Source organism: Salmo salar, chromosome ssa06, assembly GCF_905237065.1.
Source record: "Salmo salar chromosome ssa06, Ssal_v3.1, whole genome shotgun sequence".
Lineage (NCBI taxonomy): Eukaryota > Metazoa > Chordata > Actinopteri > Salmoniformes > Salmonidae > Salmo > Salmo salar.
In genome coordinates, this window is record NC_059447.1 from 52,750,741 (window position 1) to 52,894,919 (window position 144,179).

The 144,179-nt window shown below is 43.0% G+C and overlaps 2 protein-coding genes across 2 annotated transcripts; both read right to left on the minus strand.

Annotated features, from left to right (window-relative positions):
• Nucleotides 1-6,982: 6,982 nt before the first annotated feature.
• Nucleotides 6,983-89,067, minus strand: LOC106607552 (protein eva-1 homolog A). The gene is made up of 4 exons (XM_014204590.2): nt 88,574-89,067; nt 44,363-44,506; nt 11,681-11,860; nt 6,983-9,733 (listed from the first exon to the last, which is right to left on the minus strand). The coding sequence occupies exons 3-4, from the start codon at nt 11,763-11,765 to the stop codon at nt 9,345-9,347; spliced, it is 474 nt and encodes a 157-aa protein (XP_014060065.1). The 5' UTR covers nt 11,766-11,860; nt 44,363-44,506; nt 88,574-89,067; the 3' UTR covers nt 6,983-9,344.
• On the minus strand, nt 75,698-77,988 carry LOC106607546 (trafficking protein particle complex subunit 8-like). The gene has a single exon (XM_045720708.1). It carries the CDS (start codon nt 77,920-77,922, stop codon nt 75,889-75,891), a length of 2,034 nt encoding a protein of 677 aa, XP_045576664.1. The 5' UTR covers nt 77,923-77,988; the 3' UTR covers nt 75,698-75,888.
• Nucleotides 89,068-144,179: the final 55,112 nt, after the last annotated feature.

Consider the following 144,179-nt stretch of genomic DNA (forward strand, 5'->3'; position numbering starts at 1 on the left):
GTAGAAACATCTCAAGGATGATCAATGGAAACAGGATGCAGCTGAGCTCAATTTCACGTCTCTTAGCTAAGGGTCTGAATACTTATGTAAATAAGGTATTTCTGTTTTTCATTTTTAATATATTTACCAAAATTTCAAAAAAATGTTTTCGCTTTGTCTTTATGAGGCATTGTGTGTAGATTGATGAGGAAATTATTATTTTTTTAATCCATTTTAGAATAAGGCTGTAACGTAACAAAATGTGGAAAAAGGGAAGGGGTCTGAATAATTCCTCTGTGCACTGTATGTGAAGAGTGTGTGTGTGTGTCTATCTGTGAGTGTGTGTGTGTGTGTGTGTGTGTGTGTGTGTGTGTGTGTGTGTGTGTGTGCGTGTGTGTGTGTCAGTGTAGTATGCATGAGTGTGTGGGTAGAGTCTAGTGAGTGTGCATAGAACCAGTGCAAGAGAGTCAGTCCAAAAAATTCAGATAAATAAAAAAAATAACAAAACAACACCTTCCCAGACCTATTCATTGAGTAAATTTACTGAGATGTCACTGTGACTGACTCCCCCAGTAGTTCAAAGGAGGCATTACAGATGTATGCAAACCACAGGAACATGTACATAATGCAGTTCAATTGTGGAGAAAATAATTCAAGCTGTAGGAAGTCAGGGAAGCAAAGTTATCCAAACAATAGCATTACTTGTTGAGTCACACAATCGGCATGTCCATGCGAAGTTGTGACAATCACAGCCTAATTTAATTCATAACTTTAGTCTTAGAAATTATGGGGTGGTCACATCAGAGTCAAAGCAAAATAGCAGTTACTGGAATTATTACACTTGAGGATAAAGTTCTTAACATAAATAAAACATGGAAATATACAAGACATTAAATAATAAATGTTTTTTAATTCACACCAGCTCACATAACGGTAATTCTTGCGATAACCATTTCAACAAAGTTGATTGGAAGCTAATACAAATAAACAAACAAAAACATTAGACAGTAAAAACAATATCATAAAATAAATATCAAAACATCCATAAAAGCATTCATATTTGATTAACACATTCGAGGGCCTTCAGCCATGACTCAGTGAAACATAAGATATTACAGTTTTAATGTCCCATTGGTAGGATAGTTTTGATCATAGATAATCCAGTTCACTTTCCAGTGATTGCACATTGGCCAACTGTGGAGTGTGGGGTGCGATTGAGATTGCGTCATTAGTGGATTGCGTCATTAGTGGATCTGTTGGGGCGGTATGCGAATTGGAGTGGGTCTAGGGATTCCGGGATTATGGTGTTGATGTGAGCCATGACAAGCCTTTCAAAGCACTTCATGGCTACCGACGTGAGTGCTATGGTGCGGTAGCCATTTAGGAAGGTTACCTTCGCTTTCTTGGTCACAGGGACTATGGTGGTCTGCTTGAAACGTAGGTATTACAGACTCGGTCAGGGAGAGGTTGAAAATGTCAATGAAGACATTTGGTCTGCGCATGCTCTGAGTACACACCCTGGTAATCTGTCCGGCCCCGCGGCCTTGTGAATGTTGACCTGTTTAAAGGTCTTGCGCACATCGGCTACAGAGAGCGTGATCACACAGTCATCGGGACCAGCTGGTGCTCTCATGCATGCTTCAGTGTTGCTTGCATCGAAGTGAGTATAAAAGGCATTTAGCTTGTCTGGTAGGCTCGTGTCACTGGGCAGCTCGCGGCTGGGTTTACCTTTGTAGTCTGTAGCTCATTGAGTGCGGTCCTAGTGCCAGCATTGGTTTGTGGTGGTAAATAGACTGCTACAATGAATATAGATGAGAACTCTCTCGATAGATAGTGGGGTCTACTGTTTATCATGAGTACTCTACCTCAGGCGAGCAATACCTCGAGACGTCCTTAATATTAGACATCGCGCACTAGCTGTTATTGACAAATAGACACCCTGCCCCTAGTCTTACCAGACGTTGCTGCTCTGTCCTGCCGATGCACAGAAAACCAAGCCACCTCTATATTATCCATGTTGTCCTTCAGCCACGACTCAGTGAAACATAAGATATTACAGTTTTAATGTCCCATTGGTATGATAGTCTTGATCGTAGATAATCCAGTTCATTTTCCAGTGATTGCACATTGGCCAACAGGACGGATGGTAGTGGCAGTTTGCCCACTCTCCGTCGAATTCTCACAAGGCACCCCGACATCCGCACCGGGTATATCCATCTTTTCTTCATGCAAATGATGGGGATTTGGGCCTGGTCTTGGGAAAGCAGTATATCCTTCGTGTCAGACTCATTAAAGAAAAAATCTTCATCCAGTTCGAGGTGAATAATGTCTGTTCTGATGTCCAGAAGCTCTTTTCGGTCATAATAGATGGTAGCAGCAACATTATGTACAAAATAAGTTACAAACAATGCGAAGAAACAAACAACATAGTACAGTTGGTTAGGACCCTGTAAAACGGCAGCCAACCCCTCCGGTTCACACAGGGAGATAGATATAATAGGAGCAGTGGTGACTTATATGTCCCGGGTTTCTGTGGTGTAGACGGGTTACTGTAAAAGCACTTTGTGACAATTGCTGAGATAAAAAAATGCTTGATTGATTGTATATTAAGTAAAAGTGATGACCTACTACCCATCATGTAGGAAGTAGCTGTGCCAACACTGGCAAGTGGCTGGGATGTCCTCCACAGAGTCCACCATCCTCTCCACCCCAAACATCTCCACCCCTTCCACTCCCGCTGTTTGCAGTCTGCACCCCAGCTCCCTCTGACCACAGACAGACCATACCTTAACCACACAACATGGTCAATACACTGTCAAATCGAACACAACTGAGAACACACAAGCTTTATAGAAGTCTCTCAAAAAAGTTTATGAGTAGACTAAAACAACTGACACACATACACACAAAAAGGAGAGGAAGGTCATGTTTTCCGGGACGTTCTTCCTCAGAGGGAGCAGAGGTAGAGTAGCAGGTTAGAGCCCTCACACACTTACCCTTTCAGAAAGGACAGAGGGTATGACACGGTCTGCCTCCCCACCTCTTACACACACACACACACACACACACACACACACACACACACACACACACACACACACACACACACACACACACACACACACACACGCGTCTCCTTCCTTCTTTCTCCCCTATCTTACCAGTAATGGCTGTACCACAGGGAGTGTTGTCGATAGCACCATGGCTGTGTTCATGCAGTATAACAGACTGCTATTCTCTGTGACACGGAGGCTCTCCGCACTGCCAAAGCTGACTCTCTCTCTGTTCACATTGTCCTAGATCTATCCACTGCCTTCGACACCGTGAACCATCAGATCCTGCTCTCCACCCTCTCAGGGCTGGGCGTCTCAGACTCTACACTCTCTTGGATTGCATCCTGCCTGGCAGGCCGCTCCTACCAGGTGACGTGGAAAGGATCTGTGTCTGCACCACATATTATCACTACTGGTGTCCCCCAGGGCTCGGTTCTAGGTCCTCTCCTCTTCACTCTATACACCAAGTCACTCGGCTGCACCATAGCCTCACATGGTTTCTCCTATCATTGCTATGCGGATGACACTCAACTTATTTTCTCCTTCCCCCTTCTGACACCCAGGTGGCAACACAAATTCTACATGCCTGGCAGATATCTCAACTTGGATGTCGGCCCACCACCTCAAGCTCAACCTTGACAAGACGGAGCTGCTCTTCCTCCCGGTAAAGGCCTGCCCGCTCAAAGACCTCTCCATCTTGGTTGACAACACCACATTGTTGCCCTGTCAGAGTGCAAAGAACCTTGGTGTGACCCTGTTGTTCTCTGCAAACATCAAAGCAGTGACTCGCTCTTGCAGGTTCATGCTCTACAACATCCACAGAGTAGTTGGACTACTGCAACTCTCTGTTGGCTGGGCTCCCCGCTTGTGCCATCAAACCCCTGCAACTTATCCAGAATGCTGCAGCCCGCCTGGTTTTCAACCTTTCCAGGTTCTCTGATGTCACCCCACACTCCACTGGCTTCCAGTCGAAGCTCGTATTCACTACAAGTCCATGGTGCTTACCTACGGAACAGCAAAAGGAACTGCCCCTTCCAACCTTCAGGCTATGCTCAAACCCTATACCCCAACCCGAGCACTCCGTTATGTCACCTCAGGTGTCCTGGCCCTCCCACCCCTATGGAAGGGCAGCTCCCGCTCACCCTGGTCCAAGCACTTCTCTGTCCTGGCACCCCAATGTGGTTGAACCAGCTTCTTCCTTAAGGTAGGAAATCAGAGTCCCTGCCCATCTTCCAAAAACATCTGAAACCCTACCTCTTCAAACAGTATCTTAAATAATCCTCCTACTCACCTCGAACCCCCCCACCCCAAAAATATACTGCTCAAAAAAATAAAGGGAACACTTAAACAACACAATGTAACTCCAAGTCAATCACACTTCTGTGAAATCAAACTGTCCAGTTAGGAAGCAACACTGATTGACAATACATTTCACATGCTGTTGTGCAAATGGAATAGACAACAGGTGGAAATTATAGGCAATTAGCAAGACACCCCCAAAAAAGGAGTGGTTCTGCAGGTGGTGACCATAGACCACTTCTCAGTTCCTATGCTTCCTGGCTGATGTTTTGGTCAATTTTGAATGCTGGCGGTGCTTTCACTCTAGTGGTAGCATGAGACGGAGTCTACAACCCACACAAGTGGCTCAGGTAGTGCAACTCATCCAGGATGGCACATCAATGCGAGTTGTGGCAAGAAGGTTAGCTGTGTCTGTCAGCGTAGTGTCCAGAGCATGGAGGCGCTACCAGGAGACAGGCCAGTACATCAGGAGATGTGGAGGAGGCCGTAGGAGGGCAACAACCCAGCAGCAGGACCGCTACCTCCGCCTTTGTGCAAGGAGGAGCACTGCCAGAGCCCTGCAAAATGACCTCCAGCAGGCCACAAATGTGCATGTGTCTGCTCAAATGGTCAGAAACAGACTCCATGAGGGTGGTATGAGGGCCCGACGTCCACAGGTGGGGGTTGTGCTTACAGCCCAGTTTGGCATTTGCCAGAGTACACCAAGATTGGCAAATTCAACACTGGCGCCCTGTGCTCTTCACAGATGAAAGCAGGTTCACACTGAGCACATGTGACAGACGTGACAGAATCTGGAGACGCCGTGGAGAACGTTCTGCTGCCTGCAACATCCTCCAGCATGACCGGTTTGGCGGTGGGTCAGTCATGGTGTGGGGTGGCATTTCTTTGGGGGGCCGCACAGCCCTCCATGTGCTCGCCAGAGGTAGCCTGACTGCTATTAGGTACCGAGATGAGATCCTCAGACCCCTTGTGAGACCATATGCTGGTGCGGTTGGCCCTGGGTTCCTCCTAATGCAAGACAATGCTAGACCTCATGTGGCTGGAGTGTGTCAGCAGTTCCTGCAAGAGGAAGGCATTGATGCTATGGACTGGCCCGCCCGTTCCCCAGACCTGAATCCAATTGAGCACATCTGGGACATCATGTCTCGCTCCATCCACCAATGCCACGTTGCACCACAGACTGTCCAGGAGTTGGCGGATGCTTTAGTCCAGGTCTGGGAGGAGATCCCTCAGGAGACCATCCGCCACCTCATCAGGAGCATGCCCAGGCATTGTAGGGAGGTCATACAGGCACGTGGAGGCCACACACACTACTGAGCCTCATTTTGACTTGTTTTAAGGACATTACATCAAAGTTGGATCAGCCTGTAGTGTGGTTTTCCACTTTAATTTTGACTGTGACTCCAAATCCAGACCTTCATGGGTTGATAAATTGGATTTCCATTGATTATTTTTGTGTGATTTTGTTGTCAGCACATTCAACTATGTAAACAAAAAAGTATTTAATAAGATTATTTCATTCATTCAGATCTAGGATGTGTTATTTTAGTGTTCCCTTTATTTTTTGGAGCAGTGTATATAAAATAAAAATTAACGAGCACTTGTACTTGAAAGGTTCCATTTCTTAGCTCTGGTCCATGGAATAGTGCGCATTCCTCCTCTAATAGTGGAGGAATATAGTGGAGGAACGTGCCACATGCCCTGGACCAGAGCTAGTCGGTTTCTATGAATTGAGGATAAGCAGGAATTCACAGGAAAATCAGCAGGGAAATCAAATCCCTGGGGTAGTTTAAAGTTAATGTTTTTGACTTTGACCTCAATGGAATGGCTAGTTTATGAGGTGACTTGGAAGAGTCAAATATGTTTGGCATGTTGACCTTAACAGCAGAGGTATACAGCTTAATGGTTTTACACCATCATTTGTAGCCATTTCTAGTGTATCAAGTTGCAGTAAGTAATGTTAATCATTCAAACAGGGGAGGCTTATACAAAACTTCAATCAAATATAACAAGATGAGAAAATAGCTTATTGTGCTATCTATCTATTTGTCATTTCACACTGGGTTTAATTTGCAATACAAAGAATGCCACTGCACAATCCACATTCCAAGGGCATCAGAGCTCGATGTAGTCTTTTTGTTGCAATCGAACAAGTGTAAGCCACAGCGTGATAGATAACGACGCGTTACATTTTTGTTGCAGGTTTATTTTCCATGATCGGCTCAACTACTTGGCCTGTAACATCCCGAAAGGTGTTTCCTGGCAAAATGGCAAGCCAGTGGCAATGTCCAGAGTTTACCAACATTGCTTGTAATATTGTAATAGTGCTTATTGTCCATTGGAAACCATGGACAATTACTGAACAGAAACTATAAGCTTTGGCCAGCAGGATATTCACCTTTTATTCAATCGAACTCCCATGGAAATCTGGTTTAAATATGGTGATGTGACTAAGGAAACAGGAATAGTTTCAGTTGCCATGGGAAATATAAACAAAACTTACATCACTCAAAAAAAATGAGCGAAAGCTGCATGTTTCGCCACCAGATGGCGCACAATCTTCATGATACACTGAACAGTGGTGATGTGGATCAAATAAATACTTGTGTGAATTCAGATAACTTGGTAAAAATAAAACATGAGTCAAAACCTTATTTTCAACACAGTTTATTCCAAGCACAGGAGTTATATTTTGGTCTCACTTACCAGCTATTGTATTGGCATATTTTCTGTCCCATACAAATTGAAAGACAAGCCTTTTCAATAAAAAGACATAAAGGATTGCAGTTGGAGTGAAGATTCTTCACTGACTTCTCATTTCACCTCTCAGTCAAGAAAATCCCAAACTTCTTATGATAAACCATGATTCCTACGGTTCACCCAGTGCAACTGAACTGTATTGATAATATCTTATATCATTAACAACATGATCATTACAATAATACCTGACAGATTGCCCAACAGTGTCATGTGAGGGTTAACCCTAGTATTGATGACCACAGTAATATTTAGGAAGCTCTTTCACTGGTAGGCAAATTAACAGGATTTTGTTCTGTAGCCATTTCCTTGCCTGTGGTCCTAGATCTTTTTGTGCTGTCTTGACAAGTCCTATGGCCACTAGCCTGTTTGACAAAGTGAGAAAAAGATTATTGCAATTGATTGATCGATTCTAATATAACAGCTTGACTGGGTTACCTTTTCCACCAATAGACATCCTTGTTGCCAGGTAGGGCACTGCACTGTGCATATTAAAACATAAGAAATAAGCTTATTAAATCGCTTGACCTCTTCGAGGTGTTTTACATGGTGTTTTTTTATTTTATAAATGGGAAAGGGGGATACCTAGTCAGTTGTACAACTACATTTAACTTTCAAATTTTAAAATTACACATTTAAAGCATTTAACTGAAGTGTCTTCCACATTTAACTCAACCCCTCTGAATCAGAGAGGTGTGGGGGGCTGCCATAATCAACATCCACGTCTTCGGTGCCCGGGGAACAGTGGGCTAACTTCCTTGCTCAGGGGCTGAACGACAGATTTGTACCTTATCTGCTTGGGGATTCGATACAGCAACCTTTCGGTTACTGGCCCAATGCTCAAATGCTGACACATCTGGAGTATTGTATAGGGACTGTATTCATGAAGTGACTCAGAGTAAGAGTGTTGATCTAGGATCAGTTTTGCCTTTTATATCATAATGAATCAGATTACATGGACATGGGGGACCTGATCCTAGATCAGCAATCCTACAATGAGAAGCTTAATGAATTCGGGCCCCAATCCTCTTCTTAAGAAGCAAATAGAAACTACCATTCACAGAAACACTAGGGGCTACATCCAAAACTGCACCCTATTCCCTATGTTGTGCACTAATTTTAGCCAGAGATTTGCCAGACCCTTATAAGGTTCTAGCCAAAAGTAGAGCACTATAAAGGAAATAGGGTGCCATTTTGGACTCCCCTAGGATTGCATCCCTGAGGTGCCAGACAAGCTTTGATAACCGCAGTATAAAAATATCTCATAATAATAACCGTAAAGAAAAAAATACACAACAATACAACTATTAAATATTATATAAAATAGATTTCATAAAATGTTTGAGTAGAATTTCAAAAAACACATTTTGGGTTCAAAGTTCAAAAGACAGCGTTGGTTGACCATGGTCATTTTCCTATTAAAGATTGTAACGTTGTTGGTCCACTGTCCCACTGTCCAATTTTACTGTAAGTGTTACGCTGTAAGTTTCACTTTGTGTAACGCTGTCCGTTTCACTTTGAGTGTTACGATGTCCTTTTAACTATAAGTGTTACGCCTCTCCTAAAGCCATTCGACCATTTGAATACTGGAGGGTGAGTGAGCATAAAGCAAGCTGCACGCTTTCAGATTTGCCCAATTCTCAATATCCACTAGGCAACACAGGAGTAACATTGGCAACTGTCCTTAAGTCACCTTTGACCTTTCAGACTTCACAGCCTCAGCATCCCAAGATCCTCCACTTCAGGAGGGTGCGATGAGGTAAAATGTGAGGCAGTGCAGTTAGCTGACCTTTCACCTTCAGCCTCCACCAATGAGAGGCAGGCTCTGGGTTAAGCTTACCATGCTGAGAAGTAGGAGCTTATTCTCACTGCATTAACATAGTTTTTTTTGCTTTACAGTACCCACACGGACACAGACTGACAGACAGAAAGAGGGGGATATTTATCCTTCCTGGTCTGCAAGCGTCACTGTTCCATAGTGCGGTTCCAAACCCCCACAGTCCAAAGTCGTCCTATTGTGGTCATGCACACCTCCGAAAACCAGGTCCGGTGGTGGGGTCCCTTCCCCCTATCCCCAAACCCTAGTGGTGCATTTGTGGTCCTACACATCCCATCTCAAGTACTGCACTCCAACCTTCACAGCCCCCTTTCTAGATCTAGTAGAAGTTAATTTACGGTCCTGCCTCAATAATAGCGGTTGAGGCTGCGCGTCCCGGGTTCATCTAGATCTAGTAGTGGTTCATTTACGGTCTTGCCTCAATAATATCGGTTGAGGCTACGCGTCCCGGGTATGTCGGGTTGACCGTTCATCCAGATCTCTCGTATGATCCTCTCCCTCTCCTCCAGCCGCTGTGCCCGTTCCAGCTCTTCCGCAGACGTGAACACGTTCATGTTGAGCGTGCGCTCGAAGCGGCGGTGGCGGCGCGCGGATAGATCCGACGTGGTTTCCCAGTCTGAGTCTGAGTCGCTGGAGTCCGATGAAGAGTCGGTGGGCCGCAGGCGGTTCTTGGTGGTGGTGCCGGGGCAGCGGCGGCGAGGCTGGCAGTCGGTGCGGCACGAGATCTGGACCACCAGAGCAAACAGGATGAGGAAAAGGCCCAGGCACACGCCGCACACAAAGTAGAGCGCTGCTCGCTCTGGGTGGTCTGTAGGGAGAGAGAGCAGGAGAGAGAGGGGGGGGGGAGAGACAGAGAGAGAGAGAGAGAGAGAGGAGGGGGGAGAGAGATAAAAAATCAAATACTGTCATATATAGAGCCAAATGTAGTTCATACATTTCAACATCTTGCCTTTGAAAGCAAAAACTAATTTAACTCTGACTTGCTTTGCCTGCTTTGGTGGATTTACTCATTCTGGCCTTACACAACTGCTCAGTAAATCATTTTGAACACAGAGAGGCACAGTTTGAAATGAAATAATCTGTACTTCTGCTCCCATGACCACAGAGATTGGGACAAAAAATAGCGATTTAATCACCAGGGGAGATCACACAGGCTGATAGAGAGAAAGACAGAGGAAGATGGAGGGAGGGAGAGCGAGAGAGCGCTAGAGTGTGTGTGTGTGTGTGTGTCTGTGTGTGTAAGAGAGGGAGAGAAAGAGCATACAGAACATTTTACCTCACTGAAGTATCTACCTCTCTTTTATATCTATTTTACATCTCTAAAGCTACAGCACTGTGTCCCCTCCTGTATATGTTTGTGTGTATTTGTGCTAATCCCAGGGTTAAAGCAGGCTGCAATTCCTAGCCTTCAGGGCTATGTACAGTACTGTGGTGTGTGTACTGTATGTTTATTTGACTGTGTGTCCTGTATGTGTGTCTACCTCACCATGCAGTAACTGTGTTTATTTGTCCATATGAGTGGGAGGTAAAGGAACAGGAAATACTGTGTTCTCTCTCTCTCTCTCTCTCTGTTTTAGCAGCTGGCTGGAGCAGGTGACGGACGGGAACAGGCGTAATGTGTGTGTGTGTGGGCACGTGCGTGCGCGTGTGAGAGCGAGAGAGAGAATGTGTGTGTGCCTGTGTGCATATACTGTATGTGTGTGTGACAGTGTTCATGTGTGTGTGTGAGTGAGTATGAGGGGGATTTTACAGGGGAAGCTATCTCTACTTTACATCTGCATTCCTCCAGTCCATATTTAGTAGCTCCTCTCAGTCACAGTGGAGAGGGAACCTCAATCGAGATTAGTGTCTGTACCACCCACATACAACCTAACGGAAACTATACACTGAAATGTCAATGTAAACCCACTACAGGGCCCTAGCATCAACAAGTGTTGATAGTAGCCCTTTCCTGTAGTCAAATGACTAGTGCCCTCATGGGTGGAATGTTATTCATATTTTTCATAATTTCATAATTAATCAACTTTATTTCAAAATACATGCTGAAAATCTGGTATTTATATGTCAAATGGTTTTGATATGTTTCAGTCCTCTGTGATGTATATAAAGTGTAATATTGGAATGCAAACTCAAAATGGAATACATTTCAACTCTATATCTGACCTGCTACCGGTGCCTTCTTTTAATAACCATGTGTGTGAGCTGTATACTTTGGTTTCAAAGTAAATTTGTTTAAGACTACCATGAAACACTTTGTGTGACCTGATTTAGCCCACTGCAGTAAAAGGTTCCTCAGAGCCCAACCTTAACCCCTTCTCTACCTCACTGTCATCTAAGAGATTGTGTGAATGTTTCTGTACATGCAAAGTTGTTATAATGTTGTGTGAATGATGATGTACATGCAAAGTTGCTTTAATGTAGTGTAAACTTAGCTTTACATGCAAAGTTGCTGTAATGTTGTGTGAACCTGTACCTGCTCTGACGCTGTAGGATGCGTGAATGTTTAACCTGCTATAAAGGTGTACGTTGTGTGAATGTTGTTCTTGCTTTGTTGGTGTAACATTGTGTGAACGTTGCTGCATTTGCTATGTTGGTGTAATGTTGTGTGAATGTTTTTGTACCTGCTTTATAGTTGTAGGTTTTATGAGCATTGTACAATTTTTGTTGCTGTAATGTTGTTTGAATGTTGAACCTGCTATGAAGGTATAAGTTGTGTGAACGCTGTAATTGCTATGTTGCTGTAACTTTGCTGTACCTGCTATACAGTTGTAGGCTGCCAGTGAGCTACTGATAAGGGACATGTCGGTGCTGCCCGTTGTAGCATTGATCACAGGGTTCATGTCCGGCGGCCGGGGGGCTTTGTCCTCCACTCCTCCCTCATTTGTCTTCACCTCCCCAGAATAGGAACCAAACTCCCTCCCTCGCTTCTTCTTTCCTGGGGGGATAGCAAACGGGACATTGGCATTGATGATGTATATAAACCATGGATTGCTGATGCTATGTATTGGCCAATGAGAGGCTTTAAAGCCACCAGTCGGCCATATTAAGATGTTTTTATTGTCACATTCACCGGATAGGTGCAGTGAAATGTGTTGTTTTACAGGGTCAGCCATAGTAGTATAGTAGGTGCAGTGAATGTGTTGTTTTACAGGGTCAGCCATAGTAGTATGATATGTGCAGTGTAATGTGTTGTTTTACAGGGTCAGCCATAGTAGGACGATAGGTGCAGTGAAATGTGTTGTTTTACAGGGTCAGCCATAGTAGTATGACAGGTGCAGTGAAATGTGTTGTTTTACAGGGTCAGCCATAGTAGTATGATTGGTGCAGTGTAATGTGTTGTTTTACAGGGTCAGCCATAGTAGTATGATTGGTGCAGTGTAATGTGTTGTTTTACAGGGTCAGCCATAGTAGGACGATAGGTGCAGTGAAATGTGTTGTTTTACAGGGTCAGCCATAGTAGGACGATAGGTGCAGTGAAATGTGTTGTTTTACAGGGTCAGCCATAGTAGGACGATAGGTGTAGTGAAATGTGTTGTTTTACAGGGTCAGCCATAGTAGGACGATAGGTGCAGTGAAATGTGTTGTTTTACAGGGTCAGCCATAGTAGGAGGGCACATCTGGCACACCCCAGAAGAGGCAGTCCTCCATAGGAATGAATGGAGTTCTATAGTATGTCATTTAAATATTTAAAGGACATCATGTTTTGTTGTAGTGGTGACAGTACTATAACTTTCAACAAATTATACTCTAAAGAAAATGTAGACATTAATAAATGCATTTCTACAGCTTCTAAAATATATTTTACAATGGTGGGTTAGTCCCAACTTGGAGTTGTGGTGGCTTCAGTCATCCATATATAAATCATTGGCAGGCAGGTATGTACGTAAACACACACACATACATTTTCACAAACAGTGCTATGAAGATACAGTGCCAGAGGATCAACATTCATTCACTGAAAATCTCACTGAGTCAAACTGCACATTTGTATTGCACATCAACTGCTCGGCCTCCAACCACAAGGCACTACAGAGGGTAATGTGTACGGCCCAGTACATCACTGGGGCTAAGCTGCCTGCAATCCAGGACCTCTACACCAGGCGGTGTCAGAGGAAGGCCCTAAAAATTGTCAAAGACCCCAGCCACCCCAGTCATAGACTGTCCTCGCTACTACCGCATGGCAAGCGATACCGGTGCGCCAAGTCTAGGACAAAAAGGCTTCTCAACAGTTTTAACCCCCAAGCCATAAGACTCCTGAACAGGTAATCAAATGGCTACCTGGACTATTTGCATTGTGTGCCCCTCCCAACCCATCATTTACGCTGCTGCTACTCTCTGTTAATCATATATGCATAGTCACTTTAACTATACATTCATGTACATACTACCTCAATTAGCCCGACCAACCAGTGCCCCCGCACATTGGCTAACCGGGCTATCTGCATTGTGTCCCGCCACCCACCACCCGCCAACCCCTCTTTTACGTTACTGCTACTCTCTGTTTATCATATATGCATAGTCACTTTAGCCATATCTACATGTACATACTACCTCAATCAGCCCGACTAACCGGTGCCTGTATATAGCCTCTCTACTGTATACAGCCTCGCTACTGTTCTTTTTTTAAACTTTGATTTGATTTGTAATTACTCCAGATAATCAACACTTGAAGACAACCTAATATGGCTGCCAACGCTTTGTATGATTCAAAGTGAAACGTTATATTAACAGCAAGTACTTAGCACTCAAGAATGTGTGTTGTCATATCTATAGCTGTGTTTCATTCAGTGATTAGTAAGAGTCAAGTGTTTCCAGAGTACTGTGGTTGGACAACTGAGTCACACACATACACACTTCCTCTGTGGCTGTGGTCTCCCTCTCGACATATGGTCCGTTTACTACTCTGCCTACACTGTGTAACTGTATATGACACTACTACTACTAGTGACTCAGAACTCAGCATTCCACTTGGTTCTGTCCAGCTCAAATCAAATGTTATTTATCACACGCGCCGAATACAACTGGTGTAGACTTCAGTTAAATGCTTGCTTACAAACCTTTCCCAACAACGTAGAGTTTAGAAATAATCCAAAATAAAATAGTAACTAACACAAGAGGAATAAAATACACAAGAATGGAGCTACAGTATATACAGGGAGTACCAGATCAATGTGCAGAGGCACTTGAGGTAGATACAGTATGTACATGAAGGCAGGGTAAAGAGACTAGGTATCTGCACGTGTCAAACTCATTCCACGGAAGGCCGAATGTCTGCGGGTTTTCGCTCCTTCCTTATACTTGATGAATAAAAGTTACTAATTAGTAAAGAACTCCCCTCACCTGGTCGTGTAGGTATTAATTGAAAGGAAAACACTAAAACCCGCGGACACTAGGTTCTCCATGGACTGAGGTTGACACCCCTGGGCTAATGCCATCATACTGCAGGCCAGTGGTTCCCAACTTCGGTCCTCGAGTACCCCCAACAGTACACAGTTTTATTGTAGCCCCGGATAAACACACCCGATTCAACTTGTTAACAAATCATCAGGCCCTCAATGAGTTGAATCAGGCGTATGCCATTATCAGCTGCATAATGGGTTCACATGGCTGATATCATGAAAAAAAGAGTGACAATCAAATAAAACTAACTGGAGAGATTAAGACTGAACAAAAAGGTTATGTTCATTTGAGAATAGAACAGAGAAACAGACATTAGAGACAGATTTAAAGTAGACGCTGGGAGTCGAGAAGCAGGTGGTGAGTTTAATAATAAATAATACATTCGTAAAAATCCAAATAACTTCATAGATCTTCATTGTAAAGGGTTTAAACACTGGTTCCCATGCTTGTTCAATGAACCATAAACAATTAATGAACATGCACCTGTGGAATGGTCGTTAAGACACTAACAGTTTACAGATGGTAGGCAATTAAGCTCACAGTTATGAAAACTAAGGACACTAAAGAGGCCTTTCTACTGACTCTGAAAAACACCAAAAGAAAGATGCCCAGGGTCCCTGCTCATCTGTGTGAACGTGCCTTAGGCATGCTGCAAGGAAGCATGAGGACTGCAGATGTGGCCAGGTCAATAAACTGCGATGCCCATACTGTGAGATGCCTAAGACAGTTCTACAGAGAGACAGGAAGGACAGCTGATCATCCTCATAGTGGCAGACCACGTGTAACAACACCAGGGCAACAACAACTGCCCGAGTTACACCAGGAACACACAATCCCTCCATCAGTGCTCAGACTGTCCGCAATAGGCTGAGAGAGGCTGGACTGAGGACTTGTAGGCTAGTTGTAAGGCAGGTCTTCACCAGACATCACCGGCAACAACGTCGCCTATGGACACAAACCCAGCATCGGTGGACCAGACAGGACTGGCAAAAAGTGCTATTCACTGACGAGTCGCGGTTTTGGCTCACCAGGGGTGATGGTCGGATTCGCGTTTATCGTCGAAGGAATGAGCGTTACACCGAGGCCTGTACTCTGGAGCGGGATTGATTTGGAGGTGGAGGCTCCATCATGGTCTGGGGCGGTGTGTCACAGCATCATCGGACTGAGCTTGTCATTGCAGGAAGTGCGTTACAGGGAAGACATCCTCCTCCCTCATGTGGTACCCTTCCTGCAGGCTCATTCTGACATGACCCTCCAGCATGACAATGCCACCAGCCATACTGCTCATTCTGTGCATGATTTCCTGCAAGACAGGAATGTCAGTGTTCTGCCATGGCCAGCGAAGAGCCTGGATCTCAATCCCATTGAGCATGTCTGGGACCTGTTGGATCGGAGGGTGAGAGCTAGGGCCATTCCCCCCAGAAATGTCTGGGAACTTGCAGGTGCCTTGGTGGAAGAGTGGGGTAACATCTCACAGCAAGAACTGGTAAATCTGGTGCAGTCCATGAGGAGGAGATGCACTGCAGTACTTAATGCAACTGGTGGCCACACCAGATACTGACTGTTATTTTTGATTTTGACCCCCCCTTTGTTCAGGGACACATTATTCAATTTCTGTTAGTCACATGTCTGTGGAACTTGTTCAGTTTATGTCTGTTGTTGAATCTTATGTTCATACAAATATTTACACATGTTAAGTTTGATGAAAATAAACGTAGTTGACAGTGAGAAGACATTTCTTTTTTTGCTGAGTTTATAATGAGCATGGAACGATACAAGAGTAACGTCTAGATGTGAAACAGTCAATACTGCCTGGTGAATGGAACTAAGGGAGTGACAGATATAGGGGAAGTAATCAGTGAAGTGATGGAGTCCAGGTGTGTCCAATGACGAAGTGCAGGTGCGCGTAACGAAGGTGCCAGGTGTGCGTAATGATGTTAGTCAGAGCCAGTGATTAGTAAACCGGCGAGAGGAGGAGCGGGAGTAGACGTGACAGTCTACAGTCAGCCATGTGGACGATTGGAGGGCTTCCCCACCAGACTGATTCTGGTCTTCCAACATGGTGCCTGGTGTGGTTGCTATGTGATTTGTGACGCAACTGCAAGCCATCTATAGTCCACGATCAGCTCCTTGGTCTGACTGACGTTGAGGGAATAGAGTCACATCACTACGGGAATAGATATTAGGGGAATTTCAGGAGACATTTCCGGAGTCTGCTGAATTGTGTTCCATACATTTACAGCTGGAAACATGTTCATATGATCATAGTGAGTTCTCTCACAGTTTAAACTACTTTCACAATACACAATATTTGCCACAAAGGTCATGTTCGACATCGACTCTCCAAATTTGATACTAGGACTATTGAGTATTGTGTACTGTGAAAGGATTGAGAAAATTGTGCAGTGTAGGTGGTTTTAGACTCTTAAGTTTAGGTTTTCTAAACTAAAGGTGAGCTGAGGTTGAGTTGTTTGAGTAGTAGTTGAGCACACGATTATCTGATTACTTAGCTCCATAATGAACACTGTGCAGAGGTCCCCCTGAATTCATTTATCCAACAAACTGTCTGCATAAGTCTGTATATCCCCTCTGTACTTAGTCATATATAAAGTAGAGGTGGGCTCACTCTATAATCCAACACTGACATGTGAAACAGATCTGGTCTACGTTTGTTCGATGTTTGTGTGCAACGCTTCAGTGAAAACACAACAACTCCACCAGACAGCGGGGATAAACACAGAGATGGAGGGTAGAGACTTAAATCAACCCAACTGAGTGGAGGGTATGTGTGTGTGTACACTCAAACCCCCTAATTGCAGGATCTGTAAGGTGTGTCGGGCACACAGCCTTTATCTGATATATGTAGTTTAGAGAGGAACTGCTGACTGAGTAGGTAAGTGTTTCCACCTGGACCGAATGCAGTGTAACACATTGGCTCACATTCAACCGGTACATCACAGACCAGTACCTATTAGGCATAAAGAGGGATATACTGCTCTTTTATAGAATAAAGTCTGGAAAATATATGGATCGAACAGAGATATTTGATCATTTCATAAGAATATACACTATGTACAAAACATTAGGAACACCTTCATAATATTGACTTGCACCCATTTTTGCCCTCAGAACAGCCTCAATTAGTTGGGGCATGGACTCTACAAGGTGTCGAAAGCGTTCCACAGGGATACTGGCCCATGTTGACTCCAATGCTTCCCACAGTTGTGTCAAGTTTGCTGGATGTTCTTTGGGTGGTGAACCATTCTTGATACACACGGGAAACTGTTGAGCGTGAAGAATCCAGCAGTGTTGCAGTTCTTGACACACTCAAACCAGTGCGCTTGGTACCTACTACCATACCCCACTAAAATGCACTTAAATATTTTGTCTTGCTCATTCACCCACTGAATGGCACACATACACAATCCATATCTCAATTGTCTCAAGGTTTAAAAATCCTTCTTTAACCTGTCTCCTCCCCTTCCTCTACATTGATTGAAGTGGATTTAACAAGTGACATCAATAAGGGATTATAGCTTTCACTTGGATTCACCTGGTCTGTCTATGTCATGGAAAGACCAGGTGTTCCTAATGTTTTGTACACTCAGTGTTTGGAGCATGTACTATTGTTATCCCTTGCTTCATGCAACAAAAAAACGAAACAAAGAGAAGTGATAGATGACATGGAAAGATTTGGTAAACTTACGATTAATGGAGAAAGTGTGGTTGTCTTACTGGATTTACGATCGAAACAGCTTCTTCCAGAAGGGTGGCGTGAGTGAGGCTAGTGTGTGTATGTTTCAAATTGTATTGTCATGTGCACAAGTACAGTGAAATGCCTTTCGTTCAAGCTCTTTCCCAACAATGCAGTACTCAATATCCATAGGACTATAAAATAAAGTAAAGTAAAACAAAAACACACAAGGAATAGAAATCAGAACATGAGAAAGTAGCTAAGCTATTACAGGGTCAGTGCCAATACCATATTAACAATATGCAGGGATGCTGGAGTGGTAGGGGTAGATATGTATAGGGGTGAGGTGACTAGGCATCAGAATATGATCAGCAGAGTAGCAGCGTACATGTGTGTAAAGTCAATATGGATGTGTGTGCATGCTATGTGAGTGTGTGCATTGGAGTATTAGTGTGAGTGTGCATAGAGTCAGTGCAAAAATATAAATAAAATAAAAGGGTTAATGCAGATAGACTGTGTAGCTATTTTGCTAGCTATTTAGCAGCCTTATGACTTGGGGACAGAATCTGTGTAGGAGCCTGTTGGTGTAAGACTTGTTGCTCTGGTACCGCTTGGAGTGCGGAAGCAGAAAGAATAGTCTATGGCTTGGGTGGCAGGGGTCTTTAAAGGGTAGGTAGCATAAACGTAACCACATCTAACATATGGATTTGCATTAGTATACACATCAAAAGTCCCAATGCAAAGTTACACCTCACTTATACATTTTTCAAGTTATTATATAAAACCGATGAGAATTACGTAACTGTTGGCATGCATTGAAACGCTTGGCCTTTTCGTGGCTTTCTTTTGCAAATGACTATGAACTAACATATTTATTTCCTAAAACTTGTCAAATACTAAACAACATATTAAGGTGTGGAACATTCATTGTGTGACAAGAAATAACTAGCAGGTATATTAGGCTTGAGCAGCAAGAATTGATCCGTCCACAATTCAACTGTGAGAACATGGCGGCTCTCAACCCCAGCCAACAAAAAGAGCTGGCCGCTACTATGAGAGATTGTTTGTGAGGAGATTACAATTAAACAATTAAAACTGTTAAATGAAGAATTGTCAGTACTCACTGCTAAAGGGGATATCTAGTCAACTAAAGATGAACGTTTTCAGAAGACAGCCAACGCGACAGAGGTGCGACTCCATGACCTGGAAACAGCACCAGCTAAGTTGGAAGGGATGATCAAACTCTTAAAAGATGAAGCGTAATCAATCGAAAATCATTCCCGTAAATGCAATGTGCGGGTCACAGGACTTGAAACTAGAGTGGAAGCAGGCAATCCAACTTCCTTCATGAGCAATCTTTTCTATGAACTGTTAGGGCAAGAGAAGCTGGGTCCCATGCTGCTGATTAACATTGCGCACCACACAGCTCAACTCTTGCTGTATGATTGTATGGATGCACAGCTTTGAAGTCAAGCGGCGAATTGTTAGCCTTGCAGCGATATTTGGGAGTCTGACCTATGCAGAGAAGAGGATCAGCATCTACCAAGACCTGAGTGCCGAACTGCTAAAACAGAGGGAGACCTACACCGAGGTGAGATCCCAGCTATGCAAGCTAAACCTGAGATGCGGCTTCATCCACCCAGCAAAACTCATCTTGACCTTCCAGAACACAACACACACGTTTTCCACAGCCAAGGAGGCTCTAGACTGCTTGGAGAAGCACATCAAACCCAACACACATGGGGACAAGCCGACAGATGAATACCCATGACTGGCTCATTACTCAGGTATGCTATCCATGCACAACCATGCACAGTTTCTTTTATACATTTGAATATTTGTAGCTCCTTTTTAAGTAAATACCTGCAGTCAACTTGTACATAACGTGAGAAAAACCAAAGGGGGATACCTAGTCAGTTGTACAAATGAATGTCTTCAACTGAAATGTGTGTTACAAACATACCCATAACATGATGCAGCCACCACTATGCGTGAAAATATAGAAAGTGGTACTCATTAATGTGTTGTATTGGATTTGCCCCAAACATAACACTTTGTATTCATGACAAAGAGTTAATTGTTTTCCACATGGTTTCTTTGTCAATTAGGCTAGTATTGTAGAGTAACTACAATGTTGTTGATCCATCCTCAGTTTTCTCCTATCACAGCCATTAAACTCTAACTGTTTTAAAGTCAACATTTGCCTCATGGTGAAATCCCTGAGTGGTTTCTTTCCTCTCAACTGTGTTTGGAAGGACGCCTGTATAATTGTAATGACTGGGTGTATTGATAATTAATAACTTCACCATGCTCAAAGGGATATTCAGTGTTTGCTTTTTTTACCCATCTACCAATCGATGCCCTTCTTTGAGAGGCTTTGGGAAACCTTCTTGGTCTTTGTGGTTGAATCTGTGTTTGAAATTCACTGCTCAACTGAGTAACCTTACAGAGAATTGTATGTTTGAGTCCATGCAGCTTATTTTGTGACTTGTTAGGCACATCTTTACTCATGAACTTCTTTAGGCCTGCCATAACAAAGGGGTTGAATACTTATTGACTCAAGACATTTCAGCTTTTCATTTTGAATTAGTTTGTAAACATTTCGAAAAAAATAATTCCACTTTAACATTATGGAGTATTGTGCGTAGTCCAGTGACAGAACATATCAATTTAATCCATTTAAAATGCAGGCTGTTACACCACAAAATGTGGAAAAAGTCAAGGGGTGTGAAGGAAATGTAAAACATAACCATAGACCAAAAGCAAAGAGTGAGCAGAGACTTACAGATTGATGGCTGGCGCCCATCCGTTGCAGGCTGAGTTAGCTACAAAAGAGAGGGGAGGCAAGCCCCTCACCGGGCCGAGGGAGAGTAAGTGAGGGAAATACAATAGCTATATAGCCGATATGGGACCAAGTCACTATTATTCAAGTCACAAGGAAGTGTCAAGTCAGATGGTCCAAGTCTTAAGTTGAGTCCCAAGTAGAACGGGTCGAGTGTCGCGTCAAGTCCAAGTCATGCATTCTAAGGGCAAGTCAAGTCAAGTCTCAAAAATCTACACTGGCAATGACTTGTCCAACTACAAATCTTTGCCTATTTATTGAGGCTACCAGACAGACCTTTTCATTATTTGTCTAAAACATTTTGATTATGTAAGAATACATTTTAGCAACAAATTCCAAACGCAAGCTTCATAAGTAAATTATGAATTTCAAGAAATGTTGACACACCAAAAGACCAGTAGGTCTATGCTAGTAATTGTTGCTTGAAGCCCCATTCTGGTGGGCTTGCAAAGTAAACGGTTCATATTCTTGATCACCAAACATATTAATTTATGGCAATCCTCTCTTCCTACAATTTGATATCCTACAATTTGACCCCCAAAAAGGAGTAGTTCAAAGCTTGCAACCCCTGCGCATGCACAGGCCGTGCGTGTGCATTTATGTTAGCAGTCAATATCAACTAGGGATATCATGTCACATTGTCACTTCTCTGGAGTCCAGAGCAAGCAGGATCATACGGCCAGTGGTAGAAAAAGCACCCAATTGTCATACTTGAGTAAAAGTAAAGATACCTTAATAGAAAATGACACAAGTAAAAGTGAAAGTCACCCAGTATCAAATCAAATCACATTTTATTGGTCACATACACATAATTAGCAGATGTTAATGTGAGTGTAGCGAAATGCTTGTGCTTCTAGTTCTGACAGTGCAGTAATATCTGACAAGTAATCTAACAATTCCACAACAACTACATTATACACACACACGTAAAGGGATGGAATAGGAATATGTACATATAAATATATGTATCATTGATGGCCGAGCGGCATAGGCAAGATGCAATAGATGATATAAAATACAGTACATACATATGAGATGAGTAATGTAAGATATGTAAACATTATTAAAGTGGCATGATTTAAAGTGACTAGTGATCCATTTATTAAAGTGGCCAATGACTTGAGTCTGTACGTAGGCAGCAGCCTCTCCGTGTTAGTGATGGCTGTTTAGCAGTCTGATGGCCTTGAGATAGAAGCTGTTTTTCAGTCTCTCGGTCCCAGCTTTGATGCACCTGTACTGACCTCTCCTTCTGGATGGTAGCGGGATGAACAGGCATAGGTTCGGGTGGTTGTTGTCCTTGATGATCTTTTTGGCCTTCGTGTGACATCGGGTGCTGTAGGTGTCCTGGAGGGCACGTAGTTTCCCCCCAGTGATGCGTTGTGCAGACCACACCACCCTCTGGAGAGCCTTGCGGTTGAGGGCAGGGCAGTTTCCGTACCAGACGGTGATACAGCCCGACAGGATGCTCTCAATTGTGTATCTGTAAAAGCTTGTGAGCGCTGTTGCGCCTTTTTCATCAGACTGTCTGTGTGGGTGGACTGTTTCAGTTTGTCCGTGTTGTGTACGCCGAGGAACTTAAAACTTTCCACCTTCTCCACTGTGGTCCCATCAATGTGGATATGGGGGTGCTCCCTCTGCTGTTTCCTTAAGTTCATGATCATCTCCTTTGTATTGTTGATGTTGAGTGAGAGGTTGTTTTCCTGACACCACACTCTGAGTGTCATCCCCTCCTCCCTGTAGGCTGTCTCATAGTTATTGGTATTCAAGCCCACTACTTTTGTGTCGTCTGCAAACTTGATGATTGAGTTGGAGGCGTGCATGGCCACGCAGTCATGGGTGAACAGGGAGTACAGGTGTGGGCTGAGCATGCACCCTTGTGGGGCCCCAGTGTTGAGGATCAGCGAAGTGGAGATGTTGTTTCCTACCTTCACCACCTGGGGGCGGGGTTAACCTGTTGGGGGTAGGGGGCAGAATTTACACGGCCGGATAAAAAACGTACCCGATTTAATCTGGTTATTACTACTGCCCAGAAACTAGAATATGCATATAATTATTGGCTTTGGATAGAAAACACCCTAAAGTTTCTAAAACTGTTTGAATGGTGTCTGTGAGTATAACAGAACTCATATGGCAGGCAAAAACCTGAGAAGATTCTGAACAGGAAGTGGCCTGTCTGACAAGTTCTTGTTCATCTTGGCTCTTTTTATTGAAGACTGAGGATCTTTGCTGTAACGTGACACTTCCTACGGCTCCCATAGGCTCTCAGAACCCGGGAAAAAGCTGAATGATATCGAGGCAGCCCCAGGCTGAAACACATTATCGCCTTTGGCAAGTGGCCGATCAGAGGACGTGTGCACGAGTCGACCCAATGCTTTATTTTCTTTTGTCTTTTTACCTTAAACGCAGATTCCCGGTCGGAATATTATCGCTTTTTTACGAGAAAAATGGCATAAAAATTGATTTTAAACAGCGGTTGACATGCTTCGAAGTACGGTAATGGAATATTTCGAATTTTTTTGTCACCAAATGCGTCGTGCTCGTCACCCTTCTTTACCCTTTCGGATAGTGTCTTGAACGCACGAACAAAACGCCGCTATTTGGATATAACTATGGATTATTTTGAACCAAACCAACATTTGTTATTGAAGTAAAAGTCCTGGGAGTGCATTCTGACGAAGAACACCAAAGGTAATAACATTTTTCTTATAGTAAATCGGACTTTGGTGAGTGCTAAACTTGCTGGGTGTCTAAATAGCTAACCCTGTGATGCCGGGCTATCTACTGAGAATATTGCAAAATGTGCTATCACCAAAAAGCTATTTTAAAATCGGACATATCGAGTGCATAGAGGAGTTCTGTATCTATAATTCTTAAAATAATTGTTATGCTTTTTGTGAACGTTTATCGTGAGTAATTTAGTAAAAGTTTAGTAAATTCACCGGAAGTTTGCGGGGGGTATGCTAGTTCTGAACGTCACATGCTAATGTAAAAAGCTGGTTTTTGATATAAATATGAACTTGATTGGACAAAACATGCATGTATTGTATAACATAATGTCCTAGGGTTGTCATCTGATGAAGATCATCAAAGGTTAGTGCTGCATTTAGCAGTGGTTTGGGTTTATGTGACATTATATGCTAGCTTGAAAAATGGGTGTGTGATTATTTCTGGCTGGGTACTCTGCTGACATAATCTAATGTTTTGCTTTCGTTGTAAAGCCTTTTTGAAATCGGACAGTGTGGTTAGATTAACGAGAGTCTTGTCTTTAAAATGGTGTAAAATAGTCATATGTTTGAAAAATTGAAGTAATAGCATTTCTAAGGTATTTGAATAACGCGCCACAGGATTCCACTGGCTGTTATGTAGGTGGGACGATTTCGTCCCGCCGACCCTAGAGAGGTTAAGGAAGTCCAGGACCCAGTCGCACAAGACGGGGTTAAGACCCAGGGCCTCCAGCTTAATGATGAGCTTGGAGGGTACTATGGTGCTGAATGCTGAGCTATAGTCAATAAACAACATTCTTACATAGGTATTCCTCTTGTCCAGATGGGATAATTTGTTTATTAATAACTTTTCATGTTCAACATTGTGCACTCTCCTCAAACAATAGCATGGTATTCTTTCACTGTAATAGCTACTATAAATTGGACAGTGCAGTTAGATGAACAAGCATTTAAGCTTTCTGCCAATATCAGATATATCTATGTCCTGGGAAATGTTCTTGTTACTTACAACCTCATGCTAATCACATTAGCCTACATTAGCTCTACCGTCCCGTGGAAGGGACACTGATCCCGAAGAAGTTTAAATGTCTTACCCACATTGGCCACAGAGAGGGGGGGCGCAGTCCTTAGTAGTGGGACGCGTCGGTGGCACTGTATTATCCTCAAAGTGGGCAAAGAATGTGTTTAGTTTGTCTGGAAGCATGACATCGGTGTTTGTGACGTGGCTGGTTTTCTTTTTGTAGTCCGTAATTGCCTATAGACCACCCCACATACGTCTCGTGTATGAGCTGTTGAATTGTGACTCCACTTTGTCCCTATACCGACATTTCACTTGTGGAGGGAATAATAACACTGTTTATATACAGCCATATTCCCAGACATCTTTCCATGGTTGAATGCAGTGGTTCGCGCTTTCAGTTTTGCGCGAATGCCGCCACCTATCCATGGTTTCTGGTTAGGGTAGGTTTTAATAGTCGCAGTGAGTACAAGATCTCCAATGCACTTCCTTATAAACTCACTCACAGAGTCAACGTATCAATCAATGTTATTCTCTGAGGCTTCCCGGAACATTTCCCAGTCCGCGTGATCAAAACAATCTTGAAGTGTGGATTCCGATTGGTCAGACCAGCGTTGAATGGTTCTAGTCACTGGTACATCCTGTTTGAGTTTCTGCCTATAGGACGGTAGGAGCAAATGGAGTCGTGGTCGGATTTGCCGAAGGGAGGTCGGGGGAGGGCCTTGTATGCATCGGTGGAAGTTAGAGTAGCAGTGGTCCAGTGTATTGCCCGCGTGAGTGCTACAGTCAATGTGCTGATAGAATTTAGGTAGCCTTGTTCTCAAATTAGCTTTGTTAAAATCCCCAGCTACAATTAACCTGTTAGGGCTAGGGGGCAGCATTTGCACGTCTGGATAAAAAAAATGTACCCGATTTAATCTGGTTACTAATCCTACCCAGTAACTAGAATATGCATATACTTATTATATATGGATAGAAAACACTCTAAAGTTTCTAAAACTGTTTGAATGGTGTCTGTGAGTATAACAGAACTCATTTGGCAGGCAAAACCCTGAGACATTTTCTGACAGGAAGTGGATACCTGATGTGTTGTATTGACTTTAAACCTATCCCATTGAAAAACACAGGGGCTGAGGAATATTTTGGCACTTCCTATTGCTTCCACTAGATGTCACCAGCCTTTACAAAGTGTTTTGAGTCTTCTGGAGGGAGATCTGACCGAACAAGAGCCATGGAACGATGATGTCCCATTAGACACCTGGCGCGCGAGTTCATGTTGGGTACCCTCGTTCCAATACGTTATAAAAGAGTATGCATTCGTCCACCTTGAATATTATTCATGTTCTGGTTAAAAAAGGCCCTAATGATTTATGCTATACAACGTTTGACATGTTTGAACGAACGGAAATATTTTTTTCCCCTCGTTCTTGACGAGAAGTCCGGCTGGCTTAGATCATGTGCTAACAAGACGGAGATTTTTGGACATAAATGATGAGCTTTTTTGAACAAAACTACATTCGTTATGGACCTGTGATACCTGGAAGTGACATCTGATGAAGAGAATCAAAGGTAATGGATTATTTACATAGTATTTTTCGGGGGGCAGTGCTCAGATTATTGCAAAGTGTGATTTCCCAGTAAGGTTATTTTTAAATCTGGCAAGTTGATTGCGTTCAAGAGATGTAAATCTATAATTCTTTAAATGACAATATAATATTTTACCAATGTTTTCTAATTTTAATTATTTAATTTGTGACGCTGACTTGACTGCCGGTTATTGGAGGGAAACGATTTCCTCAACATCAATGCCATAGTAAAACGCTGTTTTTGGATATAAATATGAACTTGATAGAACTAAAAATGCATGCATTGTCTAACATAATGTCCTAGGAGTGTCATCTGATGGAGATTGTAAAAGGTTAGTGCATCATTTTAGCTGGTTTTATGGTTTTGGTGACCCTGTCTTTGACTTGACAAAACATTACACACAACTCTTGTAAATGTACTGTCCTAACATACTCTAAATTTATGCTTTCGCCGTAAAACCTTTTTGAAATCGTAAAACGTGGTTAGATTAAGGAGATGTTTATCTTTCAAATGGTGTAAAATAGTTGTATTTTTGAAAAATTTGAATTTTGACATTTATTTGGATTCAAATTTGCCGCTCTTGAAATGCACCTGCTGTTGATGGAGTGCACCACGGGTGGCACGCTAGCGTCCCACCTAGCCCATAGAGGTTAATGCAGCCTCAGGATGGGGGGGTTATACATGGCCGTGACTTTAATCGAAGACAATTCTCTTGGGAGATAATGTGGTCGGCATTTGAATGTAAGAAATTCTAGGTCAGGTGAACAGAAGGACTTGAGTTCCTGTATGTTGTTATGGTTAAACCATGAGTCATTAATCATGAAGCATACACCCCCTTCTTCTTCTTACCAGATAGATGTTTGTTTCTATCGGTGTGACACATGAAGAAACCCGGTCGCTGTACAGACTATGACAACATAGCCATGTTTCTGTGAAACAGAGAATGTTACAATCTCTGATGTCTCTCTGGAAGGCAACCCTTGCCCTAATTTCGTCCACCTTGTTGTCTAGAGACTGGACATTGGCGAATAATATACTCGGAAGCGGTAGGTGGTGTGCAAGCCTTCGAAGTCTGACCAGGAGGCCACTCCGTCTACCTCTCCTGCGGCGACGTTGTTTTGGGTCGGCATCTGGGATAAGATCCAATGTCCTGGGTGGTGGTCCGAACAAAGGATCCGCTTCAGGAAAGTCGTATTCCTAGTCGTAATGTTGGTAAGTTGACGTCGCTCTTATATCCAATAGTTCTTTCCGGCTGTATGCAATAACACTTAAGATTTTCTGAGCTAACAATGTAAGAAATAATATATAAAAAAACAAAATACTGCATAGTTTCCTAAGAACTCGAAGCGACGCGACCATCTCTATCGGTGCCATCATCTTAATATAAAATACTACTTGAACAAAAGTCTAAAAGTATTTTGTTTTAAATATACTTAAGTATCAAAAGTAAATGCTGAAATATACTTAACCTCTCTAGGGTCGGCGGGACGAAATCGTCCCACCTACGTAACAGCCAGTGGAATCCTGTGGCGCGTTATTCAAATACCTTAGAAATGCTATTACTTCAATTTCTCAAACATATGACTATTTTACATCATTTTAAAGACAAGACTCTCGTTAATCTAACCACACTGTCCGATTTCAAAAAGGCTTTACAACGAAAGCAAAACATTAGATTATGTCAGCAGAGTACCCAGCCAGAAATAATCACACACCCATTTTTCAAGCTAGCATATAATGTCACAAAAACCCAGAAGACAGCTAAATGCAGCACTAACCTTTGATGATCTTCATCAGATGACACACCTAGGACATTATGTTATACAATACATGCATGTTTTGTTCAATCAAGTTCATATTTATATCAAAAAACAGCTTTTTACATTAGCATGTGACGTTCAGAACTAGCATACCCCCCGCAAACTTCCGGTGAATTTACTAAAAATGTACTAAATTACTCACGATAAACGTTCACAAAAAGCATAACAATTATTTTAAGAATTATAGATACAGAACTCCTCTATGCAGTCGATATGTCCGATTTTAAAATAGCTTTTCGGTGAAAGCACATTTTGCAATATTCTAAGTAGATAGCCCGGCATCACAGGGCTAGCTATTTAGACACCCAGCAAGTTTAGCACTCACCAAAGTCAGATTTACTATAACAAAAATGTTATTACCTTTGCTGTTCTTCGTCAGAATGCACTCCCAGGACTTCTACTTCAATAACAAATGTTGGTTTGGTCCCAAATAATCCATTGTTATATCCAAACAGCGGCGTTTTGTTCGTGCGTTCAAGACACTATCCGAAGTGTAAATAAGGGTCGACGCATTTCGTGACAAACGACGCATTTCGTGACAAAAAAAATCGAAATATTCCATTACCGTACTTCGAAGCATGTCAACCGCTGTTTAAAATCAATTTTTATGCCATTTTTCTCGTAAAAAAGCGATAATATTCCGACCGGGAATCTGCGTTTAGGTAAAAAGACGAAAGAAAATAAAGCATGGGGTCGACTCGTCCACACGCCTAAGCCCATTGTCCTCTGATCGGCCACTTGCCAAAAGCGATAATGTGTTTCAGCCTGGGGCTGCCTCGATATCATTCAGCTTTTTCCCGGGCTCTGAGAGCCTATGGGAGCCGTAGGAAGTGTCACGTTACAGCAAAGATCCTCAGTCTTCAATAAACAGAGACAAGAAGAACAAGATCTTGTCAGAGATGGCACTTCCTGTAAGGAATCTTCTCAGGTTTTTGCCTGCCATATGAGTTCTGTTATACTCACAGATACCATTCAAACAGTTTTAGAAACTTTAGGGTGTTTTCTATCCAAAGCCAATAATTATATGCATATTCTAGTTACTGGGCAGGAGTAGTAACCAGATTAAATCGGGTACGTTTTTTTATCCGGCCGTGTCAATACTGCACCCTACCCCCAACAGGTTAAGTATCAAAAGTAAAAGTAGGAATAATTTCAAATTTCTTATATTAAGCAAACAAGATGGCACCATTTATTAGAATTTTTTTTAACACTCAGACATCATTTACAAACTAAGCATGTGTGCTTAGTGATTCTGCCAGGTCAGAGGCAGTAGGGATGACCAGCGATGTTTTCTTGATAAGTGTGTGAATGGTACAATTTTCCTGTCCCGCTAAGCATTCAAAATGTAATGAGTACTTTTGGGTGTCAGGGAAAATGTATGGAGTAAAACGTATATTATTTTCTTTAGGAATGTTGTGAAGTAAAAGTTGTCAAAAATACAAATAGTACAGATACCCGAAAAAACTACTTAACCTCTTGGGGCTAGGTGGGACGCTAGCGTGCCACCCGTGGTGCACTCCATCAACAGCAGGTGCATTTCAAGAGCGGCAAATTTGAATCCAAATAAATGTCAAAATTCAAATTTTTCAAAAATACAACTATTTTACACCATTTGAAAGATAAACATCTCCTTAATCTAACCACGTTTTACGATTTCAAAAAGGTTTTACGGCGAAAGCATAAATTTAGAGTATGTTAGGACAGTACATTTACAAGAGTTGTGTGTAATGTTTTGTCAAGTCAAAGACAGGGTCACCAAAACCATAAAACCAGCTAAAATGATGCACTAACCTTTTACAATCTCCATCAGATGACACTCCTAGGACATTAAGTTAGACAATGCATGCATTTTTAGTTCTATCAAGTTCATATTTATATCCAAAAACAGCGTTTTACTATGGCATTGATGTTGAGGAAATCGTTTCCCTCCAATAACCGGCAGTCAAGTCAGCGTAACAAATTAAATAATTAAAATTAGAAAACATTGGTAAAATATTATATTGTCATTTAAAGAATTATAGATTTACATCTCTTGAACGCAATCAACTTGCCAGATTTAAAAATAACCTTACTGGGAAATCACACTTTGCAATAATCTGAGCACTGCGCCCAGAAAAATACGCGTTGCGATACAGACTAGACGTCATGTTGGGGAGATCTAAAATCGAAAATACTATGTAAATAATCCATTACCTTTGATTCTCTTCATCAGATGTCACTTCCAGGTATCACAGGTCCATAACGAATGTAGTTTTGTTCAAAAAAGCTCATCATTTATGTCCAAAAATCTCCGTCTCGTTAGCACATGATGTAAGCCAGCCGGACTTCTCGTCATGAACGAGGGGAAAAAAATATTTCCGTTCGTTCAAACATGTCAAACGTTGTATAGCATAAATCATTAGGGCCTTTTTTAACCAGAACATGAATAATATTCAAGGTGGACGAATGCATACTCTTTTATAACGTATTGGAACGAGGGTACCCAACATGAACTCGCGCGCCAGGTGTCTAATGGGACATCATCGTTCCATGGCTCTTGTTCGGTCAGATCTCCCTCCAGAAGACTCAAAACACTTTGTAAAGGCTGGTGACATCTAGTGGAAGCAATAGGAAGTGCCAAAATATTCCTAAACCCCTGTGTTTTTCAATGGGATAGGTTTAAAGTCAATACAACACATCAGGTATCCACTTCCTGTCAGAAAATGTCTCAGGGTTTTGCCTGCCAAATGAGTTCTGTTATACTCACAGACACCATTCAAACAGTTTTGGAAACTTTAGAGTGTTTTCTATCCATATATAATAAGTATATGCATATTCTAGTTACTGGGTAGGATTAGTAACCAGATTAAATCGGGTACATTTTTTAGTACTTAAAAGTAGTACTTTAAAGTATTTTTACTTAAGTACTTTACACAACTGCATACAGCCTACCTGTATGCAGCAGAGGTTGCAGGATCGGATGGAAAGAATGATCTGTCTGTAGGCTTTTTATTCCTCCCAAATATTGTAATTAATTTGCCAGAATGTTACATCTTCATCCCATAAGTATTGAAGGTAGTGTGATATTACAGTTATCTTTAGACATATAGCCAGTACCACCACAGAGGTATATAATTATAAGCCACCCAAACTAGGCCTATCTGAAATATGAAAATTATCAATGAAATCAGGTGGGCGCCCTCATGCACGGCTTTGTGTTGTTTTTGTCGAAGCACGCATAAAATTCATTCAGTTCGTCTGGTAGAGAGTCATCGTTGGGCAGATCACAACTGGGTCTTCCTTTGTAATCAGTAATGGACTGTAACCCGTGCCACATGTGGCGGGCGTCGGAGCCTGTCTAATAGGATTCCATCTTGGTCCTATATTGTCCTTTGTTTGTTTGATGGTCGTAGCACGACTTCATGTACTTGTTTGCGTCCTCAGCAATAGCCTGGGGGTTGGCTGTGATAGTCTCATGGAATGTAGGCATACATTGAACACCACACATTGTCTGCTACTGTAGGCTAAATGATAGAACAGCTATTTCCATGTTAAAATGTTATGGGATGCATTTTCTCTATAGTTTTTTATGGTAGGCCACTCTGGTAGGCCTAGATTATGATCAAATAGCCACAGTAGCCTACTTGGCCACTGTTAACCTGTTAGGGCTAGGGGGCAGTATTGACACGGCCGGATAAAAAACGTACCCGATTTAATCTGGTTACTACTCCTGCCCAGTAACTAGAATATGCATATAATTATTGGCTTTGGATAGAAAACACCCTAAAGTTTCTAAAACTGTTTGAATGGTGTCTGTGAGTATAACAGAACTCATATGGCAGGCCAAAACCTGAGAAGATTCCATGCAGGAAGTGGCCTGTCTGACAAGTGTTTGTTCATCTTGGCTCTTTTTATTGAAGACTGTCATGACGTTGGCCTCTTTGAGTACAGGGAGGACAGTTGACCCCCTCCCCCCTTGCACCATCCCTCAACCTACCTTCCCCCACCCAGGCCCTGTGTGAAAGGGTTGTAAAAACTCTAAGAGGAGAATCTCTTGCCACATGGCCCATAGAGAGACACAGGAAATTCTTCCAACTCACAGAATTGGGGAGCCAAGCGACATTTGTGTTCTGGAGAAGGTATGAAAGATTGGTGAAGAATCCAGCTACGAACTGGTCCACTAGGTACAATTTTGTGATACTCAGAAGAGACAATATAGCCATATTACCATAAAACGGTTTATATAATAGCCTCAGCGATGAGACTTGCATCCACATGGTTGTATAGAATGTATTAATAAGGATAAAGCTATTTGTAATACATTGAGATGCTATGTACTGATGTTAATGTGATAGAATTGTATTTCTGTACCAAGCTTAACTCAGTCATCGGCACGCCCCCAGGGACACAGACAGGACCAGGCGTCATTTGACAAGCCTGTTCTATGTTCACTATAAAACCCCCCCTGACTTACTAGTCTAACAGACCCGGCCTCCACTCCATTGCGAGTTGGCCAATAGGTTTGACCATCCAAGTACTCTACTGAAAGTGAACTATACCACGTGGTTAACTTTAGACTATTGATACCGACAGAATAAGAACAAGTCTTTGATATTAATTATTAGTCTGCAGCTAAGTAAATTATATCATTGAACGCGAAGACCAACGAAACATCCATTCTGTAACGACATTAATGAATGTCGCTTTGAAAGATCCATTCTAACCGAGAGAGAGAGAGAGAGAGAGAGAGAGAGAGAGAGAGAGAACGCGGACAAAACTCTCCAACAGAACGACGCTCTAACAAGGATCCCGACGACACACTGAGCGTAAATATATATTGATTGCAATTGTTCCCGAATGAGTGAGCGTTCAATTGTCAATTGTTAATATTAATGAACTCTGTGTACCTCCTCAGCTGAACATTTTATGACCCATTGTTCTACAAGACACCAGCCATGCCTGTTAGCCAGTAGGGCACATTACTCTACCAATTCTTTGTGATGATAATTACTGTTTGTATACTTTATGTGAATTACTTAGTTTAGTAAATAAATGATTTTAAGACAATTGATGTATGGATGACTCTTAGTAAAGACTGGGTTCGTGCAGATAAAACAATTTACGACGTTTGGAATGAGACTGGACGCGAGGTAAAATACACCATTTAAACCAGAAGATAATCGGCCTATACTATAATAGAATATAATATATAATGTTATAATATAGGAAAGTTATATTAGGAAAATTATAACTTTGTAATCTGAATATTTTCCTTGGTGCCCCGATCTCCTAGTTAATTACAATTAAACGATGAATCAGTTTGATCACGTGATAATAATTACAGGGAGTTAATTGATAAACATGTCTTCAGTTTAATGGTACCCCAAAGACACGACAAGACTGAGGATCTTTGCTATAACGTGACACTTCCTTCGGCTCCCATAGGCTCTCAGAGCCCGGGAAAAAGCGGAACGATATCGAGGCAGCCTCTGGCTGAAACACATTATCGCTTTTGGCAAGTGGCCGATCAGAGTACTATGGGCTTAGGCGTGTGCCCGAGTCGACCCCATGCTTTATTTTCTTTCGTCTGTTTACCTAAACGCAGATTCCCGGTAGGAATATTATCGCTTTTTTATGAGAAAAATGGCATAAAAATAGATTTTAAACAGCGGTTGACATGCTTCGAAGTACGGTAATGGAATATTTAGAATTTTTTTGTCACGAAATGCGCCATGCTCGCCACCCTTATTTACCCTTTCGGATAGTGTCTTGAACGCACGAACAAAACGCCGCTGTTTGGATATAACAATGGATTATTTGGGACCAAACCAACATTTGTTATTGAAGTAGAAGTCCTGGGAGTGCATTCGTCCCACCTAGCCCATAGAGGTTAAAACAGTAAATTGAAGCGGTTACAGCCTCAATGTTCACAGTAAACACGCACCAACATTTGGGCTCATCCAACCTGAAGTTTGCTCAGTGCCTAAAAATATTAGAAGGAACATTGGTCATGGGTACTCACTGTTTTAGCTTCTGCTTGTAGACAGGAAGCAGGAGTATAGAGTCATAATTGAAGAGGGGATGAAGAAGGGTCTTGTATGCTTGCTTGCTTGTGGGTAGAGTAACAGTGGTCTAGGACTACCGCCCCTAGTGGTGAAGGAGATGTGTTGATGAAAGTTGGGCATCGCGTCTCTTAACTTCTTTGGGATAGGGGGCAGTATTTTCACGGCCGGATAAAGAATTTACCCGATTTAATCTGGTTACTACTCCTGCCCAGAAACTAGAATATGCATATAATAGTAGATTTGGATAGAAAACACTCTAAAGTTTCTAAAACTTTTTGTATGGTGTCTGTGAGTATAACAGAACTCATATGGCAGGCCAAAACCTGAGAAGATTCCATACAGGTAGCGCCCTGTCTGACAATTTGTTGTCCTTCTATTGCATCTCTATCGACATTACAGCATCTGTGCTGTAATGTGACACTTTCTAAGGCTTCCATTGGCTCTCTAAAGCCGCCAGAAAGTGGAATGGGGTGTCTGCTGTCTCTGGGCAAAGTACAGCAGCAGAGTTTGTAAGTGGTCAGCCTGGGGACAGTGAGACTGAGATGCGCATTCACCGGACTTCACCATTTTTTTCTTTCAGCCTTTGAATGAATACAACGTTGCCCGGTTGGAATATTATCGCTATTTTACGAGAAAAATTGCATAAAAATTGATTTTAAACAGCGTTTGACATCATTCTAAGTACGGTAATGGAATATTTAGACATTTTTTTGTCACAAAATGCGCTCGCGCATCACCCTCCGGATAGTGACCTGAACGCACAAACAAAATGGAGGTATTTGGATATAACTATGGATTATTTGGAACCAAAACAACATTTGTTGTTGAAGTAGAAGTCCTGGGAGTGCATTCTGACGAAGAACAGCAAAGGTAATCCAATTATTCTAATAGTAATTCTGAGTTTAGGTGACCCCGAAGTTGGCGGATGTCAAAATAGCTAGCCGTGATGGCCGAGCTATGTACTCAGAATATTGCAAAATGTGCTTTCGCCGAAAAGCTATTTTAAAATCGGACATAGCGATTGCATAAAGGAGTTCTGTATCTATAATTCTTAAAATAATTGTTATGTATTTTGTCAACGATTATCATGAGTAATTTAGTAAATTCACCGGAGGTTTTCGGTGGGTGTTCTAGTTCTGAACATCACATGCTAATGTAAAAAGCTGGTTTTTGATATAAATATGAACTTGATTGAACAAAACATGCATTTATTGTATAACATAATGTCCTAGGAGTGTCATCTGATGAAGATCATCAAAGGTTAGTGCTGCATTTAGCTGTGGTTTGGGTTTATGTGACATATATGCTTGCTTGGAAAATGGCTGTGATTATTTGTGTCTATGTACTCTCCTAACATAATCTAATGTTTTGCTTTCCCTGTAAAGCCTTTTTGAAATCGGACAATGTGGTTAGATTAACGAGAGTCTTGTCTTTAAAATGGTGTAAAATAGTTGATTGTTTGAGAAAATTGAATTGTGGTATTTTAGTTAGCGGAACGTCTGTCCTCAACAGCTTAATGAACTGGAATTATAATCACCGGAACCGAGAAAACCAGCCTCCTGGTGTATGGTTTTCTGCTTGTTTATAGCCTCGTAAAGTTCGATAAGTGCCAGCTTATTGTTTTTCTTGTCCTGAGGTGGAATATATACAGCAGTCACGTTAACTCTTACATCTAGACGTTCCGCTCCAATATCCAATGATAGGCGTGGCGCGAATTACAAATTCCTCAAAAATACAAAAACTTCAATTTTTCAAACATATGACTATTTCACAGCATTTTAAAGACACGATTCTCCTTTATCTAACCACACTGTCCAATTTCAAAAAGGCTTTACAGCGAAAGCAAAACATTAGATTATGTCAGCAGAGTACCAAGCCAGAAATAATCAGACACCCATTTTTCAAGCTAGCATATAATGTCACAAAAACCCAGAAGACAGCTAAATGCAGCACTAACCTTTGATGATCTTCATCAGATGACACACCTAGGACATTATGTTATACAATACATGCATGTTTTGTTCAATCAAGTTCATATTTATATCAAAAAACAGCTTTTACATTAGCATGTGACGTTCAGAACTAGCATACCCCCGCAAACTTCCGGGGAATTTGCTAACAATTTACTAAATTACTCACGATAAACGTTCACAAAAAGCATAACAATTATTTTAAGAATTATAGATACAGAACTCCTCTATGCACTCGATATGTCCCATTTTAAAATAGCTTTTTGGTGAAAGCACATTTTGCAATATTCTAAGTACATAGCCCAGCCATCACGGGCTAGCTATTTAGACACCCGGCAAGTTTAGCACTCACCAATATCAGATTTACTATTATAAAGGTTTGATTACCTTTTGTTGTCTTCGTCAGAATGCACTCCCAGGACTGCTACTTCAATAACAAATGTTGGTTTGGTCCAAAATAATCCATCGTTATATCCGAATAGCGGCGTTTTGTTCGTGCATCCCAGACACTATCCGAAATGGTAAATCAGGGTCGTGCGCATGGCGCAATTCGTGACAAAAAAATTCTAAATATTCCATTACCGTACTTTGAAGCATGTCAACCGCTGTTTAAAATCAATTTTTATGCAATTTATCTCGTAAAAAAGCGATAATATTCCGACCGGGAATCTCCTTTTCGGCAAACAGAGGAAAAATCACAAAGACGGTGGCAGCCAGGGCACGTGCCTAAGCCCACATTCCCTTGATCGGCCACTTGAGAAAGGCGATAATGTGTTTCAGCCTGGGGCTGGGATGACGAAATTCTGTTTTTTCCCGGGCTCTGAGCGCCCATGGAAGACGTAGGAAGTGTCACGTTAGAGCAGAGATCCTTTGTAAAAGATAGAGATGGCAAAGAAGTTCAAGAAATGGTCAGACAGGCCACTTCCTGTAAAGGAATCTCTCAGGTTTTGACCTGCCATTTGAGTTCTGTTATACTCACAGACACCATTCAAACAGTTTTAGAAACTTTGGAGTGTTTTCTATCCAAAGCCAATAATTATATGCATATTCTAGTTACTGGGCAGGAGTAGTAACCAGATTATATCGGGTACGTTTTTTATCCAGCCGTGAAAATACTGCCCCCAAGCCATAACAGGTTAATCTCGCCAGGACTCCCCTCTCCTGCCTCTTTTTTGCTGACATATCCTCCTGGGTTGTCTGAAAATTGGCTCGGAATTACACAAAAAACTCTGGGCAGATGAGTCGAAGTCAAAATTGAAGTTAGTAATTGCTGATGAAAAGTTTTTAACAATCATAAGAAATGATAGCGGATACATTTCGTTTAAAAAAAGTTAAGATCAACGTCAAAATAATCACAAAATAGCAAAGTTGGTTCGCAGCTCTTTCTCCTCCTTCTATCCCTCTCTTATTCTATTCTCCTAATCAGTGTTCGACTGGTGGGTAGGCCTATGTAGGGACCGTAATTAGTGTTTTGGACTCTGCCCATCCTACCTTCAATAATTTTGCTTTGTTTGTGTATCCTCCTCTCTCTCTCTAGCTCTCTAGCTCTCCATCTCTATATCTGAATTTCCCTCTCTCTCTCAATTTCCCCCCTCTCTCTCTTAATTTCCCCTCTCTGTCTCTCAATTTCCCCTCTCTCTCTCAATTCCCTCCTTCTCTCTCTTTTAATTCCCCCTCTCTCTCCCAATTTCCCATCTCTCTCTCTCAATTTCACCCCTCTCTCTCATGCTGTCTCAATTTCCCCCCTATCTCGGTCTCTCTCTCTCAATTCCCTCCTTCTCTCTCTCAATTCCCCCCCTCTCTCTCTCAATTTCCACCCCCTCTCTCTATCAATTCCCCTCCTCCCCTCTCTCTCTCTCAATTTCCCCTCTCTCTCAATTCCCCCTCTCTCAAATCCCCCCCTCAATATTCCCTTCTCTCCCTCTCTCAATTTCCCTCTCTCTCTCCCGCTCTCTCCCTCTCAATTTCCCCTCTCTCTCTCGCTCTGTACCAATTTCAACCCTCTCTCTCTCTCAATTCCCCCCTCTCTCTGTCTCTCTCTCAATTTCCCCTCCCTCTATCTCAATTTCCCCCATCTCTCTGTCTCTCAATCCCCCTCTCCCTCAATTTCCCCCCTCTCTCTCAATTTCCCCCATCGCTCTGTCTCTCAAACCCCCCTCCCTCAATTTCCCCCCTCTCTCTCAATTTCCCCACTCTCTCTCTCAATTCCCCATTTCTCTCAATTCCCCCCCTCTCTCTCTCTCTCTCAATTTCCCCCCTCTCAATTTCCCCCCCTCTCTCTGTCTCTCAATCCCCCTCTCTCTCAATTCCCCCCTCTCTCTCTCAATTTCCCCCTCTCTCTCTCTCTCTCTCTCTCTCTCTCTCTCAATTTTCCCCCCTTTCTCTGTCTCTCTCTCTAAATCCCCCCTCTCTCAATTTCCCCCCTTTCTCTGTCTCTCTCTCTAAATCCCCCCTCTCTCAATTTCCCCCCTTTCTCAATCCCCCCCTCTCTCTCAATTTCCCCCCCTCTCTCTCAATTTCCCCCCTCTCACTCTCTCAATTTCCCCCCTCTCACTCTCTCAATTTCCCCCTATCTCTCTCTGTCTGTCTCAATTTCACCCCTCTCTCTCTCAATTTCTCCCCCTCTCTCTCTCTCTCTCTCTCTCTCTCTCTCTCTCTCTCTCTCTCTCTCTCTCTCTCTCAATTCCCCCCCCTCTCTCTCTCAATTTCCACCCCCTCTCTCTATCAATTCCTCTCCTCCCTCGCTCTCTCTCTCAATTTTCCCTCTCTCTCAATTCCCCCCTCTCTCAAATCCCCCCTCAATATTCCCTTCTCTCCCTCTCTCAATTTCCCTCTCTCTCTCGCTCTCTCCCTCTCAATTCCCCCTATCTCTCTGTCTCAATTTCAACCCTCTCTCTCTCAATTCCCCCCTCTCTCTGTCTCTCTCTCAATTCCCCCCCCTCTCAATTTCCCCATCTCTCTGTCTCTCAATCCCCCTCCAATTTCCCCCCCTCTCTCTCTCTCAATTTCCTCCATCTCTCTGTCTCTCAATCCCCCCTCCCTCAATTTTCACCCCCCTCTCTCAATTTCCCCCTCTCTCTCTCTCTCAATTTCCCCCCCTCTCTCTGTCTCTCAATCCCCCCCTCTCTCTCTCAATTTCCCCCTCTCTCTCTCTCTCTCTCTCTCTCAATTTCCCCCCTCTGTCTCTCTAAATCCCCCCTCTCTCAATTTACCCCTTTCTCAATCCCCCCTCTCTCAATTTCCCATTTTCTCCCTCTCTCTCAATTTCCCCCCTCTCACTCTCTCAATTTTCCCCCTCTCACTCTCTCAATTTCCCCCTCTCTCTCTGTCTGTCTCAATTTCACCCCTCTCTCTCTCAATTTCCCCCTCTCTCAATCTCCCTCTCTCTCTCAATTCCCCCTCTCTCTCTCTCTCTCTCAATTTCCCCCATCTCTCTCTCTCTCTCTCTCAATTTCCCCCATCTCTCTCTCTCTCTCTCTCAATTTCCCCCATCTCTCTCTCTCTCTCTCTCAATTTCCCCCCTCTCAATAGCTCTCTCTCTCTCTCTCTCAATTTCCCCCCCTCTCAATAGCTCTCTCTCTCTCTCTCTCAATTCCCCCCTCTCAATAGCTCTCTCTCTCAATTTCCCCCATCTCTCTCTCTCAATTTCCCCCATCTCTCTCTCTCTCTCTCTCTCTCTCTCAATTCCCCCCCTCTCAATAGCTCTCTCTCTCAATTCCCCCCCTCTCAATAGCTCTCTCTCTCAATTCCCCCCTCTCAATAGTCTCTCTCTCTCTCTCTCTCAATTTCCCCCATCTCTCTCTCTCAATTCCCCCTCTCAATAGCTCTCTCTCTCTCTCTCTCTCTCAATTCCCCCCTCTCAATAGCTCTCTCTCTCTCTCAATTCCCCCCTCTCAATAGCTCTCTCTCTCTCTCAATTTCCCCCATCTCTCTCTCTCTCTCTCTCTCTCTCTGAGTGCTGGTAACTTGATGAAATGACATCAGTAATTGATGATAATACAAAAAAGGAAAGGAGCCCAACATTCTGATGTACATATAACAACCCATTCATGCTAATGAAAATAATGTTCTCTCTCTGACTTGCTAGACAAATAACAGAACTAAAATTACTGCACATGCTGGGGCATATATTTAAACTCTGACTTCAAATAGGAGTATATTTGAACCATGAATGACCCATTCTCTCTATTCTCTTGTTGAGAATATATGTTTGGGGGTGCCGGAGTCTGGTTAAGTGTAATTGCTGCCGACTCCGGACCCCCCCCCCCCACGAGCCCCATCCTGGCTGCCCTGTGTAAGCCCTGCTAACATCTAGCTCCCTCTGTAATTTCCTTCTGTCCAATCAAAAAGTTAATGTCCAAATTATGAAATATGATTACCATTTTCTTTAAAGGAAAGAAACAAATATGTATGGGGGCTGTTTAGTGTAAAGTGGTCCCCTGAGAGAGATGTGTGTGTGTTTGCATATGCGTGAGTGTGCATGCATGTGTGCGTGTCTGTGCACATGCAGTATGTGTACGTGTGTATGCACATGCATTTGGGTATGTGTGACAGTGTCTCTGCATACACATATCTACATCTGTGTGTGTGATCTCTCACCTATGTGTGTGTGTGTATGCCTGCGTATGCCTGCATACTGCAATTAGCAGTACTATAGAAACTATATACATTACAACGGAACGATTTGACTAGTGTAATGTTAGCTAGCTACATAGTTGTCTTTGTATCAAGATAAAGGCGTAGTACAGAGTAACTATCGAGGTTAGCTAGCCAGCTACATTTTCTAACATAGTCTACAACGCGCCCACTGCTAGCTAGCTAACCCTACCAGCTAGCTGTATCATTTTTAGTCAATAAGATTTTTGCAACGTAAGCTTAACTTTCTGAACATTCGAGATGTGTTGTCCACATGTGTAGCTAGCAGGACTGACTTTGTGTTAACTAGCCAACGTTTAATTACTTCTGCGTTATGAACTAGACACGGACACGAATGATCCATTGGTTGCTTGTTGTTACCAAGTATTGGTGCTAACCGTGTGTTATAGGATGCTAGCATGCTAGTTAGCTAGTTAGCTACGGCGTCATAGGATACGGTGCACTAGGTGGGTTTTCACGGAAGAATACTGTACCAAGTTATCTAGCGGAATAAACTAAGTTTGAGCCTATTCCTGGAAACATTGAACCACTGTAGTTTACATCAATGTTAATTTCTAGTGGTAGCTAGAAAAGTTATATTTTAGTGTTTTAGTGTTTCAGTGAATTGTTAGTGAGGGAGGCCCTGCTCTCTCGCTTCCCCAGTTGTTTAGTTCATTTTTCATGCCAATCTCCTTTGCATTAGCGTAGCCTCTTCTGTAGCCTATCAACTATGTGTCGGTCTATCCCTGTTCTCTCCTCTCTGCACAGGCCATACAAACGCTTCACATCGCGTGGCCGCTGCCACTCTAACCTGGTGGTCCCAGCGCGCACGGCAGGTCTCCGGCAGCCTCTGGAACTGCCGGTCTGCGGCCAACAAGGCAGAGTTCATCTCAGCCTATGCTACCCTCCAGTCCCTCGACTTCTTGGTGCTGACAGAAACATGGATTACCACAGAAAACACTGCTACTCCTACTGCTCTCTCCTCGTCTGACCACGTGTTCTCGCACACCCCGAGAGCATCTGGTCAGCGGGGTGGTGGCACTGGAATCCTCATCTCTCCCAAGTGGACATTCTCTCTTTCTCCCCTGACCCATCTGTCTATCTCCTCCTTTGAATTCCATGCTGTCACAATCACTAGCCCATTCAAGCTTAACATCCTTACCATTTATCGCCCTCCAGGTTCCCTTGGAGAGTTCATCAATGAGCTTGACGCCTTGATAAGTTCCTTTCCTGAGGATGGCTCACCCCTCACAGTTCTGGGTGACTTTATCCTCCCTACGCCTACCTTTGACTCATTTCTCTCTGCCTCCTTCTTTCCACTCCTCTCCTCTTTTGACCTCACCCTCTCAACGTCCACCCCTACTCACAAGGCAGGCAATACGCTTGACCTCATCTTTACTAGATGCTGTTCTTCTACTAATCTCACTGCAACTCCCCTCCAAGTCTCCGATCACTACCTTGTATCCTTTTCCCTCTCGCTCTCCTCCAACACTACTCACTCTGCCCCTACTCAGATGGTATTGCGCCGTCGCAACCTTCGCTCTCTCTCTCCTGCTACTCTCTCCTCTTCCATCCTATCATCTCTTCCCTCTGCTCAATACTTCTCCAACCAATCTCCTGATTCTGCCTCTTCAACCCTCCTCTCCTCCCTTTCTGCATCCTTTGACTCTCTATGTCCCCTATCCTCCCGACTGGCTCGGTCCTCCCCTCCTGCTCCGTGGCTTGACGACTCATTGCGAGCTCACAGAACAGGGCTCCGGGCAGCTGAGCAGAAATGGAGGAAAACTAGCCTCCCTGCGGACCTGGCATCTTTTCACTCCCTCCTCTCTACATTTTCCTCCTCTGTTTCTGCTGCTAAAGCCACTTTCTACCACTCTAACTTCCAAGCATCTGCCTCTAACCCTAGGAAGCTCTATGCCACCTTCTCCTCCCTCCTGAATCCTCCCCCCCCTCCTCCCTCTCTGCGGATGACTTCGTCAACCATTTTGAAAAGAAGGTCGACGACATCCGATCCTCGTTTGTTAAGTCAAACGACACCGCTGGTCCTGCTCACATTGCCCTACCCTATGCTTTGACCTCTTTCTCCCCTCTCTCTCCAGATGAAATCTTGCATCTTGTGACGGCCGGCCGCCCAACAACCTGCCCGCTTGACCCTATCCCCTCCTCTCTTCTCCAGACCATTTCCGGAGACCTTCTCCCTTACCTGACCTCACTCATCAACTCATCCTTGACCGCTGGCTACGTCCCTTCCGTCTTCAAGAGAGCGAGAGTTGCACCCCTTCTCAAAAAACCTACACTCGATCCCTCCGATGTCAACAACTACAGACCAGTATCCCTTCTTTCTTTTCTCTCCAAAACTCTTGAACGTGCCATCCTTGGCCAGCTCTCCTGCTATCTCTCTCAGAATGACCTTCTTGATCCAAATCAGTCAGGTTTCAAGGCTGGTCATTCAACTGAGACTGCTCTTCTCTGTGTCACGGAGGCTCTGAGCACTGCTAAAGCTAACTCTCTCTCCTCTGCTCTCATCCTTCTAGACCTATCTGCTGCCTTTGATACTGTGAACCATCAGCTCCTCCTCTCCACCCTCTCCGAGTTGGGTATCTCCGGCGCGGCTCACTCTTGGATTGCCTCCTATCTGACAGGTCGCTCCTACCAGGTGGCGTGGCGAGAATCCGTCTCCGCACCACGTGCTCTCACCACTGGTGTCCCCCAGGGCTCAGTTCTAGGCCCTCTCCTATTCTCGCTATACACCAAGTCACTTGGCTCTGTCATATCCTCACATGGTCTCTCCTATCATTGCTACGCAGACGACACACAACTAATCTTCTCCTTTCCCCCTTCTGATAACCAGGTGGCGAATCGCATCTCTGCATGTCTGGTAGACATATCAGTGTGGATTACGGATCACCACCTCAAGCTGAACCTCGGCAAGACGGAGCTGCTCTTCCTCCCGGGGAAGGACTGCCCTTTCCATGATCTCGCCATCACGGTGGACAACTCCATTGTGTCCTCCTCCCAGAGTGCTAAGAGCCTCGGCGTGACCCTGGACAACACCCTGTCGTTCTCCGCTAACATCAAGGCAGTGACCCGATCATGTAGATTCATGCTATACAACATTCGCAGAGTACGACCCTGCCTTACACAGGAAGCGGCGCAGGTCCTAATCCAGTTCTCTCACGTCACCCCGCTCCTCAGCACACTCCACTGGCTTCCAGTTGAAGCTCGCATCTGCTACAAGACCATGGTGCTTGCCTACGAAGCTGTGAGGGGAATGGCACCTCCGTACCTTCAGGCTCTGATCAGGCCCTACACCCAAACAAGGGCACTGCGTTCATCCACCTCTGGCCTGCTGGCCCCCCTACCTCTGCAGAAGCACAGTTCCCGCTCAGCCCAGTCAAAACTGTTCGCTGCTCTGGCACCCCAATGGTGGAACAAGCTCCCTCACGACGCCAGGACAGCGGAATCAATCACCACCTTCCGTAGACACCTGAAACCCCACCTCTTTAAGGAATACCTGGGATAGGATATTGTAATCCTTCTAACCCCCCCCCCCCCCCAAAAAAAAAGATATAGATGTACTATTGTAAAGTGGTTGTTCCACTGGATATCTTAAGGTGAATGCAACAATTTGTAAGTCGCTCTGGATAAGAGCGTCTGCTAAATGATGTAAATGTAAATGTAAATATGGGTATGTAGCAGCTCACCTGAGAGCAAAGACTCTGAGGTTATGACCGAGGTCCCATCAGGGGGGGCGCTGTATCCAACCACGTTTGGGTCATTGGCACTGGGTGACGGGGGGTACACTGCCACTCTGGGGTTGGGCTCTTGCAACAGCAACTTCTTTGGGACTGGAGAGAGGGAGGGAGGGATGGAGGGAAAGTTTGAATTTCAACCCAAATTGATTAGAAAAATATATGATTCTCTACTCCCTGACAGTGAGATGGATAGTGAGAGAGAGTGAAGTTTTAACCTCAAACCGAATATCAAATACCTCAAACCAAATAGCCCAACATACATTGAGTGTACAAAACATTAGGAACACCTTCCTAATATTTAGTTGCACCCACTTTTGCCCTCAGAATAGCCTCAATTCATCAGGGTATGAACTCTACAAGGTGTTGAAAGCGTTCCACAGGGATGCTGGCCCATGTTGACTCCAATGCTTTCCACAGTTGTGTCAAGTTGGCTGGATGTCCTTTGGGTGGTGGACCATTCTTGATACACACAGGAAACTGTTTAGCATGAAAAACCCAGCAGCGCTGCAGTTAACACACTCAAACCGGTGCGCCTGGTGTCTTGCCCATTCACCCTCTGAATGGCACACATACACAATCCATGTCTCAATTGTCTCAAGGCTTAAAAATCCTTCTTTAACTTGTCTCCTCCCCTTCATCTACACTGATTGAAGTTCATTTAACAAGTGACATCAATAAGGGATCATAGATTTCACCTGGATTCACCTGGTCTGTCTATGTCATGGAAAGAGCAGTTCTTAATGTTTTGTACACTCAGTGTATGTCATGCTCTGCTCATGTACAGAGAAAGAGAAAGATAAAAGGGAGAGAGAGAGACACAGGGAGGGGGGGGGGGCTCGGAAGGAGGGCGGAAGGACAAACAGAGTCACAACCCGTGATTCACCCACTTCTTCTGACCCCGCAGAGGGCTATTCCAGAAAGTTACGCTTCTCTCCCCTCTAACCTCCCCCTTCATACCACGTCACAACATCCTGTGAGTCAGGGAAAACCGCACTCTCGACCCAGACATACACACAGGACCCACAATGCAACGGGGTAATACATTCCTTCCCCTCACATGTGGTTTTACGAGTCCGACCTGACTGCAATCTCTGGTCACCGTGTCTGTCCCTATCACGGATGATTTATTGCCTACAAAACCGTCCGCGTGTCTGTCTGTCTGCCTGCCCTCCAATTTCCATTGGCCCGCACAAAAACAACTAAACTCTGCAGTAGCACAGGCACTAATAATGAAAACTCATACAACAAAAGACAAATTCAAAATGTGATTCGGGGAGAAAAAGGGAATATTTGTTTGAAAGCCCTTGGTGTATAAACAAACTGATCACATTTCCTGAGACATTATTGGGCTGCGCTCCAAGAAAGATACAATAAAAGACCTGGCCCAGACCTCACATAGCCCATAGAGGCCTTAATTTCTCTGCAAATTAATTGAAAATAAAATACAGAAATATTATCTCATTTACATAAGTATTCACACCGCTGAGTCATGTTAGAATCACCTTTGGCAGCGATTACAGCTGTACGTCTTTCTGAGTAAATCTCTAAGAGCTAGATTGTACAATATTTGCACATTATTCTTTTCAAAATTCTTCAAGCTCTGGTTGTTGATCATTGCTAGACAGCCATTTTCAAGTCTTGCCATAGATTTTGAAGCCGATTTAAGTCCAAAACTTTAACTAGGCAACTCAGGAACATTCAACGTCGTCTCGGTAAGAAACTCCATTGTATATTTGGCCTTGTGTTATAGGTTATTGTTTTGCTGAAAGGTGAATTCATCTCCCAGTGTCTGGTGGAAAGCAGACTGAACCAGGTTTTCCTCTAGGATGTTGCCTGTGCTCAGCTCCATTCCCTTTATTTTGTATAATAAAAATCTTCCCAGTCCTTAAAGCTACCATATGTAACTTTTTGTGCGACCGAGACCAAATTCACATAGAAATGTGAGTTATATATCTTTCATTCTCATTGAAAGCAAGTCTAAGAAGTGGTAGATCCGTTCTTTTTGTGCTATTTCTATGCTTACTGTTCTTAAGTTTGAAATACAATATTTTTGGTTATGGAAAATATATTTCTCACCGGTTTAGATGGTACAATGAGTCTCTACACTAGACTTGCTTGTTTTGTCACATAAACTGAAATTAGGAGAACTATTATAATTTTAGCAACCAGGAAATGGTGGAACGATTTCTGCATAGTGCACCTTTAACAATTATAAGCATACCCATAACATGATGCAGCCACTTGAAAATATAGAGAATGTTATGCCTGTATCTTTGTAGTGACTGGGTATATTGATACACCATCCAAAGTGTAATTAATAACCATTCTCAAAGGGATATTCAATGTCTGTTTTTTTTACACATCTACCAATAAGTGCCCTTCTTTGCAAGGCATTGGAAAACCACCCTGTTCTTTGTGGTTGAATCTGTGTTTGAAATTCACTGCTCAACTGAGGGACCTTACATATTTTTGTATGTGTGGGGTATAGAGATGAAGTAGTCATTCCAAAATCATGTTGAACACTATTATTGTCCATGAAACTTATTATGTGACTTGTTAAGCAAATGATTACTCCTAAACTTATTTAGGCTTGCCATAACAAAGGAGTTGAATACTTATTGAATAAAGATTCAGCTTTTCATTTTTTATTCATTTGTAAACATTTCTAAAAACACCAATCCACTGACACTATGGGGTATTGTGTGTAGGGCAGTGATACAACATCTCAATTTAATCCATGTTAAATTCAGGATGTAACACAACAACATATGGGAAAAGTCAAGGGGTGTGAATATTTTCTGAAGGCACTGTATAACCCCAAACAAATAAAATAACATTTTCTTTGTCACAAGCTTCGTAAACAACAGGTGTAGACTAACAGTGAAATGCTTACTTACGGGGCCTTCCCAACAATGCAGAGAGAAAAAAAATGTAATATTAGAAAAATAAGAACACAACGAATAAATACATACAGTGAGGGAAAAAAGTATTTGATCCCCTGCTGATTTTGTACGTTTGCCCACTGACAAAGAAATTATCAGTCTATAATTTTAATGTTAGGTTTATTTGAACAGTGAGAGACAGAATAACAACAACAAAAATCCAGAAAAACGCATGTCAAAAATGTTATAAAAGGATTTGCATTTTAATGAGGCAAATAAGTAAAAGGGACATTTTTCCCTCACTGTACATACAATGCACGCTCATATATAACCTCAAGCATGCAGTACCCAATCATATATAACCTCAAATATACAGTACTGTACGCACTCATATATAACCTCAAACATACAGTACTCATATATAACCTCAAGCATGCAGTACCCAATCTTATATAACCTCAAATATAAAGTACTCATATATAACCTTCAATATACAGTACACACTCATATATAACCGCAAACATACAGTACTCATATATAACCTCAAACATACAGTATACACTATAAACTAGGACTATTAATTAACTATCTTTTAGGCTATGGCGCATGTTCACCACATACAACAAAATTTTCAACAGTGATCTCAGTTTCACCCTTTTGAAGATCCTTACAACAGAACTCTGTACATTGTAGAGTATTGTTCACCACAAACAAAGCTTCAACCATTACCTCAGTTTTACTTTTCTGAAGACTTTTACAGCATGATCTATTCCTGTTAAACGTTCAGGCTCCCATTCAGTCCATTCAATTCAATGGTTGTGGTGTGTATAGGGCTAGCCACAAATTGAGATGAATGTCCAAGAAAAGACAATCTTGCAGTGAGAACGTAATGATATAATGATGGGGTATATTTTGTAGGTGAAATGTGCAACAGCAAAGTTGAACACTCAGTCGCAAAACTCCATAGACTGCAGAAAACAAAGAAAACATTTAGAAAAAAGAGCTCAGCTGAATCTTACTCCAGCCCCAACCACCATATGGAGTGGTGGGGGGCAAGACCAACCCTACCATTAGCAACGCGCTTTCCCCACCCACCGGAGGATCTGTCTTTTTCAGCCATCTAGAGTATTTCCTGTGTTTGAGAGGTGCAAAATAAACTTGTCATTTAAATCTTGCTGGATTGACTGCTTTAATTTTACTCCTGCGACTCTTTCATACTCTTGCTTCTTCTGCCTGTCGATTTTTTTCCCCTGTTAACGTTCCGAACACAGAAATGTTTGTAATGACCTGTCAAACACACCCCGGGAATGGCTGAAATGGGCTCAATGGAATACATTGTCTTTCCGTAGCATCTATAAGAAAGCTAAAGCTTCGTCTGGGAATTAACGCATCGTCTCGACACTTGCGTCACAACAGAGAAGAAAGATAACTTTATTGAGGAAGGGTGTAAATGTTTTTGTTTACAAATGAGGTGCACTGAAATGAAAGCTACTTCTGAAAATGAACACTCAGATTATTTTGATATTATGTCTGATCTCGCAAACAATATAAAGTATGTATAGATAGGTGTAATCTAGAGCCAAGTGTGTTGATCTTTTATCTGAGGGTATTCTGCTATTGACACACAATTATGAAACAGAACATGACAACAGGAGTAATTAACGAGGCAGTCTAGATAGCGCAGGTGAGTGTAGGTAGGCGTGGGACAGGGCGGGTTTGTGGTGGTTGCTGCCCGGTTCCACCCCTTTATGTTCATTTATTCATATATGCACATACACCCAGTGCATTTATGCAAAAAAGGCACATCATATTTTCATTATTTTAACAAAACAAATAAGTGAAATTTGACATACATTTAAGACCTGAATTCCCACCAAAATCCCTGAACTCCATTATTTGTCCGTGCCAGTAAAATGTCCTATAATTCAGTCAATAGCTGATGGATAATTTTTTGGGAAAATGTGCAGTATCTTCCTTCATCCATTGTCCAACTATACATTTATTAGGATTGTTTTTAAAACCTGAATAATTTTGATGAGCGTTGCTATCACCATACACAAATCAAACAAAGCAAATCAGCAGAACGGGGAAAATAGTGAGAGGGAGAGAAATATGATTCCTGGCCTCCCCCTCCCTCCCCTGTACTCTCTCATCAGTTTGACACACTAATCATGGGTCGGCCCCTCCCCCCACCCTCATTACAGGGCTCTGATTGGTCCTAATTGGCAGCACATGTGGCCTCAGGTCACAGCTGGGAGACGCTGGGTGATGATGGCCCTGCTGTCACTTCGTGAACACACACAGACGAGCATGTACACACACACACACACAAACACAAACACACACTTGCACGTTCTTACGTATGTACCTATGCACGCACACACAGACACACACGCACACACTTTCAATACTCCCAACTTCACAAACTCACTCATATTCTTATGTTCCTGTTCACACAAAAAGATCATGCGTTACAATTCATAAGACAACTACACACATGACTGTGAATTCTTAGTGTGCTGACAATGCTGACTTGTCACGAATCCCACCGAAGGTGGCTCCCCTGCCTGCTCGGGCGGCGCTCGGCGTCGCCGGCCTACTAGCCGCCGCTGATCCCTTTTTCCTTTTCTGTTTGTAATGTCTTATTGTTTGCACCTGTTCCTTATTTGTGTTTCTTGATTTGTTGTTATTTAAGCCTGTTTAGCCCGCCCAGGTTTGTGCGGGATTATTTTACATCAGTGTGCTTTTTGGATGTGCTGGCGATCTGCCTGGATTATTTTCTTTACGGACTGTGTGCCCGTTGTGTATGGGTTGGTCATTTAGTTCACACACCTGTTGTGTTGGCGTCGACCATGTCGTACCAGAGAAAATAAATCTTATTTTTTCTTACCTCTGCTCTCTGCGCCTGACTCCTACCACCACTCCTAGCATTCTTGACATGACTACTAGGAATCAGCAAGGACCACATTTTTAAACGACTGTCGGTTGTATGGGAAATAATGGTCAACAGTAAAACTACTTGACTTGGACTGTTGGATGCAGCCAGCAACACTTAACATATTGCCAAGTAATATAGATCCAGCACGAGAGAGAAAATGTGTTTGTGTGTGTGCAAAAGTGCAAAAGTGTTTAAGTGTTTGTGTGCGTCTGTGTCTGTCTGTACGTGTGTGTGTTACACAGTGAGAAACACAGCGCATAAATCTCTCCAACGAGGCTGCCAGTTCTGAAATGACACTCCAACTTCCCAAAACAGCGATCCTACCTTCTAATTCCCTACTCTATCGGTGCAGCGGGAGCCCATTCTGGAACACCACAGGGAGTGGGAATATTAGACAGGAGAATGCGAAAGAGAGAGAGATCAGTGTTCAACATCATAGTGCCCACGAAGCTCATCACTAAGCTAAGGACTCTGGGACTAAACACCTCCCTCTGCAACTGGATCCTGGACTTCCTGACGGCCGGCCCCAGGTGGTAAGGGTAGGCAACAACACGTCTGCCCCGCTGATCCTCAACACTGTGGTCCCTCAGGGGTGTGTACTTAGTCCCCTCCTGTACTCCCTGTTCACCCATGGCTGCGTGGCCAAACACGACTCCAACACCATCATTAAGTTTGCTGACGACACAACAGTGGTAGGCCTGATCACCGACAACGATGAAACAGCCTATAGGGAGGAGGTCAGAGACCTGGCAGTGTGGTTCCAGGACAACAACCTCTCCCTCAATGTGAGCAAGACAAAGGAGCTGATCGTGGACAACAGGAAAAGGCGGGCCGAACAGGTCCCCATTAACATCGACAGGGCTTTAGTGGTTCGGGTCGAGAGTTTCAAGTTCCTTGGTGTCCACATCACCAACAAACTATCATGGTCTAAACACACCAAGACAGTCGGGCATGACAAAACCTTTTCCCCCTCAGGAGACTGAAAAGATTTGGCACAAGTCCCCAGATCCTCAAAAAGTTATACAGCTGCACCATCGAGAGCATCCAGACTGGTTGCATCACCGCCTGGTATGGCAACTGCTCGGCATCTGACCATAAGGTGCTACAGAGGGTAGTGCGTACGCCCCAGTACATCACTGGGGCCAAGCTTCCTGCCATCCAGGACCTATATAATAGGCGGTGTCAGAGGAAAGCCCATAAAATTGTCAGGACTCCTGTCACCCAAGTTCTCTGCTACCGCAAGGCAAGCAGTACCGGAGCGCCAAGTCTAGGACCAAAAGGCTCCTTAACAGCTTCTACCCCCAAGCCATAAGACTGCTGAACAATTAATCAAATGGCCACTGGCCTATTTACATTGACCCCCCCCTCCATTTGTTTTGTACACTGCTGCTACTCGCTGTTTATTATCTATGCATAGTCACTTCACCCCTACCTACATGTACAAATTACCTGACTCGGTTCCGGTACCCCCTGTATATAGTCTCGTTATTGTTATGTTATTGTGTTACTTTTTATTTTTACTTTAGTTTATTAGGTACATATTTTCTTAACTCTTCTTGAACTGCACTGTTGGTTAAGGGCTTGGAAGTAAGCATTTCACGGTAAGGTCTACACTTGTTGTATTCGGCGCATGTGACAAATAACGTTTGATTTGATTTGAGAGAGAGAAAGAGAGACAGAGAGAGAGAAAGGAAAATAGAGGGGGAGAGAGGGATCAGAATGGTTACTGGAGGCGACCCTAGAGTGTATAACAATAGACTGTGTTGATACTGGCACAGCTATGGTTTGTTTTTACTGGACTCAGGAGTACAGCAGTGGGTGTGTGCATAACGGGGGCATATGCTGACTGGTGCAGAACACAACAACCCTGATACAAAGCCATTCTCTGAGCCAGAGGAGTACTATGGTATAGTAACGCACTATGACTTAGTAACTTTTCAATTTTTAGCAGACCTTTTTATCCAAAGCGACTTATAGGCATGCATGCATTTTACTTTGAGGTGGTCCTGGGAATCAAACCCACTATCCTGGAGTTGCAAGCACCATGAACTACCAACTGTGCTACAAAGGGCCATAACTCCCTATAGCAACACCCTGACAAAGACCATGTTATTCGAAAAGTTGCTTCTCCATCACCTTAAGCTCACTAGCTCAAGATGACTTATTGGTAGAAGCCATAGCAGTGATAAGGATCTGTGTTATTCATTGTGGTCTAAAAAGCAAAACTGATCATATTACTCCAGATCACAGAGAACTATCTCTGAACAGCTGCAATATGGAGAAGGACATTCATTCTACGAGAGAGAGAATGCGTAAGGAAGGAAAGAGAGAGAAGTGTGTAAGAGAGGAGGAATAGGAGAATGAAAGGAAAAGGGAGGGAGAGAGAGATTGGCAGCTGAGCATGGCGGACAAAGAGACAGACACACACACACACACACACACACACACACACACACACACACACACACACACACACACACAATAACTCACAGCTAATAGCATTCCAGAGGAACGACATAGGCTAGGTGAACAGAGCAGGAGCCTAAGGTGTTGAAATTGTACTCTTCTTTTTTTCCCATATTTTTTCTTGTCACCCTCCCTTCTTCCTTCCATCTCTCTCTTCCATCTCTCCCTCATCGTAGCAATTCTTATGTTTTCAGAGTGTCAGAAAGTCTCACCGGGGCATTTATTTAAAGCACGTTTTAACAGTATCCAGCTGACAGGAGTTGATTGGGGCAGCATGTGTGTGTTTGGGGTGGATGGGCAGAGCATAGGTGGTATGAAAGACGGAGAAACAAGATGGAGAGAGGAGCCTTAAGTTTAGAGGTGGGGGTAGTTATGAATAAGGATTGGGGGATTGAGTGCTGAGTGAATCGGGGTAGGGTGTGTATTTGTTTGTGTCCGAGTGTATATGTGTGTGTGGTTTTGGGGAAATACGGACCTATATGACCCTAGCCAAGCTTTGGCATGAACCTCATGTTTATTCTCCCCCCAGCTGAGTACTCCCCTCCATCTATCATAGCACTCACACTGTGAGAATGTGTGTGTGTGTCTGTGTTTGTGTGTGAGTGTATGTGTGTCTCTGTGTATGTCTGCATCAGTATGTGTGAGTGTTTGTGCGTGTGTGTGCGTGCGTGTATGTGTCAGTGTTCATGTCTGCATTAGTGTGTGTGTGTGTGTGTGTGTGTGTGTGTGTGTGTGTGTGTGTGTGAACGTCTGCATTAGTATGTGTGTGAGGGCATGATACACTCATTACACACTCCTTCTCGTTGTGTGTGTATACATACATCAGCACCTACACAGGTTTCTGGACTGGGTAATTTGAGCAGTACCGGGGTCCAATGATGAATTCATCTACTGGGCTGTCTTGACCCTTTTAGGTGATGGAATGTGTTTTGGCTGTGATCAAAAGGCTAAACATGGAGACTGGTGAAAGCACTCGACTTTTAGGGACCTATATCCCCTACCATATAGGCAAGGAAGGCCCCCGCCTAAAACGTGTTCAAAAGGCTACAATTTTGTTGCCTGGGTGGTGCTCTGTAAGGCCTTTGATCCACACCTGGAAATCAACTGAGGTGAAAGACTGACCTATTGTACTATGGTCTGACCTTGGACTCATAACCGGTGGTAGAAGTAGGGTACATTCCAGGATGGAGCAAGAGGAGAGCTTACCTTACCTCCAATATACACACACAGCTGTGCCCCCTGCCCTGGATTCAATTGCATAGTATTTTTTCTCTCCAAATGCTATATTGCATACCACACATCCCTTTGGCTGTGAGCACGAGAAAAAAACACACATAAGCACAAACACACACACACACACACACACACACACACACACACACACGCTCACAGATCCACATGTGCACACAGATACACAGAGCATAGACCATAGCTACTCCCACTCCACTACAATCATTTCTCCCGCTCCATGATCCCAGCTGTTTTAGTCATTGAACCTTTATTTAACAAGGCAAGTCAAGAACAAATTCTTATTTACAATGACGGCATTCGCTTCACTACACTTCTGAAACACAGTTGCTGCCATTAAAGGGATACTTCGGGTTTTTGGTAATGAGGCCTTTTATCTACTTCCCCAGAGTCAGATGGACTCGTGGATGCCATTTGTATTTCTCCTTGTCCAGCATGAAAGAAGTTACAGGTAGTTTTGCGTGCCAATGCTATTTAGTGTAAGCGCAATAATGGAAGTCTATGGGTTTCTGCTCGTATGATAGCAGATAGCACAATGACTGGAAGTCTATGGGTAACTCTAGTTAGCAATTCCACAAGCGCTAGTTAGCAACTTCCTTCAAACCGCACCCAGAGACATAAAAAAGGTATCCATGAGTTCATCTGACTCTGGAGAAAATCCTGAAGTATACCTTTAAGAAACATACACCAAAATAGCTGACCCGTTGACAGGAGGAGGACATAATAAAGCGCTTGAAAATGACACGATTTTAGAGTCCAGTAGACCTCCCAAACAGAATACACACAATAGTACAAACATCTCACACACACAGACACAAATTCCATATATTATAGTGGACTACTTATAGGGATTAGGGTGCCATTTCAGACACAACTAGTGTCTCAGTGTCCTCACTCCCCATGAACTTTGACCCCTCTCCAAACCAAACGACCTAACCAAACAGTGGCTTGGCGGGGTTAACTGTTTGTGTTTCATTCTCTTTATTGGGCTGGTGTGTGTGTGTGCTTGTGTGTGTTTATGTTGTCAATTTATTGGATTAGTGTGGGAGACAGAGAGGAAGGACGCTACTGCAACTGAGTCAACACTCTCATGACTCTTTCGCTAGGTGGGTCAACAAGGATGTGCCTAAAATGCCATGACATCAAAGTGCGCCTTGCCCTGAACTCACTCTCTCCCTCGTATCAGGCTTATATATGAGCTCATCACACAAGCCCAATTTAGCCATTCTGTAAGTCACTTCATATCAAACGTTTCTTATTGAGTGAGAGCTCCTGATGGTGGTAAAACAAGGCTTTCATTAGCTGACATAAATGTGAAGGAAATTAAGGCAAAGACAATGTGAGCCTTGTTCAGTCTGATGTTGGTGGCTTCTTCTAACCCAAACAAGTCATTATCTTTAGAGCGAGCCGACAGCTGAGACATGAATGAGACGAGAATAAAGCTTGCTACAAAGTTCACAGCCTCTGAGCAGTGGTATCCTGCGTTCCATTGTGACATATGTGACATACAGTACTCAATATCAGCCAATCAAATAAGGTTAATAAATATGTAATAATGAGCCTTTCGGCCAACAGGGTTTATGCACTTATTATTATTTTTTATTTATTTAACCTTTATTTAACTAGGCAAGTCAGCCGTGTTCTACAATATTGGACCGTTGGCTTTCATACTTTTGGAATTCCCAGAGCGCTATTTCAAGCAATTTCTTCAACCGTCAAAAAAAAAGGAGCTGATCATGGACTACAGGAGACAGAAGAGAGAGCATGCCCCCATCCACATCGACGGGGCCGCAGTGGAGAGGGTCAAAAGCTTCAAGTTCCTTGGCGTGCACATCACTGAGGTCATGAAAAGGCCCGAAAGGTAGTCAAGGGCTCCAGTCACCTGAGCCACGGACTGTTCACTCTGTTACCATCTGGCAAGCGGTATCGGAGTATAGGATCTCGGACCAACAGGCTCCGAGACAGCTTTTACCACAAGGCTGAAAAGCTAAACCAAGCTGTCTCCCTGTACAGAACTGCACCTTGAAGACTCTTTGCACCGGAGAAACTATATGTACCTTAGAAAGAATTTGCACTGACTACCCATACATTCAACCCTTACAAACAAACACCCATAAACACACACACACACACACACACACACACACACACAACGCTGCTGTTCTATTATATAATATTGATTCCACTACCCACTCTATAAATACAGTCCATTATTACTATGGATACTACCTCTTCTATTACTTGTTATTTTTGACATAATTAACTCTTTTCATTTTTATTATTGATTAATGTACTGCATTGTTGAGGGAGCAAGCACATAAGCATTTCGCTGTACCTTTTATACGTGCTGTAAACTGTCTATGTGACAAATACATTTGTTTTGATTTTTGAAGAAGGCACAACAACACCTCTTTAACCTCAGGAGGCTGAAGAAATTAGACATTATAATTCTCACAAACTTCTAAAGATGAGCATTCTGTAGGGCTGGTTCGCCACATGGTTCTCCAGGGGTGGTGCGGTCAGCCCAACACATCACCGGAGGAACACTGCCTGCCCTCCAGGACATTTACAAGACTCGGTGTCAAAGGACTCAGCTACCTTCCCAGTACTCAGGCATGCACCTTGAGACTAATGCCCCATGTATAAAGAGTAATTCAATGCTGGACATCCTCATATTCTACATTAAGATTTTAGTAATTTAGCAGATGCTCTTTTCCAGGTGCGACAACCACATATCATAGTAAGTACATTTTTCCTCATTAAATTAGCTATCAGCAAAGGGGGAACAAAAAGTAAAGTGCGAGATTTAGTTATAAAAGTTTTTATTTTTTATTTCATTTAGATTTTTACAGGGGCCGAGGAGGAAAAGGTGGGGGGGGGGGGGTCTGGGTTGCTGTGGGTTTATTTAAGATACACTTTGAAGAGGTAGGGTTTCCAGATGGTTTCGGAAGATGGGCAGGGACAAAGAAGAGCTTTGACTGGGCTGACCGGGAACTGCTCTCCCGTAGGGCCAAGAGATGAGAGGTGGCAGAACGGAGTACTCCAGTTGAGGTGTAGAGTTTGCACATAGCCTGAAGGCAGGGAGGGTCAGTTACTCTTGCTGCTCCGTAGGAAAGTACCATTGTCTTTACCCTGATCTTGTCAAGAATTCTGTTTATATACTGTTTTTTATTCAGTGTGTATGTATAGCCTGTATTAGTCACACCCTGATCTGTTTCACCTCTTCCTGTGATTGTCTCCAACCCTTCCAGGTGTCGCTTATTTTCCCCAGTGTATTTATCCCTGTGTTTCCTGTCTCTCTGTGCCAGTTTGTCTTGTATGTTTAGTCAAGTCAACCAGTGTTTTTTTCCGTACTCCTTTTTGCTCCTTTTTCTAGTCCTCCCGTTTTGGACCCTTGCCTGTTTCTGGACTCTGTACCCACCTGCCTGACCATTCTGCCTGCCTTGACCACGAGCCTGTCTGCCACTGTAACTCCTGGACTGATTTGGTTTTGACCTTTTTGCCTGTCCACAACCATTCTCTTGCCTACCCCTTTGGATTATTAAACATTGTAAGACTCCAACCATCTGCATCCTCTGTCTGCATCTGGGTCTCGCCTTGTGCCTTGATAGTATTCTTGACATAGCTCAACCAAATATACACTACATGACCAAAAGTATGTGGACACCTGCTCGTCGAACATCTCATTCCAAAATCATGGGCATTAATATTGAGTTGGTCCCCACTTTGCTGCTATAACAGCCTCCATTCTTCTGGGAAGGCTTTCCACTAAATGTTGGAACATTGTTGCGGGGACTTGCTTCCATTCAGCCACAAGAGCATTAGTGAGGTCGGGCACTGATGTTGGGCGATGGGCGATTAGGCCTGGCTTCCCAAACTGGGAAAGGCCTTTTGCCAAAAAGTTGGAAGCACAGAATTGTCTAGAATATCATTGTATGCTGTAGAGTTAAGATTTCCCTTCACTGGAACTAAGGGGCCTTGCGTGAACCATGAAAAATAGCCCCAGACCACTATTCCTCCTCCACTAAACTTTAGAGTTGGCACTACGCATTCGGGCAGGTAGGGTTCTCCTGGCATCCGCCAAACCCAGATTAGTCTGTCGGACTGCCAGATGGTGAAGAGTGATTTATCACTCCAGAGAACGCATTTTCACTGCTCCAAATTCCAATGGCGGCGAGCTTTACACCACTCCAGCCGGCGCTTGGCATTGCGCATTGTGATCTTAGGCTTGTGTGTGGCTGCTTGGGGTTGGAAACCCATTTCATGAAGCTCCCGATGAACAGTTATTTGACTAATTGACTTGATGGAAAGGTTCCACGTTGAAAGTCACTAAGCTCCTCAGTAAGGACATTCTACTGCCAATGTTGGTCTAAAGAGATTGCATGGCGGTGTGCTTGATTTTATACACCTGTCAGCCCGAAACCAGTAATTTGAAGGGGTGCCCACATACTTTTGTAAATATAAACTCAGCAAAAAAAGAAACGTCCCTTTGTCAGGACCCTGTCTTTCAAAGATAATTTGTAAAAATCCAAATAACTTCACAGATCTTCATTGTAAAGGGTTTAAAAACTGGTTCCCATGCTTGTTCAATGAACAATAAACAATTAATGAACATGCACCTGTGGAACGGTCGTTAAGACACTAACAGCTTACAGACAGTAGGCAATTAAAGTCACAGTTATGAAAACTTAGGACACTAAAGAGGCCTTTCTACTGACTTTGAAAAACACGAAAAAAAAGATGCCCAAGGTCCCTGCTCATCTGTGTGAACGTGCCGTAGGCATGCTGCAAGGAGGCATGAGGACTGCAGATGTGGCCAGGGCAATGTCCGTACTGACATCTAAGACAGCGCTACAGGGAGACAGGACGGACAGCTGAACATCCTCGCAGTGGCAGACCACGTGTAACAACACCTGCACAGGATCGGTACGTCCGAACATCACACCTGCAGGACTGGTACGGGATGGCAACAACAACTGCCCGATTTACACCAGGAACGCACAATCCCTCCATCAGTGCTCAGACTGTCTGCAATAGGCTGAGAGAAGCTGGACTGAGGGGTTGTAGGCCTGTTGTGAGGCAGGTCCTCACCAGACATCACTGGCAACAACGTCGCCTATGGGCACAAACCCAGCGTCGCTGGACCATACAGGACTGGCAAAAAGTGCTCTTCACTGACGAGTCACGGTTTTGTTTCATCGGGGTGAGATGGTCGGATTCGCATTTATCGTCGAAGGAATGAGCGTTACACTGAGGCCTGTACTCTGGAGCGGGATCAATTTGGAGGTGGATGGTCCGTCATGGTCTGGGGCGGTGTGTCACAGCATCATCGGACTGAGCTTGTCATTGCAGGAAGTGCGTTACAGGGAAGACATCCTCCTCCCTCCTGACATGACCCTCCAGCATGACAATGCCACCAGTCATACTGCTCGTTCTGTGTGTGATTTCCTGCAAGACAGGAATGTTAGTGTTCTGCCATGGCCAGCGAAGAGCCCGGATCTCAATCCCATTGAGCACGTCTGGGACCTGTTGGATCGGAGGGTGAGGGCTAGGTTCATTCCCCCCAGAAATGTCTGGGAACTTGCAGGTGCCTTGGTGGAAGAGTCGGGTAACATCTCACAGCAAGAACTGGCAAATCTGGTGCAGTCCATAAGGATGAGATGCACTGCAGTACTTAATGCAGGTGGTGGTCACACCAGATACTGACTGTTACTTTTAATTTTGACCCCCCCTTTGTTCAGAGATACATTATGACATTTATGTTAGTCACATGTCTGTGGAACTTGTTCAGTTATGTCTCAGTTGTTGAATCTTGTTATGTTCATACAAATATTTATACATGTTAAGTTTGCTGAAAATAAACGCAGTTGACAATGAGAGGGCGTTTCTTTTTTTTTGCTGAGTTTAGTATACCTATAGTACATTCTACTGCACTGTTGGAGCTACTTAACCTGTTAGGGCTAGGGGGCAGTATTGACACAGCCGGATAAAAAAACGTACCCGATTTAATCTGGTTACTACTCCTGCCCAGTAACTACAATATGCATATAATTATTGGCTTTGGATAGAAAACACCCTAAAGTTTCTAAAACTGTTTGAATGGTGTCTGTGAGTATAACAGAACTCATATGGCAGGCCAAAACCTGAGAAGATTCCATGCAGGAAGTGGCCTGTCTGACAAGATGTGTTTCATCTAGACTGTTTTTATTGAAGATTTAGGATCTTTGCTCTAACGTGACACTTCCTACGGCTCCCATAGGCTCTCAGAGCTCGGGAAAAAGCTGAAGGATATCGAGGCAGGCTCTGGCTGAAACACTTTATCGCGTTTGGCAAGTGGCCGCTCAGAGTACTGTGGGCTTAGGCGCATGCCCGAGTCGACCGAATGCTTTATTTTTTTTCGTCTGTTTACCTAAATGCAGATTCCCGGTCGGAATATTATCGCTTTTTTACGAGAAAAATTGCATAAAAATGGATTTTAAACAGCGGTTGACATGCTTCGAAGTACGGTAATGGAATATTTAGAATTTTTTTGTCACGAATCGCGCCATGCTCGTAACCCTTATTTACCCTTTCGGGTAGTGTCTTGAATGCACGAACAAAACGCCGCTGTTTGGATATAACAATGGATTATTTTGGACCAAACCAACATTTGTTATTGAAGTAGAAGTCCTGGGAGTGCATTCTGATGAAGACAGCAAAGGTAATAACATTTTTCTTATAGTAAATCTGACTTTGATGAGTGCTAAACTTGCTGGGTGTCTAAATAGCTAGCCCTGTGATGCCGGGCTATCTACTGAGAATATTGCAAAATGTGCTTTCACCGAAAAGCTATTTTAAAATCGGACATATCGAGTGCATAGAGGAGTTCTGTATCTATAATTCTTAAAATAATTGTTATGCTTTTTGTGAACGTTTATCGTGAGTAATTTAGTAAATTCACCGGCAGTGTTCGGTGGGAATGCTAGTCACATGCTAGTCTCATGCTAATGTAAAAAGCTGGTTTTTGATATAAATATGAACTTGATTGAACAAAACATGCATGTATTGTATAACATAATGTCCTAGGGTTGTCATCTGATGAAGATCATCAAAGGTTAGTGCTACATTTAGCTGTGGTTTGGGTTTATGTGACATTATATGCTAGCTTGAAAAATGGGTGTGTGATTATTTCTGGCTGGGTACTCTGCTGACATAATCTAATGTTTTGCTTTCGTTGTAAAGCCTTTTTGAAATCGGACAGTGTGGTTAGATTAACGAGAGTCTTGTCTTTAAAATGGTGTAAAATAGTCATACGTTTGAAAAATTGAAGGTTTTGCATTTCTAAGGTTTTTGAATAACGTGCCACGGGATTGCACTGGCTGTTACGTAGGTGGGACGATTTGGTGCCACCTAGCCAAGAGAGGTTAAATATAGGCATTTCCCTGCACTTGCATATCTGTGTAAGCAACAAATAAACTGAGATTTGATTTGATCCATGTACATGAAGCCGTGTTAGTTGGGAATTTCGGGGAGGTGCACAGCAGCCTGTGCGTCCCCCGCAGACGGTGGTTTCAGAGACAGGGTAGCTATGTCACAATGGGCCGCCAGACGATCGCGACTTTGGACTCCGAAAAAGCCTTTACACAGCTGAGACATGAATGAGGCATGAATTAACTCAGAGATGCTAGTTCTAGGTCCCAAGAAACAAAGAGATCTGAGGTCGGATCTGACAATGAATCTCTGGTTGTACATTAGTCTCAAATAAAACTGTGAAAGACCTCGGCATTACTCTGGACCCTGATCTCTCTTTCGACAAGTATATCAAACTCAAGAGTAGCCTTTTTCCATCTTTGCAACATTGTAAAAATGGTGTCATGTGTGATCTCTAAGTCTCCAATCTCTTTCTCTTTCACCTCCCGGAGGACCTGAGCCCCAGGACCATGCGTCAGGACAATCTGGCCTGACGACTCCTGGCTGTCCCCGTCCCCAGTCCACCTGATCGTGCTGCTGATCCAGTTGCTGTTGATCCAGTTTCTGCTGTTCTATGTTCTGCCTCCCCCCACTCAGCTATGAAAAGCCAACTTACATTTACTCCTGAGGTGCTGACCTGTTGCACCCTCTATAACCACTGGGATTATTATTTTACCCTGCTGGTCATCTATGAACGTTTGATCATCTTAACAAACAATCTGGCCTTAATGACCATGTACTCTTATAATCTCCCCCCGGCACAGCCAGAAGAGGACTGGCCACCCCTCAGAGCCAGGTTCCACTCTAGGTTTCTTCCTAGGTTCCTGCCTTTCTAGGGAGTGTTTCCTAGCCACTGTGCTTTTACATCTGAATTGCTTGCCTTTTGGGGGTTTTAGGCTCGGTTTCTGTCTAAGCATTTTGTGACAACTGCTGATGTAAAAAGGGCTTTATGAATCAATTTGATTGATTTAACTGTACTCAACTCCATTGGCCTATTCGGACCGAGGTAGTCAGTTATCTTTAGCAAGAGCAGCTGTGCCATGAGCAAACTGTACATGGGACTTGAATAAGTGGGAGCTAACAGCTGACACATGAATGAGACATGAATAAGTTCAACTCAACTCTATAGGGCTGTTGGGACCTAGGGATTAATAGAGCTAGTCAGACAAAGCAGCAAGTCCAGCTAATATTAGCAAATTGTTCTCTGTAGTCTGTTCTTTGTTTCACTACCCCAAGGTTCTTCCAATATTATGTTTTAGTCTATTAAGCATAAGTAACAAAGAATTTCACTGTTAGTCCACACCTGTAAACTGCATCTGCACTATCATCTTCTTCCGTTTGTGACGTTAACACAGACAGTCATAGAATGCTGGCTGTCCACATTCTCTCTCCATCACTCTCTTTCTCTCTGCCTCTCTCTCTTACATCTATCTATCACCTGGGTGGCATCTGGTGCATCCAAACGAAAAACAAAAAAATTCAAAAGAACTTTGTCAATCAGTGGTGACGTTTTGAATCCCGTTTCGAATCCCGCAGCCAGAACCCAGACAAATCCCGCAGCCAGAACCCAGGCTCTTCTGATCAAATCACTAAGGTTTCCTGGATACTGTAGTTGCAGATAGGGCCACACTTGATAAAGCATGTCTACGTAATCATGGTTCAGTCAAGTTTGGCTCATCCATTCTTTCCTGGTTTTCTGAGGATTTTTTTTGTTGAGGCATGACAAGGTGAAAAGTGCATAGTTTCTAGGCCTCTCTACACTACAATAGCAGGTTACCATAATGGTTGATGAATGACAAATCATGTCTGTGACTTCATGGGGTCATTGCGGCCAGCTCATTTGTGTCTTTCTGGCTGGTAGTACAGGTATACAGTATATGTACAGACCAAATAATAAAATAAAACAATTTAGTGTTGAACTTCCTGCTTTTACCTTTGGGAACAGGTATACTCAATATGGCGGCCGGTCCACCCATCACGGAACGTACAGTCTATTCGAGTCATTCTATTTCTATGAGTTTAGACATGGTATAAAGTATGCCTATAGAGAATAAGCCTAGCCTAAACCTAGCAACAGTATGATCACAGTCACATTCAGAGCAGCACACACATACAGACCACATCCCCATAAGATTGCCATTCAGTCCAACAGGAGAAATGGCCTAACTAGATAAGATTAGAGATGCCACCGTTCTCATATGTCTTAAGCCTTTAATGACATGGCTCCAATTATATCTATAGTTTCCGTATTTTAGGATGTGTGAATTGTTTATCAAGTGCTGTAAGTCAGCCTTTTATCTTTTAACCCCCAGGTATGAACTCCAGGGGTGTATTCATTAGTTCACACCGTAGGGAAACATTTTGCTACGGAAAACATTTTGCACAGAAAATGTGAGTTTCATATTGGACAAGATCAGCCTACTTGCTTCCGTTTGGTTCTTAGTGATGTATGTCTGAGGTTTATACCCCAGGTATACTTTAGAATAACACTAAGCACTGTAACAGCTGTCTCCTATCTCTCTCATCCACCTCTGGTTTATGTCTGAGGTTTATACCCCAGGTATACTTTAGAATAACACTAAGTACTGTAATAGCTGTCTCCTATCTCTCTCATCCACCTCTGGCTCTGTATCCTGTTGTTAGACGAGGTAGGTAGATAAACATTATCCAAAGTGATGTGGGTTCCCCTCTAATCAAACTCCAACAGACAGACATGGTTGTACCCATAAAATGTACTAAATGAGCCATGTTTAATGAAAGTAGGTAACAGCAGGGTGAGTGCGTGTGTGAACTGTACACAACAGTAAAAATGTAACATTTACCGACAGTGTGTGTGTGTGTGTGCTCATTTCTTAAACTATGTGTGTTTGTGTGTGATTGTGAGCTCACCGCTTGAAAGAACATATGTGTGTGTGCTCAATGCTTGAACATGTGTGTGTGTGTGTTCTCTGCTCGCTTACGTATGTGTGTTATACTCCACTAAGGCCCTGCCACACTCCACTCCACAGTGTGTTGACGTTATGACTGGGTAAGCTTTTCCAGGTATAATTACAGAGCACAGAATCTGTCCTCACCTCTAATTAATGACATCGAGGAGGTTTTTGTTTAGTCCTTCACTCTACTGTCCTCCCTGGCACTGTCCTGTATACCCTGTCACTATACTGTCTCCCATGTTACCGTCCTATAACAGAGCTACGATAATACTCCTTTAGTGCCTTTATTAGAGCCAACTCCTAAAATAGATGTCTGTGAGCGGAGCTCTGCGCTAACACAAGCTATGCTAGCAGCTGGTTTTGATCAAGGAGCAAGGAGATAGGATCAGCCTACGTGTGTATACCTTATGTTTATTTATTTTATGTAACCTTTAATTAACTAGGCAAGTCAGTTAAAAACACATTCTTATTTACAATGACGGCCTACCAAAACGCAAAAGACCTACGGGGATGGGGGCTGGGATAAATTTTTTTTTTTAAATAAATAAATAACATAAATATAGGACAAAACACACATCACGACAAGAGAGACAACACTACATAAAGAGAGACCTAAGAAAACAATATGGCAAGGCAGCAACACATGACAACACAGCATGGTAGCAACACAACATGACAACAACATGGTAGCAAAATAACATGGTAGCAGCACAAAACATGGTACAAACATAAACATTATTGGGCACAGACAACAGCACAAAGGGCAAGAAGATAGAGACAACAATACATCACGCGAAGCAGCCACAACTGTCAGTAAGAGTGTCCATGATTGAGTCTTTGAATGAAGAGATTGAGATAAAACTGTCCAGTTTGAGTGTTTGTTTCAGCTCGTTCCAGTCGCTAGCTGCAGCGAACTGAAAAGACAAGCGACCCAGGGATGTGTGTGCTTTGGGGACCTTTAACAGAATGTGACTGGCAGAACGGGTGTTGTATGTGGAGGATAAGGGCTGTAGTAGATGTCTCAGATAGAGGGGAGTGAGGCCTAAGAGGGTTTTATAAATAAGCATCAACCAGTGGCCCATACATGAGCATGTGTACACGCTCATTAAAGAGTTTGGCAGGACCGGCACAGCTTGGGAGGTCTACTTGGCACACAGTCTCTCTCTTTCCTACTTTAGATCCATCTGTGACTCCTCTCTTCTATGGTCCTTAAACAGCATGCAGCACAATACACAGAGTGTGTGTGTGTCCTCAGGGCTCAGCAGAGAGATAGATAGAGAGGGAGAGAAAGAGAGATAGACAGAGAGAGAGACACCCATACACACACACTTCCCCCACACATACACTTTTATTAGTGTCTTTAAAATAAACACCTGCTACCAGGCTGCCAGTCCCCCCCAACCAACAACTGGTCTGAGTGCAGTTCCTACAGATATGAGATAACGTTAACCCAGTTTTCCCCACAAACACAGACCAGTGAAACGCTGATCTGAGAGCAGTTCCTACCACAGTGATGAGATAATGAAATAGAGCCAACCCAGAACATTGAAATGCTTGTTCATCTCCTGATGACTCAATTACCACTGTGACATCTCCATTACACAGATTACAACGCATTGGGAATCAAGGCCTCCGAGGCAACCAAAGGACATATTGCCCCTTTAAGTCTATCAAAAGTGTGCGAGTTTGAGCATGAATTAGATTGAGCAATAAAAGACACCCTGGTGCCATGACCAATATGACCAATATATACTGCTCAAAAAAATAAAGGGAACACTTAAACAACACATCCTAGATCTGAATGAAAGAAATAATCTTATTAAATACTTTTTTTCTTTACATAGTTGAATGTGCTGACAACAAAATCACACAAAAATAATCTATGGAAATCCAATTTATCAACCCATGGAGGTCTGGATTTGGAGTCACACTCAAAATTAAAGTGGAAAACCACCCTACAGGCTGATCCAACTTTGATGTAATGTCCTTAAAACAAGTCAAAATGAGGCTCAGTAGTGTGTGTGGCCTCCACGTGCCTGTATGACCTCCCTACAACGCCTGGGCGTGCTCCAGATGAGGTGGCGGATGGTCTCCTGAGGGATCTCCTCCCAGACCTGGACTAAAGCATCCGCCAACTCCTGGACAGTCTGTGGTGCAACGTGGCGTTGGTGGATGGAGCGAGACATGATGTCCCTGATGTGCTCAATTGGATTCAGGTCTGGGGAACGGGCGGGCCAGTCCATAGCATCAATGCCTTCCTCTTGCAGGAACTGCTGACACACTCCAGCCACATGAGGTCTAGCATTGTCTTGCATTAGGAGGAACCCAGGGCCAACCGCACCAGCATATGGTCTCACAAGGGGTCTGAGGATCTCATCTCGGTACCTAATGGCAGTCAGGCTACCTCTGGCGAGCACATGGAGGGCTGTGCGGCCCCCCAAAGAAATGCCACCCCACACCATGACTGACCCACCGCCAAACCGGTCATGCTGGAGGATGTTGCAGGCAGCAGAACGTTCTCCACGGCGTCTCCAGACTCTGTCACGTTTGTCACATGTGCTCAGTGTGAACCTGCTTTCATCTGTGAAGAGCACAGGGCGCCAGTGGCGAATTTGCCAATCTTGGTGTTCTCTGGTAAATGCCAAACGTCCTGCACGGTGTTGGGCTGTAAGCACAACCCCCACCTGTGGACGTCGGGCCCTCATACCACCCTCATGGAGTCTGTTTCTGACCGTTTGAGCAGACACATGCACATTTGTGGCCTGCTGGAGGTCATTTTGCAGGGCTCTGGCAGTGCTCCTCCTGCTCCTCCTTGCACAAAGGCGGAGGTAGCGGTCCTGCTGCTGGGTTGTTGCCCTCTTATGGCCTCCTCCACGTCTCCTGATGTACTGGCCTGTCTCCTGGTAGCGCCTCCATGCTCTGGACACTACGCTGACAGACACAGCAAACCTTCTTGCCACAGCTCGCATTGATGTGCCATCCTGGATGAGCTGCACTACCTGAGCCACTTGTGTGGCTTGTAGACTCCGTCTCATGCTACCACTAGAGTGAAAGCACCGCCAGCATTCAAAAGTGACCAAAACATCAGCCAGGAAGCATAGGAACTGAGAAGTGGTCTGCGGTCACCACCTGCAGAACCACTCCTTTATTGGGGGTGTCTTGCTAATTGCCTATAATTTCCACCTGTTGTCTATTCCATTTGCACAACAGCATGTGAAATGTATTGTCAATCAGTGTTGCTTCCTAAGTGGACAGTTTGATTTCACAGAAGTGTGATTGACTTGGAGTTACATTGTGTTGTTTAAGTGTTCCCTTTATTTTTTTGAGCAGTGTATATTGTCCTGCTAATAGCTCATCCTAGAAACGTTGTTTGCAGAATTCACAGCCGGCTACGCTTGTGAAAAACAGGGTTAATAATAATACTTTTTCCCCCTTCCACATGTTAAAGGTTCCAATTGATAACCTAACAAAGAAATACATTTGACCATACAATTCTCTCCCTATCCTCCTTCTTAGCAAGAGTCTATTGTCCTGCTAATAGCCCGTAATGGCGCTGTACAACGTGACCGGTAGGGAGTAGGCTACAGTACTACAGTAAGAACAAAATAATCCTAACATTTCCACACCCTAATTGTAGTCTAACCCTAATTACAGTCCTAACCCTGGAACGGGTAGCACCATAGAAATAAGATGGCTGTCACGCCCTGATCTGTTTCACCTGTCCTTGTACTTCTTACTGTAAATAAAAACATAGCATCTTGTTGACATTCTTTATTGTAACCACAATGTCACAAATAATTTGTATCTACCTTTCCAATTACTTTTAGAGTTTGTGATTTACATATGTGCGCTTTTCATGTTATTTTTAGTAAGCAATATGCTACAGTCCAGTTACAGCTTGTTCTGATCAAGTAGAAACAAAAAAAGAAGTGTATTTTGGGGGTGTGCGTGCAGGACAGAGGAATAGTAATTCTTACACTATTGTTCAGGAGGAACGGAAAATTGTATGTCAATTCATAAACCATGTGCCATCAAAAATCTCTTCCCAACTATTTTGCAATCTATATGGCTCTCCTCCAGTAGTTACATTTAGAGGATTGGAGGATTCTAAATTAATATCTAAGGGTCATTTTTTGTTAGGGCAAATCTGATCTGTGAGAATATCTAAGGGGCTTTTATATAATTCTAAATTAATTAATAATAATAATAATAATCGCTTTGTTTAAAAAGTAACGACATTATTTCGTTTTCAAATAACCGAAAGTGAGCGATTGCAATCTGAATAAAGGGAAAGAGGCCATTCTTGAACATGAGGTGAGACATTCTTACCAATTTGTAAATAAAGCCAGTTTGTTATTTAGAATTATTTATTTCTGTTTTTAGAGGGAGAGAAACCAAAAGCTCACCATGCCAATTTTTTGGACAAATCTTGTTGATTTATCAAGACCAGTCCCAATTGCAGTGTTGTCTTGACTTCTGAATGCTGTCTTTTCCCTCTTCCACTTGCCTCTTCCATTAATTTTGAAAGAGTATTTTCCAGTAAGAAACAATTTGTTTACCTTCATTAGCCTACTTTGTTCCAATATTTCTGTCATTCAGTGATATTTATTCGCATAGTAATTTGTTATGGATCCATGGAAAATGACATGTGCAAGAGACGGTGGTAATATTTTTCATTTTAGTTTCTACGATACATGGTGTCCAGGTTAGGATAACCAAAATGTTTCTTTATTAAAGGCTATCAGAAAGAATGTTGGTACTTATTTATTTTGATCCAAAGCTATGAATGAGTGAGTCACTCAGCTTTATGTAGTTGCCGAGGCTATATGACTGCGCCATCAACTTGATTATTTAGCAGACGTCACTTGCTTATATTCAGTCAACACCTATATCTTAAGAATATCAATGAATATAATTGAACATTTTAGTTTCTCTTAGAATAAGAACCTTAGTGTAACAACAGTTTTGTAAGTAATACTGACATGTAGAAACAAATAGGCTGTGCGCGTGCAGGACAGAGGAATAGCAATTCTTACACTATTGTTCCAAATTCAATCACCTTCTTCATCCTCATCATTCAGTTAATTGAAATTCAATTTTGAAGTCGTGCACAATTATCAGTTTCTATTTGGTTTATGTCGCCCATTCATTTTCAGTCAGAGACATATTAGCGCCTTGGGACCCAAAAGCATAATCAGTGCTCTAATGCCCCCTTGTGCTGGTCTGGAGCAATGAAGCAGTGACGCAAGGTACCGTTGAACTAAGCTCATGAGGCATTTATAAGTTATATTCCTCAAGAATCATATCCATTGATTCTTGAAGAATATAACTTATAAATGCCTCATGAGCTTAGTTCAACTGTCACACTCCATGAGAACCCGAAATATAAGCTTGTCTTTCTCCAATGTTTGTAAACATTGTAAATGTCAACAAACACTGTACAGCCTCATAACATGGTTAAAACAATAATGTTAAATATCATGGCTGGTTAGTCCTTGAATCCATAACATTGTCTATTCATCTGAGAATGGTTACATTTCTCCAGGTCCATCCCTCAGCTTTTTACCAAAACAGAGACGGGGCAACGATTTTGTTATTGTTTCATCTGTGGATTTGCTCTTTAAACAGCTGCATATTATCAAGATATTAAAGTGTCACCAACAAAAAGGTAAACAATAGTCCTATAGCAAATGCAGCATATTGTCACGCCCTGACCATAGAGAGCCTTTGTTTCTCTATGGTGAAGTAGGTCAGGGCGTGACTGGGGGGTATTCTAGTTTATTATTTCTATGTGGGGTTCTAGGTTATTATTTATATGTTGGTGACTTGTATGATTCCCAATTAGAGGCAGCTGGTAATCGTTGTCTGTAATTGGGGATCATATTTAAGTAGTTATTTTTCCCATCTCTGTTTGTGGGATCTTGTTTTTGTGTAGGTGGCTATTTGCACTTCACTGTCTTCATGGTTTGTTTGTTCATTTATTGTTTTTGTATTTTGCTAAGTTTCACATTATAATAAAGATGTGGAACGCTACTCACGCTGCGCCTTGGTCCAATTATTACGACGATCGTGACACATATGGCATTAATTTTTCACATGCAAATAGCACTTTTCAATAGTGCTCAAAGCATGCCATTCCATGAGCGGAGCATTTATTTTTCAACTCGAATCAGAGCCCAATCAGTCCTCCATGATAACAAAATCATAAACAACAGGCTAAAAAGTCCTTCGTTTTGGGGTTATGCTCAGATAAAACAATTTGGCTAATCTATACTTCCATATTTCCAAATCCTGGACAGGTAACAAGTAACTGTAACGGATGACATTTAGAAAGTAACCTACCCAACCCTGAGTACAAACATAGTTATTATCTATATTTTTTACATATATACATATATACATATATATATAGTGTATGTGGACACCCCTTCAAATTAGTGGATTCGGCTATTTCAGCCACACCCGTTGCTGACAGGTGTATAAAATCGAGCAGGGTAGGGCTGAACTGCTTGTTGCAATTTCGATGAGGCTCTCTTGTTCAGATATCGGTAAGTGGACTGGAGGCAGGGCATGAAAGGGATAACGAATCCAGTTGTTTGTGTCATCTGTTTCGGGAAAGTAATTGCGCACCCAACTCACTCAGGTGCTTCGCTATATCCCATTTGACATTGTCTGTAAGCTTGAGTTCATTTGCACACAAAAAATCATACAATGATGGAAAGACCTGTGTGTTGTCCTTGTTAATGCAGACAGAGAAGAGCTCCAACTTCTTAATCATAGCCTCAATTTTGTCCCGCACATTGAATATAGTTGTGGAGAGTCCCTGTAATCCTAGATTCAGATCATTCAGGCAAGATAAAACATCACCCAGATAGGTCAGTCATGTGAGAAACTTGTCATCATACAAGTGGTCAGACAAGGGAAATTATGGTCAGGAAAGAAAACTTTAAGCTCGTCTCTGAATTTAAAAAAAAACGTGCCAATACTTTTCCCCTTGATAACCAGCACACTTCTGTATATTGTAAAAGCATTACATGATCGCTGCCAATATCATTGCATAGTGCAGAAAATACCCAAGAGTTCAGGGGCCTTGCTTTAACAAAGTTTCACTGTAGTGTCCAAAACGTCTTTCAAGCGGTCAGGCATTCCCTTGGCAGCAAGAGCCTCTCGGTGGATGCTGCAGTATACCCAAGTGGTGTCGGGAGCAACTGCTTGCACGCGCATTACCACTCCACTATGTCTCCCTGTCATGGCTTTTGCACCATCAGTAGAGATACCAACATGAGCACCAGCTACGTTAGTGGAATTCCCGGAAGCGAGTAACGGTTAATGTGATTAGATGTTATTTATTTGACTAGGCTACCTGTATTTGACATTGTGTTGTTATTTCACTGAACACTAGATGGTTTAATTTTATTTTTGGCAGCTACATTTTGATACGGGGGTCGCCAAAACAGAAAGAGAAACGCAACACTGTTTTGATTATCCCGTTGAAATCTATTGCACGAGAGGGAGGAGATGAGGTTGCAAGTCATGTTAAAACTAACACAGCTCAAAAAACACACAGAATCTGGAAATAATGTGTACATCAATGGTTAGAGGACAATCTGTAGAAGACAGCTAGCTACATTTTGAAGTGTTGCATTTTGATTCAAGTGGGTAACCAATGCGATAAGTGTAAAACAACAGTTTTTTTAGTTAATCGCTTCCAACGATATCACGCTGAAATCAATAGAACAGGGGGCAAACATTTGGGGTGTAGCTCTGTTTAAACTAACACTATTCCTAGGCCATGAGGAAACTTGGAATAACCTATAAATGGTTGGTTAGATGAGAACTTGTAGAAGAAGGCTTATATCTACAGTATTGGTCAAAGTTTTAGGACACCTACTCATTCAAGGGTTTTTCTTTATTTTTACTATTTTCTACATTGTAGAATAATAGTGAAGACATCTAAACTATGAAATAACACATGAAATCATGTAGTAACCAAAAAAGTGTTAAACAAATGAAAATATATTTTATTTTTTAGATTCTTCAAATAGCCATCCTTTGCCTTGATGACAGCTTTGCATACTCATGGCATTCGCTCAACCAGCATCACCTGGAATGCTTTTCCAACAGTTTTGACTGTCGGAAAAGGGAGCTGCACTGAGAGAAAGATAGACAGAGAGAGGCAGAGAGAGAGACAGACACAGAGAGAGGCAGAGAGAGAGAGACAGACAGGAAGACACAGAGAGAGCGAAATAAAGAGAAAGAGAGCAAGATCGAGACCAAAGCTGATTGTCAAGCTGATTGCCTCCCTCCCTCCCTCCCTCCGTGTTTTGAACCTCTAGATCCTAATCAGGGTTAATACTATCCATCACAGTAGGGTCAGATGCTGTATCTCACGAGAAATCTGGTCATACTACAATAGTATCTGTTGGGATCTGCTTCCCCTCAACACTTCTTTGAGTCATCAATGACAAGCAGATGGTAGAGTGTTAATGTTTTTGCTTGTTTTGGGCTTGTTTTGTTGTTTACCCCGTTGCAGTAAAGGTTGGGACTTCGGTATGGAGTACTGAAAAGTTTTTATATTGAGCATTAGAAGGGATGGGAGACTGAAACAAAATACATCCCTCATAGAGGTCTAACAACAACACTTTCTCAGTATGTTGAACCCATAGGAATAGATTTATTATTTTTTTGTGATGGGTGGACTGGCAGCCATATTGAGTGCACCCATGAGTGGACCAGTCAAATTGCAATGTCTATGGAGGGGATTTGTCCCTTCTAGTAGTTCTATTTCTATGGTTCGGCCTATGTAAAGCATGCATTGACAGCTATCCAGGGGTTTATTCATTATAACACACTGTAGTAAAACGTTTTTCCAGCAGAAAATGAAAACAAGCATTTCTTATTGGATGAGTCCTGGTAGTCCCTCCCGATTTCAGTCTATATTGTTCTATTTGGTGCCTAATGAACATGACCCAGATGTCCCTCTCCAAACCAACATCAACCATCTGATAATTTCTGTAGACAACCCGAGAGCCAAACTAGCGGCTGCAGCGATTTAATGCTCCATTCGGTACTCCCTGGGTTGTAAACTGCGCCGGCATCATTAAGGTTGTCTGCTAATTTTCTAAATATGAAATATGGGAGCGATTAACCGGCTATAGCGACGCAACACAAAACACGTTTACTGTATGTACAGTGTGTTTTTGAATCCGTCTGCAACACAACCCAAAACTTCCTTACATCGAAACTTCATCTCACAACTACGACAAACAGTCAAATCAACAACACACACTCTGACTCTAGCCTATTCTTAATTCTTAATTACATGATTAAACGATACAACCCCCCCACCCCACACACACACGTTATTGAAAGTGAGAGGAGAATAAGTTGTATTAGATTGTTACGAGATGTGTGGGTGCTTTTATCAACTTTATTGACGTGAAAGAGACCATGCAATGTCTCCAAAGCAATACACAATGATTAGAAAGCAAGTAATTAAAAATGGCTTTAAAATCATAGAGTTACAATGCAAGTCACAGCTCAAGTAGCATATCTCTCTCTCCCTCTCTCTCTCTTCATCCTGTTCCACATGTTTCTGGGCACACAGTGATCCCTCGCTACTCAGAAAAAAAGGAGTTTAATGAGGGAGGGAGAGAGAGAGGAGAGCCAGTAAAAATACACCATATGCTTCGTGCCAGGGCCAATCAGACATACAGCAGACTGAGCCCTATAGACTCTGTCACTGGGTTTTACCTCAAGGTGCACACAAAGACATGTACTGCTGCACGGTGGCATGCTAACAGAGGCACACACAAACAAACTGAGATGGACAACACACCCACACACGCACACAAACTCATATGGAAAAAACCTACGCATGACATGGTGACATGCATTCCCACACGCACATACATGGAAAAACATAAACACACATGCAAACATACAGGAGCAGTCTCTACTAGAGCACAGGGTCTTTCTCTCCTTTCCCCGTGGTGCAGCGTTCTGGTCTAATTAGAACCTAGATCAGTGAGCCAAAGGAAGGGGTGTGCCAAAGAGCCAGCTTCACACACAAACACCACACGTACTCAAGCAGGCAGGCACACACGCAAACACTCACACACACACAGTCACGCACATACGCACATGGCTACAGTATACCCCACCCTGAACACTAGATCCCAGGACTAGGAGATGTGAGCAGACTGCCAAAGAAACACTTCAATGGCTTTATTCACCAATACCCTTAAAAAAACTCCTTGCCACACAGCAACATTTATTTTCTCGCTTGTGACCCCAGGTTCCTCCCAAACAGGCCCCTCGGAAGCACACTGCATCTCAGTGTGTGCATGTGTGCGTGTGTCCGTAACTGGTGTGCGTGTTCGTAGCTGGTGCGTGTGTACAGTATCAAATCAAAGTTTATTTGTCACGTGCGCCGAATACAACAGGTGTAGACCTTACAGTGAAATGCTTACTTACAGGCTCTAACCAATAGTGCAAAAAAGGTATTAGGTAAACAATAGGTAGGTAAAGAAATAAAACAACAGTAAAAAGACAGGCTATATACAGTAGCGAGGCTATAAAAGTAGTGAGGCTACATACAGACACCGGCAGGCTGATTGAGGTAGTATGTACATGTAGATATGGTTAAAGTGGCAATGCATACATGATGAACAGAGATTAGCAGTAGCGTAAAAGAGGGGTTGGTGGGTGGGACACAATGCAGATAGCCCGGTTAGCCAATGTGTGGGAGCACTGGTTGGTGTGTGTGTGTGTGTGTGTGTGTGTGTGTGTGTGTGTGTGTGTGTGTGTGTGTGTGTGTGTGTGTGTGTGCGCGTCTGTTACTGGTGTGTGTGTGTGTCTGTAACTGGTGTGTTTATATGTGCTCACCTGTGTGTGTGTATCTACGCGCGTGTGCATATGCATATGTGTCCGTGTGTGTAGCCGGTGTGTAGTAGATCTTACAGCATTCCCACACACCCAGACGACCTGTAAAGCGGATAGTGTGGGCTTAGGGAGAGCACCTCGCTAGAAGATATACGACCTCCACCATAAAGCTGCAGATGCTCAAATCTCCATTCTACAACTCACTCTGGACAATAACAAAGAAGAGAAAAAACAGGAAGTAGTATGAAGGATGTTCCTTACAGTCATTTATTTTACATTTTTTACTTTTTTGTCATTTAGCAGACGCTCTTATCCAGAGCAACTTACAGTAGTGAATACATACATTTCATACAATTTCATACATCTTTTTTCCTGTGCTGGCCCCCCGTGGGAAACGAACCCACAACCCTGGCATTGCAAACACCATGCTCTACCAACTGAGCTACAGGGAAGGCCCCGCAATAACACGACAGCATTGACATTCACAGATAACAATGTGTTTTCTCCACATACCAGTTCATTCCCAAGGCTCAGGTCTGCAAATGTGTATTTCTCTACTGCCTTCAAAGGAACTTGCAGGGGTTTGCATCGTGTTGCTCTGAAGCACAGCTTTCCTCTCTCTCTGCTGGTGAGTTTGCAGTCTTTGTCTTCTGCTGTGTTTATACACTTGTGTAGTCACCACTGTTTACTGCTGCTAGAGACTTGTGCAATGTGAAACTCACGCACCCCAGCCTCGCTCGAGTTGATGTTCTCCACGTCAACAAAGACCAGCATGCTGCCGTTCCTCTCCTCCTCCTCCTCAGGCAGTGTGTTACTACGGCAAGCTGTGGCCCGAACAGACAGCGAACGACTGGCACAAATAAATACTGTGTGACGCAACACCCTGTGACTGATCTTGCCTCCCTGCTCAGCGCTCTCGTAGTAGAACAGGAAGTGGATCTCGTGGACTCCTTCTTGGTCTGGTCCTCTCAGCCACAGGGGCAGCTGGGTAGATTCTCCAGGCTTTAGTGTCCCCTCTCCTAGAGGGATCTCCGTTATCCCTTTACCCCCCGTGCCGGACACTCCTCCTCCCCTCAACCCTATCCCTGATCCAAAGTCCCGCTCTGAAACCAGTGTCACCGCGGCAACGGACCCGGGTGTGGCGCCAGGGGGTGTGGCCAGGGTCTTGTAGGCGGAGCAGTTTTCAAAAGAGGTGGGGCTGAGGGGGGTGAGAGGTGTGGCTAAGGAGGAGCTTCCAAAGGTAAAGAAGTCTGGGTGCGTGGACGCCACCCGCAGACCACACAGGGTAACGCGATTCACGTTACAGAACTCTACGTAAGCCTTCCTGATCTCACCACATAGCAGGGCAGTAGGGAACTGGAGGAAGAATACCTCTAGCAGGGGCATGGGAGGAGTGATGGTGGGGTCAAGACGTCGGTCAGGACCGTGGCTAACTGAGGTCTTCTCCTCTTTGGTCTGGTTCAACCGCGGTCCCTGGATCTCTAGGTCCTGTCGACCACGAACTGATGTCCCCTCTGCCGCTGAGGGACCTTCGCTCTGTGAGGCTGCGGTGCTGTTGATAGTAGTGTCTCCAGTAGAGGAGGTAGAGGCCAGGTTATAGACTAGACCCAGGATGTTGAGCTGACCTGTCTGGTGGGGCAGCAGCTTCAGACGAGCCAATTTTGTCTCCTCAGGGCTCAGGTAGAACTCTGGGATGACTTCTGTGGCAATGACGTCATCTTTCTGTGGGGTCCTGGGAACGCTGGCCTCCTTCTCGTTGCTGATGGCCACAGCATCTCCGACCGAGTCTTCCTGCGGTTGCGGTCGATTGAAGTCTTTGAGTGTGAACTTCCAGAGCAGCGAGAGGTCAGAGAGAACCAGTGGAAACTTCAGAGGGTTCCGGAACACCACCTCAACTACGATGGGTTCCTCCACAACAGCAAGTGGGAAGCGGAGGTTGTCCGTCTGACTGTTCAGGCAGCACTGGGTGGGTTGAAACGTTGCTGGAACGACCCCACGTTTTGCGGCGGCAACCACCTGTTCCTCGAGGTCCTGCCACATGGCAGCTAGGTCCCGGTCAAACTCCTGGTCCAAGGACACGTGGGTGGCTGCCTGCTTCTCACCCTCTGCCAGGCGGCGTTCATGGCCGAAGTAGACCCTGGTGGCAGAGCTGTTGATGCAGGGTAGGGGCAGCTGGGGTAGCGCCACCTCACATGCCCCCGTAACATTCTTGTAGATGTAGAGGTATTCCCGGAGGAAGGCTCCCTGCTGTGTGGAGGTCTGCTGGCTGTCATTGGTGAGGATGTGTCTGAAGGCTGTGACAGCGTTCTCTGGTTGGCGCAGGGTGAAGGACTGGCGGCCAATAGTGAAGTTGATATGGTCCTCAGCCAGGGACCAGCCTTTACCCTTATACACCTGCATGGCCTGGCAGTAACACCGCAACGCATGGCGCTTCTGCCCTGCCTTGCTGAAGCGGTGTCCTGCCAGGATCATGTGGAAGGCAAACTTCCTGACCATGGGGTTACGCATGTTAATGAAACAGTGGGCTGCCTGCTCCAATAGGAGGGTAGAACGCAGGTCAGAGTCCTCACTGGTCATCTTGATGAGGAGGGTAGCAGCGTCAGAGTACTTGGCCTGACTCTTTAGTACCTCAGCACTGAGCAGAGCACAACGTTCAGCTAGGATCATGTTCTTGGACACATCTCTGTAGGTCTGTATTGCCGTGTCCATGTAGTGTGCTGGATACGGCCTTGGAGCCCCAACTTGTAGAAAAATTTATAAACTGGGTAGTTTGGATACTGGATGCTGATTGGCTAGAACAACATTTAGCCGTGTGTATGTGAGACCGTATACCATGACTATGACGTTTAGCCTTTTCACCTTGATATTATTGCACCTTTTCACCTCGATAAAATGGCTACATCAACAATAGTACAACATGCCGATGTAGAAAAGAAGCGTTTAGATGAACTTCACAGAAATCGAAACTAAAAGAACACCGTGAAACAAACAAAGTGGGCACTTAACTGTTTCACTGACTGGTGTCCAAAAAAAGTGATACATTTTGAGTTTGGAAATACAACAAAACAGAGCTGAACGTCATTCTACGGGACTTTTATGGTTCAGTGAGAAACACGAATGGCAAAGAATATGGGATTAGCAGCTACACTGGACTCATGCTCATCTGGAACCGACATATCAGCGATCCCCTCTCAGTTTGGCATGGCATATACATAAGGACACCGAATTCACAATGAGCAACAATGTATCTGTCGGCGTAATTAAAAAGTTGAGGAAAGAGGGGCGTGACAAAGCTGCCCACCAGTGAGCGGATACATTTGGTATACAACTGTTAGCTAGCTACCTAAATCATTTTACCTTGACAACATAACCGGTAGCTATGTAGGCCTAACTATTAGCTACTGTTATTTTGTCTTATATATTTCAGGTACACAAAAGAGCCAACTGGAGTGAACACTCTCGCAAAAATGCTGCCAAAGATCTGCAAAATAGCTGGCCCGTCGCAGATTTACACAAACCACTGCGTACGAGCCACCATGATCCAGAAACTGTTGGATGCTTGACTAGTGGCATGATAAATACTGTCTGTCAGAGGACACAGATTCGAAACCTCTCTTCAAAGTTACCAGAGGCCAAATCTGAAAGCGAGCAAGCGGGGAAACACTATTCTCTCTGACAACACAGCAGCTAACTAAAAGAACGGCATCCATTTCCATCAGTGGGAGCTAATGAATGACAACATGGGCAAGCCAACAACAAATGATAACATGGGACAATTTTCTAATTTGTGCAAAATAAATGGAAACATTCCGATCAACATTAATATATAACTGGCATGTGTTAGTCACTCTAGAATTGGCGCTAATGCTCGGTTTTTGCATACATTTAATGTAAGCTTGCTAGCTAGCCTGTGTTTATGTTGCATAGCAACCAGTCTAGCACCGAGACTTTTGTCCAGACTACATTTTATGGCGGAATGTATTATTATGAATTTATTTATTAAAGCAACATTTTCAATTTAGATGTGTAGTTCCTTGCCTTACTGTGTTGGCAACCGGTTTCTAAAAGCAATAAGGCACTTCAGGGGTTAGTGGAATATGGAAAAAGGAAAAAGATGGCGCCGATAGAGATGGCAGCTTCACTTCTAGTCCTTAGGAACCTGGCAGGATTTAGTTTTTTTATGTATTATTTCTTACATTGTTAGCCCAGAAAACCTTAAGTGTTATTACATATAGCCGGGAAGAACTTTTGGATATCAGAGTGGTGGTAACTCACCTGCACAACCAGCACTACGTCCAGGAATACGACTTTCCCAAAGCGGATCCTTTGTCTGCACCTCCCAGGGCATTTGAACTGACTCTAGAGGCCGACCCAAAACAACGCCGTCTAAGGAGAGGGTGCCGGAGCGGTCTTCTAGTGAGGCTTCGGATGCGCGCACACCACCCACCGCTTCTAAGTATATTATTCGCTAATGTCCAGTCCCTAGCTAACAAAGTTGACGAAATTAGGGCAAGAGTTGCTTTCCAAAGAGATATCCGGGATTGTAACGTACTCTGTTTCACGAAGACATGGCTAGCTGGGGATATGCTGTCAGAGTCCATACAGCCAACAGGATTTCCAGTGCATAGCGCCAACAGGAAGAAACATCTCTCTGGTAAGAAGAAGCGTGGGGGTGTATGTTTCATGATTAATGACTCATGGTGTTATTGTAACAACATACAAGAACTCAAGTCCTTTTGTTCACCTGACCTAGAATGCGGACTGCACAACGCATCACCAGGGGCAAACTGCCTGCCCTCCAGGACAGCTACAGCACCCGATGTCACAGGAAGGCAAAAAAGATCATCAAGGACAACAACCACCCGAGCCACTACCTGTTCACCCTGCTTCCATCCAGAAGGCGAGGTCAGTACAGGTGCATCAAAGCTGGGACAGAGAGATTGAAAAACAGCTTCTACAGATGAATTCGGAAGTTTACATACACCTTAGCCAAAGACATTTAAACTCAGTTTGTCACAATTCATTACATTTAATCCTAGTAAAAAGTCACTGTTTTAGGTCAGTTAGGCTTACCACTTTATTTTAAGAATGTGAAATATCAGAATAATTGTAGAGAGAATGATTTATTTCAGCTTTTATTGCTTTCATCACATTCCCAGTGGGTCAGAAGTATACATACACTCAATTAGTATTTGGTAGCATTGCCAATAAATTGTTTAACATGGGTCAAATGTGTCGGGTAGCCTTCCATAAGCTTCCCACAATAAGTTGGGTGAATTTTGGCCCATTCCTCCTGGCAGAGCTGGTGTAACTAAGTCAGGTTTGTAGGCCTCCTTGCTCGCACACGCTTTTTCAGTTCTGCCCACTAATTTTCTATATGATTGAGGTCAGGGCTTTGTGATGGCCACTCCAATACCTTGACTTTGTTGTCCTTAAGCCATTTTGCCACAACTTTGGAAGTATGCTTGGGGGTCATTGTCCATTTGGAAGACCCATTTGCGACCAAGCTTTAACTTCCTGACCGATGTCTTGAGATGTTGCTTCAATATATCCACATAATTTTCCTCCATCATGATGCCATCTATTTTGTGAAGTGCACCAGTCCCTCCTGCAGCAGAGCACCCCCACACTATGATGCTGCCACCCCGTGCTTCACGGTTGGCCTTTGAGGTTGTGTCGATATAGGACTTGTTTTACTGTGGATATAGATACTTTTGTACCTGTCTCCTCCAGTATCTTCACAAGGTCCTTCGCTATTGTTCTGGGATTGATTTGCACTTTTCGCACCAAAGTACGCTCATCTCTAGGAGACAGAACGCGTCTTCTTCTTGAGCGGTATGACGGCTGCGTGGTCCCATGGTGTTTATCCTGTTTGGGCTAGGGGGCAGTATTGAGAATTTTGGAAAAAATATGTGCCCATTTTTAACTGCCTCCTACACCAACTCAGAAGCTAGAATATGCATATTATTGTTCAGGTTTGGATAGAAAACACCCTAAAGTTTCTAAAACTGTTTGAATGGTGTCTGTGAGTATAACAGAACTCCTATGGCAGGCAAAAACCTGACAAGGTTTCATGCAGGAAGTGGCCTGTTTGACAAGGAGTCGTGCGTCTTGCATCTGTTTATTGAAGAGTAAGGATCTTAGCTGTAACGTGACAATTCCCAGGGCTCCAATAGGCTCTCAGGACCCGGGAAAATCATGAAGGTTGACGAGGCAGCCTCAGGCTGAAACAGATTATCACCTTATCCAAGTGTCCCATTAGGTGACAATGGAATGAGGCGCGTGCGCGATTAGCCCCCGTGGAGTATTTTAATTCGGCTGTTTAGTTTATTGCAGATTCCCGGTCGGAATATTATCGCTTTTCTACGAGATAAATGGCATAAAAATTGGTTTTAAACAGCGGTTGACATGCTTCAAAGTACGGTAATGGAATATTTAGACATTTTTTGTCACGCCATGCGCCATGCGCACGACCGTGGATTACCATTCGGTATAGTGTCTAGAACGCACGAACAAAACGACGCTATTTGGATATAACTATGGATTATTTGGGACCAAACCTACATTTGTTATTGAAGTAGAAGTCCTGGGCGTGCATTCTGACGAAGAACAGGAAAGGTAAGAACATTTTTCTTATAGGAAATGTTATTATGGTGAAGGCTAATCTTGCCGGGTGTCTAAATAGCTAGCCGTGATGGCTGGGCTATGTACTTAGAATATTGCAAAATGTGCTTAATCCGAAAAGCTATTTTAAAATCGGACATATCGAGTGCATAGAGGAGTAATGTATCTATAATTCTTAAAATAATTGTTATGCTTTTTGTGAACGTTTATCGTGAGTAATTTAGCAAACTGTTAGTAAATTCCCTGGAAGTTTGCTTTTTCTGAACGTCACATGCTAATGTAAAAAGCTGTTTTTTGATATAAATATGAACTTGATTGAACAGACATGCATGTATTGTATAACATAATGTCCTAGGTGTGTCATCTGATGAAGATCATAAAAGGTTAGTGCTGCATTTAGCTGTGGTTTGGGTTTTGGTGACATTATATGCTAGCTTGAAAAATGGGTGTCTGATTATTTCTGGCTGGGCACTCTCCTGACATCATCTAATGTTTTGCTTTCGTTGTAAAGCCTTTTTGAAATCGGACAGTGTGGTTAGATAAACGAGAGTCCTGTCTTTAAATAGCTGGAAAATAGTCATATGTTTGAGAAATTGAAGTAATAGTATTTCAAACGATTCAAAAATCGCGCCACTGGATTAGACTGGCTGTTACGTAGGTGGGACGAATTCGTCCCGCCTAGCCCATAGAGGTTAAACTTACGTACTATTGTTTGTACAGATGAACGTGGTACCTTCAGGCGTTTGGAAATTGCTCCCAAGGATGAACCAGACTTGTGGAGGCCTACTATTGTTTTTCTGAGGTCTTGGCTTCCCATGATGTCAAGCAAAGAGGCACTGAGTTTGAAGGTAGGCCTTGAAATACATCCACAGGTACACCTCCAATTGACTCACATGATGTCAATTAGCCTATCAGAAGCTTCTAAAGCTATGACATAATTTTCTGGAATTTTCCAAGCTGTTTAAAGGCACAGTCAATGTAGTGTATGTAAACTTCTGACACACTGGAATTGTGATACAGTGAATTATGAAATAATCTGTCTGTAAACAATTGTTGAAAAAGTACTTATGTCATGCACAAAGTAGATGTCCTAACTGACTTGCCAAAACTATAGTTTGTTAAGAAGACATTTGTGGAGTGGTTGAAAAACAAGTTTTAATGACCCCAACCTAAGTGTATGTAAACTTCCGACTTCAACTTTATCTCAAGGCCATCAGATTGTTAAACAGCCACCACTAGCACAGAGAGGCAGCTGCCTACCTACAAACTTGATATTATTGGCCACTTTAATAAATGGAACACTAGTCACTTTAATCATGCCACTTTAAGAATGTTTACATATCTCACATTACTCATCTCATATGTATATACTGTATCCTTCACTATCTATTCTTTACTATCTATTGCATCTTAGCCGCTCTGTCACTGCTCATCCATATATTTTATACTTATATATTCTCATCCCATTCCTTTACTAGATTGTGTGTATTAGGTTTTGTTGTGGAATTGTTAGATATTACCTGTTAGATACTGCTGCACTGTTGGCTCTAGAAGCATAAGCATTTCACTACACTCACAATAACATCTGCTAACCGTGTGTATGTCACCAATAACATTTGATATGGCTTATATACTCCACGTTGACACGTGCTTAAAAACAACCCTTAGCCGTGGTAGATTGGCCATATACCACACCCCCTCCGGCCTTAATGCTTAAATAATCTACTGGCGAGTTGATGTAGTTGTAGGTGAACAGGGGATCTTTGGAAAGAGGCTGAGTTTAAAGGTGATCATAAATGTAGGGTATTCTGGGGGTATGCAAGAGGTGGGAACACACTATAATGGAGGAAGTCTTGAGTACATGTGTGGTATGGCTAAGACACACAGTGAGGGTGGGAGCAGGGCTAGTGCTAGGAAGTAGTGGTCAAAGTATGGCTGAGATATGTGGGTGTGTAACGGTCGTCATACGTAGTGGACCAAGGCGCAGTGGGTTGAGTGCTCATAGTGACTTTATTGAACACGTAACAAACAAAACAAGAAAACGATCGAACGAACAGGATTGCAGGCTAAACACACAGCTATGCAACCACAACTTCCCACAAAGGGACAGGTGAAAACAGGCTACCTAAGTATGACTCTCAATCAGCAACAACGATGATCAGCTGTTCCTGATTGAGAGCCATACCAGGCCAACAAAGAAATACACAACATAGACAGAACATAGAAATACGAAATAAAGAACATAACCCAAAAACCCCGGAATACTCTAACCAAACACCCCTCTACATAAACACATATACTAACAAACCCCGAACCACATAAAACAAATACCCCCCTGCCACGTCCTGACCAAACTACAATAACAAATAACCCCTTTACTGGTCAGAACGTGACAGTGTGACTTAAGGTAGTGGGGATAAGGTTGGAGGACTAGGAATGGGGAGGAAGGACCAGTGGTGGGGAACTAGGAAAGAGCTATGAGGTAGGAGAGTCGAAGTATGGCCTCGATATGAAAGAGGGTAGTGGGGGTAAATTACTTACACTAGCAGTGGGGGTTTGGATGTAGGGGGTGGGGAGACAACCAGTACCCCAACATGAAGCAGCTGCTTGTTGGCATTAAAGAATGCCAGGAAGTTCCGCCTTGCACCGGCCACATCTGCTTTCCCTATTCGGAGAACCCCGAAATACTCCTACTCTAGTGAGAGGATTAAACACTGCTGGATATGACAGACAGACAGACAGACAGACAGACAGACAGACAGACAGACAGACAGACAGACAGACAGACAGACAGACAGACAGACAGACAGACAGACAGACAGACAGACAGACAGACAGACAGACAGACAGACAGACAGACAGACAGACAGACAGACAGACAGACAGACAGACAGAGAGAGAGAGAGAGATGGAAAGGGCTGGGGAAGGGTGGGTTTAGAAAGAGAGAGGGAAAGGGGTGGGGAGAGAGATGGAGGGAGAAAGAGATAGAGGTATAGAGCGCGAGAGAGAGGAAAAGAGAGCAGGAGAGAAAAGAGGTGGAGAGTGAGAATGAATGGTAGAGAGGAGAGTGGGAATAAGCTCGCCTGGGAAAACGAGGGAGGAGAGGAATGCAGCATGCTAAGTTTCAAAAACAGAGGGAGAGAAGAAAAAAAAGTCAAATCAGCAATGGTAGGAGGGAGAGAGGGAGAAAAAGGAGGGAGGGAGAGAGGCCAAAGCAAGAAGCCAGGTTCCACACTCTAGACAGAGTGAATAAATCAATTTCTACCTTGAAAGGTAGAAAGAGAGGGATTGACAGAAATAGACAGATAGTTCCAGACAAGGGGTTGGAGTAATAAAGGGCTATGTGGATGAAGGGATAAAAGGAGAGAAAAGATAGAAAGAGAAGCAGAGCACATTTCCTGTCATTGAGACATTACCAAGTGTCGATAGTGAGCTAGTATTTATGGATCTATACAACCTCCTTTATCAGATGGCCAGACACACAGCTCCCTGTAGATAAACAGACCCAGTGTGTGTGTGTGTGTGTGTGTGTGTGTGTGTGTGTGTGTGTGTGTGTGTGTGTGTGTGTGTGTGTGTGTGTGTGTGTGTGTGTGTGTGTGTGTGTGTGTGTGTGTGTGTGTGTGTGTGTGCGTGTGTGTGTGTGAGAATATTGAATGTGTGTGTCACATAATATGTGTAAGAGAGATAGCATAATTCATCTTCCCTTTTTTCTACCATTGTCTGACACTGTCTTTTTATTTAAAAAAGGATGTCCAGAACACTAATCAAAAAAGAAATAACACAGTACACACACACACACAAACACACAGTGGCATAGACAGTTCCTGTGCAGTCACACAGGTTAAGGGATAACGGGCTGCCCATGCAAATCGGTGCTGCAGGGCACGGATACGCATCATTTCAAGGGAAACCTGGCTGACAGGAAGATTGGAGCGGCTGTGGCACACACACACACGGGGACACACACACAAACACACACAAGCACAGATAGACATGCACGAACACAGGCAGGCAGGCAGGCAGGCACAAACACACACACCCAAGGGGACCAATCTAGACACTTATATTTGACACTGTAGAAGCCACACCACTATTTGAACTGCCCCATAGTCTGGTCTAAGTGTCTGAACTGAAATGGCTGGTGGCACGCTCGTAGTATATGACCGTAAAAGGGTGCATGGGAGGTTGAGTGGTTGAGTGTTCAAGCTGTGGTCAGATAGAAGTACATCATTGCAGAAGGGCCTCTTCAATGTCTGCAGTGATGAGAGCGAGAGAGAGAGAGAGCGAGAGACAAAGAAAGACAGCCAGACAGACAGCCAATCATCCATCCGTCCATCCATCCATCCAGCCATCTATCCAGATCAATCCATTCGCCTATCCATCCATCCAGTCAAGCAGTTTCAGGCCACCACATACCATGCCTGCTCTGTGGGAAAATAATATAAAGCCAGACAGACAGACAGATAGATCCATCCAGACAGACAATATCAGGCCACCACATCCCATGCCTGCTCTGTGGAAATGTAATATAAAGCCAGACAGACAGATAGATCCATCCATCCATCCATCCAGACAGACAGACAGTATCAGGCCACCACATCCCATGCCTGCTCTGTGGAAATATAATATAAAGCCAGACAGACATACAGTATCAGGCCACCACATCCCATGCCTGCTCTGTGGGAAAATAATATAAAGCCAGCCTGGTCCAATAATGGAGCCAGTGGAGCCTGCTCAATAGACCAGCACCTCATTAGTGACCACACTGACCATCTACGGCCCTAACATCCCTCTAGTCTATCCCTCTCTCTCTCCTCCCCTATCTGTTTTGTTCTCTATCGGTCTCTTTCGTAATCCACAATCACATGCCAATCGTCATTCTCTCTCTTTCATTTACCCTCCCTCCCTCTCTCTCACTCATACCCAAACAACTTAAGTCTGACCGGTCCTGCAAATAGGCACTGCCAACACATGCTATATGTAGTATTTTAGGATGGTAGCTGTCTCCCACAGTTGTTGGTAACTCTCGCTCATGTGTCCACACCATGTCTCGCCCCTGGTTCGCTGTCGGAGTAATAATCCACTCACTCGCAGCCTGTAAATCTCGTACTGAACACTTGTCCCTTCATGTCCCATAGGAATCCTCCCAGAGACGTGTGCTGACGGATGACTTCACACCAGCATGGCTTCACCCCCAGTGAGGTCTCAGTGAGCCAAACTGAGCTCTAAGTAAGCAATAACATGAGAGATTTGATTTTGAGCCCTCAGTGAGCAACAAAGCATTATTCGATACTGAAACTTCAGTAAGAAGTAACAAGTGAGACAATAATGAGCTTTAAGTTGGCAATAACATCAGATATTTAACTGAGCTGTCAGTGAGCAATAACAAGCGTTATTTAAAAAAAATTATATTATTATTAGAATTTATAAAAATTTTACAATCCAATACCCCATATACTTTTGGACAAATATCTATTTTAATATACAGTATTTTCCTTCTTAATTATTTTCTCCATCATCCTTCCCCTAATTGGAGTAAACTAATGGACAACAATACTTAGGCTTCTACTTCCAGCTTATACATACTATATACATTTTACGGACAAAGTATGTTTTACATTAGTTAACTTGTTTTTTTGTTGTTATTTTTGTTAGGTTTAGCTTCACCCTTCAGTTCCCCTCAACCCCTCCCATCTATCTTCGAACACCATCCACTCTGGATTTCTATTAGCCATATATTTTTCAACTGTGCTGTGATGTTTCACAAAAGTCCTGAACCTTTCTTTTCTCATAGTATATACAGATTGTAAATGAAATATAAAATGTTTTGTTAAGAGTATTATTATATTATTGATTAATCGACTATGACTTTTCAAATCACCCAACAGTGCTATTTGCAGTTAGAAGTAACAAGTGAGACAGTAGTGAGCTCTAAGTTAGCAATAACATATTTAACTGAGCTCTCAGTTAGCAATAACATATTTAACTGAGCTCTCAGTTAGCAATAACATATTTAACTGAGCTCTCAGTTAGCAATAACATATTTAACTGAGCTCTCAGTGAGCAATAACATATTTAACTGAGCTCTAAATGAGCAATAACATATTTAACTGAGCTCTCAGTGAGCAATAACATATTTAACTGAGCTCTCAGTGAGCAATAACATATTTAACTGAGCTCTAAGTTAGCAATAACATATTTAACTGAGCTCTAAGTTAGCAATAACATATTTAACTGAGCTCTCAGTGAGCAACAACAAACGCTATTCGATACTGAGCCTTCAGTGACGAATAACAAGCATTATTGGATACTGAGCCTTCAGTGAGCACTAACAAGCGTTATTCGATACTGCACCTTCCATGAACAATAACATGCGTTTCAAATGAACTCTCATTGAGCAATAACAATAACAACAGACTCAATACTGAACTCTCAATAAGCAATAATATGAGAGATTCTTCAACAAGAAGTAACAGATGAGAGAAGTCAGAGTTCTCCTCTTGTGAGAGATTTGAACTCTTACTGTACACACTGCACTGTAGCCTATAACAAGTGTGCCATATTCAACAGAGAGAACGACTAAACACAACTGCATGTAAAACGGAAGTTAGGGACATTCTTCAAACGAGGACAAAGTAACATGCTTCACTATTCTAGGAACAGGGGGTGACAAAAAAAGTCGACAAACTAGAGAGAAGTGTAAATGTTGAAAGAGAAGAAACGGAATGACACTTACACACACATGACTGAGTGGAAAATCCTCCGGGGCCCAGGTAGTAAGTTTCTCTCTGTGTCCGTGAGTGTTCGTTCTTCCCCCTTCCCTCCCGGAGAGCTCGGCTAGGGTCTGCCAGAGGCACCGTAAAAACAAGAGCTCACGTGAGCATTACTCCACGGAGGGTCCCACAAGAAAAGGAGTGTGCAGCCCAAAAAAGGAGAGATGGAGAGTGGAAAACTATTTTTTATTGCCCCATTAAGAAGGTACAGTCCTTTGCAATGTGACTACTCCCGCCTTTAGACCAAAAAAACACTTTGGACAGAGTTTCTAATTCATTCCTTAGGATCCGGAAAGAAAGAGAGCGAGAGAGAGAATGAGAGAGCGACAGAGTGAGAAAGAGTACACCATGGAAGGCTAGAGTAGGCGGAACTCGTCTTTTGCTGTGCTTTTACTTCTCTTTGAGCTTTTTCCTTCCTTCCTCCTCTCGTGGGTAGCAAAAGTTAAACCCCAGGCTTCTGAGCACTGGAATGTGACAGCAGGAGAGAGAGAGAGAGAGAGAGAGAGAGCGTGAGGCATGTGGTGTCCACCTACACACCACAGGAGGTTGGCAACCACCTTAATTGGGGAGAACAGGCAAGTGGTAATGGCTGGAGCAGAATTAGTGAAATGGTATCAAATACGCCAAACACATTGTTTCCATGTGTTTGATGCGATTCCATTTGCTCACTTCCAGCCATGTATATGAGCCGTCCTCCCCTCAGCAGCCTCCACTGCTACACACCCCATCACTGTGAGAGCAGAAGAGAGGAGAGAGAGAGAAAGAGGGGGGAAGGGAAAGTCAGCATGCAGAGACAGGAAATGACCAGAGAATTTCATTCAGCTGAAATTTGTGAATGTGGGAATGTTGGTCTGTCAGGGACTGTCTTGGGAATTCTCTGCCGGACTTCTCTCTGTCAATTCAATTCAATTGTTCAATTTAAGGGCTTTATTGGCATGGGAAACACATGTTAACATTGCCAAAGCAAGGGAAGTAGATAATAAACAATAAAAATGAACAGTAAACATTGTACTCACAAAAGTTCCAATAGAAAATACATTCAAATGTCATATTATGTGCAAATTGTTAACGTACAAAAGGGAAAATAAATAAACATTAATATGGGTTCTATTTACAATGGTGTTTGTTCTTCACTGGTTGCCCTAAACTTGTGGCAGCAGGTCACAAATCTTGCTGCTGTGATGGCACACTGTGGTATTTCACCCAATAGATATCATTTGCACATCTATCACTCCAGTATTAATGCTAAATTGTAATTATTTTCGCCTCTAGGGCCTATTTATTTCCTACCTCCCTACTCTTCTACATTTGCACACACTGTACACAGATTTTTCTATTTTTATTTTATGTTATTGACTGTACGTTTGTTTATGTGTAACTCTGTGTTGTTGTTTTTGTCGCACTGCTTTGCTTTATCTTGGCCAGGTCGCAGTTGTAAATGATAACTTGTTCTCAGCTGGCCTACCTGGTTAAATAAAGGTGAAATAAAACATTTAAAAAGATATGGGAGTGATTCAAAATTGAGTTTGTTTTCAAATTATTTGTGGATCTGTGTAATCTGAGGGGAAATATGTGTCTCTAATATGGTCATACATTTGGCAGGAGGTTAGGAAGTGCATCTCAGTTTCCACCTCATTTTGTGGGCAGTGTGCACACAGGTCTGCCTACGGCGGCCTTTCTCAATAGCAAGTCTACGCTCACTGAGTCTGTACATAGTCAACGCTTTCCTTAAGTTTGGGTCAGTCACAGTGGTCAGGTATTCTGCCACTGTGTACTCTCTGTTTAGGGCCAAATAGCATTCTAGTTTGCACAGTTTTTTTGTTAATTCTGTCCAATGTATCAATGTACCTTTTTGTTTTCTCATGATTTGGTTGGGTCTAATTGTGAACTGCTGTAGGCCCTCTTGGTTGGGGACAGAAGCACCAGATCAACAGCAAACAATAGACATTTGACTTTCAGATTCTAGTAGGGTGAGGCCGGGTGCTGCAGACTATTCTAGTGCCCTCACCAATTCGTTGATATATATGTTGAAGAGGGTGGAGCCATGCTAAAAACTAGGCCTTGTTCCTCAAAGATAACATTCCCCCATCTGGGAAAAAAAACACCTCGAAAAGTACTTGTGGTTGTAAACTATGATACCTACTACTCTCATGCAGTTGTCAGTTTGAACCTGTAGCCAAATTCACTATTAAATGACTTTACTTTTGGGCCAATCAGTGCCCTGTGCTGCATAAAAACATATATATTGAACTATACTAATGACAAAATGTGTGAAGGTTTGCTGAAAGGTCACTGTGTTACAAATACCTGGGTCCAACATTTTTTTACATAATTTTCTTACATAATGAGGCCGTCTCCCCCCACGGCCCTGTGGAAAGAAATGTGTGTGTTTTTTGCCAATTTTAACTGCAGACTTGTTTGTGTACATGGATTTTATAATGTCGTATGTTTTTCCCCCAACACCACTTTCCATCAACTTGTATAGCAGACCCTCATGCCAAATTGAGTCAAAAAAAACATTTGAAATCAACAAAGCATGAGAAGACTTTGCCTTTGTTTTGGTTTGTTTGTTTGTAAATTATGGTGTGCAAGGTGAATACGTGGTCTGTCGTACGGTAATTTGGTAAAAAGCCAATTTGACATTTGCTCAGTACATCGTTTTCACTGAGGAAATGTACGAGTCTGCTATTAATGAAAATGCAGAGTATTTTCCCAAGGTTGCTGTTGACGCATATCCCATAGTAGTTATTGGGGTCAAATTTGTCTCCACTTTTGTGGATTGGGGTGATCAGTCCTCGGTTCAAAATATTGGGGAAGATGCCAGAGCTAAGGACGATGTTAAAGAGTTTAGGAATAGCCAATTGGAATTTGTGGTCTGTATATTTTCTCATTTCATTGAGGATTTGTATTTGATCATGTATATGATTTTGCTGTTTGTTCTTTGTTATAGGGACAAAAAGATTGGAGAAGTGGTTTATCCATACATCTCCATTTTGGATAGACAACTCCTCGTGTTGTTTGTTTAGTGTTCTTTTTTGTTAGTCTATGAATTCTTCAATTACATTGAGCAGATTTCTGACGTGCTGCAACTTCTTTTTTCATAGTGTATTTCTGTATTGTTTTAGTGATTCACCATAGTGAAGGCGTAGGCTCAGGTTTTCTGTGTCTCTATGTTTTTGGTTGGATAGGTTTCAATTTCTTTCTTAGGTTTTTGAATTCTTCATCGAACCATTTGTCATTGTTAATTTTCTTCGGTTCTCTGTTTGAAATTTTTTGATTTGATAGGGAAGCTGAGAGGTCAAATATATTGTTTAGGTTTTCTACTGCCAAGTGTAAACCTTCACTATTACAGTGAAATGTTTTGTCCAGGAAGTTGTGTAAAAGGGATTGAATTTGTTGTTGCCTAATTGTTTTTTGGTAGATTTCCACACTACTTTCCTTCCATCTGTAGCATTTCTTAATATGATTCAGTTCCTTTGGCATTGATGCCTCATGATTGAATATTGCTCTGTTCAAGTAGACTGTGATTATGCTGATAGGGGTGTCAGTAGACTGACTGTGAACGCTCTGAGAGACTCTGGGTTGAGGTCAGTGATAAAGTAGTCTACAGAACACTGCCAAGAAATGAGCTATAGGTTTCCCTACCGTAGGAGTCCCCTTGAAGCCTACCGTTGACTATGTATATACTCAGCGTGCGACAGAGCTGCAGGAGTTGTGACTCAATTTTGCTGGTTATGTTGTCATAGTTGTGTCTAGAGGGGCATACGGGGGAGGGAATGCTGTCACCTCCAGGTAGGTGTTTGTCCCCCTGTGTGCTGAGGGTGTCAGGTACTTGTTCAGTTCTGAGATTTAGGTCGCAACGGACTAGTACATGTCCCTGGGCCTGGAAATTATTGATTTCCGCCTCCAGGATGGAGAAGCTGTCTTCATTAAAGTATGGAGATTCTAGTGGGGGGATATAGGTAGCACACAGAAGGACATCTCTGAGATACTTTCTTTCAGAATTTCTAGCCAAATGTAAAATGTTCCTGTTTTGATTAATTTAATAGAGTGAGTTAGGTCTGCTCTATACCAAATTAGCATACCCCCTGAGTCCCTTCCCTGTTTCACACATGGTAGTTTGGTGGATGGGACTACCAACTCTCTGTAACCTAGAAGGCAACCAGTGGGTCCATCTCCTCTATACCATGTTTCTTGTAGGATGACAATATCTGTATTTCTGATTTCTTTGGTGAAGTCCAGGTTCCTGCTCTTCAAGCCAAAGGCAGATGACCTCAGGCCTTGGATATTCCAGGATGAGATAGTGAAGGCTTTGTGTTCCATAAAGTCTCCAATGTTGTTAGTCATGTGGTTTGGACTCAGACCAGTATGTGTGAGCAGAGCCTGCTGAGCATCTGGTACAAGCCATTGGCTTGGGATAGTGTAAGACTTGGGGTCTCTCTCTCTCTCTCTCTCTCTCTCTCTCTCTCTCTCTCAAAGAAACCCAAAACCAGCTATTGACTGGAAATCATTAGTGTCTCTACACAACACGTCACACTCAAACTTTGTAACAAAAATGAGAAGACTTGCTTAGGGCATCGTGAGGACCATTTCAGTGTGTTAGGCTACTATTGTATGTCCAGAGTTTTCCCGACTTTCCAGACCAACAAAGACACCATTGGGAAACACATTTGGGAAAATAACTGAGGTGAAAAACCACAGTGCCTGTGTGTATATATGTGTGTGCACGTGGGTGTGTGTTCCTTTTGTCCCATTTCTAAAGCTTTTGAGGACAACACAATGGCTTATTAATAGAGAAATGAGAGCTCTCCCCTCACTGGAAAAAACACAACACTTATTTGTATATTAGATCAGAGACAAGGAGAGGGAGCTGGAACTGTGACAGGGGGATGGAACACACAACACATGGGTCTTTGACTAGAACCAGGGCCACCGGAGTAGCCCGTCTCTAAAATGACCATCTGATAGGCCCCGTGGAAACAAAAGGCAGAGGCCCTGCACACAGCAGTGTGTCTACTGTACTGCATCTGGAAGGACAAAACCCCACTTGGAGAGATAATGGCCATGTGTTTTATTTTCTTTAAGCAGCAAAGTGCATACAAATGTAAACAATGTACCTATTGAATCAAGGTTGGACGTTTTTTTTTTTTTTTAAGTCTTCACAGGGTCCCCCTTTTTGTGTCCCATAGCAACCGCAACCATGCCCTCTGATCTCCATGACCCCGCACTATGATTGGGCGAGGTAGGAGAGACAAGATAAGCGCATGATGGCGGAGACATGGTGGAGATAAGATAAGATTGGTGGGCAGGTGGATAAGGTGGACGCAAACCCCCACACAAAACCCCCCGCTCTCTGTGTTCCAGCCCCGCCATGTTTACCAAGTCGTCTGTTGATAGATCAAAGCCTCTATCCCTCCATCCGCTGGCATGGAACTTTGTTCCCCTGATTTTCATAATAGACCATCAAAGGCAACGCAAAGCTAGTCAGTCGTCTGTCGCTAGACTAGGGCAGCATCCCAAATGAATACCCTATTCCTTATATAGTGGACTACTTCTTCTGGTCAAAAGTAGTGCACTATGTGGGGAATAGGGTGCTATTCCAGACACAGCCTAGGCCTGGCCAGACTGACTTCTTCTTGGCGCTCCACAATCAACCGCTACTGTTAGATTAGCTTTGTACTCTACAGTGCATACACCCTCAGCCAGGGTTGATCCGTTATTGTACAGTGCTAATTAAACATTAGTGGGTGATTATATAGATTATATATGTGGTTTATTCTACTTTTATGGTATGAACATGAAATTAAACAAAAGTCACATTTGCAACAAAACAAGCTCTCGTCATTTACATTGAACAGAGGGTCCACGATGGAACTGTCCTTCACAGAGACTGAATGGTGAAAGAAAAAGTGAGAGATAGAGAGAGAATCAAAGAGAGAATCAAAGAGAGAATGAGTGAATGAATGATTGACTTGGAGAATGAGTGAGAGAACTAGAGAGGGTAAGAGAGAAGGAGAGATTTCCTCATGGATCTGATTTGATTAGCATTGACGGGAATAAACAAAAGGTTTGGACATTTCCTAACATAAGGACGCCATTGTTTACTGTATCCAAACCACCCAAAGAGAACCAGCCAGAGAGACACAGAGAAGAAGAATGTGTGTGAGCGAGAGAGAGAGAGAAAGACAGAGAGAGAGAGAGAGAGAGAGAAAAGAGAAGAGAAGAGAAGAGAGAGAGGGGGGTACAGAGAGAGAGACCGAGAACAGAGAGATCAAATAGAGAGAGCGACACACAGGGAGTGAGAGAAAGAGAGATAGAGAGATGGGTACAGAGTGAGAGAGATTTACAGGCGAGGGATACAGCGAGAAAGAGAGATGGGTACAGAGTGAGAGAGTGTTACAGAGAGGGAAACAGAGAGAAACAGAGTGACTGAGACACAGACGCAGTGAGAGAAAGAGAGATGGAGAGATGGGTACAGAGTGAGAGACTGTTACAGCGAGGGATACAGCAAGACAGAGAGTGACTGAGACATAGATGCAGTGAGAGAGGGATACAGCGAGGGATACAGAGAGAAAGAGAGATGGAGAGATGGGTACAGAGTGAGTGTTACAGCGAGGGATACAGTGAGATAGAGAGTGACTGAGACACAGATGCAGTGAGAGAGGGATACAGAGAGGGATAGCAGAGAGAAATGGAGAAACTGAATATGTTTTAGAACCCACTAGAACATTACATGGAATATAGGGCATTAAACACCTTTTAACATGTAATCCACTTTGTAAAAAAACACTCTAATCTGATCAAAGCTCTTACTGTATGGAACCAAACACCGATCCCATATAAAGTGTATTAAACTGAGAGCTGTAGAAAGTACATTGTGTTGTGTGTTAGGTGTGTGTGTGAGTGTGTGTGTGCGTGTAAGAGAGGCAGAGATTGAGAGAGAGAGAGAGAGAGAGAGAGAGTCCGTGCGTTTGTGTGTGTGCGCATGTACGTACAGTATGTGTGTGCGTGCATAGTTGCATAGGCACGTGTCCGTGTGTGTGGGTGTGTGTGTGTGTGTGTGTGTGTGTGTGTGTGTGTGTGTGTGTGTGTGTGTGTGTGTGTGTGTGTGTGTGTGTGTGTGTGTGTGCCAGCCGCTACTGGATAATGTGAGTAAGCTAGTTTGTGTGGGAGCAGGACAGACATCAGCTGACAAAAAATGCTGACCAAGCACAATCCCCTGACCACCTGGCATCAGCAAATCACCATGACAACCACCCACTCAGCCGCCCATCAACGAGCGCCAAAACGCCTCCAGTGCCTTCCTCCGTGTCTGATTCGCTGACGGGGGAGCTTGGGTAAAGTGCACAGCCCTCAGCCACAGCGCAACGCTTAACTGAAATAAATGCAACTCAGCTCAATAGATAGTCGGACTCAATTTGATATGCTGTATTAAAATTTTTCACATGCTTTTGAACGTTACTTTCTTGCTGAAAAGTTGATGTTCCTGCTAAAAGGTCAGCTTTGTGGACAGTAATTTGCTAAAAAATAACACACAAAACCAATGTGTGTGTGTGTGTGTGTGTGTGTGTGTGTGTGTGTGTGTGTGTGTGTGTGTGTGTGTGTGTGTGTGTGTGTGTGTGTGTGTGTGTGTGTGTGTGTGTGTGCCAGAGAGAAACAGGAATGGCGTTACCAATTGGATTCACTACCTTTTATGGGCAATGGTATCCAGCCACACACACACACACACACACACACACACACACACACACACACACACACACACACACACACACACACACACACACACACACACACACACACAACCCCACCACCCAACACCCTCACACACAGCCAGGTAGAATGTCTGGTCAGAGTCGCGGGGTCATACACTATACAGTGTATACAAAACTATATGGACAACCCTTCAAATTAGTTGATTTGGCTATTTCAGGCACATCTGTTGCTGACAGGTGTAAACAATTGAGCATACAGCCATGCAATCTGCATTGACAAACATTGGCAGTAGAATGGCCTTACTGAAGACCTCAGTGACGTTCAACGTGGCACCGTTATAGGATGCCACCTTTCCAACAAGTCAGTTCGTCAAATGTCTGCCCTGCTAGAGCTGCCTCGGTCTACTGTAAGTGCTGTTATTGTGAAGTGGAAACGTCTAGGAGCAACAACGGCTCAGCCGAGAAGTGGTAGGCCACACAAGCTCACAGAACGGGACCAACAAGTGCTGAAGCGGGTAGCGCATTAAAATCGTCTGTCCTCGGTCGCAACACTCACTAGTGAGTTCCAACAGTGGCAAAGGTTTGGGAAAGGCCCTTTCCTGTTTCAGCATGACAATGCCCCCGTGCACAAAGCGAAGTCCATACAGAAATGGTTTGTCGAGATTGGTGTGGAAGAACTTGACTGGCCTGAACTTGACTCTTCTACTGCACAGCAAGCGATTCCGATGCACCAAGTCTGGAACCAACAGGTCCCTGAACAGCTTCTACCCCCAAGCTAAATAGTTATCCAGCTACACAAGCATTTCGCTACAAACGCAATATCATCTGCTATACACGTGTATGTGACCAATAACATTTGATTTGATTAGTTAGTTTTATAGGTAACCAATAGCTACCTGGACTATCTGCATTGACCCATTTTGCACTAACTCTTTTGACTCACCACATACGCTGCTGCTACTGTTTATCTATCCTGTTGCCTAGTCACTTTATCCCCACCTATATGTACATATCTACCTCAAATACCTCGTACCCCTGCATATCAACTCGGCACTTGTACCCCGTTATCAATACTCATCGTGTATTTATTCCTTGTGTTATTACTTATCTTTTTTTCTCTCTGTATTGTTGGGAAGGCTCCGTAAGTAAGAATTTCACTGTTAGTCTACACCTGTTGTTTACGAAGCATGTCACAAATACAATTTGATTTGACTACATTCTAAGTAGGAGAAGTAGTAGTGGCTAGTGTGAAAATTTGAACCAGTTGAAGCTGGTGGCAGGCGCTATAGAAGGACAGGCTCATTGTAGTGGCTGGAATGGAACAAACGTTGTTTCCATACGTGTGATGTTTACATTTGACATTTTAGTCATTTAGCAGGTGCTCTTATCCAGAGCGACTTACGGTAGAGTGCACACATTTTCGAACTGGTCCCTGTGATGTGTTTGATACCGTTCCATACGTTCCGTTCCAGACACATCCTCCTACAGCTCCTCCCACCTCCCTCCACTGACTGGAACAGACACTAGGGCTGCAAATAGAGCCCATAGGACGGTGGTTAAAAGTAGTGCCCTATATAAGGAATAGGGTGTCATTTCAGACGCAGCTTAGGATTCTTCTACTTCTCACACTCACAGACAGCTCAAATCAAATCAAATCTGATTGGTCACATACACATGGTTAATGCAGATGTTAATGCGAGTGTAGCGAAATACTTGTGCTTCTAGTTCCGACCGTGCAGTAATATCTAACAAGTAATCTAACAATTTCACAACAACTACCTTATACACACAAGTGTAAAGGAATGAATAAGAATATGTACATAAAAATATATGGATGAGCGATGGCCGTGCGGGATAGGCAAGATGCAGTAGATGGTATAGAGTACAGTATATACATATGAGATGAGTAATGTAGGTTATGTAAACATGATATAAAGTGGCATTGTTTAAAGTGGCTAGTGATACATTTATTACATCCAATTATTAATTATTAAAGTGGCTACAGATGAGTCAGTAAGTTGGCAGCAGCCACTCAATGTCAGTGATGGCTGTTTAACAGTCTGATGGCCTTGAGATAGAAGCTGTTTTTCAGTCTCTCGGTCCCAGCTTTGGTGCACCTGTACTGACCTCGCCATCTGGATGGAAGCGGGGTGAACAGGCAGTGGCTTGGGTGGTTGTTGTCCTTGATGATCTTTTTGGCCTTTCTGTGACATCGGGTGGTGTAGGTGTCCTGGAGGGCAGGTAGTTTGCCCCCGGTGACGTGTTGTGCAGACCTTACTACTCTCTGGAGAGCCTTACGGTTGTGGGCGGAGCAGTTGCCGTACCAGGCGGTGATACAGCCCGACAGGATGCTCTCGATTGTGCATCTGTAAAAGTTTGTGAGTGTTTTTGGTGACAAGCCAAATTTCTTAAGTCTCCTGAGGTTGAAGAGACGCTGCTGTGCCTTCTTCACCACGCTGTCTGTGTGGGTGGACCATTTCAGTTTTTCCAAGATGTGTACGCCGAGGAACTTAAAACTTTCCACCTTCTCCACTACTATCCCGTCGATGTAGATAGGGGGCTGCTCCCTCTGCTGTTTCCTGAAGTCCACGATCATCTCAATTTGTTTTATTGACATTGAGTATGAGGTTATTTTCCTGACACCACACTCCGAGGGCCCTCACCTCCTCCCTGTAGGCCGTCTCTGTAAGAGGTGCGTGACTGGCTGCAGGGAAGTCAGGTGCAGGAGTGCAGAACTGGGTAAAAACCGGAGCAGTTTAATATGCCAAACCAACGGCACCCAGAACAACAAAATATAGGTACAAATAACCCGTCGCGAACCAGTCAGAAGTGCCCATACACTTTACAACAAACAATTCCGCACACAGACATGGGGGGAACAGAGGGTTATATACACGACAAGTAATGAGGGAATGTAAACCAGGTGTGTGGGAAAACAAATGGAAAATGAAAGGTGGATCGGCGATGGCTAGAAGACCATTGACGTCGATCGCCAAACGCCGCCCGAACAAGGAGAGGAACCGACTTCGGCGGAAGTCGTGACAGTCTCGTAGTTGTTGGTAATCAAGCCTACCACTGTAGTGTTGTCTGCAAAGCTCAACAGGCAACAGAGACCATATAACCACTAGAGACCTGTGGTTAGAGCTCTAGATGTATGTGTGTTTAAACTGTAGTTGGTATTTTATTATGATCCCCATTAGCTACTCTTCCTGGGGTCCCAAAACATGAAACATGACATAACACAGAACATTCATAGACAAGAACAGCTCAAGGACAGAACTACATGTATCTATAACAGACAGGATGCAGAACATTCATAGACAAGAACAGCTCAAGGACAGAACTACATGTATCTATAATGCAGAACATTCATAGACAAGAACAGCTCAAGGACAGAACTATATGTATCTATAACAGACAGGATGCAGAGGGAGGCCCAGTGGACCCATTGCTGCCTAGCTGGCCTGCAGTTGAACACACACACACACACACACACACACACACACACACACACACACACACACACACACACACACACACACACACACACACACACACACACACACACACACACACACACACACACACACACACACACAGCCCTCCTCCCTCAGGTTTTAAAACCCCATGGACTTATCAAGATAAAGTCTCCCTCTATAAACTTCCAAACTTCCAATAGACTTCCCCTCACTGCGCTCTAGCGTAATGGATATCCCCGAATGGCACTCTGAATGCCAGAACAAGTCTGTGGATGAGTGCAAGTTAGTTGTAGGTTTCTACAGGGGATAAAAAGGAATGCCTATTAAACGCAGGTGATTGGTTACAGGAAATTGATTAATTGCAGCACTTAAGTGGCTGAGATCAGATCAGATAGAGAAGAGAGGAGGGGAGGCCTGGGTTGAAGACTGGGGACAGGAGCATGCTACAGGCTGGAGGCTAGCACAAGAGGCTAGGACCCAGTGAAGTAGATAAGGTGGCTACGCTGGTGTTAGGTATACTGAAGAAAGGGTTCAACGGATTTCTTCACATGCGTACACACACACACACACACACACACACACACACACACACACACACACACACACACACACACACACACACACACACACACACACACACACACACTGCCACTTAGTCTCTGGTGTGTTTGTGTCAACGAACAAACAAATTGTGGAAACAGGCGGTCACCGGCAGGGCGGGCTTGATGGTCAGGTTCAGTCGTCAGGGCAACAGTTTGTTTTCTTCCAGGAGGTGAGTGGGGGTGAGTGTGTGTGTGTTTATTGCTCTAATTTCTCTGAGGAACTCTGGAGAGATCTTAACGCTTCCCTTGAAGCTAGAAGTAGATGAGGTCTGGCGTGTGCCATGCTATGCAGGGCTTTAGTACCAATTTACACACACACACACACACACATATCAGGAAACCCTGTGGCTGTGTCTCTCTCTGTGTGCAGGAGGCCATGCAGGCAGTGTTTGGCCCCAGAGAGGAAGGAAGTGGTGGTGAGATAAGAAGAGTGGCCATCTGGGAATGGAAGTTCTGAGACAGTAGGGCTGAGGGGTCTGGGTCACTGGGACCCCCACAGCCAACACTGACCCCAATACAGGAATATACTGCCACACAATAGCCTGCGGCAGTCCAACTTAAACACTTTATTAGGCCTAAATACAGTGCATTCAGACCCATTGACTTATTCCCCATTTTTTTTACGTTACAGCCTTATTCAAAAATGGATTAAATTGTTTCCCCCACCCCGCATCAAACCACACACAATACCCCATAATGACAAAGGAAAAACAGTTTATGAAGAAAAATGTCCAAATTTATTCAAAATAAAAACCTGAAATATGACATTTACATAAGTATTCCGACCCTTTACTCAGTACTTTGTTGAAGCACCTTTGGCAGCGATTACAGCCTCGAGTCTTCTTGAGTATGACGCTACAAGCTTGGCACACCAGTATTTGGGGAGTTTCTCCCATTCTTCTCTACAGATCCTCTCAAGCTCTGTCAGGCTGGATGGGGAGCGTTGCTGCACAGCTATTTTCAGGTCTCTACAGAGATGTTACATTAAATGTTAAATGTTAAATGTGGCTGGGCCACTCAAGGACATTCAGAGATTTGTTCCAAAGCCACACCTTTAACAGAATGTGACTGGCAGAATGGGTGTTGTATGTGGAGGATGATGGCTGCAGTAGATATCTCAGATAGGGGGGAGTGAGGCCTAAGAGGCTTTTATAAATAAGCATCAACCAGTGGGTCTTGCGACAGGTATACAGAGATGACCAGTTTACAGAGGAGTATAGAGTCCAGTGATGTGTCCTATAAGGAGCATTGGTCGCAAATCTGATGGCCGAATGGTAAAGAACATCTAGCCACTCGAGAGCACCCTTACCTGCAAATCTATAAATGGGGTGAAAGAGGAGCGATTTCGATAGAGGAAACTAAGTCTAGATTTAACTTTAGCCTGCAGCTTTGATATGTGCTGACAGAAGGAAGGTGTACCATCTAGCCATACTCCCAAGTACTTGTATGAGGTGACTACCTCAAGCTCTAAACCCTCAGAGGTAAAAATCACACCAGTGGGGAGAGGGGCATTCTTCTTACCAAACCACATGACCTTTGTTTTGGAGGTGTTCAGAACAAGGTGAAGGGCAGAGAAACTTGTTGGACAGTAAGAAAGCTTTGTTGTAGAGCGTTTAACACAAAATCCGGGGAGGGGCCAGCTGAGTATAAGACTGTATCATCTGCATATAAATAGATGAGAGAGATCCAACTGCCTGAGCTATGTTGTTGATGTAAATTGAGAAGGGGCCTAGGATTGAGCCTAGGGGTACTCCCTTGATGACAGGCAGTGGCTGAGACAGCAGATTTTCTGACTTTATACACGGCACTCTTTGAGAGAGGTAGTTAGCAAACCAGGCCAAAGACCCCTCATAGACACCAATATTCCTTAGCCAGCCCACAACAATGGAATGGTCTACCATATCAAAAGCTTTGGCCAAGTCAATAAAAATAGCAGCACAACATTGCTTAGAATCAAGGGCAATGGTGACATCATTGAGGACCTTTAAGGTTACAGTGACACATCCATAACCTGAGCGGAAACCAGATTGCATACCAGAGAGAATACTATAGACATCAAGAAAGCCAGTCAGTTGTTTATTGACAAGTTTTCCAACACTTTTGATAAACTGGGCAAAATAGAAATACAGTGAGGGAAAAAAGTATTTGATCCCCTACTGGTTTTGCGCGTTTGCCCACTGACAAAGAAATGATCCGTTTATAATTTTAATAGGTTTATTTGAACAGTGAGAGACAGAATAACAACAAAACAATCCAGAACAACGCATGTCAGAAATGTTGTAAATTGATTAGCATTTTAATGAGGGAAATAAGTATTTGACCCCTCTGCAAAACATGACTTAGTACTTGGTGGCAAAACCCTTGTTGGCAATCACAGAGGTCAGACGTTTCTTGTAGTTGGCCACCGGGTTTGCACACATCTCAGGAGGGATTTTGTCCCACTCCTCTTTGCAGATATTCTCCAAGTCATTAAGGTTTCGAGGCTGATGTTTGGCAACTCGAACCTTCAGCTCCCTCCACAGATTTTCAATGGGATTAAGGTCTGGAGACTGGCTAAGCCACTCCAGGACCTTAAATGTGCTTCTTCTTGAGCCACTCCTTTGTTGCCTTGGCCGTATGTTTTGGGTCATTGTCATGCTGGAATACCCATCCACGACCCATTTTCAATGCCCTGGCTGAGGGAAGGAGGTTCTCACCCAAGATTTGACGGTACATGGCCCCGTCCATCGTCCCTTTGGTTCGGCGAAGTTGTCCTGTCCCCTTAGCAGAAAAACACCCCCAAAGCATAATGTTTCCACCTCCATGTTTGACGGTGGGGATGGTGTTCTTGGGGTCATAGGCAGCATTCCTCCTCCTCCAAACACGGCCAGTTGAGTTGATGCCAAAGAGCTCCATTTTGGTCTCATCTGACCACAACACTTTCACCCAGTTGTCCTCTGAATCATTCAGATGTTCATTGACAAACTTCAGACGGGCATGTATATGTGCTTTCTTGAGCAGGGGGACCTTGCGGGCGCTGCAGGATTTCAGTCCTTCATGGCGTAGTGTGTTACCAATTGTTTTCTTGGTGAATAAGGTCCCAGCTGCCTTGAGATCATTGACAAGATCCTCCCGTGTAGTTCTGGGCTGATTCCTCACCATTCTCATGATCATTGCAACTCCATGAGGTGAGATCTTACATAGAGCCCCAGGCCGAGGGACATTAACAGTTCTTTTGTGTTTCTTCCATTTGTGAATAATCGCACCAACTGTTGTCACCTTCTCACTAAGCTGCTTGGCAATGGTCTTGTAGCCCATTACAGCCTTGTGTAGGTCTACAATCTTGTCCCTGACATCCTTGGAGAGCTCTTTGGTCTTGGCCATGGTGGAGAGTTTGGAATCTGATTGATTGATTGCTTCTGTGGACAGGTGTCTTTTATACAGGTAACAAGCCGAGATTAGGAGCACTCCCTTTAAGAGTGTGCTCCTAATCTCAGCTCGTTACCTGTATAAAAGACACCTGGGAGCCAGAAATCTTTCTGATTGAGAGGGGGTCAAATACTTATTTCCCTCATTAAAATGCAAATCAATTTATAACATTTTTTAAATGCATTTTTCTGGATTTTTGTTGTTGTTATTCTGTCTCTCACTGTTCAAATAAACATACCATTAAAATTATAGACTGATAATTTCTTTGTCAGTGGGGAAATGTACAAAATCAGCAGGGGATCAAATACTTTTTTCCCTCACTGTATAACAGTTAGGATCAGCTTGATCTCCCCCTTTAAATAAAGGACGAACCATGGCTGCCTTCCAAGCAAAGGGAACCTCCCCAGAGAGGGGAGACAGGTTAAAAAGGTCAGAGATAGGCTTGGTGATTATAGGGGCAGCAACCTTAAACAAGAAAGGGTCTAAACCATCTGACCCAGATGGTTTTTGGGGTCAAGTTTCAGGAACTCCTTTAGCACCTCGGACTCAGTGACTGCCTGCAGGGAGAAACATTGTAGCGGGGCAGGGGAAAGGAGGCAGAAGCATTGGGGATAGTCGCATTAGAAGGGGTGGGAGATGAGGAAATGTTGGACAGGCAAGGAGGCATGGCTGAGTCAAATACGAATCCTGACTTAATGAATTGGTGATTAAAGAGCTCAGCCATATGCTTCTTGTCAGTAACAACCACATCATCAACTTTAAGGGACATGGGCAGCTGTGAGGAGGAGGGTTTATTCTCCAGGTCTTTAATCATTTTCCAGAACTTCTTGGGGTTAGACCCACAGAGAGAGAACTGCTCCTTAAAGTAACTAACTTTGGCCTTCCGGATAGACTTAGTGCATGTACTTCTCATTTGCCTGAACGAAAGCCAGTTAGCCTCAGTATGTGTGTGCCGAGCCTTTCGCCAAATGCAATTCTTGAGGTGGAGTAACTCTGCAAGATCACGGTCGAACCAGGGGCTGAACCTGTTTTTAATTCTCATTTTCTTTATGGGGTGTGCTTGTTAACAGTACCACTGAAAATCTAAAAACAGAGGTACAAGCGTTTTCAACAGAGGGGATCAAGCTGATTCTTTACCATTTTACAGAGGCCAGTTCATGAAGGAAGGCTTGCTCATTAAAGTTTTTTAGCAAGCGTCTATGACAAATCAGGACAGGTCATTTCACTGAGCAGCCATTACAAACACAGGCTATAAAACAGTGGTCACTGAGGTCATTACAGAAAACACCAGACTGATACCTATCAGGATTATTTGTGAGGATAACATCAAGAAGAGTAGCCTTTTCTGGGTGTTTGGAGTCATACCTTGTGGGATTGACAATAATCTGAGAAAGGTTTAGGGAGTCCCATTGCTTTAGGACTTGGTCAGGTGGTTTAAGCATGTCCCAGTTTAGGACACCTAGCAGGACACATTCAGACTTAGTGTAAGGGGCCAGGAGAGAGCTTAGGGCAGGTAGGGTACAGGCCGATGCTGATGGAGGACGATAGCACCCAGCAAAAGTCAACAAAGAGCTATTTGAAAGTTGAATACTTAAAACCAGCAAATCAAATTGTTTGGGGACAGACTTGGTGGAGACAACCGAGCACTGAAGGTGATCCTTGGTAAAGATTGCCACTCTCCCGCCTTTGAAAGATCTGTCTTGACGAAAAACCTTATAACCAGAAAGGTTAACATCAGTATTCAAAACACTCTTCCTTAACCACGTCTCAGTAACGACCAACACATCTGGATTGTGAACCCACACTTTCAATTGATCCATTTTAGGTAATAAACTTCTAATGTTAACATGCAAAAAACCCAGGCTTTTACGAGAGCAGAAATCAGTGAAGCAGATATCAGAGCACAAGTCAGAATTGGGGCTTGCAACAGTAGATGGGCCAGGGTGTACATGCACATTTCCAGATATCATCAACAGTAATACAATCAAGGCACGGCATAGGATAGGGAGAGCTCTGCAGTGGTGATTTATGACATCTGAATGTGCATCAGATGGCAACAAGATCATATTGTACAGCAATTTTCATCAGGTAACATGAATACAAAGCCGGCGAGAGGTGGTTAGAATGGGATGGGAGGCCAAAAGTCTGTGTAACCAATAGAAAGTCAGAGTCCCGAGTGTGAGAACAAACAGTCTGTCCCACGGTTGGGTAAAGAAAGTTCGTAGTCAACAAAGCATGCCGGAGTCATGAGGCAAATAGCAAAATACACAAGAACATTTTTAAATATATAACAACTTGGGGCTAGCCATTGTAAGTTCAGAGTCTCTCGCCCCAACTGTGTCTGTGTGCTGGAGGTGAGAAAAAGCTTGGGAGAGAGGGGGGTGGGGAGTGTGGTGGGGGTACCTGTACCAGACAGGGGGAGACAACCCAGGGCAGACGGTGAACAGATCGCCAGGTGGAATCCAAGCAGCAGTGTGGCAGACAACGGGAGTAGATGTCACACCCACTTGGGAGAAGCTTTTATTTCTGGAGGCAGACTTCTTATAGAAAATGCCAGTGGATGGTCTCTGAACAGCAGGAGGGTGCTTCAAGGCCTCTGGATTTGGGTGGGGTAGCCTGCCATATGTCAAGCTCAAAGGCATCGACACCTCACGCTTCACACGTCAGTGCTAATTGAAGTTGTATCTCTTTGTCCTATCAAGCTTGGTTGCCTTAGCATTCAGTCCTTATAAAGTAAAATATATCATTGTAATGTATTTTTCTTCTTGGCTTATGAAAGTAAAAAATAGCTTCAGATTAAGCATTACTCACTCAGTTCTAGGTTGGATGGTGTTTTCAGGTTTTTGTTTGTTTGCCAGAGCATTTGCTGTATAGTTTGGGAATAATAATCCTTGGGTTTATGAAGCATTCCAGGTAATTCCAGGTAATTCCGTCCAAAATCAGGTTGTAGGTTTGGAATTTTGATTTGGTGTGAAGGTTATGTTGTTTAGGGTAGCATCCTGTATACAGTGAGGGAAAAAAGTATTTGATCCCCTGCTGATTTTGTACGTTTGCCCACTGACAAAGAAATGATCAGTCTATAATTTTAATGGTAGGTTTATTTGAACAGTGAGAGACAGAATAACAACAACAAAATCCAGAAAAATGTATGTAAAAAATGTTATAAATTGATTAGCATTTTAATGAGGGAAATAAGTATTTGACCCCTCTGCAAAACATGACTTAGTACTTGGTGGCAAAACCCTTGTTGGCAATCACAGAGGTCAGACGTTTCTTGTAGTTGGTCACCAGGTTTGCACACATCTCAGGAGGGATTTCTCTTTGCAGATCTTCTCCAAGTCATTAAGGTTTCGAGGCTGACGTTTGGCAACTCGAAGCTTCAGCTCCCTCCACAGATTTTCTATGGGATTAAGGTCTGGGGACTGGCTAAGCCACTCCAGGACCTTAACCTTAATGTGCTTCTTCTTGAGCAACTCCTTTGTTGCCTTGGCCGTGTGTTTTGGGTCTAAAGCCTCAAGCTCCTGGTGATTTCATGTCTACTAAAGCTAGAATGATTTCCTCATGCCAAAAGTCACCCCTCTCCCCCTGCCCTACACCCTTTAATTTCCTTGTCCCCCCATTCCCCCTACCTAGCCCCTTCCTGACACTCACACTCCACATCACTGGACGTGTGTGTGTGTGTGTGTGTGTGTGTGTGTGTGTGTGTGTGTGTGTGTGTGTGTGTGTGTGTGTGTGTGTGTGTGTGTGTGTGTTTGTGTGGCCCCCTCCTCACACACTCCACATCTCTGAAACTGTCCAACACCACACTCTGGTATTCTGGTTATCAAATACAGATAAGGAGGGTCAGACAGAGATTGAGCCTAAACGTCTCCAATAACATGAAAAAGACCAAAAAGAGTCTCAAATCTGAGTTCCACTGTTACTGTTATGATAGGCACTGGACAGCTGTTGGAGACCATTCAAACAGGATTCGGGGCAGCATTTGATCAGCATTAAGGGGTTGTGTATAAGTGTGTGGGTTAGGTGGGCTTAGAAATTGTGTGTGTGTTTGTTGACATGTCCGGTCTGAGAGGCTCCAGACCCTGGCACTGATGGATTGATTCCCTGGATCAGCAGGTGTCTGGACAACGTGTGTGTGTGTTTTGTTTCAGTTTTTTTGCACTGACACTCTTGCACTGGCTCTATGCACACTCACCGGACTCTACCCTCACACATACTACACTGACACTTCAATGCACACACACTACATATGCTAACAAACACACACATGCATATTGACACCACCCACACACACTCCCACATACACACACTCTCACACTCTTCACATACAGTGCTGCTACTCTGTTTATTATCTATCTGGATTGCCTAGTCACCTAGTGCCTTTACCCCCATAATTACCTCAATTACCTCATACCCCTGCACACTGACTCGGTACCGGTACTCCTTCTATACAGCCTTCTTATTGTTATTTTATTGTTTTACTATTTCCTTGTTGGGAAAGGGCTCGTAAGTAAGCAGTCTACACCTGTTGAATTCGGTGCATGTGACAAATAACATTTGATTTGTGTTTGTCCATTTGTGTTTGTTAATGAATTACTGTGTGACAGCTCAGGATGTGAGAGTGTGTGTGTGTGTCCCTTAGTTTGTGAATGTGTGAGTGTGTGTGTGTTAATGAATTATAGTGTAAAAGTAAATATAAAGAGTCACACACTCAATATATTTATAATCTCCCAGTAACCCTGAAGAAGGCACAGCGATGCCGAAACGTTGGTGTTTTACCAAATAAATTACTGTGAGGTTATAAATATATATATATATAGTTTGTGAATGTGTGTGTGTGTGTTAATGAGTTATAGTGTGACAGCTCAGGATGAGCCTGGGGGTGTGGTGGCAAGGTAGACAGGGAGGAAGCCCCTCTCTCTTCCGTCGAGACAGAAAGCATAAACAAACAGACGAGCACCACTCCAATAAACATCAGAGAGTCATCAGACATTAATGACAAAATAGAGAGTGAGAGAGATAGAATGAGAAAGAGAAAGCGAGAGAGATACTGACAGACAGACGACAGAGCTGAGACAGACAAAAACTTACAGAACGTAGCAGTATCAATCAGCCCCCCATCCACATACATGAGAGAACACCTCCCTCTACTGTCTGCATACGGAACTGCTGACTAGGTGTCATGTAAAAAAACTGCTGCTCAGGTGTTGGTACAACTGGAGACTCACCACATCCGTAGATGACACTGAGATATTTCCTGGTGCCCGAGTAGCAGGGCTCCCCGAACTCTTGCATGGACGCTCGGACGAAACAGCTCCGTTTCCCCTGACAACGTGTCGTCAACACCTGGAGAGCCACGCCCGACTGGCAGTCTGAGACAGAAAGAGGGGGGATGAAAGGGGGAGAGAGAAAAAAAGAGAGAGGCCCAATGAGTCCATAGAGAATACCAGTAAGCAAAACCTGAGGGGTCTCGCATTTACTAAGAATTGACATACACAGGGCAGGGAGGGACTGCACAATCTGTGAGCCATATGGCACCCTTATATCTATGCATTCGGAACAGTCACGCAGGCTACATTCCATATCATTTAGCTGAGTGGAATCTTACATTTGTTCACAGATAACCAGATGTATTGCTCATTCATTCCTCAGTCTGTTAATTTCCACATGAAGTGAAATGCTAACATTGGCAAGTGTCAGCAGATGCAGTGTACATATCACTTCTTCTTTCTCTCTATCTCTATAGGCCTATACATATATACAGTGCCTTCGGAAAGTGTTCAGACATCTTGACTTTTTGTTACAGCCTAATTCTAAAATCGATTAAATAAAAAAAAATCCTCAGCAATCTACACACAATACCACATAATGACAAAGTGAAAACAGGTTTTTAGAAATTTCGTAAATGCATAAAAAAAGGGAAAAAAAGAAATACCTTATTTACATAAGTATTCAGATGCTTTGCTATGAGACTCGAAGTGCATCCTGTTTCCATTGATCATACTTGAGATTATTCTACAACTTGATTGGAGTCCACCTGTGGTAAATTCAATGAATTGGAAATGATTTGGAAAGGCACACACCTGTCTATATAAGGTCCAAACATTGACAGTGCATGTCAGAGCAAAAACCATGCCATGAGGTCGGGGGAGAAGGGCCTTGGTCAGGTAGGTGACTAAGAACCCAATGGTCACTCTGACAGGAGCTCTAGAGTTCCTCTGTGGAGATGAGGGAACTTTCCAGAAGGACAACCATCTCTGCAGCCCTCCAACAATCAGGCCTTTATGGTAGAGCGGCCAGACGGATGCCACTCCTCAGTAAAAGAAACATGACAGCCCACTTGGAGTTTGACAAAATGCTCCTAAAGACTCTCTGACCATGAGAAACAAGATTATCTGGTCTGATGAAACCAAGATTGAACTCTTTGGCTTGAATGCCAAGCGTCACGTCTGGAGGAAACCAGGCACCATCCCTACGGTGAAGCATGGTGGTGGCAGCATCATGCTGTGGGGATGTTTTTTCAGCGGCAGGGACTGGGAGACTAGTCAGGATTGAGACAAAGATGACGCAAAGTACAGAGAAATCCTTGATGAAAACCTGCTCCAGGGCACTCAGGACCTCAGACTGGGGCGAAGGTTCACCTTCCAACAGGACAACGACCCTAAGCACACAGCCAAGACAACGCAGGAGTGGCTTCGGGACAAGTATCTGAATGTTCTTGAGTGGCCCAGCCAGAGCCCGGACTTGAAACCGATTGAACATATCTGGAGAGATCTGAAAATAGCTGTGCAGCAATGCTCCCCATCCACCCTGACAGAGGAATGAGAGAAACTCCCCAAATACAGGTGTGCCAAGCTTGTAGCGTCATATCCAAGAAGACTCGATGCTGTAATCGCTGCCAAAGATGATTCAATAAAGTACTGAGTAAAGGGTCTGAATACATATGTAAATGTGATATGTTCTTAATTAAGATTTTATAAATTAGCAAAAAATTCTAAAAACCAGTTTTTCCTTTGTCATTAACCTGTTTTTCCTTTGTCATTATGGGGTATTGTGTGTAGATTGATGAGGGAAAAAAATGATTTAATCTATTTTAGAATAAGGCTGTAACGTATCAAAATGTGGAAAAAGTCAAGGGGTCTGAATAGGGACAAATATCTTCTCACCCTTTTTTTTTAAACAATTCCCTATTTCGTCTAAAATACGTTGAAATTGAACAAAACTACAGAACCAATTGTATTTTTGTAAACTTAAAGGTTGAGTAAGTAAGATTTGTCTTCACAAATGTACCCACATTTCTATTATGTATATACACTGAACAAAAATATAAACATAAATGTAAAGTGTTGGTCCCATGTTTCATGAGCTGCAATAAAACATCCCAGAAATGCTTCATACGCACAAAAAGCTTATTTCGCTCAAATTCTGTGCACAAATTTGTTTACATCCGAGTTAGTGAGCAATTGTCATTTGTCAAGATAATCCATCCACCTGACAGGTGTGGAATATCAAGAAGCTGATTAAATAGTATGATCATTACACAGTGCTGGGGACAATAAAAGGCCACTCTAAAATGTGCAGTTTTGTCACACAACACAATGCCACAGACGTCTCAAGTTGAGAGAGCGTGCAATTGGCATGCTGACTGCAGAAATGTCCACCAGAGCTGTTGCCAGAGAATGTAATGTTAATTTCTCTACCATAAGCCGCAATGTTATTTTAGAGAATTATGTCCAACCAGCCTCACAACCGCAGACCACGTGTAACCACACCATCCCAGGACCTCCACATCTGGCTTCTTCACCTACGGGATCGTCTGAGACCAGCCACCTGGACAGCTGCTGAAACTGTGGGTTTGCACCACAGAATAATTTATGCACAATCTGTTAGAAACCGTCTCAGGGAAGCTTATCTGGCGGTGAAAGGTAGCCTAATGATTAGAGCATTGGGCCAATAACCGAAAGGTTGCTGGATCGACTCCCTGAGCTGACAAGGTAAAAATCTGTTGTTCTGCCCCTGAACAAGGCACTTAACCCACTGATCCCTGGTAGGCTGTCATTGTAAATAAGAATTTGTTCTTGCCTAGTTAAATAAAGGTTTAAAAATGTAATAAAAATCTATATACTTGTTGTCCAGACCATCAGTCATGCAGTTTGGCGTTGTGTGGGCGAGTGGTTTGCTAATATGAAATCACATTTTATTGGTCACATACACGTGATTAGCAGATGTTATTGCGGGTGTGGCAAAATGCTTGTGCTTCTAGCTCCGACAGTACAGTAATATCTAACAAGTTATATCTAACAAATGACACAACATATACCCAATACACACAAATCTAAGTAGGAATGAATTAAGACTATATACATATGGACAAGCGATGTCAGAGGGGAACAGACTAAGATACAGTGGAATAGTATAGAATACAGTATATACAGTACATATGAGATGAGTAATGCAAGATATGTAAGCATTATTAAGTGAATGAGATACCGTAGAATAGCATAGAAAACAGTATATACACATTTTTTATATTTTTTTATTTAACCTTTATTTAAGTTGTGAAGTCAGTCAAAAACAAATTCCTATTTACAATGACAGCCTACCAGGGAACAGTTGATTAACTAACTTGTTCAGGGGCAGGCTGACAGATTTTGTTTTATCTTGTCAGCTTGGGATTTGATCCAGCAACCTTTTGGTTACTGAGCAAACACTCAAACCACTAGGCTACCTGCCGCCCCACGTGAATGTATCAATGCTGTGAACAGAGTGCCCAATGGTGGCGGTGAGATTATTGTATGGGCAGGCATAAGCTACGGACAACAAACACAATTTCATTTTATCAATGCTAATTTGAATACACGGCGATACCGTGAAGAGATCCTGAGGCCCATTGTCGTGCCATTCATCCGCCACCATCACCTCATGTTTATGAGAGCTGTGATCATGCACAGCCCTATGACGCAATGACCTGTACACAATTCCTGGAAGTTGAAAATGCCCCAGTTCTTCCATGGCCTGCATTCTCAACAGACATGTCACCCATTGCATTGAGCATGGTTGGGATGCTCTGGATCAATGTGTACGACAGCGTGTTACAGTTCCCGCTAATACACGAAACTTCGCACAGCCATTGAAGAGGAGAGGGACAGCATTCAACAGGACACAATCAACAGCCTGCTCAACAGCCTCATTTTCAAGGCACCCAGTACCAGAGGTAGCAAAGCAACCCCACAGTATTATCGGGGCGGCAGGTAGACTAGTGGTTAGAGTGTTGGACTAGTGACCGAAATGGTTGCAAGATTGAATCCCTGAGCTGACATGGTAAAAATCTGTTGTCCTGAACAAGGCAATTAACCCACTGTTCCTAGGCATCATTGAAAATAAGAATGTGTTCTTAACTGACTTGACAAGTTAAATAAAGGAAAAATAAAAAACCTCCCCATGTTTGATAGTAGCTTCATTTGGTTGTTGGTAAACACAGTGCTGATCTGTATTGCCAAAGAGTTTGTTTAGGTGGGTTTTTGAGAAGTTCAATCAGGCTTTCTTGTGTCTCCTTCAGCAATGGGGTCTTTCTGTTTATCAACGACCAAATAAAGCATTCAAAGAAAAATAACAACCTCCCTACAATCAAGGAGGTTCAATAATGCTCTGGTGTCACTTTGCTGACACTTGTACAGGGGCCTTGAACTTGTGCAAGTCATCATAAATTCAGCAGATCATCAAGGTGTTTTGGAGTGCAATGTTCAACCAACTGTCCAAAAACTGTGTGTCAGTTGAAGGTTGTGGATCTTCCAGCAGGACAATAATCCCAAACACACATCAAAAGCAACCTGGAATGGTTCAAGAAGAAACACTGGACTGTTCTGCAGTGGCCAACTTAGAATCCAGATCTGAATACAGCAGTTGGTGGACGGCACCCCTCAAACATTGAAGAATTAGAGCAGTTTGTTGCTGAAAAGTGATCCAAATTGCCAGTAGAACGCTGCATCAAGCTCATTGATGGCTACAACAAGTGTTTGCCGGCCTTGTCTTGGCCAAAGATCTCTTCAGTAGGTCCTATGATTAAGTATAGTCTGGCCCAGGAGTGTGAAGGTGAACGGAAAGGCTGGAGCAACGAACCGCCCTTGCTGTCTCTGCCTTGCCGGTTCCCCTCTTTCCACTGGGATTCTCTGCCTCTAACCCTTTTACAGAGGCTGAGTCACTGGCCTACTGGTGTTCTTCCATGCCGTCCATGGGAGGGGTGCGTCACTTGAGTGGGTTGAGTCACTGACGTGGTCTTCCTGTCTGGGTTGGCGCCCCCCCTTGGGTTGTGCCATGGCGGAGATCGTTGTGGGCTATACTCGGCCTTGTCTTAGGACGGTAAGTTGGTGGTTGGAGACATCCCTCTAGTGGTGTGGGGGCTGTGCTTTGGCAAAGTGGGTGGGGTTATATCCTGCCTGTTTGGCCCTGTCCGGGGTATCATCGGATGGGGCCACAGTGTCTTCTGATCCCTCCTGTCTCAGCCTCCAGTATTTATGCTGCAGTAGTTTATGTGTCGGGGGCTAGGGTCAGTCTGTTACATCTGGAGTATTTCTCTTGTCTTATCCGGTGTCCTGTGTGTATTTAAATATGCTCTCTCTAATTCTCTCTTTCTCTCTTTCTGTCTTTCTCTCGGAGGACCTGAGCCCTAGGACCATGCCTCAGGACTACCTGGTATGATGACTCCTTGCTGTCCCCAGTCCACCTGGCCGTGCTGCTGCTCCAGTTTCAACTGTTCTGCCTGCGGCTATGGAACCCTGACCTGTTCACCGGACGTGCTTGTTGCACCCTCGACAACTACTATGATTATTATTATTTGACCATGCTGGTCATTTATGAACATTTTAACATTTTAACATTTTGACCATGTTCTGTTATAATATCCACCCTGCACAGCCAGAAGAGGACTGGCCACCCCTCATAGCCTGGTTCCTCTCTAGGTTTCTTCCTAGGTTTTTGGCCTTTCTAGGGAGTTTTTCCTAGGGAGTTTTTCCTAGCCACCGTGCTTCTTTCACATGCTTTGCTTGCTGTTTGGGGTTTTAGGCTGGGTTTCTGTACAGCACTTTGAGAATATCAGCTGATGTACGAAGGGCTATATAAAAATAAATTTGATTTGAAATTTGATTAGGGTAGGGACGACCCAAGGATCCCAGATAACACTGACCCTTAAAAGTGCAGGTAAGGTAATAGCAACTGTGTAGGATCACATATTACTGATATATTACTCATATATTATATACAGTTGAAGTCGGAAGTTTACATCCACTTAGGTTGGAGTCATTAAAACTCGATTTTCAACCACTCCAAAAATGTCTTGTTAACAAACTCGGTTAGGACATCTACTTTGTGCATCACACAAGTAATTTTTCCAACAATTGTTTACAGAAAGATTATTTCACTTATAATTCACTGTATTACAATTCCAGTGGGTCAGAAGTTTACATACACTAAGTTGACAGTGCCTTTAAACAGATTGGAAAATTCCAGAAAATGATGTCATGGCTTTAGAAGCTTCTGATAGGCTAATTGACATGATTTGAGTCAATTGGAGGTGTACCTGTGGATGTATTTCAAGGCCTACCTTCAAACTCAGTTGCTTGACATCATGGGAAAATCAAAAGAAATCAGCCAAGACCTCAGAAAGAAATTGTAGACCTCCACAATTCTGGTTAATCCTTGGGAGCAATTTCCAAATGCCTGAAGGTACCACGTTCATCTGTACAAACAATAGTACGCTAGTTTAAACACCATGGGACCACACAGCCGTCATACCGCTCAGGAAGGAGACGTGTTCTGTCTCCTAGAGATGAACGTACTCTTATGCGAAAAGGGCATATCAATCCCAGAACAACAGTAAAGGACCTTGTGAAGATGCTGAAGGAAACAGGTACAAATGTATCTATATCCACAGTAAAACGAGTCCTATATCGACATAACCTGAAAGGCCGCTCAGCAAGGAAGAAGCCACTACAGTTTGCAACTGCACATTGGGACAAAGATCGTACTTTTTGGAGAAATGTCCTCTGGTCTGATGAAACAAAAATAGAACTGTTTGGCCATAATGACCATCGTTATGTTTGGAGGAAAAAGGGGGATGCTTGCAAGCCGAAGAACACCATCCCAACTATGAAGCATCATGTTGTGGGGGTGCTTTGCTGCAAGAGGGACTGGTGCACTTCACAAAATAGATGGCATCGTGATGGAGGAAAATTATGTGGATATATTGAAGCAACATCTCAAGATATCAGTCAGGAAGTTAAAGCTTGGTCGCAAATGGGTCTTTCAAATGGACAATGACCCTAAGCATACTTCCAAAGTTGTGGCAAAATGGCTCAAGGACAACAAAGTCAAGGTATTGGAGTGGCCATCACAAAGCCCTGACCTCAATCCTATAGAAAATGTGTGAACAGAACTGAAAAAGTGTGTGCGAGCAAGGAGGCCTACAAACCTGACTCAGTTACACCAGCTATGTCAGGAGGAATAGGCCAAAATTCACCCAACTTATTGTGGGAAGCTTGTGGATGGCTACCCGAAACGTTTGACCCAAGTTAAACAATTGAAAGGCAATGCTACCAAATACTAATTGAGTGTATATAAACTTCTGACCCACTGGGAATGTGATGAAAGAAATTAAAGCTGAAATAAAACCTTCTCTCTACTTTTATTCTGACATTTCACATTCTTAAAATAAAGTGGTGAGCCTAACTGACCTAAAACAGTGACTTTTTACTAGGATTAAATGTAATGAATTGTGAAAAACTGAGTTTAAATGTATTTGGCTAAGGTGTATGTACATTTCCGACTTCAACTGTATTACTGATATATTACTCATATATCACATATTACTGATATATTACTGATATCATATATTACTCATATATTACTCATATATCATAAATGACTGATATATTACTCATATATCATATATTACTGATATGCATTTAATGATAGCAACTCAGTTAAGTTTGAACCACAGAATCCAGAAAGGATTGCTGTAGTAAAGAAGCCCAGGGCCCATTTTCACCAAAAATCTCAGAGTGGGTGTGCGATCTAGGATCAGGTCCTTCTGTCCATGTAATTATACTAATTGTGATCTAAAGGTCAAACTAACCCTAGATTAGCACTCCACTCTGAGACGCTTTATGAATAAGTCCCCATGGCTGATGGGTAAGGAGGGTTCAGAATTGTATACTTTTAGCATTGCCAGACTGGTGAGTTTGCACATTCGGGACTATTCCATTGTTTCTAATGTGCCAGGCTAGCCCAATTGAATACATCAAAGTATTTGAAAGAAAACAAAATTGACTATTTGACCCCAGGTTTGGTCGGGACAACCGGACACCCACAAAACCATTTGGGAATGTTGCCCCTGGTTCTGCATGGATGCCCTTAGGCAGACACAGACCATAAAAACCCCAAACAGACCAAGTTGTAGAGAGATGGGGGAGTTCCCTTTGAAAACAGACACTACTGAACTCACTCACATTGTGTGTGTTCATGCATGTGTCTGTGTGTGTGTGTGTGTGTGTGTGTGTGTGTGTGTGTGTGTGTGTGTGTGTGTGTGTGTGTGTGTGTGTGTGTGTGTGTGTGTGCGCTTGTGCATTTGTACATGGGTGTGTGTGTGGGTGTGTGTGTTTGTTTCTGTGTGTGTGTACTGCCATCCCACACTCCAGCCCCAGAGAGATGAGAGAGGACAGGTCACTCCTCAGACGTCAACAGACTCAGGACGAATGATGATGGAGGTCACAGGTAAAATAGCCCAACTCAGGAGCTAAAGAGCAACACAGACACCAGTTGAATCCTTCATCCTTTCTTTGAAGTCAGACAATTACTGACCTGGTATGACTTGGAGGAATTGGAGGAAGCTATGATAGTGGAGACCCCACTTAGATAAATTATTACCCTTGCCTGTCCTGATGCCGAACCCGCCTGCCTGACCACTCTGCCTGTTCTGACCTCGAGCCTGCCTATTCCCTTGTACTGTTTGGACTCGGACCTGATCACTGAACCTCTGCTTGTCCTGACCTCGACCCTGCCTATCGCCTGGTACTGTTTGGACTCTGACATGAACTCACCTGTCCCCGACCTGCCTTTTGCCTACCCCTTTTGGCATAATAAATATCGGAGCTCAGAAGACACTTCTATATAAAGCAACTTACAGAACTGGCAACATTAACTGACACCTTTAATCAGTATGTGGTCCAGGCAGGAATAAAACCCACAACTCTGGTTTTGGTCCTGTGCTCTAACCCACTGAGCCATTAGAAACTGAAGTAAAGGAGTAAGTAAGGGTCAGAGAGTGATAATTATTCTGAAGTGCCTCCCTCAAATGACTGTCATTTTGTTTTGTGTACTTAAATAAATAGTGTCTCATGAACCCATATGTGCTGGGCACCAACTGGTGTATGACACTTAAATAAAATAAATCAATCAATCAAATGAATCAACCATTAACTTCCTTCCAAGTTGGTAGTGAACTATGCCATTTAGAAACATATGTCTAAACATCCGACCCAGATTCAACCCAGCATGGTCTATAGATAGTCGGGAGAACCCTGCAGAGTGCCATCCCAACATTCGTGTCAATCCCGAAGAGGCTGCCAGTCAGACGTTCCTGAACGCTCCCAGCCAGATCGGACAGGCTGTAATTTCCCACCAGGATGTGTCGCCCTGGCAGGTTCTGAACGTTGTGAGAATGTTCAAACCAGAGCGGAGTAATGCTTTCACACGTCAATAGGTCGCAGCTTTCTCATCGAACCCCCACTACTCGCCCTCACTAAACTCTCTCTCTGCATGAAACCAGCCTGACACACTGACCACCAGTCAGTTTGGCAATGGCTTATACAGTCCTCATATAAAGTGCTTTCATTCCTAAACAGTAAAACAGGTACGAATGAAAATAAAATAAAAGGTGTACTGTCGCCAAATATGTAACATTTGATCTCAAATCCAAAATGCTGGAATGTAGAGGCACATTTTTAATTGTACCTTCACTGTCCAAATACATATGGTGTTGAATGATGTGCTTAGAGTTGAAAATGAATTTCAAAGGGACCACAACACAGTCGATTCCATTTAAATTCAGTGAATTCAGGAAGTAATTCCAATTATCCTCAATGCTTCTCTTTACTTTGTGAATTGAATGAATTGAAATGGAACTGACCCCATCCCTGTTAGCCACTTTCAGTGCATTGTTAATTGAGACCGGTCTTAAGAAAGGAATTGTGCTGAAAACGTTGACATTAAACCATTCTAATCACCTTGTTTTTGTTTTTTGTTTGTACCACTACAAAAATGCCTCTGCTGTTAAGTTGCCTAATCACGCTCTGTATAAAGATGACAGTGTGTGTGCGTGTGTAAGTTGAAGTGACGTGTGCTTGCCAGTTTGTGTGCGTATGTACACGCCTGTGTTGTAGTGACATTCATCTCAGTAGCATATGACTATAAAAGCACCATGATGTTTGGGAGTAGGCCCATAACTCCTCTCACACAGAAGCAGGTATAAAGATGATGTCTCTGTGTGTGTGCGTGTGTGTATATATATATACACTACCATTCAAAAGTTTGGACACACCTACTCATTCAAGGGTTTTTCTTTATTTGAACTATTTTTTACATTCTCAAATAATAGTGAAGCTATCAAAACTATGAAATCACAACAGAAAGTTTTTTGGTTACTACATGATTACATAGGTGTTATTTCATAGTGTTGATGTCTTCACTATTATTCTACAATGTAGAAAATAATACAAAATAAAGAAAAACCTTTGAATGAGTAGGTGTGTCCAAACTTTGACTGGTACTGTATAAAAATATAAACATTCTGTAGGCCTACATCTAAAACCGTGAGTACACTGGCTCGCACACACATGAGTGCATTGGTACAAACGCACGCGCCTGTAAACTGTACACACCTCTGTGTAAACTGATATCAGATTATCTGTTGAGTCAGAGGGGATGGGTATGAAAACAATCATGTGGTGCCTAAACACAATGTGTGTGTGTGTGTGTGTGTGTGTGTGTGTGTGTGTGCGTGTGTCACAGCCACTGAATGTCCCTCCTGTGTCATTTCCTGGCATTCAAGCGATTCGTCACTTCTGCACAAGGTCTCCGACTCTATCTGTTATTATAGAGATTATAGAGATTATAGAGAAATGTAATAGAGACAAGCAGAGTAGAGTCAAACACACACTGTTCCAGTACAGAAAGAACACATAACATAGTTCCTGTATGTTCTAATTGAGTTAATACTCAAATCATCATACAATTTAAGGGCTAATTTTAAATTCATGAATTGCATTTTAATTCACTTTCTGAGTTGACTGAATTGTAAACAGAACTGACTGCAACCCTGCTATCAAACTGGCTTTCTCTTGGTATTAGCTAGATCTTCATTTGTCTAGCCAAAGTTACATTGAGGACAATTTAGATGTCAGGGGGTGTGTGTGATGCTAATGGGGCAGATGACAGAGTCCTGAACTTGGCCCTGTCCCCCTCGCTTTGAAGATTCTTCTGATACCACCGCCACCCCCTCCTCCTCCAAATAAGAGGAGCGCACAGATCACAGGGCATGTGTGAGTGTGTACACGTGTGTGTGTGTGTGTGTGTGTCTGTGTGTGTGTGTGTGTGTGTGTGTGTGTGTGTGTGTGTGTGTGTGTGTGTGTTGATATCAGAATAGCAGTCTTCTTCAGACTACAGAACCAGAGCAATACTTTTAAGGTGGCTCCGTGAGCTGGAAAGCTATTCTGAGAACAAAATCCTTCCTGCTCTTCACTGTACTCCCTATGTACACACAGAAATCGGCAACGCACACACACACACACCTGTGCACCTGAGCAGGCATCCCTTCTCTGATTTCTCCATTAGTGAACGTTGGGTTAATGTTGGCATACACATACCCACACACACACACACAATTTCAATTGACCTCATTACTGAAGAAGAACAAATGTTTACTGTACATACCTTCCAGGCACTATTTTACACTACATTTTAAGACCAACCTAGAAAACTCAAGCACACACAGATAGTCTCTCCAGACACACACATTTGTCGTAGTATTCCACGGAAGGGAAAAGCAATTAAGATAATTAACACTGTCTGTCTGGCCTTTCACTCAAGCACCCTCACTTCCTCTGCATGGTGACATGGAAGCCACATCAAAGACAAGAAGACACGGGGGTGTCACGTCCTGACCAGTGTAAGAGGTCATTTTCTATAGTAGATGGGTCAGGGCTTGACAGGGGGGGGTGTGTGTTTGACAGTCTGTGTTGGTATTTCTATGTTGTGGGTTCTATATTTTCTGTTTCTATGTCGGGTGTTGCTTGGGGTTGATCTGAAACCCCACCTCTTTAAGGAATACCTGGGATAGGATAAAGTGATCCTTCAAACCCCCCCCACAAAAAAAAGATATAGATGTACTATTGTAAAGTGGTTGTTCCACTGGATATCATAAGGTGAATGCACCAATTTGTAAGTCGCTCTGGATAAGAGCGTCTGCTAAATTACGTAAATGTAAATGTAAATCTCCAATTGGAGGCATCTGTTTCTGGTTGCCTCTGATTGGGGATCGTATTTAGGTAGGGGGTTTTCTTATTGTATGCTGTGGGTTGTTAATTGTGAGTAGTGTGTTTTCCTGCTCTGTGTCACAGCTTTATTGTTTTGTATTTTCAAGTTTATTGTATATGGCATTCGGTTTCACGATTCAATAAAAGATGTGGAACTACGATCACGCTGCGTATTGGTCCGATCCTTCAGAAAGCCCTGACGGGGGATCAAGTAAGTGAACAGTTTGTGGGGCAGGGGGGGGTGAGAGAGGGAAAGTAACAATGACAGGGAGAATATGAGAAAGAAAGCGATTGAGGGAGAGATTTCCGTCATATAAAAGACCACAGATCTGTGGAAAATGTTCTGTTAACCCTCCCTATAACGGCCATTGTTGAGAAGGTTTAAAATTAATGAACTCTTACAGATTATGAGGTTCACCACATTTTTGCACAGATCTGTGCTCTTTTGCATGATGGATACGTCACCCTGAGTGTATTAGGCTGTAAAGAGATATTAACATAGAGAATGGAGTAACGTGAACTTAGTCTGACACACACTTCTGTTTTTCTGGTAGCGAAACCATTTAGCCTCTTAAATGTAACTAAATGTAATCGAAAATGTATTCTATGTAATCCCCAAAAGTAATTATTTATCATGAGAGGACCATAAAAAAGAACTAGTCATGCTGCATACTCCAAGAAAGGTTAACATCTCACCTTTCTGGTAATTATTTTTATAATTTGCTGAGGTGTAGTCACTTTTGAGGACATAAGCTCAAGTACACAGTACAGATATGATAAAAATATGAAATATTTCCTATTCAACAAAACATTATGAATAAGGCTTGAAATAACTTTTTTTTTCTTTCTAAATATGATATAATCCATTTATAAAACGACAAATTATAATATTTCACATTCCTTCCACCTTCCTAACTGTAAAATACATATTTGTATATTTAGTGTTTGAGAAAACGTGCATATTTTGTAAAGGTCACTCTTGATCAAAATGTCTGCCCCCATGTCTCACAGAGCTACAACTTGGCCTTCTGAACTTGTTTGGAAGTCGCCTTTCATCTCATATTAATCTATTAATCTTAAAATCTGTTAATTATTTTTGATTACTGGCTATAAATCGATCTCTAAATGTGCTACATCGACGAAACCACTATCTAATGCTGCGTCACGATTAGGGTTGAATGGCGGGTACATGGTTACCGATATTTACCACCCAAAACCATTCACTTTTCCCAGGATAAATAACTGCGAGAAACCAGTAAATTTGAATAAATTATTTATATGAACAGCATGGCATGAAAGGGAACTGTTAAATTCTATGCGATCAACGCTCAGGGTGGGGACAGTTCACAATGCATGTAGACCTATCATCTCATTGTAACTTTTATGCTTGTGACAGGTAGGCCTACATTTGCTACAGTAATATTAAGAACGAATGCGGATCTAATTTACCCATCTCCATCTGGCTTTCGGAGTTCACCTTGTTTTTTAATTGTAAAGATTAAACTAATTTTAATTGCAGCTGCAGAGTTTTAAAACAGCCTATCACTAAATTATTGTCACAGTCTTTCTCTCCATCAACTCCATTCAAATTGCATCCAAAATAGATAATCCTGTTCCAGTTTGATATTTAGCCCTATACAGTACCTTCGAAAAGTATTCAGACCCCTTGACTTTTTCCACATTTTGTTACGTTACAGCCTTATTTGAAAATGGATGAAATAAAAACATTTTCTCAACAATCTACACACAATACCCCATAATGACAAAGCGAAAAACAGGTTATTTGACATTTTTGCTAATTTGAAAAATAAGCCAAACTGAAATACCTTATTGACATAAGTACTCAGACCTATTGCTATGAGACTCGAAATTGAGCTCAGGTGCAAGTTCAGAGAAGTTTGGAATCACCAAGACTCCTCCTAGAGCTGGCTGCCCGGCCAAACTGAGCAATCGGGGGAGAAGGGCCTTGGTCAGGGAGGTGACCAAGAACCCAATGGTCACTCTGACAGAGCTCTAGAGTTCCTCTGTGGAGATGGGAGAACCTTTCAGAAGGACAAACATCTCTGCAGCCCTTCACCAATCAGGCCTTTTTGGTAGTGGCCTGACGGAAGCACATTTCAGCCCACTTGGAGTTCGCCAAAAGGAACCTAAAGACTCTCAGACCATGATAAACAAGATTCTCTGGTTTGATGAAACCAAGAAACCAAGAACTCTTTGGCCTGAATGCCAAGCGTTATGTTTGGACGAACCCTGGCACCATCCATTGGGTGAAGAATGGTGGAGGCATCATCATGCTGTGGGGATGTGTTTCAGCGGCAGGGACTGGGAGACTAGTCAGGATCGAGTGAAAGATGAACGGAGCAAAGTGCAGAGAGATCCTTGATGAAAACCTGCTCCAGACCGCTCAGGACCTCAGACTGGGGCGGAGGTTCACCTTCCAACAGGACAATAACCCTAAGCCCACAGCCAAGACAATGCAGGAGTGGCTTTGGGACAAGTCTCTGAATTTCCTTGAGTGGCCCAGCTAGAGCCCGGACTTGAACCCGATCAAACATCTCTGGAGACACCTGAAAATAGCTGTGCAGTGACCATCATCCAACCTGACAGTGCTTGAGAGGATCTGCAGAGACGAATGGTAGCGTCATACCCAAGAAGACTCAAGGCTGTAATCGCTGCCAAAGGTACTTTAACAAAGTTCTGAGTGAAGGGTCTGATTACTTATGTAAATGTGATATTTCCGTTGTGTTTTTTTTATACATTTGCAAAAATGTATAAAAAACAGTTTCGCTTTGTCATTATCAAGTATTGTGTGCAGATTTATGAGGAAAATATATTTTTTATCCATTTTAGAATAAGGCTGTAACATAACAAAATGTGTAAAAAGTCAAGGGGTCTGAATACTTTCCGAACGCACTGCAATTGATCTACTTTGAAGTACTACTTAAGTAGATTTTTGTGGTATCTGTACTTTTCTATTTATATTTTTGACAACATTTACTTTTACTTTACTACATTCCTAAAGAAAATGTACTTTTTACTCCATATGTTTTCCTTGACACCCAAAAGTACTTGTTACATTTTGAATGCTTAACAGGACAGGAAAATGGTCCAATTCACACACTTATCAAGAGAACATCCCTGGTCATCCCTACTACCTGATCTGGCGGATTCACTAAACACAAATTCTTAATTTGTAAATTATGTCTGACTGTTGGAGCGTGCCCCTGGCTATCCGTAAATAATAAAAAAACAAGAATTGTGCTGTCTGGTTTGCTTAATATAAGGAATTTGAAATTATTTACACTTTTAATTTTGATACTTAAGTACATTTTCTCAATTACATTTACATTTGATACTTAAGTTTATTAAAAACCAAGTACTTTTAGATTTTTACTCAAGTAGTACTTTACTGTGTGACTTTCACTTTTACTTGAGTCATAGGGTGGACCCAGAGGCATAGCAGTCAGACGTCCTTTGTCCTCATCGTGTCCCGTGTATATATATTTACATATTTACTTCGCATATCTTTTTACATATTTTTTTTCTTCTAAAAACTCAACTTCAAAACAATCTCCTGCCTCACCAATTGTTTAAAAAAATTATTCACCTCAAATCTGAAATCCACAACAGAAGCTAGCCAGAAGTTAGCCAGTTCACTGGCTAACGTTAGTATTCAGCTAACCACAGTTGGCGGTCATCAGCTATCCTTTAGCTCGAAAAGCAATCGCCAGTTTTTGTACAACGCGACTCAGACCAGGGCATACAGGACCTATTTTCTCTCCATATCCCCGGATTTCTACCGCAAGCTCTGGACATTTACGCCTGGATCTTGCAGCTAGCTAGCTGCTATCCGAGTGACTATTGGTTAACGTTGGTCCCGGAGCAAACATCATCAACATTATTCCGGAGCTAGCCAGCTGAAGAGTTCCATCAGCCACTCCTGGGCTACAATCACCTATCCAGACCCGTTTTACTGCCGATGAGGAGCCCCACCGGGCCTTCACGACTGGACTACCAACGTTATCTGCCCGAGGGAGTTATCCAACTGGCCCCTCCGTCGCAACGTAACCTGAACGCCCATCTGCGGCCCGCTAATCGTTAACTGTCTCATCGGCTGCTATCTGAATAGGTTTATCGGACAATTTTCTTGGGACACTATAACTATAACTATTTTGCCAATTGGATTGGTCCCCTCTACCACATGGAACCCCACTAATCTACCGACGGAAACGCACGAAGTGGCTAAAAACAGACCATCTTCTGTCAGCTTGCTACCCATGGCCCGGCTAGCTGTCTGAATCGCCGTGACCACAACCAACCTCACTACTCACTGGACCCTTATGATCACTCGGCTAAGCATGCCTCTCCTTAATGTCAATATGCCTTGTCCATTGCTGTTCTGGTTAGTGTTTATTGGCTTATTTCACTGTAGAGCCTCTAGCCCTGCTCATTATACCTTAACCAACCTTTCAGTTCCACCACCCACATATGCGATGACATCACCTGGTTTCAATGATGTTTCTAGAGACAATATCTCTCTCATCATCACTCAATGCCTAGGTTTACCTCCACTATATTCACATCCTACCATACCTTTGTCTGTACATTATACCTTGAAGCTATTTTATCGCCCCCAGAAACCTGCTCCTTTTACTCTCAGTTCTGGATGTCCTAGACGACCAATTCTCATAGCTTTTAGCCGTACCCTAATCCTACTCCTCCTCTGTTCCTCTGGTGATGTAGAGGTGAATCCAGGCCCTGCAGTGCCTAGCGCCACTCCTCTTCCCCAGGCGCACTCTTTTGAAGACTTCTGTAACCGTATTAGCCTTGGTTTTATGCATGTTAATTAGGGCTAGGGGGCAGTATTGACACGGCTGGATAAAAAACTTACCCGATTTAATCTGGTTACTACTCCTGCCCAGTAACTAGAATATGCATATAATTATTGGCTTTGGATAGAAAACACCCTAAAGTTTCTAAAACTGTTTGAATGGTGTCTTGTGAGTATAACAGAACTCATATGGCAGTCAAAACCCTGAGACAAATCCTGACAGGAAACTGAAATCTGATGTGTGGATATCACTTCAAACATTTGCCATTGAAACACACAGTGGCTTGCGATTCATTTAGCACTTCCTAAAGCTTCCACTAGATGTCCCCAGTCTTTACAAAGTGTTTTGAGCCTCCTACCATCAAAATTGACTGAAAGAGAGGATGTTTACCTTGGTCACAGGAAATGGGCCATTACCATTGTGACGTCGGCGCCCATGGGTACTCTCCCTTTTCGAAACGTTTTGAAAGACAATGCAACCATCCCAATGGAATATTATTGAAGCCCTGGTTGAAAAAGCCCCTAAAGATTTATGTTATACAACGTTTGACATGTTTGAACGAACTTAAATATATATTTTTTGCTCATTCCTGACGACAAGTCAGACGCAGACGGTACATTTTCACTAGCCTTCGGAGCACGCTAACGCTATTGGGACATAAATTATTAACTTTTTTGAACAAAACTACATTTGTTATGGACCTGGGATTCCTAGAAGTGCCTTCTGATAAAGATAATCAAAGGTAAGGGATTATTTACAATAGTATTTTTGATGGTTGATCGTTCCAAGATGGCTCAAAACATGTATACCACGTCGTTTATTGCAAAGTGTGATTTCCCAGTAAAGTTATTTTTAAATCTGGCAAAGAGATGGCATTCAAGACATGTTAATCTATAAGTCTTTGAATGACAATATTACATTTTAACAATGTTTTCGAATAGTAATTTTGTAAATTGTAGCGCTAATAAACCGGAAGCATTTGAGGCAAAAGATTTTCTGAACGTCATGCGCCGATGTAAAATGCTGTTTTTATATATAAATATGAACTTTATCGAACAAAAAAATGCATGTGTTGTGTAACATGATGTCCTAGGAGTGTCATCTGATGAAGGTTGTCAAAGGTTAGTGCTGCATTTAGCTGTGTTTTGGGTATTTGTGATGCATGCTAGTTGCTTTGAAAATGGCTGTGTGATTATTTCTGGCTGGGTACTCTGCTGACATAATCTAATGTTTTGCTTTTGCTGTAAAGCCTTTTTGAAATCGGACAACGTGGTTCGATTAAGGAGAGGTGTATCTATAAAACGGTGTAAAATGGTCATATGTTTGAGAAATTGAAGTTATAGCATTTATGAGGTTTTGCATTTAGCGTGACGCGATTCCACTGGCTGTTGATTAGGGTGGGACGCAAGCGTCCCACTGGCCCAGAGAGGTTAACATTAGAAGCCTCCTCCCTATGTTTGTTTTATTCACTGCTTCAGCACACTCTGCCAACCCGGATGTCCTAGCCGTGTCTGAATCCTGGCTTAGGAAGACCACCAAAAACAATGAAATCTCCATCCTTAACTACAACATTTTGAGACAAGATAGAACGGCCAAAGGGGGCGGTGTTGCAATCTACTGCAGAGATAGCCTGCAGAGTTCTGTCCTACTATCCAGGTCTGTACCCAAACAATTTTAACTTCTACTTTTAAAAATCCACCTCTCTAAAAACAAATCTCTAACCGTTGCCGCTTGCTATAGACCACCCTCTGCCCCCAGCTGTGCTCTGGACAGCATATGTCAACTGATTGCCCCCATCTATCTTCAGAGCTCGTGCTGCTAGGTGACCTAAACTGGGACATGCTTAACACCCCAGTCATCCTACAATCTAAGCTTGATGCCCTCAATCTCACACAAATTATCAATGAACCGACCAGGTACCACACCAAAGCCGTAAACACGGGCACCCTCATAGATATCACCCTAACCAACTTGCCCTCTAAATACACCTCTGCTTTTTTTCAACCAAGATCTCAGCGATCACTGCCTCATTGACTGCATCCGTAATGGGTCAGCGGTCAAACGACCTCCACTCATCACTGTCAAACGCTCCCTGAAACACTTCAGCGAGCAGGCCTTTCTAATCGACCTGGCCCAGGTATCATGGAAGGATATTGACCTCATCCCGTCAGTAGAGGATGCCTGGTTATTTTTTTAAATGCCTTCCTCACCATCTTAAATAAGCATGCCCCATTCAAGAAATTTAGAACCAGGAACAGATATAGCCCTTGGTTCTCTCCAGACCTGACTGCCCTTAACCAACACAAAAACATCCTGTGGCGTTCTGCATTAGCATCGAACTACCCCCGTGATATGCAACTTTTCAGGGAAGTTAGAAACCAATATACACAGGCAGTTAGAAATGCCAAGGCTAGCTTTTTCAAACAGAAATTTGCTTCCTGCAACACAAACTCAAAAAAGTTCCGGGACGCTGTAAAGTCCATGGAGAATAAGAGCACCTCCTCCCAGCTGCCCACTGCACTGAGGATAGGAAACTCTGTCACCACCGATAAATCCATTATAATTGAGAATTTCAATAAGCATTTTTCTACGGCTGGCCATACTTTCCACCTGGCTACCCCTACCCCGGTCAACAGCACTGCACCCTCCACAGCAACTCGCCCAAGCCTTCCCCATTTCTCCTTCTCCCAAATCCAGTCAGCTGATGTTCTGAAAGAGCTGCAAAATCTGGACCCCTACAAATCAGCCGGGCTAGACAATCTGGACCCTTTCTTTCTAAAATGATCTGCCGAAATTGTTGCAACCCCTATTACTAGCCTGTTCAACCTTTCTTTCGTGTCGTCTGAGATTCCCAAAGACTGGAAAGCAGCTGCGGTCATCCCCCTCTTCAAAGGGGGGACACTCTTGACCCAAACTGCTACCAACCTATATCTATCCTACACTGCCTTTCTAAGCTCTTCGAAAGCTAAGTCAACAAACAGATTACCGACCATTTCGAATCCCACCGCACCTTCTCCGCTATGCAATCTGGTTTCAGAGCTGGTCATGGTTGCACCTCAGTCACGTTCAAGGTCCTAAACAATATCTTAACCGCCATCGATAAGAAACAATACTGTGCAGCCATATTCATTGACCTGGCCAAGGCTTTTGACTCTGTCAATCACCACATCCGCATCGGCAGACTCAATAGACTTGGTTTCTCAAATGATTGTCTCGCCTGGTTCACCAACAACTTCTCTGATAGAGTTCAGTGTGTCAAATCGGAGGGCCTGTTGTCCGGACCTCTGGCAGTCTCTATGGGGGTGCCACAGGGTTAAATTCTTGGGCCGACTCTCTTCTCTGTATACATCAATGATTTCGCTCTTGCTGCTGGTGAGTCTCTGGTCCACCTATACGCAGACGACACCATTCTGTATACTTCTGGCCCTTCTTTGGACACTGTGTTAACAACCCTCCAGACGAGCTTCAATGCCATACAACTCTCCTTCCGTGGCCTCCAACTGCTCTTAAATACAAGTAAAACTAAATGCATGCTCTTCAACCGATCGCTGCCTGCACCTGCCCGCCCGTCCAGCATCACTACTCTGGACGGTTCTGACTTAGAATATGTGGACAACTTCAAATACCTAGGTGTCTGGTTAGACTGTAAACTCTCCTTCCAGACTCACATCAAACATCTCCATTCCAAAATTAAATCTAGAATTGGCTTCCTATTTCGCAACAAAGCATCCTTCACTCATGCTGCCAAACATACCCTCATAAAACTGACCATCCTACCGATCCTCGACTTCGGCGATGTAATTTACAAAATAGCCTCCAATACCCTACTCAACAAATTGGATGCAGTCTATCACAGTGCCATCCATTTTGTCACCAAAGCCCCATATACTACCCACCACTGCGACCTGTACGCTCTCGTTGGTTGACCCTCGCTTCATACTCGTCGCCAAACCCACTGGCTCCAGGTCATCTACAAGACCCTGCTAGGTAAAGTCCCCCCTTATCTCAGCTCGCTGGTCACCATAGCAGAACCCACCTGTAGCACACGCTCCAGCAGGTATATCTCTCTGGTCACCCCTAAAGCCAATTCCTCCTTCGGCCGCCTCTCCTTCCAGTTCTGTGCTGCCAATGACTGGAACAAACTACAAAAATCTCTGAAACTGGAAACACTTATCTCCCTCACTAGCTTTAAGCACCAGCTGTCAGAGCAGCTCATAGATTACTGCACCTGTACATAGCCCATCTGTAATTTAGCCCAAAGAACTATCCCTTCCCCTACTGTATTTATTTATTTTGCTCCTTTGCCCCCCATTATTTCTATTTCTACTTTGTACTTTCTTCCACTGCAAATCTATCATTCCAGTGTTTTACTTGCTATATTGTATGTACTTCGCCACCATGGGCTTTTTTTGCCTTTACCTCCCTTATCTCACCTCATTTGCTCACATTGTATATAGACTTATTTTTCTACTGTATTATTGACTGTATGTTTGTTTTACTCCATGTGTAACTCTGTGTTGTTGTATGTGTCAAACTGCATTGCTTTATCTTGGCCAGGTCGCAATTGTAAATGAGAACTTGTTCTCAACTTGCCTACCTGGTTAAATAAAGGTGAAATAAATACATTTTCTAGTAAGTATGACTATTGGGTACTTTTTCCACCACTGCCCTTACCCATGCACTATTTGCAGATCTGATGGGACCGAAAGAAAGAAATATGAAATAAAGAAATATGCAGGACACTTACCTACGGCCATTGGAAAGCTAGGTGGAGTATCACCATTGGGTCACAATTAACCCCTTTAGGACACCAAACAAGATAGGTTGATTTGTTGCAGGCACCCATAGTGACACGAAGTCTGCGTTTACACAGGCAGCCCAATTCTGATCTTTTGCTACTAATTGTTCTGTTGAACAATCAGATCTTTTGCCAACAATTGCCTTTTCCCAACAGATCTGACAGAGAAAGCCCCTGGGTCCCCCCTACTGATACAGTGGTTCTTCCTTTAAAAGTTGTGTCGTACTGCAGCACAGCTTGCGGGCTGCCGCAGAATTCTATGGCACGTTATTTAAGTGTCAGCCATTGTTGCCATTAATGCTAGTTAGTGCTAGCTTGACCACCAGAGGGCATCTTTGAGAAACATTCGACTGTTTTTAATATTGGCTGTACTAGAGAATTTAAAAACATTTTTGTAAGAACATAGTATATGGGATTAATTTAGCTTAGTTAATTTGATTAATATAATGGTGTTTCTATTCCAAGAAAACCAAAAAATTATACAACTGACAGACAGTGTCTGATTCAGTAACAATAAACAAGGATTAGATGGAGGCAGATGTTATAGGGAGAGCCATGGATGTATAGCTGAGGCAAAGGTGGGAAGTATCTGGGCACTACGGTATCTTTTATTTAGCGAGAAGAAAATAGGAGAAGAGGTTTTGGCTACTAAGTGACTGCGAGCGAAGAGAAAAAGAATCCTAACATTTCCACACCCTAATTGTAGGCGAACCAATACCCAAACGGAGATTCAGTGAAAATAAAAATCTCATTGATTCATCAAGACCAGTCCCCATGCCTGTCTCAGAGCAGCGCGAAACGATGCTGAAATAGTCGACCACACGAGGGTAGGCTATTGCTTCAAATCCTATTATAACAATTGGATGACTTTGGGTGTTCCAGTAAGCAACAATTTGTTGCCTTCATTAGCCTACTTTATTCTTAAAAGAACTCCAGCACAGAGAAGAGAACGGAGCCTTAAATAATTAAACAATAAAGCGATTGAACCCGCCAGTATGTTGACTCAGCCTGTCGGAGGTGGATTCCAGAGCTCACAGGTGTGCCTGGCATGGATTGTGACTCCATCTCGTTCCTCGCACTCTTCAACACGCCATTCTCCACCTGACTCGCCGCCAATGACAAGTGACTCTCCGCCAATAACGCCTGACTCTCGACCAATGCATCATATAACCCAAGTTTAAGACCCAAGAGAAATTCTAGGTCCTAGTTACAAAGAAGCTTTAGGCCCAGATTTCTCCCTGATCAGGTCAAGTGTTCAGGTTCTATACATGGGTGATGGTCTTACCTACGGACGACGCCCTCCTGTGGTGGGTTGGACACTCCAGGGTACCCTGCTGGGTTCGACCGAACATGGCCGAGTAGACAGCGATCTGCATTCCCCGTTTACAGGTCAGCTTCATTCTCTCCTCCTCGCACGCCACCTTACTCTTATACTCATCTGGTTCAGAAGATGGGGTGAGAGAGCGACCTTAGTATTATTGTACACACACACACACACACACACACACACACACACACACACACACACACACACACACACACACACACACACACACACACACACACACACACACACTTTAACCCTTTTTGTCAGTCTCTGGCTTACTCTGAAGTTTGACATTTATATTGTCCATGTGAGTCTGCATATTCAAGTGTGTGTGTTTTTCATACTTCTTTCCATTCATCCCTTTCCAAGCGCCATTAGCCTTCTCTCAATCCTTCTGTACTACAACACTGAAATCCCCATCCCAACTTTCAACCTCTCTCCCCATCCATCTTTCCTCCCCTCCCTCTTTCTCTCCTTCTCACAGTGGAGTGTATAATTCCAGGCAGACCCAGAATAACAGTGAAGTAATCGCACCACCCAGAATGTTGTAGTAACTAAGGTAGCGTGCCAAATGGCACCCTATTCCCTATGTAATGCAATATTTTATATACTAGCCCTATGAGCCCTGGTCAAAAGTAGTGCACTACTGTTTCTAGGGAATAAGGTGCCATTTGGGACACAGCCTTAAGTCCATTTATGTCATTCCTGAGGTGTGGTATGGTCACTCACACTCACTCCACTGACCCCTCCCCTCCCCTACCCTGACCCTGAACCAATCAACAGCTCTTTTGTCCTGTCACTTAACCAATAACTTCTGGCGAGAGAGAAATGTCTCAGTGTGATCTAAGTGGGATTTTAGTGAGGCGTTACAAGAAGGTGTCACTTCCTCTGAAAGGGAGAGGGAGGGAGAAAGAGAGCTGGGATTGAATTCAATACATATTAGTATTCTCAGTATTTTCTCCTTCCCTCTTGCTCTCTCTCTCCCTCTTTGTGTGTCTCTCTCTCTCTCTCTGTCTCTCTCTACTCTCTGTTGCATTCCTGTTCCACTCCCCCCATGTCCATAGTTTTGATATCATGGCTAATGGAGGTACTCCGGGTATTGAGGTCTGTCACAGGTCACTGTTTCTGGACTCTGTGTGTGGAATTCCTGTGCATGGCTAAACATAGTCCACATTTTGCATGCTTCCGTTTCTGCCCATTTAGTATGAATGGGATTTAAACTGTATATATATTGTCACCAGGGTTTTCTGTGTGCATGCGTACAAGTCTCTCTGAGTGTGTCAGAGAGAGAGAGAGAGAGAGAGAGCTAGACAGACAGACCGACAGACAGTTGAAGGAGGAGTATAAACTATAAAGAGACTTTGGGGGGTGATGAGGGACTTACTAGGCCTGCATTTGTACCACACAATGAGGTGTTTGCTGCTGCTGGGGCATGGGTCCATCCCAAAGAGACGACTGTTGACAAGGACCTTACAGCTCCTCCTGTCCTGGCACTCATCCAACATTTTCTATGAGAGAGAGAGAGAGAGAGAGAGAGATTGAGGTAGGGAGGGAGGAAGGGAGAGAGAGCAATGAGCAAGTGTCGGTGAGATCGGCGGCACACAAACCTAAAACCACTTCAAAACACCCTAACTGTCCACTTCTCCTCCCACGCCATGGGAACAGTAGAACGGCTGCAAAGAAGCTACACTCCAGTCACTTCCATGTATCAGATTTCAGTCTTACACCTTTCCTTCTTGTTTTGACACAGCTGAATAACATTCTAGAATCTACTACATTCCACAGCAATGAATTGAGGAATTCCTCCTCCCTCCCTCTCACCAAATTCCCTGGAAGTTTATTGAAAAATAACAAAAAGGCAGGAGTTCAGTCATTTCCCCCCCAGAACGCATCACACTGTTGACATGGGCCACCCTTATGCTGGGAGGTGCCCATTTATGATTGCCCACAGAGTGTGGCACTGGGAGTTGTGATGGGTAGGTCGGTGCCCACCACCGGGCAAAGCTAGCACACGAGCAGTGAGTTCCACTAAAACAAACTGACGTATAGAAGACAACCTCCCAGTGTTCTTCAGGTGTGTGCTGCCTGCTGGCATGTGCTGCCAGATCGTAAATTTCAAGCCCGGTTGCACGCTGACGTTTATGTCATGTCATCGCGCTTCATTAAGGAGACACAATGGCCAGGGATGTGATATATTAGAAAAGGTACAGCAGCTTGTGACATCATACCCCCAAAATGAACATAGTGGTAAAAAACAGCTTGTGACACCATGTCTACCTGTCTTCATAGCGTTTTATGTCTGCGCTGTTGAAATGGGGATTACAAGGATTCAAGCTAGCTGCTTTATTCAGGAAAAGTTAGGGGAACATTCTATAACGTCAAACAAAACACACACAGAACATAGTTATTATGTTCTCAGAATATCCAATATTAATGTACTAGACACGTTTCATGGGAACATTGCAAGAACATGCATGTGTCCAGTTTTCTGAGGGTTAGGAGAATATTCCATCAACATCCCACTAAACATACACAGAACACGGTTGCCATGTTCTCAGAACATAATCAATTAAACGTTTAATGGGAACGTTGGAAGAACATGCCTTAATGAATTACACCTCAAGCCTAGTTACTGTTGCCGAGCCAATCAAGGTCCTGATTGGCGAACCACTGATCCATTCATAGCTCTTTGTCTGTTGGCAAGGTTAAGGACACTCCCACAAACAGAGGTGTGTAAGTGTTTTCATTTTACATATTTGACAAACTTTGACATCCATGATTACATTGTGCATGTTTATTTATACAGTAATTATTGTCCTCACCTGGGATTTGAACGGTACTCCCATCTTCCTGCTACTCCGTGTCATCTATCGGTTAATCTGACTATTCTCATCATGGATTTGATTTGATTGACTTATTTCAGCAATTTAATAAGGGCTTTCAGTATAGTTGTCTAATGTTGGTGGGGCATGTTAACCTGTTTTAAAGCACTGCTGAATCACTATGATCGATAAAAGTTTTTCTTGAGTGTACTTTTAACCTGTCTGGGATAGGGGGCAGTATTTTCAAGGCCGGATAAAAAACGTACCCGATTTAAACTGGTTACTACTCTTGCCCAGAAACGAGAATATGCATATTATTAGTAGATTTGGATAGAAAACACTCTAAAGTTTCTAAAACTGTTTGAATGGTGTCTGTGAGTATAACAGAGCTCATATGGCAGGCAAAAACCTGAGAAGATTCCAAGCAGGAAGTGGCCTGTCTGCAAATTTGTAGTCCTTCTGTTGCTTCTCTATCAAAACTACAGTATCTGAGCTGTTATGTGACATTTTCTAAGGCTCCCATTGGCGCTCTAAAGCCTTCAGAAACTGGATTGAGGCGTCTCCTGTCTCTGGGCAGATAACAGGAGCACAGTTTGTCAGTGGACTGCCTGCTGACAAAGAGATTGGAGATGCGCGTTCACGAGACCTCGCCATTTTTTCTCTTCCTTTTTTAATGAATACAGCATTGTCCGGTTGGAATATTATCGCTATTTTACGAGAACAATAGCAGAAAAATTGATTTAAAACAGCGTTTGACATGCTTCTAAGTACGGTAATCGAACATTTTGAATTTTTTTGTCTGGAAATGCGCTCGCGCGTTACCCTTTGGATAGTGACCTGAACGCACGAACAAAACGGGGGTATTTGGCATAACTATGGAATATTTGGAACAAAAACAACATTTTTTTTGTGGAAGTAGCAGTCCTGGGAGTGATTCTGATGAAGAACAGCAAAGGTAATACCATTTTTCTAATAGTAATTCTGAGTTTAGTGAGCCCCGAAGTTGGCGGGTGTCTGAATAGCTAGCCTGTGATGGCTGAGCTATGTACTCAGAATATTGCAAAATGTGCTTTCGCCGAAAAGCTATTTTAAAATCTGACATAGCGATTGCATAAAGGAGTTTTGTATCTATAATTTTAAAAATAATTGTTATGTATTTTGTTAACGTTTATGATGAGTAATTTAGTAAATTCACCGGAAGTTTTGGGTGGGAATGCTAGTTCTGAACATCACATGCTAATGTAAAAAGCTGGTTTTTGAAATAAATATGAACTTTATCGAACAAAACATGCATGTATTGTATAACATAATGTCCTAGGAGTGTCATCTGATGAAGATCATCAAAGGTTAGTGCTGCATTTAGCTGTGTTTTGGGTTTTTGTGACATATATGCTTGCTTTGAAAATGGCTGTGTGATTATTTTTGGCTGGGTACTCTCCTAACATAATCTAATGTTTTGCTTTCGCTGTAAAGCCTTTTTGAAATCGGACAATGTGGTTGGATTAACGAGAGTCTTATCTTTCAAATGGTTTAAAATAGTCATATGGTTGAAAAATTGAAATTATTGCATTTTTGAGGTATTTGTATTTCGCTCCACGTTCTTCCATTGGATATTTGGCGAGGCGTTCCGCTAGCGGAACGTCTAGATGCAAGAGGTTTTAACAGAGCTGAGATTTATTTGCATTCACCCTATTGTTTACAGCCTTCCACCTATCAAGTTGTTTCAGATCTACACTAGTGCCTAGGGGGGAGGGGGTAGGGTTTATTCTGGAAAGGACCTAACTATTCTGGCCCAATAAGCACATGTCCTAGAGATATGCCTTATTGTTTCCACCTATCCAGTTGTTTCAGATCTACACTAGTGCCTAGGGAGGAAGAGGTAGGGTTTATTCTGGACAGGGCAGAGCCTAACTATACTGGCCCAATAAGCACATGTCCTAGAGATATTCCTTATTTGGGCAGTGGATAGGGAGTTCATCATTGCTGCTGGTGGCCTGGGTTTGAGATCCACTAGAGGAATTGCTATGCTCTCACATTCTTGGCAAAATATGTTAATGTAATTATTTGGCAACAGTTACAACACACCTATCTGATCTAATTAAAATGAGTTTCTCATTGAAATATAGGAATCTGTAGGATTTCCACTTGAGCACAAATTATGACCACATTTACGCTACCTCATAAATTATCAGTATTTATTAGTTCTATATAGCTGAGCAACCTAAAGAGAACTCTATCAGCTTTTTGAAATCTAGACCACATACCATTTAGAACAAACGTGTCATTGAGAAACACATTTAAATTAGAACAGATAGGTGTGTTATAATGATATTCTATTGCTAAGAATGTGAGAGTAGGGTGACTCCCCAAGCGGGTTTCGAAGCCAGGCCACCAGCACCAATAACGTACACCCTAACCACTGTCCCAATAAGGGATATTTTTTAGGGCATGTGCTTATTGGGCCAGAATAGTTAGGCCCTGTCCAGAAAAACCCTAACCTCTTCTCCCCAGGAACTTACTGAAACAAGTTGATAGGTGTAAGCATTAGGGTGAATGCAGTTTGAAGTAAATCTCAGCTCTGTTAAAAGTACACTCAAGAAAACTATTTGATTGATCATAGTGATTCAGGAGTGCTTTAATACAGGTTAACATGCCTCACCAACATCAGACAACTATACTGAAAGCCCAATGATGAGAATAGTCAGATTAAACAATACCTGACATGAACATGTTGGTGTGGTGGGAAGATCTGAGTATTGTGAACCAAGAGGTTGTGAGTTCAAATGCCAGGTGAGGATGTGTTCAATAATAATTACTGTATAAATGAATGTGTCAAATATGTAAGTAAAAAACACTATGTTAAAGCACTGTGTGTGAGTATATCCCTAACCTTGCTTACAGACATAGAGCTATGAGTGGTTCACCAATCAGGGCTTTGATTAGCTCGACAACAGTAGCAGTTTGTGATGTGTAATGACATTTTTTTCTGGGGGGAAGTTTCTTAGCGACCATCAGCTGACAGCCTGACAATTGATACACAGAAATGTTCCTGCAACGTTCCCATGAAACGTGTCTAGAACATTCATATCTTATGTTCTGAGAACATGGCAACCATGTTCTGTGTATGTTTGGTGGGACGTTGATGGAATATTCTCCTCCCTCAGAAAACTGGACACATGAATGTTCTTGCAATGTTCGCATGAAGTGTGTCTAGAACATGAGTATCTTAAATTCTGAGAACATGGTAACCACATTCTGGGTAAGATCTATGTGACATTAAGTAGATGGTCTCTTGGAAACATTCATTGCACATCACACAAACATTCCTATGAAAATGTTATTTAATGACCTAATGAGACTCTTAACGGAATGTTCTCTAAAGTGGTGGGAACGTTTGTTGTTAACTTGGTTGCTAGTATCACTGTTCTTTATAAAGATTTACATATCAGCTTATTGGCCTTGGTCAGAGTTGTTTTTTATTTGCACCCATATGTTGATATTGCTCCACCCACATCCATTAAGTATGGGGTTTGAGTCAAGAAAAAAAAGTGTCACCAAATATACAGTTCCTTCAGAAAGTAGTCATACCCCTTGATTTATTCCACATTTTATTGTGTCACAGCTTGAATAAAAAATGTATTAAAAATGTTTTTTTGCCCATCTACACACAATACCCGATAATGACAAAGGGAAAACATGTTTTAAGAAATGTTTGCAAATGTATTGAAAATGACATACAGAAACATTTACTTTATATAAGTATTCACACCCCTGAGTCAATACATGTTGGATTTACCTTCGGCAGTGATTACAGATGTGAGTCTTTCTGGGTAAGTCTCTAAGAGCTTTGCACACCCGGATTGTACAACATTTGTATAATATTCTTGAAAAAATTCTTCAATCTATGTCAAGTTGGTTGTTGATCATTGCTAGACAGCCATTTTCAAGTCTTGCTGTAGATTTTCAAGACGATTTAAGTCAAAACTGTAACTACGCCACTCAAACATTCAATGTCGTCTTGGTAAGCAACTCCGGTGTCGATTTGACCTGGTGTTTAAATGTATTTTCCGTCTGAAAGGTGAATTCATCTCCCAGTGTCTGATGGAAAGCAGACTGAAACAGGTTTTCCTCTAGGATTTTGCCTGTGCTTAGCTCCAACCTGCTTATTTTTTATCCTGAAAAACTCCCCAGTCCTTAACAATTCCAAACATACCCATAAGATGATGCAGCCACCACTAAGCTTGAAAGTATGGAGAGTGGTACTCAGTAATGTGTTGTATTGGATTTGCCCCAAACATAACCCTTTGTATTCAGGACAAAAAGTGAATTGCTTTGCCACATTTTTTTTGCAGTGTGACTTTAGAGGATGCATGCATTGGAATAGTTTTTATTCTGTACAGGCTTCCTTCTTTTCATTCTGTATTGCTTCTGTATTGTTAGTATTGTGGAGTAACTACAATGTTGTTGATCCATTCTCAGTTTTCTCCTATCACAACCACTAAACTCTGTAACTATTTTAAAGTCACCAATCCCTGAGCGTTTTCCTTCCTCTCCAAAAAGGGCGCCTGTATATTTGTAGTGACTGCGTATATTGATACACCATCCAAAGTGTAATTAATAACTTCACCATGCTCAAAGGGATATTCAATGTCAGCTTTTTAAATTTTTACCCATTTTGACCCACCCATAATAGGTGCTCTTCTTTGCGAGTCACTGGAAAACCTCCCTGGTCTTTGTGTTTGAAATTCACTGATCGACTGAGGGAACTTACAGATAATTGTATGTGTGGGGTACAGAGATGAGGTAGTCATTCAAAAATCATGTTAACTTCTTCGGGATAGGGGGCGGTATTTTGACATCTGGATGAAAAGCGTGCCCAAAGTAAACTGCCTGCTACTCAGGCAGAACTGAAATGGCAGGCGACACCCCGAGGACAAACCATAAAAAAGCATACCACTGATTTCAATGCCTGGCACCTTTATAATAGGGCGAAATCATCCCTGATTGCAGTTCCTAGGGCTTCCACTAGATGTCAGTCTTTAGAAAGAGTTTCAGGCTGGTTTTTGGAAAAATGAAGGAGAAGTTGTAGTTTTTTTCTAAGTGGCTCCCATTTTGGCTGTAGTGTTTCCAAGCGCATGGCCAAGAGAGCATGTTCTTTTTGTTTATCTCCGGTAAAGACAATAACAATTCTCCGTCTTAAATTGTATTGCTTATTTGCATATTAGGGTACCTAAGGTTTGATTATAAACGCTGATTGACTTGTTTGGATAAGTTTATTCGTAACGTTTGGGATTCAGTTTGTATGCATTTTGAAGGAGGGAAGCGCGCCAGCTAAACTGAGTTTTTATGGATATAAAGAAGGACTTTATCGAACAAAAGGACCATTTGTAATGTAACTGGGAGCTTTTGGAGTGCCAACAGAAGAAGATCTTCAAAGGTAAGGCATATATTATATCACTATTTCTGACTTTTGTGTCGCAACTCCCTGGTTGAAAATGATTTGTTATGCATTTGTGTACTGGGCGCTGTCCTCAGATAATCGCATGGTTTGCTTTCGCCGTAAAGCCTTTTTGAAATCTGACACCTTGGCTGGATTAACAACAAGTTAAGCTTTATTTTGATGTTTTGCACTTGTGATTTCATGAAAGTTTAATATTTATAGTAATTTAATTTGAATTTGGCGCTCTGCCATTTCACCGGATGTTGGCCAGGTGGGACGCTACTGTCCCAGGTATCCATAAGAAGTTAAACATTATTATTATTGCTCACAGAGTGAGTTCATGCAAATTATTGAGCACATTTTTACTCCTGAACTTACTTAGGCTTGCCATAACAAAGGGGATAAATACTTATTGACTCAAGACATTTCAGCTTTTCATTTAAAAATGAATCTGTAAAAATGTCAAAAAACATAATTCCACTTTGATATTATGGGGTATTGTGTGTAGGCCAATGACACAACAACTCAATTAAATCTATTTTAAATTCAGGCTGTAACACAACAAAATGTGGAAAAAGTCAAGGGGTGTGAATACTTTCTGGAGGCAATGTAACAATGTGCCTTTCATAAATATTATAAAGTATACACATAAAATGTATTAAACATGTCTTTAAAAACAATGAGGACATCAACCTACTAAGTAAGTTTTCATAGATCATTGGGTACAGTGCAGGATAAAAACATCATAGAATAGGCCGAAGTGTTTAACGACAAGACATTAGTTCATGTTCACATTTACATAACATACATGGACATTGAATAATTCAAACATTTTGTAAGGCCCTATAAAATCCATTTAGCAGAGAATGTGGACAGAATCACGGAATCCAGACATTAAAACAGAATTCAACAATATTCAAACATTTATTGAACTTAGTAAGACACAAACTAAATGTATTGAAGTTATTAGAAAATGCATTAATTTGCCCAAGATTATCATAAGACATGAACAACATGCATCAGTGATTCGTATTTTCCTTCAACTTTCTGAAGAGGCAACGGCACAGGAAGGCCCCTGTCTGTGTTTGAGCATTTGTCTACCACTTTGTGTAGCCGTTAGCGATGATGCTAATGTTATGACAACTAGGCTTGGGCGGTATACCGTACATACTAGGGTATTTGGAAATCGCCACGTGATTTTTTTTCAATACCATCAATACCATTGAAGCTATTTAACGTTTTTCAATACATTTCAATATTTGTAGCTACTTTTTAAGTAAATACCTGCAGTCAACTTGTGCAATACAACAGGAGATAAAGCAGATTGCGTTCTTCATTTCACTTCTCACATTATTTTACATTATGAAGCTTAGTTCCCCGGAACAGTTGAGCCAGTCACGTGTTTGTTTGTAAATAGCACAACGCGAGAAAGCGGGAGCAGGTGAGTCCCACTGTGTATTGACAGGTGATGCGTTTTATATTGAAAGGCAACAGTGTTTTTTTGTTTCAATAGAGTGATTAGGGACTTGTAACTATAGTTTTCCTTCACAGAAGGAACACATTCGGCAGAAAATAAAGTTAATCTTACATTTTACCGGAGAAAAGTAGTCTGGCTACACCTAGAAAAGTACCTGGGAAAGGTAGCTATACATCAGTCAGAGCGGTGTCTGTTGATAGAATACCCATTTGTGAATTCTCATCTAGTGGAGAAGTGCAACCAACTGAAGCAGAAAATGTGTCTGATGCCAAACAGAAATTACAATAAGAAGCATTTTAGATCTGCATTTACACAAACACAGAAAGATATTTCTTATGCCTTTTATCCTGTGTGAAAAACAGATTTCTGCATTAACGTGACCCCTAAGTTTAACTTGCTAGTTATCTAAGTAAGTGGCTGAATTAATAAGGTGATGGGGCATCATATTTTGTTAGCTATCTGCCGTGTTTGAGAAGTCAAAGCCCCTTGGATGAGTTATCTGTAGGATATCTTGATTTCCTAGAGTTTTTTTCTACTCTCCGTTCTCAGTCCATCTGCTCCTCCCCCATCTTCTCCGAGCAGAGCAGGAAGACTCCACACAGACACACCATGCACACATGCTGCTCCAGAGCCAGGACTGTTCTTCCTTCAGACAAGCACGCATCCAAACTTTGTTCATTTGCACAATGTCTCTTGCTCACATTTGCTGGTAAATATCCAAACTCCCCAAAAATGACATTCGGTAGCTCCTACCTATATATGTATGAATTTATGAGCTGGATTGTCTGTCTTTACAATTATTTTATTTTCGTTTGTGTTCGTTGGCATATTTACCTAACAGGCTTCACGGAAACTCGCTATTAATTGCATTCTGGTAATAGATGCCCAATGGGCTTCTTTTTTTTTGACACCCCCTTGTGTACTAAACCGGCAATACCATTAATCCCAGGATAAGAAAAGGACGGTATGACGATATGAAAATCTGGATATCACCCAACCCTAATGACAACTGTCTTCTGGTAGATGGAAAGGCTTTCTCAAAAACCTTCTCAATTAAATGCTTACAAAGTAGCCTATGCTTACCTACAGTTGCGATGCGTCTACCTCTCTCAAAGAGTGCAATGTGTGAAGTCAGAACATCTGCTGTCTCAGCCACTGCCTGTCACCAAGGGAGTACCCCTAGGCTCGATCCTAGGTCCCATGCTCTTCTCAATTTCCATCAACAACATAGCTCAGCTGAGTCTTATACTCAGCTGGCCCCTCCCCGGATTTTGTGTTAAACACTCTACAACAAAGTTTTCTGAATGCCCAACAAGCTCTCTGCCCTTAACCTTGTTCTGAACACCTCTACAAAAGGTCACGTGGCACCCGCCCCCTCCACTGTTGAGCCTACTACCTCTGAGGGTTTAGAGTTTGAGGTAGTCACCTCATACAAGTACTGGAAGTATGGCTTGATGGTACACTGTCCTTTTCTCAGCACATTTCAAAGCTGCAGGCTAAGGTTAAATCTAGACTTGGTTTCCTCTATCGTTATTGCTCCTCTTTCACCCCAGCTGCCAAACGAACCCTGATTCATATGACCATCCTATCCATGCTATATTACGGAGACGTAATTAATAGATCGGCAGGTAAAGGTGCTCTTGAGCGGCTAGATGGTATTTACCATTCGGCCATCAAATTTGCCACCAATGCTCCTTATAGGACACATCACTGCACTCTATACTCCTGTTTAAACTGTCCATCTCTGTATACCCGGTGCAAGACCTACTGGTTGATGTTTATTTATGAATCCCTCTTAGGCCTCACTCCCCCCCTATCTGTGATATCTACTGCAGCCCTCATCCTTCACATACAACACCCGTTCTGCCAGTCACATTCTGTTAAAGGTCCCCAAAGTACACACATCCCTGGGTCACTCCTCTTTTCAGTTCGCTGCAGCTAGCGACTGGAACGAGCTACAAAAAACACTCAAACTAGGACAGTTTTATCTCCATCTCTACATTCAAAGACTCAATCATGGACACACTTACCGACACTTGTGGCTGCTTCGCGTGATGTATTGTTGATGCAACATTCTTGCCCTT

Excerpts from the sequence above, each read along its gene's own strand:
- LOC106607552 (XM_014204590.2), bottom strand. The coding sequence starts at position 11,765 with ATGAACCCTGTGATCAATGCTACAACGGGCAGCACCGACATGTCCCTT. Across the intron at positions 9,734-11,680 it reads AGCCTACAACTGTATAGCAG|ACCACCCAGAGCGAGCAGCG; the intron begins GTACAGCAAAGT and ends CTCTCCCTACAG.
- LOC106607546 (XM_045720708.1), bottom strand. The coding sequence starts at position 77,922 with ATGGACACGGCAATACAGACCTACAGAGATGTGTCCAAGAACATGATC.